Source organism: Manihot esculenta, chromosome 1 (assembly GCF_001659605.2).
Source record: "Manihot esculenta cultivar AM560-2 chromosome 1, M.esculenta_v8, whole genome shotgun sequence".
NCBI lineage: Eukaryota > Viridiplantae > Streptophyta > Magnoliopsida > Malpighiales > Euphorbiaceae > Manihot > Manihot esculenta.
Window position 1 is genome coordinate 26436752 of NC_035161.2, and position 116718 is coordinate 26553469.

The 116718-nt window shown below is 33.2% G+C and overlaps 8 protein-coding genes across 15 annotated transcripts; 6 read left to right on the plus strand and 2 right to left on the minus strand.

Annotated features, from left to right (window-relative positions):
• The first annotated feature begins 17353 nt into the window (after positions 1-17353).
• On the plus strand, positions 17354-21594 carry LOC110617208 (transcription factor MYB28). The gene is made up of 8 exons (XM_021759852.2): positions 17354-17676; positions 17864-17988; positions 18155-18209; positions 18530-18587; positions 18891-18985; positions 19079-19182; positions 19469-19597; positions 20192-21594. The coding sequence occupies exons 2-8, from the start codon at positions 17879-17881 to the stop codon at positions 21429-21431; spliced, it is 1791 nt and encodes a 596-aa protein (XP_021615544.1). The 5' UTR covers positions 17354-17676; positions 17864-17878; the 3' UTR covers positions 21432-21594.
• A 1256-nt stretch (positions 21595-22850) lies between these two features.
• Positions 22851-23843, plus strand: LOC122723890 (uncharacterized protein At4g02000-like). The gene has a single exon (XM_043957822.1). The coding sequence runs from the start codon at positions 22851-22853 to the stop codon at positions 23841-23843; it is 993 nt and encodes a 330-aa protein (XP_043813757.1).
• A 5806-nt stretch (positions 23844-29649) lies between these two features.
• Positions 29650-32908, plus strand: LOC110617783 (bifunctional UDP-glucose 4-epimerase and UDP-xylose 4-epimerase 1). Of its 2 annotated transcripts, none has more exons than XM_021760814.2 (9): positions 29650-30017; positions 30248-30297; positions 30609-30744; positions 31260-31361; positions 31507-31734; positions 31919-32000; positions 32093-32175; positions 32261-32352; positions 32451-32908. In XM_021760814.2, the coding sequence occupies exons 1-9, from the start codon at positions 29829-29831 to the stop codon at positions 32533-32535; spliced, it is 1047 nt and encodes a 348-aa protein (XP_021616506.1). In that variant the 5' UTR covers positions 29650-29828; the 3' UTR covers positions 32536-32908. The 2 variants fall into 2 exon arrangements, with proteins under 2 accessions (XP_021616506.1, XP_021616552.1); XM_021760860.2 differs by having other exon boundaries at positions 29874-30017; positions 30248-30301.
• A 5329-nt stretch (positions 32909-38237) lies between these two features.
• On the plus strand, positions 38238-40763 carry LOC110628020 (heat stress transcription factor B-2b). 2 transcript variants are annotated; one of them, XM_021774469.2, is made up of 3 exons: positions 38238-38513; positions 38814-39191; positions 39325-40763. In XM_021774469.2, exons 2-3 carry the CDS (start codon positions 38928-38930, stop codon positions 40075-40077), a joined length of 1017 nt encoding a protein of 338 aa, XP_021630161.1. In that variant the 5' UTR covers positions 38238-38513; positions 38814-38927; the 3' UTR covers positions 40078-40763. The 2 variants fall into 2 exon arrangements, with proteins under 2 accessions (XP_021630161.1, XP_021630153.1); XM_021774461.2 differs by having other exon boundaries at positions 38864-39191.
• Positions 40764-52924: 12161 nt separating this feature from the next.
• LOC110626578 (BON1-associated protein 2) lies at positions 52925-53813 on the plus strand. The gene has a single exon (XM_021772579.2). The coding sequence runs from the start codon at positions 53082-53084 to the stop codon at positions 53649-53651; it is 570 nt and encodes a 189-aa protein (XP_021628271.1). The 5' UTR covers positions 52925-53081; the 3' UTR covers positions 53652-53813.
• A 1703-nt stretch (positions 53814-55516) lies between these two features.
• On the minus strand, positions 55517-82843 carry LOC110628051 (protein unc-13 homolog). 5 transcript variants are annotated; one of them, XM_043955822.1, is made up of 26 exons: positions 82458-82839; positions 82217-82281; positions 81112-81370; positions 80860-80926; positions 80520-80667; positions 79685-79852; positions 79034-79132; positions 78744-78953; positions 78556-78657; positions 77496-77726; positions 76570-76650; positions 74027-74113; positions 73707-73892; positions 73446-73604; positions 67913-68005; positions 66975-67046; positions 66531-66648; positions 60532-60704; positions 58652-58736; positions 57835-57966; positions 57618-57724; positions 57169-57246; positions 56989-57084; positions 56812-56907; positions 56547-56730; positions 55517-56048 (listed from the first exon to the last, which is right to left on the minus strand). In XM_043955822.1, exons 1-26 carry the CDS (start codon positions 82633-82635, stop codon positions 55879-55881), a joined length of 3444 nt encoding a protein of 1147 aa, XP_043811757.1. In that variant the 5' UTR covers positions 82636-82839; the 3' UTR covers positions 55517-55878. The 5 variants fall into 5 exon arrangements, 4 of the variants coding, with proteins under 4 accessions (XP_043811757.1, XP_021630189.1, XP_021630223.1 ...); XM_021774497.2 differs by having other exon boundaries at positions 76552-76653; XR_006350419.1 differs by lacking the exon at positions 55517-56048 and having other exon boundaries at positions 56684-56730; positions 56989-57080; positions 76552-76653; positions 82458-82842.
• A 10309-nt stretch (positions 82844-93152) lies between these two features.
• On the minus strand, positions 93153-94909 carry LOC110622342 (lignin-forming anionic peroxidase). The gene is made up of 4 exons (XM_021766829.2): positions 94652-94909; positions 94358-94549; positions 93990-94155; positions 93153-93788 (listed from the first exon to the last, which is right to left on the minus strand). Exons 1-4 carry the CDS (start codon positions 94868-94870, stop codon positions 93400-93402), a joined length of 966 nt encoding a protein of 321 aa, XP_021622521.1. The 5' UTR covers positions 94871-94909; the 3' UTR covers positions 93153-93399.
• A 17828-nt stretch (positions 94910-112737) lies between these two features.
• On the plus strand, positions 112738-114406 carry LOC110619220 (60S ribosomal protein L24). Of its 2 annotated transcripts, none has more exons than XM_021762525.2 (5): positions 112738-112879; positions 113494-113569; positions 113663-113764; positions 113852-114000; positions 114123-114406. In XM_021762525.2, the coding sequence occupies exons 1-5, from the start codon at positions 112869-112871 to the stop codon at positions 114277-114279; spliced, it is 495 nt and encodes a 164-aa protein (XP_021618217.1). In that variant the 5' UTR covers positions 112738-112868; the 3' UTR covers positions 114280-114406. The 2 variants fall into 2 exon arrangements, with proteins under 2 accessions (XP_021618217.1, XP_021618210.1); XM_021762518.2 differs by lacking the exon at positions 112738-112879 and adding an exon at positions 112959-113411.
• Positions 114407-116718: the final 2312 nt, after the last annotated feature.

A 116718-nucleotide genomic window follows, 5' to 3' on the forward strand; every position in this document is an offset into this window, starting at 1 on the left:
TGAGAGTAAGCATCTAATTCTCTCCACCAAAGTTGTAATGACCCGGAAATCCGGACCGCTACCGGCGCTAGAATCCAGATCGACATAAGGTCACCGGGACCCGTAGCAAGCCTAACATACATCCTGAATACCTGTCAAATCCCATACATGATCATATATATCCCTAAACATGAGAACTTTTTCTTTTCTTTTTACCAAGCTCAACCTGTGCATGCATAAAAATATAAACATAAACCACACACTGGAGTCTCATCATATGCTCCAATGGGGTACCTCATCAAACATCAAGCTTGGTTGAACATAAACATCCTAAAACATAGATCATGTATACACATGGGATTAATCAAACATACTATTGTAACGACTCGAAAACCGGACCGCTACCGGCGCTAGAATCCAGATCGGCTTAAGGCCGCCGAGACCCGTAGCAAGCCTAACATATAACCTGAGAACCTGTCAAATCCCATACATGATCATACATACTCAAAAATCTGTAAACTTTTTCTTTCCATAAACCAAGCTCAACCTGTATATACTCATAACATAACATAACCCACACATTGGAGCTCTCATCAAATGCTCCAATGGGGTAACCCAACATGCATACATTAAGCTTGGTTGAACATAAACATCATAAAAACATTCTATAGATCATGTATCAAAAGGGATAACCATACACATAGGGTCAAGCACAACCTCTAATCCTCAATATCATTATTACATATCATGACTACATAAGACATTACATTACAATTTCATCATGTCCACAACTTCTAACTATTACATGAAATCAGACTTTACTCCTGCCGACCTCCTGGTCTACCCTGTACCTGCAAACCTGGGCGATAAGGGAAAAGGGGTGAGCTACAAGAGCCCAGTGAGCAGAATAATATAACATTCAATTTATTTATTTTTTTTTGTGCTTTCATGAAATGCAACATATCACAAACAATTCATATCAAGGATGAACTTGTCACCAATAGCCCACTACTGAATCTAATAGTGCCAGGGGCGTAGTGCAGGCCACATCTGGTCTTTCTCTTATACATAATATATCATAACATATCCAATCATGCCGGGGGCGTAGTGCAGGCCACTTCCGGTCTTTCTCTTACATAGTGCCAGGGGCGTAGTGCAGGCCACATCTGGTCTTTCCACATCATATCATAACGTAGTGCGGCTAAAGGATCATTCAACATTCATCCACATCAACAACATATTATGCAATGCAACACATTCGTGAATTCTAATGCAAGCAACCTAGGATATAACATGGCATTTGTAGTGCATGATTCATGTTAAAACTTTCATTTATTTAAACATAAGAGTTTATTCTACTCACCTCAGCTAGCTCTGACAAAGACTGAAATAGCTGACTCACTGCTGGGGTCCTCGGTTCCTCGGGTCCGAACCTACACAGGTGGACTCAAATGAGGGACCAAACATACTAGAACATGAATCTAAAAATACTCCCCAAAAACCCCCTTAAAACACCTCAAAACATCCATGGAAAGCATGCAAAGGAAGGCTGAACAGGGCACTTTCGGCGGCAGGTTCGGCGGCCGAAAGTCCCTCCAGAGCCGAAAGTCAGGCAGGTTCGGCGGCACCTTCGACGGCCGAAACTCCCAGACAGAGACGAAACTCATGCATGTTCGGCGGCACTTTCGGCGGCCGAAACTGCCTCCAGAGACGAAAGTCCTCATTCGGGGGCAGGCTTCGGCAGCTGAAGGCTGCCTCCACAAGCAGGTTCGGCGGCCGAAAGTCCATTCGGCGGCCGAACCTGAGTTTCTCCAAAGTGGCAGAAACTCAACTCCAACATTCACAAATGCCTCCCAAACCTTTCAAACATGCATAAACCTGATCTACAACATGCAAACAAGCTCCTAGGGGCTTCAAACTATCCTAAACCCCAACTACAACACATCACAAGCATCACAGCAACCTACATTGTCCATAAAACACATAAACCTAACAAAAGCTCATCTAACTTACACATACATTTCTACCCCCATGGATCAACTTAAAACTTGTTTAAAACATATAGTGAGCTCAAGATCGGCCCTTACCTCTTGAAGATCGAGAGGAAAACGACCCTAGCTCGGAGATGGGAGGGATTGAGTTTCTTGAACCTCAAAGCTCCAAAACTTGCTTTATACTCGAAAATCTTCAAAACAAGGTGAAAACTTGTGAAAATCGTGAAAGATCTGAAGGAAGAAACTCGAAATCGGTGAGGGATGGCAGAGAGCTCACCTTGGCCGACAATGGGGAGAAAAGCTCGCCCATTTCGGCTAAGGGACCCCTTTATAGGTGGCTGGTCAGGCCACATTCGGGAGCCGAAAGTGCCTCCGCATGCATGCCATGTTCGGCGGCCGAACATAAGGTTCAGCGGCCGAACCTGGACTTCCCTCACCTATGATTTCGGGGGCCTAAGGCACACCCGAAGCGCATGCACGTTCGACGGCCGAACTTGAGGTTCGGCGGCCGAACCTGGGTCTTCCTCCAAGATTATTTTCATTAAAAACTCAATTTCCTTTTTACTTAAAATCATGAAACACATTGAAACATTTTATAAAAACATGGTTTTACCCTTCTAGAGATCTCCGACACCCGAGATCCCACCGGACGGTAGGAATTTCGATATCGGAGTCTAGCCGGGTATTACATTCTCCCTCCCTTAAGAACATTCGTCCCCGAATGTTCCTCAACTAGCACATGTAAAGCATACAACATGTCATACACATAACATACATACAAAGCACATAAAACTTACTTTAGAAAAGATGGGGATATTGCTGGAACATGGACTCTCGTGTCTCCCAGGTACACTCCTCAATATTGTGGTGATTCCAAAGGACTTTCACCATCGGGATTTCCTTGTTCCTTAGCTTTCTGATCAGGGTGTCTAGGATCCGCACCTGCTGCTCAACATAGGTGAGATCCTCTTGGATCTCCACATCAGGCTCACTAAGAATCTTGCCCGGATCTGACACGAACTTTCTCAACATAGAAACATGGAAAACCGGATGGATTCTCTCCATTGAAGCGGGTAAGTCTAACTTGTACGATACATTCCCAATCTTTTGCAAGATTTCAAAGGGTCCGATGTACCGCGGAGCTAGCTTACCTTTCTTCCCAAACCGAATCACCCCTTTCATTGGAGACACCTTGAGCAATACCAAATCCCCCTCCTGAAACTCTACTTGTCTTCTGCGGATATCTGCATAACTCTTCTGTCTGCTTGCAGCAGTCTTGATTCTTTCTCTGATTATGGGTACCACCCTGCTGGTGATTTCTACTAGCTCAGGCCCTGCCAAGGCCTTTTCTCCGACTTCCTCCCAGCAAACAGGTGATCTGCACTTCCTCCCATACAAAGCTTCATATGGAGCCATCCCGATGCTAGCATGATGGCTGTTATTGTAGGCAAACTCCACCAAAGGTAGATGCTACCTCCAAGAACCGCCAAAGTCCAGCACACACATTCTGAGCATATCCTCTATTGTCTGGATGGTCCTTTCTGACTGTCCGTCCGTCTGCGGATGGAAAGCAGTGCTAAAATCCAACCTGTTACCCATGGCATTCTGCGGACTCCACCAAAATCTGGAGGTGAACTGGGGTCCTCTATCGGACACTATTGAAATAGGAACCCCATGCAGCCTGACGATCTCATCAACATACACCTGCACCAACTTGTCCACAGAATAGCCACTCCTGACAGGGATGAAGTGAGCAGATTTGGTGAGTCTGTCCACAATCACCCATATGGAGTCCAATCTGTTGGACGTCGCCGGTAACCCCACTACGAAGTCCATAGCTATATTCTCCCATTTCCACTCTGGCATAGGTAGCGGGTTAAGCATTCCAGCCGGCTTCTGATGTTCCAGCTTCACCCTCTGACACACTTCGCAGGCTGACACAAACTGTGCCACTTCTCTCTTCATAGCTGGCCACCAATAAACCTTCTTCAGATCTTGATACATCTTGGTGGTTCCGGGGTGAACGCTGTATCTTGCATTATGAGCCTCTCTCATAATGTCTCCCTTTAGCCCTATGTCATCTGGTACACACAAACGACTCCCATAGCGGAGGATCCCTTTGTTGTCGAATCTGAACTCACTATCTTTGCCTAACTGAACAGTCCTGGCAATCTTCACTAACTCTGGGTCCTCATGCTGTTTCTGAGCCACCTGCTCCAGAAACACGGGTGCCACTCTCATCTGGGCAACTAAGGCACCTGTACCAGACAACTCCAACTGTAGACCTTCATCAATGAGCTTGTAAAACTCCTTCACCACTGGTCTCCTCTCTGCCGTGATGTGGGATAGACTGCCTAGTGATTTTCGGCTTAGGACGTCTGCCACAACATTCGCCTTACCCGGATGATACTGAATCTTGCAATCATAGTCACTCAGCAGCTCTACCCATCTTCTCTGTCTCAAGTTCAAATCTCTTTGACTCAGGATGTACTGCAGACTTTTATGATCTGTGAAGATCTCACATTTAACACCGTAAAGGTAATGCCTCCACATCTTGAGTGCAAAGATAACTGCTGCCATCTCCAGGTCATATGTGGGATAATTCAGCTCATGCTTCTTCAGCTGTCTAGAAGCATAAGCAATCACCCTTTCATTCTACATTAACACACAACCCAATCCCACTCGGGATGCATCACAGAAAACTATGAAATCCTCATTGCTAGCTGGCAAAGCTAACACTGGTGCCGACGTTAACCTCTTCTTAAGCTCTTCAAAACTCTCTTCGCACTGGTCGGTCCACCCAAACTTCTGATTCTTCCTGGTTAACCTGGTCAGAGGAGCTGCAATTTTCGAGAAGTCCTGAACGAACCTCCTGTAGTAACCTGCCAAACCCAAGAAACTTCTTATCTTTGACATTGAAGTGGGTCTAGGCTAGTTAGCCACAGCTTCTACCTTTTTGGGGTCCACCTCTATTCCATTTTCTGACACAACATGCCCCAAGAAGGAAATGCTCCTCAGCCAGAACTCACACTTGGAGAACTTGGCATACAAGCCATGCTCCCTCAAGGTCTGTAGAACCAACCTCAGATGATGGGCATGCTCCTCTGCATTCCTGGAATACACCAAGATATCATCTATGAAGATAATAACGAAGTGATCTAGGTACTGGCTAAACACTCTGTTCATGAGATCCATGAATGTTGCAGGGGCGTTGGTTAACCCGAACGGCATCACAAGGAATTCAAAATGCCCATATCTGGTCCTGAAAGCCGTCTTTGGCACTTCTTCCTCTCTTATCCTCAGCTGATGGTACCCGGACCTCAGATCTATTTTGGAGAAACAACCCGCTCCTGCTAGCTGGTCGAATAGATCATCGATCCTAGGCAAAGGGTACCTATTCTTGGTAGTGACTTTGTTCAACTGCCTGTAGTCGATACAAAGTCTGAGGGATCCATCCTTCTTTCTCACAAACAAAACTGGAGCACCCCAGGGTGAGGTACTCGGTCGGATGAAGCCCTTGTCTACCAGCTCCTGTAACTGCTCTTTCAACTCTTTCAATTCTGCTGGTGCCATCTTGTAGGGAGGGATAGAGATCGGTCGGGTTCCAGGCATCAGTTCTATCTCGAACTCTATCTCCCTAGCAGGTGGTAAACCTGGCAGCTCGTCTGGAAAGACATCTAAAAACTCTCTGACCACTGGCACTGAGGCGGGCTCTCTAACTTGATTGCTAAGCTCTCTCACATGAGCCAAGTACCCCTGACATCCCCTCCTCAGCAACCTATGAGCCTGAAGAGCTGATATCAGACCTCTAGGTGTACCCCTCCTGTCTCCTCTGAAGACGACCTCTGACCCATCCTGACCTCTGAACCTGACTACCTTGTCCCTGCAGTCCAAGGTAGCACCATGGGTAGATAACCAGTCCATCCCTAGAATGACGTCAAAATCTATCAAATCTAGAACCACCAGGTCGGCGAACAAGCATCTTCCCTCAATAAACACAGGACTACACTGGCAGACTGACTCTGCCACTGATGGATCACACTTGGGTCCACTGACCCAGAGAGGACACTCTAACCCAGAGATCATCAACCCCAACCTCTCAACGGCTCTCGGTGCAATAAAAGAATGAGATGCACCAGGGTCCATCAAGGCATACACATCTGAACAACCGATGACTAAGTTACCTGCCACCACGGTGTTAGATGCATCTGCCTCCTGCTGTGTCATTGTGAAGATCCGTGCTGGAGCTGATGGACCTTCACCTCTGAAACCTGCTGACGAAGAGGCTGCCCCTCTCCGTCTACCTCTGCCACTAGCCTGAGTCGTGGCTGGAGCTGCTGGCTGCGCTACACTACCAGAAGCTGTCTGCTGGGACTGTGCCATCGGGACTGCTCTTCGACATTCTCGAGACATATGCCCCTCCTGACCACATCTGTAACAGGCTGTCGTCCCAAACCGACATACTCCCTTGTGTGGCTTACCACACCTTGCACAAACTGCATTGCACTAGAGCTTGAGCCACCTCCAAATCCCAGACTGGACTTAACCTTGTTCCAGAACTTGTTCTTCTTAGACTTCCTGGGGCCTCTGTCCCACTTTTTACTACCTGAAGCTGCTACACTCATTGAAGAAGAGCCTGGGGTCTTAGAACCAGAAGGTTGTGCCACTGACTGCTTGACTTTCCCCTCGATGATAGCACTAGCCTCCATCCTCCTAGCCATATCCACTATGGCATGGAAGCTCTCCCTATCTGCGGACTGGATCAAGGAGGAATACCTGGAGTGAAGTTTCATGATATACCTCCTTGACTTCTTCTGGTCTGTGTCAAGAGTTTGCCCTGCAAACGGCAACAGCTCCAAGAATTTGTCGGTGTACTCATCTACACTCATTTCCTCTGTCTGCTTTAACTGTTCAAACTCAATCATTTTCAATTCTCTTGAACTGTCAGGAAAAGCCCATCCTGCAAATTCATTTGCAAACTCCTCCCATGATAGGCTGTCCAACCTCGGGCTCACATAGTTCTTAAACCACTCACGAGCCTTTTTGCATTTGAGTGTGAACCCAGCCATCTGAATGGCTCTGCTGTCATCAGCTCCTATCTCATCTGTAATTGTTTTGACTCTCTCAAGGTACACAAACGGGTCATCACCAGTTTCAAACTGGGGAGCACCTAGTTTCATGTAGTCGGTCATCTTGACCTTGCTCCCACCAGATGAGCTAGGCTTAGGTATATGGGTTGCTGGAACTGTGGGTTCTGCTGGTGGTGGAGGAGGTGCAACATTTTCTGAGGTAGGGTTAGCTGGATTTGGATAGTAGGGTGGGGGTGGATACATTGGGTACTGTGGGTATGGTGGGTATGGCATGTGTGTGGGATAAGGAGTAAAGCTAGGGTAATCCGATGTGCCTCCCATCGAATATCCGGGATTTTGTGAGAAGTATGGGTAGTGGGGTGGCTGAATAAATCCCGAGGCCTGGGTGCCTCCTTGGGACTCTCCCATTCCCTCTTCTGACATGCTGACTCCCAGACTGCCATCTCTCCTATGCTCTACATCCATATCATCCCCCATGTCCTCTGACATTCCTCCCTGAACTGTTCCCCTCACTGATCTGCTTCTACCCAGATCCAGAGACCTTCTAGGGTCTCTTACTACTCTTTCTCTGCTAGACCTACTAGACATTTGCCTAGGCAATGCAGGAGGACGGGCGCTCATGCCCTCATCCTCAGGTGGCACTCCAGTCAATCGTGCAGGTCGACGAGTTCCTCTCGTCCTGTTTTTTGAAAAACAGCACAAATCACACAAACATTAGCATCAAATGGTTTATGTGTCAACACATGAACCCGCATCATATGCATCACATAACAATCATAACATTAATGCTCATGCATATTATTATGGCATTTCACATCATTACACAAGACAAGACTCCACATCCTATCCTAGTGGACATGATCTTTCCTATTGTGCTTGACCTTCTATAACTTCTATGAGCCCGACACTCTAGGTCCGACCATATGAACCTAGGGCTCTGATACCACTCTGTAACGACCCGAAAACCAGACTGCTACCGGCGCTAGGATCCAGATCGGCTTAAGGCTGCCGGGACCCGTAGTAAGCCTGACATATAACCTGAGAACCTGTCAAATCCCATACATGATCATACATACTCAAAAACCTGTAAACTTTTTCTTTCCATAAACCAAGCTCAACCTGTATATACTCATAACATAACATAACCCACACACTGGAGCTCTCATCAAATGCTCCAATGGGGTAACCCAACATGCATACATTAAGCTTGGTTGAACATAAACATCATAAAAAAATTCTATAGATCATGTATCAAAAGGGATAACCATACACATAGGGTCAAGCACAACCTCTAATCCTCAATATCATTATTACATATCATGACTACATAAGACATTACATTACAATTTCATCATCTCCACAACTTCTAACTATTACATGAAATCAGACTTTACTCCTGCCGACCTCCTGGTCTACCCTGTACCTGCAAACCTGGGGGATAAGGGGAAAGGGGTGAGCTACAAGAGCCCAGTGAGCAGAATAATATAACATTCAATTTATTTTTTTTTATTTTTTTATTTTTGCGCTTTCATGAAATGCAACATATCACAAACAATTCACATCAAGGATGAACTTGTCACCAATAGCCCACTACTGAATCCAATAGTGTCAGGGGCGTAGTGCAGGCCACATCTGGTCTTTCTCTTATACATAACATATCATAACATATCCAATCATGCCGGAGGTGTAGTGCAGGCCACTTCCGATCTTTCTCTTACATAGTGCCAGGGGCGTAGTGTAGGCCACATCTGGTCTTTCCACATCATATCATAACGTAGTGGGGCTAAATGATCATTCAACATTCATCTACATCAACAACATATTATGCAATGCAACACATTCGTGAATTCTAATGCAAGCAACCTAGGATATAACATGGCATTTGTGGTGCATTATTCATGTTAAAACTTTCATTTATTTAAACATAAGAGTTTATTCTACTCACCTCAGCTAGCTCTGACAAAGACTGAAGCAGCTGACTTACTACTGGGGTCCTCGGTTCCTCGGGTCCGAACCTACACAGGTGGACTCAAATGAGGGACCAAACATACTAGAACATGACTCTAAAAATACTCCCCAAAAACCCCCTTAAAACACCTCAAAACATCCATGGAAAGCATGCAAAGGAAGGCTGAACAGGGCACTTTCGGCGGTAGGTTCGGCGGCCGAAAGTCCCTCTAGAGCCGAAAGTCAGGCAGGTTCGGCGGCACCTTCGGCGGCCGAAACTCCCAGACAGAGACGAAACTCATGCATGTTCGGCGGCACTTTCGGCGGCCGAAACTGCCCTCCAGAGACGAAAGTCCTCATTCGGGGGCAGGCTTCGGCAGCCGAAGGCTGCCTCCACAAACGGGTTCGGCGGCCGAAAGTCCATTCGGCGGCCGAACCTGAGTTTCTCCAAAGTGGCAGAAACTCAACTCCAACATGCACAAACGCCTCCCAAACATTTCAAACATGTATAAACTTGATCTACAACATGCATACAAGCTCCTAGGGGCTTCAAACTATCCTAAACCCCAACTACAACACATCACAAGCATCACAGCAACCTACATTGTCCATAAAACACATAAAACCTAACAAAAGCTCATCTAATTTACACATACATTTCTACCCCCATGGATCAACTTAAAACTTGTTTAAAACATATAGTGAGCTCAAGATCGGCCCTTACCTCTTGAAGATCGAGAGGAAAACTACCCTAGCTCGGAGATGGAGGGATTGAGTTTCTTGAACCTTAAAGCTCCAAAACTTGCTTTATACTCGAAAATCTTCAAAACAAGGTGAAAACTTGTGAAAATCGTGAAAGATCTGAGGGAAGAAACTCGAAATCGGTGAGGGATGGCGGAGAGCTCACCTTGGCTGACAATGGGGAGAAAAGCTTGCCCATTTCGGCTAAGGGACCCCTTTATAGGTGGCTGGCCAGGCCACATTCGGGAGCCGAAAGTGCCTCTGCATGCATGCCATGTTCGGCGGCCGAACATAAGGTTCGGCGGCCGAACCTGGACTTCCCTCACTTATGCTTTCGGGGGCCTAAGGCACACCCGAAGCGCATGCACGGCTGAACCTGGGTCTTCCTCCAAGATTATTTTCATTAAAAACTCAATTTCCTTTTTACTTAAAATCATGAAACACATTAAAACATTTTATAAAAACATGGTTTTACCCTTCTAGAGGTCTCCGACACCCGAGATCCCACCGGACGGTAGGAATTCCGATACCAGAGTCTAGCCGGGTATTACAACTATGGTCAAGCACAATTCTAATCCTCAGTATCAATGTTACATAACATGACTGTTCATAACCTTACATCATTTTACAATTCATCATGTCCACATCTAACTATTACAATTCACATGACTTTACTCTCCTTGAATCCCTGATCTAGCCCGTACCTGCAAACCTGGGGGATATAGGGAAAGGGGTGAGCTACTAGAGCCCAGTGAGCAAAATACTGAAACATTTAAAACATATGCCATCATGTAATGCATCATATCACAGACATTTCACATCAAGGGTAAATCTGTCACCAAATAGTCCCAGCATCATATCCGTGCCAGGCCGTAGAATGGGGTCCTGGTCTTCCTATCATATCATAACATTACTTACCATTGCCCCAGGGCCTCATCTGGGCACCTGGTCTTCGCGTTCCATACCGTGCCAGGCCGTAGAATGGGGTCCTGGTCTTTCATACCGTGCCAGGCCGTAGAATGGGGTCCTGCTCTTTCCTCAGGGACTAATTGGATCATACAGCATTCACCCACATCCACAACAAGGAATGCAGTGCAACATATTCGTGGATTCTAATGCAACAACCTATTATATCACATGGCATTCGTGATGCATGATTCATGCTAAAACTTGCATTAATTTAAAACATAAGGTTTATTCTACTCACCTCAGGCTAACTCTGACAATGAACTGAAGCAGCTGACTCACTGCTGGGGTCCTCGGTTCCTTGGGTCCGAACCTACACAGGTGGACTCAAATAAGGGACCAAACATACTAGAACATGACTCTAAAAATATCCCCCAAAAACCCCCTAAAACACCTCAAAACAATCAAAGAATTCATGCAAAGGAAGGCTGAACATGGCACTTTCGGCGGCACGTTCGGCGGCCGAAGGTTCTCTCCAGAGGCGAAACTCATGCATGTTCGGCGGCACCTTCGGCAGCCGAAAGCTTGCCTCCATAGGCAGGTTCGGCGGCCGAAAGTCCCTTCGGCTGCCGAACCTAAGTTTCTCCCAAAGTGGTAGAAACTCGGCTCTTATGCACATTTGCCTCCCAAAACCTTCAATCATGCATACAACTCAACCAAAACATGCATAAACACATACAAAAGTTCCTAGGGGCTTCAAACTATCCTAAACCCCAACTACAACACATCAAAAGCAACTCAACAACCTACATTATCCATAAACACAACTCAAAACCTAACAAAGCTCAACTGACCTAAGCATGCATTTCTACCCCATGAATCAACTTGAAACTTGTTTAAAACATATAATGAGCTCAAGATCGGCTCTTACCTCTTGAAGATCGAGAGGAAAAACGATCCTAGCTCGGAGATGGGAGAGATCGAGTTCCTTGAACCTCCAAGCTCCAAAACTTGCTATTTACTTAAAAATCTTCAAAACAAAGGTGAAAACTCATAAAAATCATGGAAGATTTGAAGAAAGAACTCAAGATCGGCATGAGGGCGGCGGAGACTCACCTTGGCCGAAAATGGGGAGAAAAAGCTCACCCGTTCGGACATGGGGACCCCTTTATAGGTGGCTGGCCAGGCCACTTTTGGGGGCCTAACGTGCCTCCGCATGCATGCCATGTTCGGCGGCCGAACCTGAACTTCCCTCACTTATGCCTTCGGGGGCCTAAAGCACTCCCAAAGTGCATGCATGTTCGGCGACCGAACCCGAGTTTTCCTCCAATGCTATTTCCATGCAAAAACTCATTTTCTTTCTTGCTTAAAAACATAAAATGCATTAAAACATTTTTATAAAAACATGGTTTTACCCTTCTAGAAGTCTCCGACACCCGAGATTCCACCGGACGGTAGGAATTCTGATACCGGAGTCTAGCCGGGTATTACAAAAGTCCTCTTCATCCTCTCAGCCAAACCATTCAATTGCAACGTCTTTGGAGGTGTTATTTAATGTCGAATGTCATGCTCATTGCAATAAGTATGAAATGATCCAGTATACTCTCCGCCATTGTGTCCAAACACACTTGAGTTTCTTCCTAGTTTGTCTTTCAACTAAGTCATGGAACTGCTTAAAGACATCCAGAATTTGATCCTTTGACTTCAAAGTATATGCCCACGTCTTTCTGGAATGATCAACAATGAAAGTCACAAAGTATTGAGCGCCACTAAGTGACTTGGGAAATGGCTCACACAAATCTAAATGTACCAGATCCAACACGTTCTTCATTCTGGAAGGAGGAAAACTCTTGAAGACGACTATACTCTGCTTTCTTATCAAACAATCACTACACTTCTTCAAATGCATCTCATTCACCTCAGATAGCACATTCTTATTTATTAATTTTGCCATCCTTTTCTCACCAATGTGGCCAAGTCTCTTGTGCCATAGCTCAGCTGCACCTTCTTTCTCCACTGTATTCACAATATCACTAAAGAACTTTTCCTGCATCACATACAACTTTGAGTGCTTCAAGCCTCTGGCCACCACTAGTGAGCCTTTGGTGAGCTTCCATTTGCCATATGAGAATATGTTGCAGAAACCTTCATCATCAAGTCTTCCTATAGAGAGCAAGTTTAGCCGCATATTTGGAATATGTTTGACATCTTTAAAGACTAGTCTCGTCCTATTTCCTGTCATTAAGCAGTTATCTCATTTGTTGACGACTTTGAACATATTGTCATTTTTCATTTTTATAACACCAAAATCTCCTAGTGTGTAAAATGAGAAGAATTCCCTTTGAGAGATTGCATGAATAGTTGCACCGCTGTCAATCACTTAACTAGTTCCATCAATTGCCAAGCTGACCAAATCTTTATAAAAAGCTATATTGAATTCGCCAAGGGCACTTGCATGTTCATCATTACTATTGTCATCTTGTTTCGCTCCTTTGCCTCAACTGTTCTCTTTCTCTTGCTCCTTCTTGAACTTCCGGCAAAACCTTTTGATGTGACCCTTCTTCTTGCAGTGATAGCACTCCACATTGGCATACTTGCTTGACTTCCCTTTGCTCTTGTCTCTAGGCTTTGGACCCCTAGATTGGCTTCTTCCTGTAGATTCTGTAACAAGGACATCTGACTAAGAAGGAGAGGCAAAACTCATTGATCTCCATCGCATCTCTTCATTTAAAATTTCACTCTTTACATAATCTATACTTAATTTACTATTTGGTGTAGAGTTTTTGAGTGAAATCTTTAAAGTCTCCCAAGACTCTGGTAAGGAAGTAAGCAGCATAAGAGTGAACATCTCATTTTCAACTTGCATGCCCATTCTTGGCAACTAATCCATATACCCTTGCATCTCATTTAGGTGATCGGTTACAGAAGTATCTTCCCGATATTTTAGGTATATCAACTTAGTCCAATAAAATAATTTATCATTACCAATTTTTGATATATACTACTCCTCGAGTTTATTCCACAGCGATCGGACATGCATACCACTGCAGACGTGATTGAATACATTATCTTCGACAAATTGTTGGATGAAGTGACACACTTATTTATGCTCAAACTCTCATTTCTCATTTGTTTAGTCCTCCGGTTTCGTTGTGGAAAATACCAACAAATGCATTTTCATTAGAAATAGGAGATCATGCATCTTATTTCTCCATATGTGGTGGTTTGTACCATTTAAGTTGATCATCTTATTTGTTCTTGCCTCCATTTCTACAACATTTCCAATTGGAATCAGGTTCTGATACAACTTGTTGAGAAAACACCGCTTTTAAAATGATAAAAATAAAATACTATAGAAAAAAATAAATGGCACACAATAATTTTAACGTGATTCACCCTTAATTTTGGGTTACGTTCACGGGCAGAATTCTGAATAATTTTTTCACTATAAAAATAGTAGATATAAAGAGAAAAATTAAAAGTGAGATCAACTAAAAAATAATGACATTCAAAGTGTTTTCCAAAAGATCCAAAATATTTTTCCTACTATTTTTGTTACTCTCCAAATAAACTCTCTCTCTCAATATTTTTCTCTCAGAGCTACAAGCTCTCGAATCTCTCAAAAATACTCAAAGAAAAAGACTAGAGATTTGCTCACTTGAGCTTGATGAGCCCATTCCTTTCCTATTTATAGGCAAAATCCTTTCCCTTCACGTTGGTGGCAAATGGGTCACGTTGGTGGCTTTTATTGTGTGGCTGAAATTTTTCTTTTTAATAACTTCATAATCATTATTGTGCACCCTCTATGTTGGAGGAACTCACTTAATATCAATTACACACTTTATTTTTTTTTTAAAAAAAAATCTTATTTGCCCATTATTCATGCCCCTTCATTTGTCACCTCTACCACTACCTTAAATAACCCAGAAAGCCACATTAAGATTGAATATTGCATTAGAAGAGCTCAAAGAGGAAGTTCAAGCGGTGTTCGATGGGAGGTAAAATTTTCTCCAATTAACAAGCTAAAGGGTGAAAAATTATGTAAAATTTAATTATAAAGTGATACAAATAGAATTTAAGAAGATAAAGAAATAGAGAAATGAAGACTAAAAAGAGGAAATTTCTCGCATGAACCTACAATTCATTCATTCAATTGATTACAAGCATAAATTTCCTCATTTGATTACATGCTTATATAGCTACTAGAACCAGTATTCTGCTCTTTCCACAGGTTTTGTAATAACTTATCCTGTTGGCATAACAAATTCTCCATGTAGCTGTTATTCCAAACTTTTTTTTTTTTCTATATGTGAGACAATAAAATTTTCTTTTATTTTATATGTCAAAATTATTTTGTATTAATACTTTCTCCTTGAAAAATTTCTTATTCTTAAGGAGGAGAACTTCATCTTACATTTAATCTTATTCAAATGTACATTCCAATTTTTCCACTTACTAGCTTTAACCCATGCTAAGAATTTTGCTTTTCTATTTTTCCTTAAGGACATTTAAGAGTAGATTATTTCTTTAATAAGGTCGGTATTCTTGCCATCTCCCTCAGGAAAACTCCAAAACACCAATGAAGCTAATTAAGAGATATTGATAAGTTGAAGGCCCATGATCCTCACATTTCTCTTCCTTATTCTTTGAATAAGCACCTGTGGCCACATCGTCAACTTTTTTCGAAATCTCTTGAATATAATTATTCTGAATTTCCTCACAAAATTATTAGTTCCCTAAATTTTCACCATGATTTCCACTACTAACTATAGAAGTAAAATTATGTTCTTTTATTGCACCTTGAATTTGCAATAAATCAAGTTCATTTGATTCATCATTAACAATGGTCAGTAAATCATTTCCTTCAAAATTATTGTTGCATTCTAAAATTGCATTAGTTTTCACTTTCCCTAATTTATTCCTTGAATCCTCATTCATTGAAATTGCCACTGACCCACCAGTCTTTTGCTCGCATTCATAAATCTTATCTTTCTTGTATTCTCCATTCATCATAACTTCATCTACATCATTCATATACACTAAATTCTTATTATTTTTGGAATTTGACAAGGAACCACTAGCCTTTTCTTGAACAAGCTCCACATTTTCACTAAATATGAAATTTTCAACCTTCTTAGTCTCATTTGACTTTGAATCAGCAAGCCCCATTTCCACTATCCCTTTCTTTTGAAAGCAATCAATTGAATTCATTGTCATAATATCACGAAAAGCAGGCTTACAAGGTTCAACAGCTACAAATTGTGATGAGAATCAGATCTAATTGCAGCAGAAATTACATCTACTTCTACAATCTTTAAAGTCCCATCTTCTTTATCTTCTTCATCATCAATAATGGTCACAAATAATGGTGCCTTGTCACAATTGTGGCTTAATGAATAGATTTCTTCACACCATAAACACAAACGTTGCTCTCTTCTTTCGTTTATTTCTAAAAAAGACTTTATGATTGAGAGATGGAATATCCCTAGCAGGGAATTTAGGGTTGGGTTTTATGTACTTAAATTGGCACAAATTTAGGGATGCAATGATAAAAAAATAGTAAAAGTTAAGACAATGGACCAATAAGCTGTTTGGTAACCAGTAAAGTACAGAGAAAGAGAAAAGAAGTATAGAAAAAAAATACAAACATAAAATATAAAAAAAATATAAAAATATAAGAAAAATATAAAAGGGAGAAAGAGATCTAACAGAAGAGAGAAGAAGAAAAATTATAAGAACAGGGAAAGAACCCTAGGTTCAATAAGGAAGAAGAGGAACTAGAAGAAAAATTTTTTTAATCGGCTTGTATACGGGCCTTCTTGTGTTGACACGTTCAAATCCTTGTTTTAGGTCTTATTTCGTAGTCTAGCCTTGGCCCTGTATTCTTTCCCGTTTGGGCTTTTATGCCGTAGAACTTGCAATTTAAAGAAAATTTTTTTTTCTTTTATTACTAAATACTAATATTTTCTACCTGCACTCTACATCATCTTTATTTGTTGTAAAATTTATTTTTTATATTATACATATTAATTTTAACAACTAATAAAATTTAATTGCTTACTTTTTATAATAAAAGCTTTTGATATAATTACCATTATAACTAAAATTTTTAATAAATTTTTAAAATAATTTTAAATATTTATTTTTAATTATAATTATAGAAAAAAAATTAATTTTATATTTAAATTGATGAACATGTTATACTAGATATTATTTATTTATTTATTTTTATATTAATTAAATCCACATAACTATTTTCTAATTATTCACATGCCCTAAAGCATTTAATTTGTTATTATCTTAATTATTAATTTAAAATTTAAAATCTCTAATTTAAAACTATTTAAATTTAAAATTTATTTGAAATAAGGGTTTTAAATTAAGAATTAAAATAATAAAATTTAAATATGTTAAGGTTATGTATTTAACTAGATTATTTATATAAATTTAATTAATATTTAAAAAATGTGTACTCAGTCAAAATAATTTTATAAATTTATTATTATTGCAATAAATTTAAAATTATGATTAAATATAAAATTTTAAATTTTTATATTGAATTAAACAAATTATTTTAATGGTGGGTTACAAATATATATTAAATATTAATAATAAAAAGTTAGAAAATATATTGCAATGGAGTTTTTGTGCAAGGGTCAATAGTCAATTGTTAATAAATAAACTAGAACGCTAAGTCACCAAAGCTCTAAGTGAAGAGTCAATGGCTTCCAGCGTAAGCTGCAGGGCTGGAGATGAAACTTGTAACGTAAGCTACAACCGTTTAAAACGAACAACCAAAGCGGTTACACATACTTTCACTTCTACTCTCTCTCTAAAAAGATCAGTTTCCCGCTAATTTCCGTCTCTTTCTCAACTCTCCGTAGCAAATCCTCGCCAAATTCCCATCAATACTTTCCTCTTCTGAAAAAGATCCGAATTGAATTTCTGTTTGCTTCTTTCTGCTACGACGCCGACGTTCTCTTGGGTCTTTACAGCTTATACAGTTTTCGTTGAAAGAGGTAAGCTTTTTTGTTTGTTTTGCTCCGTTTGATGCTTGTTTGGCATTGAATTTGGTGGCTGATATATAATGATGAGAGAGAAAATGTTGGGGAAGACCCCAGAAAGAGAGGAAGTGTTGATTGTTGTGAATTATACATGAGAAATGAAGGCACCTACGTGGTCATTGCAATTGGGTTTTTGTTTCAGGGGGAGCTGCTGATAATGGTGAAAGTTAAGAAGGAGGAATTGTATGATGTAGATTTTGCAGACCAAATCATAGATGCTCCGCCTTGCTCAGTCTATTATGGCGCTGGTGACGCTGCTTTTCGTAGGTTAGTTTCTTTTCGCAGGCTCATGTTGGTGATTCCTAATGGGAATAATTGGGGCTCTGTTGGGTTGAGTCAAGGGTATCTACATTGTGATTAATAAAAACAATTCAATGCATATAATACTTGTTTTGGTCATTCATTCTGGTTACTCTGGGTAAATTGCTTGTAGGAGGGCAACTGGACCAACTCGACAATCAACTAAAGGACACTGGACAGAAGAAGAGGTTAGTCATCATTGTATAATCCAATTTGGTTCTAAAGACCGTATTCTGCAGTTATCAGTGTAATACAATAACTCGGTTAAAAAACTTGTCACTGATTGCTGAACTTGGAGATGTAAATAAAAATTATGCAAGGGGGAGCTATTTGAAAATCTTATGTGATCGAGTTATGTTATGATATATTTGATTTAGTCACTAGTAGTTCAGAAAGAAATAAACTGCAACAGTAATTGTGTGACAGCATAGTATTTTGTGTATGAGATAGAAGTTTGCCTTTGCGGAGATTTTTTAACTTCTCTAACTTAAAGGATTTTGATGGACAGGATTATATTCTTACAGAATCAGTTAGAAGGTTCCATGGGAAGAAATGGAGAAAAATAGGTGGGTTCTCCTTGACTTCTTACTTTTTAGTTTTATCCTATTAGCATCAATCAATGGCCTTCTGACTTTTACCTCAAGGTGTTATGTTTAACTATTGTTGGTTATTGCCTAACTGGTCCAATGGTTAACATTGAGGGATATATTGTGAATTTTACTGAGTGCAGGACAGCCCATGTGAACAAAATTATTCCTAGTTAATTCTTCTCTAGTTTTTATAATCTTAATAAGTATCCATATATCTAAAGGAATTGTTTAGTATCACATCTGAAGTGCAATATTTGATCAATTATGTATTTTCCTCAGCTGAATGTCTTCCTCAAAGAACAGTTTCTCAGTGCTTTACTCGCTGGAATAGAGTTCTTAATCCTGCAATTGTCAAAGGAACTTGGACAAAAGAGGTACAAATTGTTGCTTTATTTTTTTTTCCTGCAACAGTGTTCTTTTTATCATACAATTAATATATGATCTTTATTTATTGTTTGGACTTTCAGGAGGATGACAGTATCATAAAGTCAGTCAGAAAGCATGGTCCTAGGAAATGGTCTCTTATTGCGAAGTCCTTGCCAGGTCGCTTAGGCAAGCAATGCAGAGAAAGGTAAATAGTTGAAACAGTTAGTTAGCTCATCAAAGCTCTGTTAGGCACTGGTCTGTCTGTCTTTCATCTTTGTTAGGTGGTCTATGTTTATTTCACTTCATTAGATGGTTTCTATTTGATCCAATACACACGTTTGTGATGGAAATATTTAAGGTATTCTAGGGCTTTCTCCTGCGGAATTGAGCTTTTAATTTTAGTAATTCCTTAACAGTCTGTACCATGGGATCTATGTGAATTTGGAAAGATCCCTCAAGTATGTCCATGAACTTAATAATTTGATTTTCAGGTGGTACAACCACTTAGACCCGGCTATAAGGAAATCTTCATGGACAGAAGAAGAGGAGTTGACTCTTACCTACTACCATGGAATATATGGGAACAAGTGGGCAGAGATAGCAAGGTTTCTGCCTGGAAGGTACACATTGTAAATCAATGCTCTCCAGCAATATAACTGCTGATAACATTCATCGTAAACCATCTGTTTGGATACAGTGTTTTTCTGTTTTTCTCGAACTAGGTATAACTTTCAGTTTATTCCAGGTGCTATACTTCATTATTGGAAATTGACTTGAAAATGCCAATGAATATTTTATATTTCAACAGTTCTACTTCATTATTTGGATTTTGACTTGAAAATGCCAATCAATATTTTACATTTCGACAGTTCTACTCTTAATATTTGCAATTTTCCCTAGATGTGTGGTGAATCGTGAATAGAGTTGTTATTATGTTGGACTCTTAACTAGATTATGATCATCAGAATGGTTAAATCTTATTTATTCATGTGTTCAAAGCTCTACATGTGTTTTAGAGGTTATGTCTTTTAGATTATCTTTTTGCTCAATTTCTTAACTGCATTGTAAGTACGACCCCCTGTGAAGATTACCTTGTTGGATTGCATTATGGGAAATAGAATGTATTAATGCTCTTACAAACCCAGAACAACTTCCAATATATTTATGCATTCATCTTTTGGTTTAATATTATTTTATCTTCTGGAAATTAATAGGACTGATAATGCAATAAAAAATCACTGGAATTGCATAGTGAAGAAGAAGTTGGATTCAGATTCCCCTGCTTGCGCAGAGGATCTGCATAAAGTTGCTTCTCTCAATTTCTGCAGTTGTGCAATGAAAACAGAAAGCAAAGAGGTGAAGGAAGAAAGGCAGAATCCTGATGAATTAGTCTCTGTTCATGGAAGGATGGGGTTAAAGTGTAGTGCTGATACAGGTGCTTCAAAGTTGCTTTGTAGACTGGTTAACGGAGAACAAAACCAACTAGAAGCAAAACATGGTGCAACTTTTAAGACTTCAGTTGGGATGGATGAATTGATGAATGGAATACATTTTAGTGATGTGGGTGCTAATGGTTCTGTTGCAATGATTGAATCTGGAAGAAACAATAGCAAACATGATATTTTAAATAGCTCCATGGAACTTCGTTTTGATGTGTCTGCTTCCACTAGACCATGTTGCAGTGCTCTTGATGCTGCTGTTCCCTTTACCCTCAATTCAACCAAATCCCCTAACAGACTTAGAGGTCATGAATTTTGTATTTTGCATTCAGAATTTGGAAACAAAACTGAGAGTTCACTTTCATATACTTCAACTTCTGCAACTGGAGAAGACAAGAGTGTCACTGAAAAGGAAGGTAAATTTCCCAAATTGAATGTGCATATGCAATCAGTAGACAGCAACGAGCAACGTCTGCATCATGAATCAGCCCATCCGAAGGACTTGGTTACTGATTTAGATGGTGCTCAACCTTCCATCATACATCATCATGTCCTGCATGCAAATAGTCCATTTTCTTGTTCTACTCCTAGTAACTGTGCTCGATATGCCTTTGTGAGTGTTAATAGTCCAGAATCTATATTGAGGAATTCAGCTAGGACGTTTAAAAATACTCCTTCTATCATAAGAAAGAGAGCTTACAAGGAGGCTGGTGTTGATAAATCTTCTGATGTTGATAAATCTTCTGATGTTGCAAGTACACCATCATGGAAGATCTCCTGTACAAACTCTACTAGTGAAGATATCAATAATGCAGATATTCCGAATGGGAAGCAAGGTTGTCTTTCTTTCTTCTGTAAGCCTGGTTCTTCTCTTGCTGTCAAATCTCTGAGAAGACAACTGGACTATGCATTTGAGATGGAGAGGGATGCAGCTGCTGCTAAATGTGGCAACCCTTTTCCTGCGACAGCGTCTCCAAATATTGAATTCTTTTCAAATGCAATGGTGATACCTTGAGGCAATCAAAGAAATTAAGTGGTTGAGTGTTAACTTCTTTTCCTGTGTTTCATTGATCAAAAATAGACAAAAGTATGCCTCTATATTTTTGCGTTTTAATTCTTCTGAGCTTGCTAGATTAGACTTTCTCAATGAAATTTTCTGCAGAAATTAGATGTTTTCATGTCTATAATATTTTATACTGTCCTAGTTGGCATGAATAAGGATACCAATAGGCATGGCCAAGCTTCTTTTCCTGTGTCAACAATTCATGAGCCCAAATTGGAGTGAATTGCCTCGGAGGACCAGCCTGGTCCGGATCCCTGTCCCTTCTCTTTGAAAGTGGAACTAAACTAAACCAGAACCAGTGGTCTGGTTGAACATAGCTCATTGCTGTCAGCCCAATTAACTGGTGCCTGATGAATGTGTTCAAACTGTTGATTTTGACAAATTATTGTGCACATAGCTATGGGAAGATTAAGCACAGATCTGATAGCTATACCGTTGGAATCAGTGGGAGATTAAAATAAAAAATAAAAAAAATCGTTTGAAAAGGTTAAAGGTTTGTTGAGATGAATGATAGAGTTAAATAATGAATTATTAATGTGTGGGGACAGTCATGATTCATCAATTAGAATCCAAGAAAGTTGATAATGTTCATTGAAAGCACAAACCAAACAACCAGTAGCCATTGGAGTTGGGCCCTACACGGCTTAATATTTAGGTAGCAATGAGTGACTGCAGAACATGCTTCTCCCATCTCCACTGCCCCACGTAAAAAGGAAACGTTTTTTGGGACTAAATAAGTCATTTGCTGTAATTACATTCAAAATCCTGCTGTGAGTTAATGAGGTGGAATGACCGTTTCGGATACCGTTGTTTGTTCCGTCTAAAATTAGAATTAGTGATGTCTTATCCTCTTGACACCAATTAAACTAATTCCATCCCGCTTCAATTTCTTTCCCATCTACTTTAAAACACTCAACAGATAAACTAATGTAAGAACTGAAAAAATAAATTATTCCTTCTTTAGTACACTAATATCTATTCAAGCCATGGCCAGAGAAAAAAAATAGAAAAATTAAAAGTAAGAATTTACTATTTAATTTTTAATTTTAAATAATACATTAAAATATCTTTAATATTTAAAAATAATTAATAATTAATCATTTCGTTAAATTTAATCATTAAATATTTTACTATTTAATTTTTATAATTTAAAAATTTACTAATTAATAATTCTATATTATTAATTAATTGTTTTATATCGTTAATATTTAAGATAATTTTTTATATTAAAAAATATAAAAAATTACTGTGTGATTTCATAGGATTTTCACTTCAATGATTTGTTATTTTAGCTAACTTTTTAGTCTCTCTGTTTGGGAGTATCGGTCTTACCTCTCTGGTAAGTTTTCTAGGGTTTTTTAAGGCTTCTCTATGGCATCTGAAGATGACATGGTTTATTTGGAGATGGCGGGTCTTTCGGTCGACGGTGATGCGGAGGGTGAAGACGGCTTGGTCTTCGGAATCGACGATGGTGTACTCGACCAGGATGACCTGTCATTGTGTCTAGTGGGGCGGTTCTTAACAAGTCGACCTATCAACTTCAATGCGATGGAGCACACCTTGGCGGCGCTTTGGCAGCCATTTGAGCAAGTCTCTGTCCGTCGGGAGGAGGGTGATCGGTATGTATTTCAATTCTATCATTCAGTCGATGTGCAGAGAGTTCTGGATATGCATCCATGTACGTTCAACAATCATCTCCTGGTTCTTGAGAAGTTGGAAGGTTTCTCCCACTCGTCTGAGGTTCCTCTTACCCATGTCCCCTTCTGGATTCAGGTGCATGGTTTGCCGTCGGGGTTCTTTTCTGAACGTGTAGTGACCCGCATAGGGAATGAATTGGGTTTCTTCATGGAATCTGATCCTTACAACTTCATGGGTCCTCGGAGGGCTTATGTTCGGCTTCGATACAAGCATGACCTTTCAGCTCCCATTCACAAATCCTTGAGAATGCGCAAGAGTGATGGAGCATGGTTCACTGCAACTTTTGCTTATGAGAGGGCACCCAGTTTCTGTTTCATTTGTGGACTGTTTGATCATACAGAGAAATTTTGCAGGGAGCTTCTGAAGTTTGGGAATGCGCCAGTGGTTCGAAAATTTGGGCCGGAATTACGTGCCAATCATCGACGCCCTCAGAGTCTTAGCAGCCGATGGCTTAAGGGAGGAGGAGGGGAGCAAAGCATCCAAGGTCAGTCGAGTTTTAATTCTGGTAATTCCACTGATAGCGGACTGAATCCGCCTCCAAATGCTGGGGTCTATAATGATCATGATATGGAAAGGGGTCAAGAGGATCTTGATGTTGGGGAGGATCAAGCTATGGGTTTGGGAGTTGGTGTAACCATTGTTGATCCTAAACGGCGACGTATATAGGACCCGATCACAAGAAGGTCATTGGGGAAAGGTCCTCTGTGGTACACGGTTCAAGCAGTGCAGGTAGTAATCAGTCAAAAAATGGAGTAGCGGCGGGTCCTGGGGTTCAGGCCCGCCAATCACAATGAGTTGTATTAGTTGGAACTGTCGTGGGCTTGGCAACCCACGAGCAGTTCAGGCCCTGAAAGAGATGATCAGGGTTAAGAGGCCGAACTTTCTTTTCTTGATTGAAACTTTATGTGGTTCTGCTAGGGTGAATGAGATAAAAGGTTTGTTGGGCTTTGATGATTTTTTCAGTGTGGATAGTTTGGGTCATAGCGGAGGGTTGGCTTTATTGTGGAGGTCAGTCTCTTCTATCTCTCTCTTAAGTTCATCGCAACATCATATTGATACAGAAATCTGCATGGATGGTGTTGGTTCTTGGCGCTTGACAGGGTATTATGGTGAAGCTGATCGTGGCTCTCGCCACTTGTCTTGGCAGAGACTGCGTATGCTGGCATCTCATCTTGAAGCGCCCTGGGTGTGTTTGGGTGACTTCAATGATATTCTTTCTCCATCTGAGAAGCGAGGTGGTCGACCCCAACCTCCACGCTTGATCAATGGGTTTCGAAAGGCTCTTTGTGATTCTGGTCTTATGGAATTTCCTATGACAGGATACCCGTTCACGTGGGAGCATAGCAGAAACAGTGGTAGTTGGGTGGAATCTAAGTTGGATCGTGTTCTTACTAATGCTCAATGGCGTGCCAGGTTCTCTAATTCTTCAACTGAAGTGATGGGTTTCTCTACATCTGACCATTTGCCTATCCTGCTTGTAGTTAAATGCTTTGTGGAACAGCGTCATGCTCACCGGTTTCATTTTGAGAATATGTGGCTACGTGAGACCGGTTGCCGGAATCTTATTTTTGATATTTGGCAGTCTTCTTCTAACATGGATGCTGCGGGTAAGCTTGAGGCTTGTCGTTCTGCTCTCAAATCTTGGGGTATAAATCTTCGTCTTAAGCACAAAGTGGAGATGGATGAGTGCCTTGCTATCATGTCCCGTTTACGTGGCTCTCGCCTACAAGAACATATAACTGAGTTTTTACGAGCTAAAGCCCGCTTCTTTCACCTCCTAAATCTCCATGAGATCTTCTGGAAGCAGCGGGCCAAGCAATTTTGGCTTAAGGAGGGTGATGCTAATACTCGTTTTTTCCACCAGTCAGCCAGTGCTCGAAAAAGGAAAAACACGATTGTCAAACTGCTGGATGATTCAAATGTATGGCGGGACAGGAATTCGGGGTTGGAGGGTGTGATGACTGATTACTTTATGACTCTTTTTACTTCCCACAGTTGTAATTCTGAACATGTTTTGCAGTGTGTCCCGACGTTGGTATCACAGGATCATAATGCTTCTCTCTTAGCGCCATACAGTTGTGATGAGGTAAGGTCTGCAGCCTTTTCCATGAAAATTGATAAATCCCCTGGGCTAGATGGTTTCAATCCTGGTTTTTTCTAGCAGTATTGGGATATTATAGGAGATGATGTATCTAGTTTTTGCATTGAGTGTCTACATTCCGGGTCTATTCCTCTAAAGTTGAATGAGACGGCTTTAGTTTTGATTCCAAAGAAGTTTGTGCCTGAGCGAATGAGCGACTTGCGTCCTATAGCCCTCTGCAATGTGGTCTATAAGATCATCACTAAGATGATAGTTAATCGGCTTAAGTCCCTTCTGCCCACCATCATCTCGGAGAGTCAGAGTGCTTTTATTGCTGGTCGAAGTATTCAGGATAATATAATCTTAGCTTTTGAGGCCTTGCATGGTTTTAAAGTGCATCAAAGGAAAAAAGAGTTTTTTGGGGCCCTCAAAATGGATATCAGCAAGGCCTATGATAGACTTGAGTGGGGTTTCATTCGGGATATGCTTCTTCGGTTGGGTTTTGCGCAACAATGGGTTGCTTTGCTGTTCTCTTGTATCTCCACTGTTCGTTATTGGATCCTGCATGATAGCAAGGAGTTAGGCCCTATTGTTCCTACAAGGGGATTGAGGCAAGGAGACCCCTTATCGCCGTACTTGTTTATTCTTTGTGCTGAGGGGCTTTCCCGTCTCCTGCAAAATTGTATAAGCAGTGGAAGCCTTCATGGGTATAGGGTTTCTCGGGGTGGCCCGTAGATTTCTCACCTTTTTTTCGCAGATGATAGCTTGATCTTCTTCCGAGCAAGTGTTCAGGAGGCTTTGGAACTCAAGCGTATCCTTCGCATGTATGAAAATGCATCTGGACAGGTGATAAACCTTCAGAAATCATCTATCTCCTTTAGTAGGTACACTCCTGTGGCTCTTCGGGTCTCTGTATGCTCAGTACTTCAGGTTGAGGAGAAACCAGATTTTAAAAATTATTTAGGACTTCCTTCTCATGTTGGGAATAATAAGAGGGAAGTGTTCAGTTTTGTTAAGGATAGATTGTGGAAAAGGCTGAATTCTTGGATGCATCGGGCACTGTCTCAAACAGGTAAGGAGGTTCTCTTGAAAACAGTCCTCCAAGCTTTGCCAAACTATGTGATGAGCTTATTTTTACTTCCTCGGACTCTTTGTGATGAACTGCAACGCATGATGACTAGATATTGGTGGAGTAAGGGGGCGGATCAAAATCGGGGTATTCATTGGCTGGGTTGGCACAGAATGGCAAAGCACAAATCTGATGGCGGGCTAGGTTTCAAAATTCTTCATAAGTTTAACTTGGCCATGCTTGGGAAGCAGGGCTGGCACATTATCAACAGGCCTCAATCCTTAGTGGCTCGTGTCCTTAAGGCCCGCTATTTTTCGACACAATCTTTCTTTGAAGCTCCTTTGGGAAGTAACCCTAGTTTTTTGTGGCGCAGCATATGGGAAACTCGGGGTCTGATTCGAGCTGGGGCTTACTGGAGGATTGGGAATGGTCAGTCAGTTTCAGTCTGGGGGCAACCCTGGTTGAGAGAGCTGCATGAGTCCCTGGTTTCCACAACCCCTCCTTTGAACTATGCTAGAGTTGTTGTTTCAGATCTCATAATTAACCACAGATGGAACGAGAGTTTAATTGCACAGATGTTCAACGAAAGAGATAGAAGTTGTATTTTGAACATCCCTCTTAGTCTTTCATCGTGTTCTGATACATGGTGCTGGAAATTCGAGTCCAAAGGTCACTATTCGGTTAAGAGTGCATAAAGGTTCCTGGTTGATGGCTTTCAACATAGGGAAGGAAGCGAGATATGGAAAAGGTTCTGGAAAGCTAAAGTTCCCCCAAAAGTGCTCAATTTATGCTGGCGGGCTCTAGTTAATGTTGTCCCTTGCCTCTCGTCACTTCAGTCCAAGAGAGTCCCAGTTGATCCTTCATGCCTGTTGTGTCATGTAGCCCCTGAGAATGTCTTGCATATTTTGATTCAGTGCCCTTTTGCCCGCAGCTGCTGGTTAAGCTCGCCGTTGGGTTGGCCTGCGCCTTCTGCATCTTCTTTAAATGAGTGGTTTTCTTTAGCCTTCTCTTCTGCTTCTGTGGAAAATGCCTCCCTTATGCTAATGATCTTATGGGCTTTGTGGCAAAATAGGAACAATGTTGTATGGAAGGGCCAGGGTCAGACTGCGAGTGGTGTGTTCTTCATGGCTCTGAATTTTTTGCAGCAATTGAAAGCAGCCCGGGTCGTGTCCTCAGTAAGCACCATTGTCGACCCGGCTCGCCCGATCTGGTCTCCTCCGCCGCACGGTTGGATCAAGGCGAACATTGACGCCTCTTTAAGCTTGCAACGAGGTTCAGTAGGTTTCGGTTGTGTAATCCGGAAGGATGATGGGAGTTTTGTGGCTGCTAGAGCAGACTCTTTTTATAGCCAGATGGATGCAAAGTGTGCTGAAGCTATAGCATTCCGGGAAGCATTGAGCTGGATTAAAGAGTGTGGATGGGATCGAGTTCTTTTCGAATTGGATGCTCAGGTACTTGTGATGTCAGTTAATTGTGTTTTGTTAGATGATTTATCGTCTTTTGGCCTTTTGGTTTAAGATTGTAAACTGCTTCTATCTAGTTATGAGTAAGCAAAGTGTGTTTTTGTTCATAGATCTGCGAATGATGTCGCTTATGTTCTAGCAACATCGGCTCATTCTGAGTCAGGTCAAGGAGTTTGGATTGATATCCCTCCTCCTCATATTGTTTCTTTATTCTCTTTGAATTAATGAAGTTTTCTTGTTATTTCAAAAAAAAAAAAATGATTTGTTATTTAAGATATCATGTCATTTTACAAATAATCATAATTTTTATACTTCAAATTAATATAAAATTACAGACTTTAAAATAAATTATATATTTTGAAGTAAAAACCAATAAAATTATAAAATATTTTTTTATATATTTTTTAATATTTAATAGTTAAAATTAATAAATAAATTAATTAATAGAGTTTTTATTAAAAATATTTTTCAAAACTGAATTGATTAATAAGTTTTTAAAAATATTTTTCAAAAACTGAAGTGATTAATAAATTTTTCATACAATAAAAATTAAAGTAACAATTTTATGAATTAAAAATTACATTTATACCGTCATATTGATTTGTTTTATTACAAACACAAAAGTAAATTAGGGAGTATTCTATTCCAGTGACAATTTTTCTCAAAATCTAAATTCATAAATTTTTCTTTTGCAACATTTTAATTAGAGGAAAGAAAATAATAGAACTCATCCATATGATATAAAATTTGATAGTCCCTTAGTTTTAATTATATTAAAATGTCTGTAAAAATATAAAAAAATTTATTAATTAATCTATTCATTTATTTCACTATTAAACAATATTCTCAATAAGAAAAGACTAAATAATATATATTTTTATAAAATTAAAAATAAATTTTTCTAAATTACATAGATTAAATAATAAAATATTTAAAAAGTTAAAATTAACAAAAAAATTAATTAATAAATTTTTTTAAAATTAAAAAATCAGTAAATAAATTCTTTTATATTATAGGGATCAAATAGTAAATTTTTTTATATATATAAATATGTTTTATCTTCTTTCTATATGAAAGAGATTATAATAAAAAAAAAATCAAATAGTAAATTTTCTTTTTTTATATACATATGTTTTATTTTCTTTCTACATCAAAGAGATTATAACAAGAACAAAAATGATAAATTATTCAATACTCACATATTATGTACGTATAATTTTTATAAATTATAATATATTTATTAAATGAAAATAATAATAATAGATGAAGAGAATATGAAGAATGTAAATAAAATTTTTTAATTTTAATATGAAATTATTTGAATAAATTTAAAATTTTAAAAATTTTATTAAAAAGATATAGGTTTGGTATTTTTTAATAGAGATTATAATAAATAAAATTTTAAAAAATTTTATTTAAACACTTTAAAAAGTAACTTTTTAGTTTAAAAAGTTACGTTTACTTTTTTAAAAGCGTTATTAAACGGGACCTAAATCTCATCATGTTACACTAATTTTGCAAAGAAATTCATGATTATTTTGCTTCCTCAAATTACCTTTCTACCCTTTCTAAATCAGGAAAAGTCCTTTTTCTACTTTTATTTACTCTCCTTATCTTTTTTATCCTTTTTTATTTCCTTCTTCCATCAATCCAAACATGGTATAAATTTTCTTTTTCTTTTTCTTTTTCATTTTTTCTTTATTTTAATTTCTCCTCCAGCAGATTTTTACAGACATGGTGCAAATTCCATTAGTAGCCTGTGTATTCCACGCGCCGTATACGCGACTGCAGTAACACTAAAAAGAACAGTAAAAAGCGCGCCAAAAAAACAACCTGTAACCTACTAAAACAAACGAGCAGCTTTCGAAAAATTCTTATCCCAAATCAACAGTCTCCTTGATTTGCTCAAAATATAGATTCTCGCTTTCCTTATATAAACGCCGACCCTTTACTTCTCTTCTATTAATTCTCTCTTCTCTCTCTTCAATCCTTGATTTCCGTTTCTGATCAATTTCTTCTAACATTTGGCTTCGTTAGTAATGGCTGATCAAAAAATTCTTGTGACTGGTGGGGCTGGATTCATTGGCAGCCATACTGTAGTGCAGCTTCTCAAAGAGGGTTTTAGGGTTTCGATCATTGACAATCTTGATAATTCTGTTATTGAGGCTGTTGATAGGGTCAGGGAATTGGTGGGTCCTCAGCTTTCTCAAAAACTAGAATTCAATAAGGTATCTTTTTTCCCCTTCCTTGATTGTTATTTTCTTTTTTGTTTATATGATTTTGAAATCTTGCATTTGTTGGTGTTGTGAAAACGAGCTATTTGGATTCATTAGATTAGTAGTTTGATGCTAAAATTAATGGAGGTTTTCTGTTGTTGGGCTGTGATTTATCAAGATTCAATCATTTATTCTAATTTCCTTTTCCCCCCCTGAGCTTCGTCATTTTGATGTGTTTGCAGGGTGATATTAGGAACAAGGATGATTTGGAGAAGTTGTTTTCTGGGACTAAGTGAGTGAGTTTGAGAAACACTTCGCCTTTATTTATGATTTTTAACTGAAACATGAGGTGCAATTTTTTTTTTTTGTAGAACTTGAATTTGATCTTCCTCATTTATTGAATTGCTTGTCTTATTGTGTCTTGGAGATTGGAAATAGTGAACTCTTACATTAGATTTTCTTAAATATTCATCGGTGTTTGTTTTCTTGAAGTAAACAGATCTTTACTAATGATAAACTACTACCTTTGCATAGAGATCATTTCTTCTTCTTTTTTTTTTTTTTTGTCTTTGAAGCTATTTTTGATGATCAACTATACTTCAGATTTGATGCTGTGATCCATTTTGCTGGGCTAAAGGCAGTTGCGGAGAGTGTTGAATATCCTCGTCGTTATTTTGACAATAATTTGATTGGCACTATCAACCTGTACAAGGTCATGGCAAAATATAACTGTAAGAAGGTAAATCAGTGTTTTTGTTTTTAAATTTTTGAAAAATCTTTCTGATAGTTGACACTAATCCATGACTATTTGTAATCTGTTAATGATGATCAACTTTCACTGTTCATGCATATTATGTGTATATGTTAATTATATATCTAGGTTCTCAACATCAGCAACATAAGGGAACTGTATGATTAGTGGTGTATTACTATTATCTTTACGTGTCTGTATAACAATTGGGCAGATGAAGCAGAGAAGTTTACCTTCTTTAAATAAGCCAATTCTTCCTCTTTTTTACTGTGCAATTCTAGGCTAGGAAAAAGAGTCAAGATTGAGCTTTTTCTTCCCAGGCGGCAAAAGTTACTGAAATAAGGGACATGTCACTTCATATTTTCCCATGACTTTATATTTCTTGAATGTTCAGTCATTAACTGTAATTATGGCTTTTATTTCGTCTTAGCACAGATAACTCTAATGCTTTTTTCGCAATTGTAACGAAGATTTCCTTGAATTTTTTTATGGGCCCAAAATAGATGGTATTCTCATCTTCTGCAACTGTTTATGGGCAACCAGAGAAAATTCCATGTGTTGAAGATTTCGAATTAAAGGCAATGAACCCTTATGGAAGGACTAAGGTATATACTGCATTCTCTTGATAACTGTTTGTTTTTGAAGTTGTTATGAGTTATTGATGAATATTTGAAATTGGATTCACTGTGACCTTGATCTCTAAAGCAATCCAGTTGTCCTTCCAATCACTATTCTTCTACTTTGTTTCAGCTTTTCCTTGAAGCGATTTCTCGAGATATTCAAAAGGCAGAACCAGAATGGAGAATCATTTTACTTAGATACTTCAATCCCGTAGGAGCTCATGAGAGTGGTAAACTTGGTGAAGATCCCAAGGGTATTCCAAACAATCTCATGCCTTACATACAACAAGTTGCTGTTGGAAGATTACCTGAACTCAAAGTATATGGCCATGATTATCCCACGAAGGATGGTAGTGCGGTATGTGTCCCTTAATGAACTTCTTTCTTTCCTCAGAATAATGCTAAGCACTCAGGAATTTTTGCATGAAAGACATTAAGCAAAATCCATCTAACAGTCTATTTTAAGGTAGATTATATTATCTCGCCCTGATCTGGTACTTGTCAAATATTTCTTTAATATCCACATGGTTCTCAATGAATAGATCAGAGACTATATTCATGTTATGGACTTAGCAGATGGCCATATTGCTGCTCTTCGAAAGCTTTTTACAAGAGAGGAAATAGGTGATCAATTTCTATATTATTGATCTAGAACGTTGTACCAGGAAAGTTCTTGGATTATTTGAGATAACTCAAGTTACTTCTCTTGTATTTAGGTTGTGTAGCCTACAACTTGGGTACAGGACGTGGAACATCAGTGCTTGAAATGGTTGCTGCATTTGAAAAAGCTTCTGGCAAGGTGACTGTTTCATCATTTTTCTTTGTTATTCATTCTCAATAAAGGGGATATGGCTTGATATGTGTTAAAAATAAATAAATTTCAGAAAATTCCTATCAAGTTGTGTCCAAGAAGACCTGGAGATGCTACTGCTGTTTATGCTTCCACAGATAAAGCTGCCAAAGAACTCAATTGGAAGTACGTTAAGTTTTTAAGTGTAGCTCATCGTAGCTTCTCTTTATGCATATGAAAAAAGCTTATTAAGCCTTTATTAACTTTTCTGATGGGATTTTCAGGGCTAAATATGGTATTGAGGAGATGTGCAGAGACCAATGGAAATGGGCAAGCAACAACCCATGGGGTTACAAGTCAAAGCCTTGATTTTCATTCTTGCTCTTGCAAACTACACATTATTTTAGACCTCTGATTTCATGAGGGGGGTCATAATAACTGCAGAGAAATGTCAATACATTTTATCACACGACTGGAAAAGCTACTTCCTCTGTATTCTAATACTTTACCATTCCTCACTCTTCTGCAAAATAAAATGTATAAACATCTCTACTTCCTTGTGTCACGGCCTGAACGTGCCAACCCCAAAAACCATTCAAGCAGGCACTTAGCTTTTGGATGATTATTCTTCTGGGGTTTGTTGGATTAGTTTTCATGATCTTCTAAAACGGTGTATGAGGCTGATCTATCTTGATGATATTTTGTCAAATTGCTAAGTGTACAATGAAGCCCCTCTTTTTTATACGTTTAATTTGACGCAAAAGCACTTTTCTGAGAGTAAATAACGGCAAAATATAGGCCAAACGCTCATGCTCAACAGCAATCTCCTACTTTGGCTAGGAATGTCCCATCCACAACAAGGCGACAAAAGCACCACGCACTATACCATACAAAGGAAGTTGAATGCAAGAAACAAAAACTCAAGTAGGGACCTACGATCGACAACCTAGTATTTGAAATTTTACTTTCTGCATCTCTTGCAGCTTTGGTAAGTTTAATTGAATTAACACAATCATCAAAAGTTCACTGTCCATGAACCTTTTAACCTCGTCCTATCCTTTGCAGGTGTATGAGAGATATACCGAGCAGCCCCTAACGAAAGATCGTGTAAATAGGTCCATGTGCCTAAAATATAAGAATCTCAATGTTTAATGCTTGGTTGAGAAGAGATTCACTGGCATAACCACTCAAAATTATAATAAAATCTCCCGATAAATATCTAATAAAATTATCCATCTAATAAAATTTTTTTTTATTAAATCTAATCTACATAATTTTTTTAAAAAAATAAATATGATCTACATAAAATTTAATTAAAATTATCTATTAAAATAATCTCATCAATAAAATTATTTAAATATTAACATGAGATACTAATTATTTTAAATATTTTATTTTATTTTAAATTATTTATATAATATTAAAATTACAATTAAAATTAAAATAATTTTTAAAATTGAAATAATGTCATTCAAATCTTATCTTAAACTCATCAATAAAACTAAAAATTAATACAATCAATAAAATTATAAAAATATTTAAGTAAATTTGGATTTTCTCTTCCCTTCACACATTTATTCAATGTGTGTTGCTCATTTTTATATTTATTAAGATATTTAATTTATTTTTAAATCTTTTCTAAAAACTAGAATGTAACTTTATTTAGAATAAGAAATTAAATAGATAAAAAAGTAATATATATATATATATATATATATATATATATATGTTAAAAAAATTATTATAGTCATATTATATATAATAAATATATAACGATATAATAAATTTTTTTATAGTACAGCTATGTTATTCTTATATTATTTTTTATTAAATTAAAATAAAATGTAATATATTATTATGAAATTTAATATATAATATTGATATATAAAGGTTATAATATTATACTATAAATATATCAATAAAAATTATATTTATAATTTTTTTAATATATAATAAAGCTTATAAAAAATTAAAGAAAGTATAATTTAACTTTAATCTATCAAATATATGTATAATTAGAACTGTATTAAAATTTAATTTCAATTGTAGTTCTTAAAAAAATCAAAGAACTGAAATTTTAATTCTAATTTTTAATTCTTAACAAAAACTGTATCAGATCTGAAATTAAATAATCTATTGCCTACGAGCTTGCATATAGAGACCATTATTACTAATGAAGATCGATATTTAAATCTATTTAAAATATATAAAGACCATTATTACTTGTCAAAAGGTTGGATTAAATTCTCTAAGTATAGAGTATAAATTATATTTATGTGTAAGCATATTTTTGTAGATGAATTTTAAAGGCTCTAGTTTCCATCAAGGGATTAGGCCACATGGAGATCGATAAGCGAACAAAATTTACACCGTAATAATCATCAAAATTATAAAATATTATGATTTGTTCGTCTATCCAGTAGAGACCATGGTTCGTCTATTCATTCATAAGAGACACCATCATTCATATTCATTCACCACATGGCTCATCCGTTGCATGCTACGTGGCTTGTTCGTTTGGCAATGTAGCTCATCCGTTCACCACGTATAGCTGGGTTCTTTAGCTACGTCACCGATCGATTCAATTTAAAAGTTAAATTAAAATTTTAATATTTATAAAAATTAAATTAAATTATTTTTAAATAAAAATTAAATTGAATCAAATTTATTTAATTTAATTCGATTAATTTTAATTTAAATTTTTTTTATTTTTTATTTTTTATATTTTAAAATTTAATTGAAATATTTTAATTTTAATTATAATTTAATCTCTGTATATTATTAAAAATAACATATTATTATTATTAATCAATTTGATATTTTTAAATTTTTTATTAAAATTAACTTAAATTAAAATAATTAAAATTTTTAAAATTAAAAATTAAATCGAATTGAATTAAAATAAATAAAAAATTAAATTAAAATTTCAAAATTATTGAGATGAATCTATTTTTTTAATTTGAATAAACAATTATGACACTCATCCAATCAGAAAAATCTTGGTCAAACATAATTATCTTTTTTAACTCTTTAAAATTTTTAATACTACTTTTAATAAAAAATTTTAATGGGTGGGTAATTGAGAGAAAATTTTAGTGGTTTCAGCTCTTTGAATTCCTAAGGAGAATACCTTTTTGCAGATGATGGCCTCGATTTTATTGAACCACATTTGCGTGTTTGTTATCTTTTCGAAGGTAATGAGAGGGTTTCAATATTGCTCTTTTAATGGAGATTTTTTCTCCAAGAGATATCAGGGTTATTATTAGTATTCCTATTAGTATTACCAATAAGAAATATTTCTTATTGTGGCACTTTGATAAAAGAGGTATGTATATGGTGAAGTCCGCATATTTTGTGTGTATGAACTTGCTAGGAAGATTATCTTTTAATGTGAGGGTGAGTTGTGGACTAGTTTGTAAAATGTTTCGGTCCCTCCAAAAGTGAAAGATTTATGTTGAAAAGTTTGTAAAAATATATTGCCTACAAAGGATAATTTAAGGTAAAGGAGCGTGGATGTGGAGGTTAGATGTACTTGGTGTCATGAAGATGAAAGTGTCAATCATATTTTGTTGTATTGTCCTGTGTCCAAGGAAGTTTAGAGGTTAGGGAATGAGAGATTTGCAGTCTAATAATAATTTTTTTAATTTTTTACTGTAGATTTTGAAGTTCTAAAACAAGATTCAAAAAACTTTTGTAATGGTCTGTGCATAGAGATTATGGTCAGCAAGTAACTCATTATTATAGAATCAGGTGCAAAGCAGCTCACCTTGTGGAAGACATCATACATTATATATTGGATTGGGAAGCTGTTCAACATACTGGTACTTTGCATGGAAATACCACTACTACTTTACATCAGGGCAGGAATTTGTTTTATTCCTCTAATCCTACTCGTAATCCTGAAACCATTCCTCTCCAAATTCGTACATCATCTTCAAATTTGGACAATTTCAGTTAATTTTGTCAAGTTGATGGAGTTTTGTTTCAAACTCAAGATTTTATTGGCTACGATTTTGTTGTGAAAAACTCTGAGAGTATATTTTAACGTGGTGTTTTTGGTTTATCGGAAGGTATTGATATGCCAGTTATTGTTGAAGTTTTAATCTTCCGTCACTATTTATTCTTTGCGACGGAATTTTTACCTTTTAATGGCTACATTTTTATGCACTGTTTGCAAATGGTTCAAACTATTCAGTCTCCACATTTAGATATATCTGAACTTAGTTTGATTTTGAATGATTGTAAATTTTTGTTAAATTTTAGAACTGATATTTCTGTCAGATGAATTTATCATTATACCACTCTAACTGCTCATATTTTGATTAGAGAATCTATTAAGTATAATTGTCTCTCTGTTTATGATGATATTCCTTTTTATTTGATGGAATTTTATTAATATAATTAATAATTTTATTTTAAAAAATAATAATAATAAATAAAATCTCTCCTAAATATGAATTAAACAGCTTAAAAAAAGAAAGTATTTAGGATATCTTTATTTTCAATTAATTTCACACATTATTGTTTCTAGTAAATTTTTATAGTTTATTTAAATATGGAAGATATTACTAAGTCAATCCAATTAATGTTTCTCCTTTATCTTTGCAAATTTTTATCCACAGAAAAATTTATAAACGATGTTAGATTGTTTAATATTGAGTTAAGAAAAGTACTGTAAATTGCGAATTAAAGATTTCGTGTTAAATTAGGGCATGAAAAATATCTATCAAAAGATAAATGAATGAATATATGACAATTTGAGATTACAAAAAATTTTTTATTTTGGTCTACTTCATAAATTGTTAGGTGTTGCGTTTATTCATGCTGTATAATTTTGAATAATCGTATTAATTTCCATATTAGTTACCACGATTCATTTTAACTGTAGCTATGCAAGACTTCAAATTTTAATTTTTTAAGTAGGAAAAAATTGAATATAAATTTATTTTTAGTTTTTAAAATTTTTAATAAAAGATTAAAATATTAATTTTTGTTTGTTTAATTATAAAAATATAATGAGTTTATTTTAATAACTTTAATTAAATTAATTTTTTTTACTATAACTGTATCAAATTTAAATTTTTAAAATGTACATTTTAGTCTTTTAAATATAAATAATGTGTCCGACTGTTAATTGTTTAGTAAATTTGGATAAATAGGAGGGAAGTTATGCACTTATTCCTTTTGGATAAATTAAGGAATATGTGATTTGATTTTATTAGAATAAATAATGTTTTTTTGGATAAGTAATATGTTGTCATGAAGCATTGATAATGTTTTTTAATAATAAATTCATAGTAATATTTGAATTTAAAATCTCTAAATTCTATAAATGATTTTAATATTAATGATATGTTTAAAATTATTATAACAATCATTTCAAATCGGTAGGAATAATAACACAGCTGATTTCATAATTATTTTATTTTAAATAAAAAAATTAGTAAAAAAATTAATTAAATTAAAATTTTTTTCACCAAACAGGAAGCAAGCGAAATAGGTGTTGCAGAATCCATTTTTCCAATAGCAGCTTCCTTACAAATAGACATGTTCTCTTCCATACATGTAATTTGACAATACGAAGGGATAATCTAGGAGATCTTTCACGGCAGCATTGTCCTTAAAGGATATTTTGGATATATTTTTATTACAATCTTATGACATAATCTAAAATATTATTTTTATTAGAAAAACAATGAAGTTTTTTTTTTTTTTTTACAAAATGGGTTACGTGATATTAAATATAATTAGAATTTACTTAACAATATATTTCTTTGAAAAATACACTTTTTTTTTAACAATATTAGTAAAAGTAGTGTGGAGGAAAATATATTTTTTTCAAACGTATCAACAAGGAATTTAAAATTTTGTATTTATATTAATATTAAAACAAATTTTTAATAATAATTTTAAATAAATTTTCTTTTAAAAATAGTTTTCTTAATTCAAACTCTTTTTAGTGCATTCCTCACTTTTCTCGATGTGTGTGGGTCCTATCAATTTGCCCTTTTCTAATTTTGTTTTTTTTTTTAAAAAAAAAACTCTTTTTATTTCCGTTTTCTTCTCGAACTCTCGATTTCTCTTTCCCTCGCCTTATCATCTACTCCAACCAGAACCTTCTAGAAACAACAAAACCTAACTCTCTATCTTTCTCTCTTTTCTCCTGTGAATTGCGAGATCAACGTGCTGGCTTCCTCTGTGTACGGTGTTGGCCCTTGGCCCGGCGGCGTGTGGTATCTAGGGCTTAACAGTCCAGTAATACACGTAGTTCTATCTGTTTGTTTGTTTGCTGAGAAAATCTCACCATTTCTTTTCAGCAGAAAGGAACCGTGGTTGTTTTCTTTCAGGTATATAATTACTTTCTTCGTTGAAGAGTTCCTATTATTTCCAACTTATTCTGTATATTGTTTCTGAGAAACTTGGAAAAAACAGGAGGAAAAATTTTAAGTGCGATATTTTGGAAGTTATTGTTTTAGGTTGTTCAGGTTATGTTTAACGAGTAACTCAACTGCGAATTAAGTTTAGCTGTTAAATTTGGTTCTCTTTTTTCTCGGTTCCTTTTAAATGATCTTTTCTTAGATTTTCTTGGAACGCAAATGGGTACTTATTGTTTTTCCATTTTTATATATATATTTTTTCATTTTCAGCTGTTTTTGTTGAATCTGATATATGAGTATGATAAATTAATTCCACCCAGGACGCCAAAGAATCTGTCACAATAGCTGCCTATTCTTTATGTTTTGGATCTGAGACCGAACCGCATGATGCCATCGCCGGTAGAACAAACCGGCGAATCAGTCTCAACTGGAGGAGGGGTAGGAGACTCTCAGAGATCTCTCCCAACTCCGTTTCTCACAAAAACTTATCAGCTTGTTGATGATCCTTCCGTCGATGACCTGATTTCCTGGAACGAGGACGGATCGACCTTCATCGTCTGGCGGCCCGCTGAATTCGCCAGAGACTTGCTCCCGAAGTACTTCAAGCACAACAATTTCTCTAGCTTCGTTCGCCAGCTCAACACCTACGTGAGTCTCTCTTTCTAAATAGGATTTCTCTCTCATTTGATTTTAAAAAGAACTGGTATTTGGATTTCATTGATGTGCTTGCTGTTCAAGTATTTCCATCTGTTTATCTATTTTGATTCAATCTGTATCGTAGGGATTTAGAAAGGTAGTGCCGGATAGATGGGAATTTGCGAACGATTGCTTTAAGAGAGGAGAAAAAGGTTTACTTCGTGATATTCAACGCCGGAAAATCTCTCCGATGGGAGTCACGACAGCAGCTGCAGCTACGGTGACCGTTGCCGCAATTCCTCCGGTAGCGCGTGCGGTTTCCCCTGCAAATTCGGGCGAGCAGCAAGTTATCTCATCGAATTCGTCGCCGGCTACGACACAGGTTGCTACTCCGATCCTCCAAATAACAAGCTGTACTACGACACCGGAGCTTCTAGAAGAGAACGAGAGGCTGAGGAAAGAGAATGCGCATTTGAGCGAGGAGTTAACTCGGTTGAAGGGCTTGTGTAATAATATATTTTCATTGATGTCGAATTACGCTTCTGGTCAATTGGAAGGTCATTGCAATTTGCCGGAGGGGAAGCCTTTAGATTTGATGCCTTCGACGAAGATGGTGATGCGGGCTGACGAAGTGGCTGTTAGCGGTGGCACGAAGGCCGTAGTGGCGACGGTGGCGGCAGAAGACGATGTGAGCCCAAAGCTGTTTGGAGTTTCCATTGGGGTTAAGCGCGTGAGAAGGGATGAGGAGGAGGAAGAAGGGAACGAAGGGAATAAGCATCAAGAACAATCGCAGGACAATGAGACTGGGTCCGACGTAAAATCAGAGCCGTTGGATGGTAAGACTGGGCAAAGTGAGCATCACGACCCTTCGTGGCTAGAGCTGGGAAATGATGGTTAATTTTTGTGATTGGATTTTGATTATTTGATGGGAGTTTGGAGATGAACAGTGGCTCGTGACGTAATATGTGGCCACCACAGAAAAGGATGGCGATAAGAGTGAGAAGAGCTGGGTGATAAAGGACACGTGTCGTTTGAAAAACAATTCATTCTGGTTCCTTCTGGAAGTGGGTTTTACCTTCTGCGGAAAGTGAATGGTCGCCGTCTGTCCTTTGTGGAGACTGAAAAGTCACATTCCACCTGTCGAGGGTGGAACTGTAATATAAACCCGAGAATGTGCGAGGAGCTTCGAAATTTCAAACGGCGTCGTGTTGGGAAAAGGAGCAAGTCTAGATTTTCTAATGCAGAGAAAACGACCAGTAAAATTTGAGGAAATAGCATTGTCAATCTTCAATGGCTACCTTGTTGAGAAAAATCATAGAAGCTAGTAGTAGTTTTAACACAAAATTGGGTAAATCCGATGTTGCGCATAACGTGCGCATATGCACATGCGGTGGTTCAGGTTAACCAGAAGGTAGATAGGTAGAAAATATCTTGTAGACGATGAAGATATTTATGTGGAATCGGATGGGGAACATTCTTATGCAGTTTATAGCATCTTGTGGTTTGTGACTGGTAGTATTCGATGCTTAATGTAGACTTTTTCAAAGTAACTTTTCCTTTGAGTCGATTTGCATTTAAGACAAACACCTTCCGCGTCTCCCCCCTTTATTTTATTTAATTATTTAGTGGGCATAGGCCTAACAGGCAACCTACAGAAGCTTAGGTCCACTTGTAAAGGCATTGGTTTCCAGTTTGGGCTTTGAGAGGATACGTCTTCTTGGATGATCACGCAGCCTAGAATTTGTGTTATCGATTTGGGCTTCTATTTGATTGTACAGTTGCCTCATGGTTATGGGAATGCGAGAAAGGTCAACTGATTAAAATTTGGCGTCCAAGGAATTGTTTTGTGAATCACGATTTGGAATTGTATTTGCTGCACGCCAGCAATTAATGAACCTATCGAAATCCCAGCTCGTTCAAAATATACTTTAGGTGAGTTTCATAAAATTTAATAATTATTAAATTAATTAATTATATCGTGATTTATAAAAATTAAATTAAAAAATATATATAAATATAAATATTTAATTTAATAATTATTTTTATTAATTATATGAATTAAATTCTGAATGAAATATTTTTTTATGAGTTGAATTGTGATTTATTCAAATTGACAGAAAAAATAGAAATTAATGCAGAATTCAAATGATATAATTAATGTTGAGAGGAGAAAATAAAATGATTTTACACTAATGACAAGTATATCTGAATAAATTTCAAAGATTTTAAATTTTACTCTTTATTTTTATTTAAAAAAAGTTGAACTCTTATGATTTGGAAGTTTATAAATAAGATTCGTTTTTTTTCTTTTTTAATTTTTATAATTTTTTATTGTTTTAAAATTCTTATTATTTTTTTAAAATTATAATAATATAAAAATTAACTATTATAATTTTATTTTATTTTATTTTTTAAACTTTTTTAAAATATATTTTATATTTAATAAAATTTAATATATTTAAAAGGATATAATTAAAAAGTAAATAAAAAAATATTTTTTAATATATAAAAAAGTTAAAGTGAATAAAAATTAGAAAAATAAAAAAATATTATTTTTTATCGTGTATGTGAGATTGGATATAAGTTTTGATAGTTCTAATTAATTATATTCTACTGTTTCTCATTATAATGAAAATCTCTATTTTATATGTGAATGTAAGATAAAATCATTTTGAATTTATGTATTCATATTATGATTGACGATGCCTGTGTGTTCCTAATATTATACGAAAGTCTAATGGTTTTCAAGCTTATTTTATGAGCTTGTGCTTTTCATATAGCCTTGTTCAATATTTTGAGGAACACGTGCCTACCTTCCAGACTTTTCCCAACTGATTTTCATCGTATGCTCTTTTAACTTTCCATGAAATTCAGTTTGCTCCTCCAATCCTTTTCTTCTGTCACACTTTTCTATTTTGCACTTGGAAATTTTCTTTTTAGAGTAATTTCCTGAAATCTTCCTTGAAATTTGTTTCGATCTAAAGTATTCCTTTCCCTTTGATTAATGCAAAAGGAGAGTTACTAAGAATTTGTAGCTTTCTTTCTATACCATTGCCTGTTTGTCACTTGATTTACCTTACATATCATCGTTTAACACTCATGGGTTCATTAGGCCTTAATCCAAATAAATGACAAAGATTCTAATTGATCCTATTTCAAATGATTTGAGATAAATACGAGGGGGGTAATTGCTTATTTCTTATTCAATTTTATTAAGAGGTAGCTTTGTTTTCGTTGGTTTTGTCAGAGTCATGTTCTCCGTGTAGCTTGAAGCAGTTTGAGTCGACAAGTGTTTTTTTCTTTTATTGTCATTTATATCTTGCCATCTCATTTAGAGAGAGCAGACTGTTTATTTCGGCAGTTGGAAGGCAATTAATGCTGGAGCTGTAATAGGGACCCCAGTATTTGAACTTCTTTTGTAATCAGTATCAATGTAGGAACTCGTTTAAAATTTATATATTTAAACTAATAAAATTAAGTAATAATTTTAGTTTTTTTTTAAAAATTTGTCTAATATATCTTTTACAGTTATATTTATTTCACATATTAATATTAAATAACTTAAAAACTAGTAAAAATATATATGAAAAATAAAAATTAATATTATTTTAAAATTTTCAAAATAATAAATAATTTAAGATAAAAGATTACACCTATGGGAGAGATATACTAATAATTTACACTCTCTCCCTTTCTTCTTTCTTTTTCAAAAAAAACTCCAAGATCGAACCTATTAGGTTTTATAGAGTCGAGAAACCGGACTGGCAATTAACAAAGGAGATCCTCTTTGGGATTTGAAGGTGAAATTTAAATTTATTAAATCAAGTTAATCTATATCTATTATCTATTGTGAATAAAAAGATTCAACCAATATAAACTTTTATTTTTATTTTTAATAATTTTTAGAAGCAGAATACTGCACTCTCTTTCCTCCTTTAACTACATATTTTCTTTTTCACAATCAACAATAAATTATATTTTCTATACCTCATAATTTTATATAATTTTTTTAATTATCTCAAAATTATTATCATTTTTTTAAATTATAATAATATATAAATATATAAATTAACCATTATAACGATATTTAATTTTATTTTATTTTTAAGAAATTTTTTAAAAATATTTTTAATATTTAATAAAATTTAATTTATTTAAAATAGATATAATTGAAAAATTAATTAAAAAATTATATTTTTTAATATGTATGAAAAAGCAAAATGAATAAAAGTTATGGGATGAAAATATTATTTTTAATAATTAAGAAATATTTATTTTTATGTATAATGTAAAAAATAATTATATATAATATAATATAAATAAAATTATATATTTATTATAATATAGCATAATATATGATTTTTTTCCTATAAAATAAAATAATTAAATTAAATTAAAATTAAAATTAAAATTAAAATTAAAATTATTTTATACCACGTAAATCAATTAAATTAATATCAATTTATATTATTTTCATTACAAGTGAATTAATTTAAATTAAAATTAATTTATATTATGTCAATTTTAAAATGAATCGATTGAATTAAAATGAAATAACTTTATTTCATTCAAATCGATTCAATTCAATTAAAATTAAAATCATTTGGTGTTAGGTAAATTTAATTAAAATTAAATAATTTTATAAACAACAATATCAATAATATGAATTAATATCAATTTATACCGTGTAAATCATAAAATGAGTTCATTGATAATAATAGTTCACTTTTTATAGTTATAGGGAGTCAATTAAATTAAAATCAATTTATTTTATATATATTATCTGATTAAATTAAATTAAAATAAAAGTTTTATATTTACTACGCATGATTAAAATTAATTAAATTTAGAATAATTTTACATTGGGTATGTGCGAGTATCATAAATTAAAATTAATTTATACCATATTAACTATAAAATGAATCAATGAAATGAAAATCAATTTATTTTATATAAATCATAAAGGGAGTCGATTAAATTAAGTTGGATTCATTTTACGTAAACTAAATTGAATTAAAATCAATATCATCTTATGCATATCATATATATTTCAATTGAATTAAAATTAAAATTATTTTATATCCTAATTAATTTAATTAAGACTGAAATAAACTTGTATCAAAAATATTATTTTTCTATTATCAATATAATTGTCTTAAAAATTTGAGGAGGATGCTTTAAACAATTCAAAATTGCATTTCTAACTTCAAATACTGTTGTAAATAAATATTAAAATAAATGGTATTATATAAAAAAAATCTAAAACTTTTAACTATTTGCAATTTAATCTAAAACTTTAAGAATTGTTATAATTCAACTCAAAATCCCTAATTTTATTTCTTTCACTTCTAAATCTCTAGAATCCTATTACTGTATTTCATTTTTATCTCTTTGGCGTAAGAAACTATAATAGGACTTCTTTTTATTTTTTTTAGCTCTTATTCTCTTAATTTTTTTTAGATTTTAATCATATCTACTCTTAATACAATATCTTGCTTGTATCTCTAAGTGATGGCTTATAATATTAACGGCATAACGGTATACAGTAAGACTATAATTTCTATTTTTTATTATATTGACATAATTTTTTATAATAAATATATTAAAATTTATTATGACGGACACCTAACAATGTATTTAGAAAATAAGAAACTAATAAATATAAGACATGTTATAATTTTTATTAGAACTAGTGGTAAATTATAAGAATTAGTGGTAATAGAAAATAGTTAAAGTTATGATTTTTTACATCAAGTCAAACAGAGATAAAAATAAATAAATTTAGAGATATTGAGTAGAATTACATTAATTTTTAAAATTTTAAATTTTTTTATCGATAATATTTATTTACGTCACATATAAATATAATAAAATAATTCATATAATCTTAATACGTTAACAAGATACACTCCATCCGATTCAAGTTTTTAACTTGAACATAATTACAATAAAATTAACAATTTTGAATAATTTTATTAATTTTTAAAGGTTATTAGTGTATACAATTTTTAGGCTGTATGTTTTTTTTTTTGCTAAAGTTAAGAGAGTAAGAAAAATAAAAATATTGAACTCAAGAATATTTTTAGTCTAATTTTTATTAATTAATACGGCATAAATAAGTGATTATCTATAATATATAAAAGTGGGAAGAGGGGAATATTGAGATTTTTTATAATATTCTTAGCTTTTTTTTTATATTTATTTACAATAGTCTTTAATGATTTTGTAATTGATAATGAATAATAATTTTATTATTTAAATTAATTTATAATTAGTTATGAAAATTTAAAGAATATATATAAAAATATAGTGATATTAAATCTTTTAAATACAGATATAATTTAAATGTTAATTTTATTATTTAAATTAATTTTGACTATTTTATAATTTAGATGATATTAAATGTTTTTATTATAGTGATATTAAACTAATGATTTAGATACTGATGCTAAAATAGCATGAAAAAGAAAATTATCTTGGCAAAATCAAAGAAAATGAGCAGGATTAGGAGAGGTGGTTTCTCCAATTGTGAAGGTAGACGGCAGAAAATCAATTAAAAAAGCATAGAATTAACCACGCCATGAGGGATAATTAATGGTAGTTAATTTCAGAGGGAGTTAGGTTGCAGCATTAATGGTAATCGGAGTATTTTGTAAGTCAATTGGAATGGTTGTGACTGAGGTTGACATCATAAGAATTGAAAACTAGTTAGAGTATTCAAGGCTCTGATACTATAAAATGGTTTGTTGCCGTAGAATAATTGTTAGCTCTATTTTTCAAATGAATAAATTATATATTTATAATATTACAAAAATCAAATATTAACAGATATAAAAAATCAACAAAATCAGATTCTAAATAATATTAAAACTAATGAAAATTAAAAATCGATTCGGTTCGATTTTTATAAACACTAAAATTTCAGTTTTCAATTTATTTAGTTCGATTCAGTTTTGAACCGAACCGATCGAATGGTCACTCCTATTTTAAATGCACAATATATATATATAGTGAATTAATAAAAAAATAAAAAGAAAAGGAAAAACTTTTTTTTTTCCCATCCCAGAGCCAACTTTATATATATATATATATATATATATATATATATATATATATATATATATATAGAGAGAGAGAGAGAGAGAGAGAGAGAGAGAGATTTGTTAGAGGAAAACAAAATATGTGGACCCTTGAAAAAGTGAAAAATAAGCAAAATCATATGTGATTTGTCTTTTTGTATTGTGTTTTCCTGTGTTACAGCTTTAGCTAAATATATGATGCCAGCTAAGCATGCAATCTATAATGCTGGGACTTTTGGAAACTTATTCTGGAAATTGCTGGATTCAATATGTTATTTTAATTTATATCCACCTGTAAACATTTTATTTTCTTCCTTTATTCTTTAATGCGTTTAATATGGGTTGAAAAAAAGTAGGCCGCAATAACAATAATAATAGAGAAAATTATTATTGAAGATTAATTTTAAAATATAAAAATTACTTTGGTATAGTATTGAGATTAAAAAATAACTAATTTAAAAATATTAGTTAATATAATTAAAATAATAAATTATATTTACTCATTTTTTATATATTTCTCCACTCATACTATTCTATTAAAAATTGAATAACTTAGTATTTAATTATTTTAAAATTAATGAATGTTATTTTCTTGACACATATCAGTAAGAGGCATAATAATAATCTACTAACTAAACTAAAATATAAAGAAAAGTCATTATTTTTTTGTCGGGATGAAAATTTAGCCTATAAAAGAAATAAAAATTTGAAAAAGGTTCGAGACTTATAAGAAATTAAAGATTTAAGATCTAAATTTCTAGGGTCCAAAAAACAAACAATAATAAATGAAACCGAAAACCTGAAATAAAAACTCTAAATTGACCAGAATGTCACTACAGCTAATAAGAGTTACAAGCAATTTTACACTTTACCGAGCGTTTAGTTTTACTTTCCTATCTTATTTCAAATTTTTTTTTATTTTAAATTTATTATCTTCGTTCGTATTTGATAATTTAAATAATAATTAAATTTATAAATATTTTAATATTTAATTTTCAATTTTTATAAATAGATACTTTAGGCTTTCTTTATTATTTAAGATGATTATACATATTTATAGATATCGTCAGCCTGTCAAGTTTTTAGTGTGGTTGCCGGAGACTAATAATATTAAAATTAAAATAATAAATTTATTATTAATTTAGACATTTTATTTTTTTCATTCTTTAATTATATATGTGCTGTTTATTTTATTATTTTAATTATTTTTATATTAAATTTTCTTATTCTGTTGTGAAATATTTATATCCCATCAATATGTTTATACAAATTTTATTCAACGGCACTTGGTAACTATATGTTATTTTGGGATAGATTTAATTAATTGATTGCACAATTTTCCAATAATGATATTTCAAATAAGTCTCTTACTTCTTACTTTTACACAGAATTGGATGTTGAAATAAAAAATTTAGTTGATAATGGAATTTCGTCGGCTGGTAGATACCTAAGAAGCCATGAGCATGCAATTAACATGACGAATTTTGACTACCAGTGACTGCATGATTGGAGTCGTAAATATCTATCTCACATCCAATAGAAGCAAACCAATTATTTGACTATTAAGAAAGAGAAGGAATTAAGGCTAGAATAATTAGTTGTATAAATCTCTACTATCACTACAGAATTCATAGGAGAAATAAAAAAACTTTATGGAAGAAACTAAATTTAATCTCCAAAATCAATAAGATGTTATAAAGAATTTAAAAGTACAATTTGAGCGCTAATGCAGTGATGAATATGGAGATAGAGTATTTTCCTAAAGATGAGTTAACAACGATAATAATTGGATAGGTGAAGAAATATGTGCAATGAATAATATAGAGAAAGAGTGTTTAACTAAAGAGGATGTAACAATAGAAGTAGATGAATAATTAGAAGAATATTTTGACAACTCCCTAATGTAGTGATCAATACAAAGAAAGAGTGCTTATTGGAGGATGATGTGACAATACCAATTATGGATAAAGAAACATATGAGACCATCAATTTGAGCTCATGAACGTACTATATATACCAAAGGAAGATCCTTATTTCCCAATAATATCATCATCATCTTATAATATTCTCCAAGAGCTGAAACAAAAGTTGAAATTCTTTTCTCAAGTTGATTGTTCAAAACCAATTGTTATTTGTGTTATATGCAGAATTATTGCAAATTTTATCAATTTTTAGGACATTATAAATCAAAATCCATGTGTAGTATCATTTGACACTTTCTATGGACAAAAACTGCTCTTTGACAAGCACTTACATATGAAGTCTAACTAAAAACTATAAATTAAGCGTTTTTTGAGAGGCAACCCAAGTTTTAATTTAATGCCAATTATTATTATTATTATTATTATTTTTTAAGATTCAAGATCAATGAAGATGAATAAAGAGTAAAACATAATTTAAAGGGAGTATCCCTCTTTCTTTTACTTTACCTCCATTACTTATATGTTTATTTATTTAGCTATGTATCCATAAATAAACTATACATATTTCATGAATTAAAAATAATCTGTGCTCACACTAAGGAAAAATAATATATGTATTCTTTGTTTTAATCATTACATCTTAGCCATCCAATTAGTGTTATTCTTTGTTCACCATTTTAAAATTTTATTATTTAGCCAACCTGATTTTTCTTTCACTTTAGGACCTACTAAATTTTAAAATATATATATATATATATAAAATTTAAATTCTAAAAAAACAAGAGAGATAAAAGTAACTTACTATTCTAATGTAAAAAGATAAATATCATATCAGTCAAGGAAGATATTACAAAATAAATAAAAAATGTCTTTCTTATATACTTTAGTTTTACCATATATTTATCTTTATCCCATGTGAAAGCCCTCTTATCTCTTTATTTGTAAGTATTAACTGAAAAAGGAAAAAAAAAAAACTTGAGTTACAAAAATTGATTTGAGGTGATTAAGATGTTGGTAAATACATTTCTATACTTTGGTTGTATGATGCATATTATATGATTTATTCATGGATATTTATTTGGAAGTTGGAATTGGAATTTCGTTAAATATTAATGCATGAATGGGTTCTAACTAGTTATTATTTAAAATTTTATTTTTTGATAAGTTTGACACAATTATTAAGATAAATTGTACTCTGTTTATCACGGCGCTGAGAAATTAATACTTATATTTATTCTTTTTTATTTTTTTTGCTTGAGAATAAGCAAGAATTTAGGTTTGAGGGTATCTTGATATGATAAAATTTTATATAATTATTCATCCTTTTAATTTAATTGTTTTTTCTTATTCTTGCTAGATTTTTTATGTTTAATTATAAGATTTTTAGTTTTAGCCTATTATTGATGTTTTCACTTAATTTGTTGTGTTATTATAGATCAAAACAAGTTAAAAATAAAGGAGAAACTTTGGAGAGTAATTCAGAGAACTTTAGATAGATTTTTAAGAAATAGACAAAAATATAGAGCAGTTCCATATTTTTGTCTATGCTCCGTGTTTTGACCTCCTTCTCCATGTTTCTCTTTGGATAAAAATTTAGAGCCGAAAAATATAATATACAATACGGGGTAGACTTTATTTTCATGGTCTACCCTGTGTTGTTTGGCTCCCTCTCTCACGCGTAATACCCCATATTTTTACTAAAAGTTCTACTTCTCTAGGTTTTTTACTAGGCCATAAATTAGGAGTTTTTGCCCACTTTTAAATATATATACACGGTAAAAATCACGAAAAACTCAAAAAAGATTATTTGAAAGATCTAGAAGAAAAAATGCCTACATTTAAAATTTTTCTTTCTTCTCTTATTCTTTTGATTTATTGATCATGATTATTTTAAAATAATTTTAGAAAAGTTCTCAATAGAGTTTATTGTTGAATTATTGAATATGACCAACTAAATTCTTTTGTTAGGAGACTTCATATAGTTTGTATTATTGATTCTTTTTAACTTATTTGAGTTGGATTTTCTTTACTAATCTATTATTTAATTTTTGAGATTAATGTTTTTAAATACCTATGAGATGCTTGAATGAATATTTGACTTGTGAAACCTTACATAAAATAATCATATTTTTTGTGAAATTAATTAAAAAATTATGATATTATTGGAATTATTTATTCTAGATTTGATAATTAAAATGGAATGGTTAACCAGATGAATCAATTAGATTAGGTCAAAGTGAAATCAAAATATCACAGCACAGGGCATAAGGGGCATGATGACTTGATGTCATCCTCTCCTTCTTCCGGCTTATCATCAGTAATCTGCTCGCGGTTCCAAATTCAACAGTGGCAACTAAATACGAGGGTTGTACTCATTGCAGACATAACTCAATACCTTATGATACATATTTAATATTAATTATTTCATGAATTTTGCCAAATTGAGTGTTTAGTTTTATTTTTTTAATTTTATTTTAAATTTATAATCGTTCTTATGATACATATTTAATATTAATTATTTCATGAATTTTGCCAAATTGAGTGTTTAGTTTTATTTTTTTAATTTTATTTCAAATTTACAATCGTTCTTCATAATTAGTAATCTAAATAATAATTAAATGTATAAATATTTTAATACTTAATTTTTAGTTTCTATGAATATTATACTCTACTTTCTCTTTATGACAATTTTATCCAGTTTGTCAATCATCATTAAGCCATGAATTATTCTAAATTTGGATGCTCTGACCATTCCTTAGATAAGTCTTGGGACTGCAATAAACTTTTTTATACAGAATTTAGTTATTATCCTCCACTACATTTAGGAATGAAAATATTTAATTTTGAAAATCTTACATAAAAAAGTGTTTGAATTCAGAGAATTCTCCAAGTTTGTCGTCGAAATATAGCTTTAAAGGTGATGAAGACTACGAAATCCATTACAACATATTTTTCCCCTAAGCATATTTTATCTCAGGATAACCAGTGAGTACATCTATGACTATTATGAGAACCCTATCATAAGGAATTTATCATGCTGTGAAGTTCCTCACACAAAGAAACTGCTAAAGAAAAGACTATATTATTGCTAATATATAATAATTATTTCAGTTAATATATTTAATTAAAAAATTAATAAAAATTAAAAAAAATTTACTATTAGTCCTTATACTATTCAAAAATCGATCACTAATTGATCATTTAATTGTTAAAAATATATTAAAATATCTCTAAAATTTTAAAAATTTTGCTAATTAATCATTCTATTTAATTGATAAATAAAATCTCACGACAGTTTAATTATTTTTCTACTGACAGGCTGTATGATTCAATAATAAATCGTAATTTATTATTTAAAAGTTAAACCTTTTTACAATGGAATCTAACAAATACTCCGCCCATAAAGATAAATTTGTTTTTTCTTATTATTATTATTATTATTGTTAAGATGATTATTTATTTATAAATTTCATAATAAATCTCTATTTAACCTGTATTAAAAAGGTTCATTATTTTCAATAATAATTTATTAATGAAATAAAATTAATGAATAATATATTAGAAACAACCGTATAAAATTTATTATTTTAAATATATTAATTATATATTTCAAGTCACGTGAAAAAATGGGAATCAAAAGGGAGAGAGATGAATAGTTATTTAATGCTTTACAGAAGGAAAGAAAAAAAACGGAACTTTTTTTTTTTGAAAAAGAAAGAGTAAAGGGATGTTTTTACGGAAAGTAAGGAGTACAGACAAGAGTGCTCAATAGGGAAAAGTAAAAAAAAAAGAAGAATATTGTGATTTTATTGATTTTACAATTGGATTGTAATTTAATTTATAGTAAAGTAGTATCTCTATTATAATATTGTTAATAAATGATTGTAATTTTTAAATATAGTAAAAAATATTAATATAAAAATTATATTATGAGATATTAATTTAATATAAATTAAAATTAAAATTAAAATTAAAATAAATAAAAATATATTATATATTTTTTAAACAATAATTATATTTTATTTATTATGTCGACCTATTTTGATGGTGTTAAAAAATTATAACTATTTACTTATTGTATGATAAGTAATAATTTACTACAAATTGAATTAATTATAATAATAAAGTGAATCTATTTCAAAAAAAAATAATAAAGTGAAAATAGTAAAAATATAAATATTTGTTTGTATCTTTTTAAAAAATTATTGAATGTTTTATTGGAAAATAAAATGTTTCATAAATTTTTTTAAATGATTAATTTAAAAAAATAAATGAAATTTTTATAATTAAGAAAATAAATTCTTTTATTTTAAATTAAAAAAATATTAATATAAAATTACTGCTTTTCATCTCGTAATAATTATTATTTAAAGAGAACTTTTTTATTCCATATTATTGTCATTTTGAAAGTTTAAAGTTAACATTAATTTTTTTTTATATATATACACTTTAGTAAGTCATTTAATAGTATGACCATCTAAAATTAGATAAATTATTATAAATTTTTCTAAAATTAAAAATATTAATTATTTTTTATTAATTTAGATGAATAAATTTGAAAGGATAATATTGTATGTTTGGTAGTCATTGAATTAATTTCTTTTTTTAGGGAAAAAAAAAAAAAAAGAGTAAAGAGACTTGTTGACATTAGTGGGCACTCAGTTGACTTGATAATAGGCGCGAAAATTCCGTTGTATCAGTTACACAGAAGCATCCCTCCTTTTAAATTTCCTTCACCATTTCCACTCAGGAAATTGCACTGTCAGCAACACAAGAACCTCCCTAGAACTCTCTTTTTCTTTACTCTCTTCCCCAAATATTTCCTCTATATATATTCATCTACACAAACAATTTGCCTATCTGATTTCTCTTTATCTCCGCTCTGATCACAGCCATAGTGGATGGAGATCACAATCATATCCGCTCAAGGCCTCAAGACCAATTCTTCAAGCCCTTTCTCTCACCGGCTCCGGCCGTTCATCACTATCACCGCTTACCCTTTGGCGGCCTCATCATGCAGCGATGATAACAAGCGCCGAATTTACAGTACAAGGATTGATGATCAAGGAGGAGTGAATCCCACCTGGGGTGACAAGTTTTATATCCCAATAGACACAGCCTTCTTGACTAACAGATATTCTTGCATTTATCTTGAACTCTACACCAAAAGGCTCATTATGGGAAGAGTATTATTGGGTTGGTGCCAGATTCCGGTTACCGATATTGGGTTTCCGCCGGAGGGTTCAGTTAGACACTTGAGCTACCGATTACTGGCTAGAGATGGTACAAAAGGACATGGGATTGTAAATCTTACTGTAAAGTTAACTGATTTTTCATCGGTAGGGAGTCAAAGATTTTCCGATCTAAATAGTAAGAAAATTTCACAGAGTGGTTCGACAGTGATTGGCATCCCGGAAATGGTTTTTTCACATTTGAACACTTGTCAGCGGTTAAATTTCAAGGTAGATTAATGCTAATATGTGTGCAGCCGCATCAACTCCCTAAAGAGGGATTGGATTCTATTTTGTTTTTTTGAATCAAAAGGAAATATTTAAAATTTACTAATGAGTGTTTTGGTGCCTACGGTTTGAATGTTAGAATCAGAGTATAATATGAGGTATTTTTTTTCTCTATGATTATGAATCTTCTATTTCATTTAGAGAAGGCTAATTCATGATCCTTTTGTTTACTATCGATAACTTCACAATAATTTCGTTGGTTTAATTATTTAAAATTTGAAACATTTTAATTTTAAAAATAATTCTAATATTAATAAATTAAAATTTACTGATAATAAATTTATAAAAATTGTTAATTAATTTATTTTTTATTATTTGTTAATTCGTACCAATAAAATATAATTTCTTAATTTATAAAATTTTATTTTCTAAAAAATAAAATGATTATGTCTATGAATCAATCATCTTGGACGCATGAGATTTAAAATGAGAGCCAGCGACTAGAGGCGGTGTTTCCCGGAACATGACCAGCTGATGACTTGCCTTATTCGGCGTGATTTGTTTTATCCGTTTTTCTTTCCTTTCAACAACTGCAGCACTTGGTCAAAAAATAAAATAAAATAAAATTGCAGCACCGAAAAACACTGATAATGCGGCGCCGCAATCTCGCCAATGAAATCCACGGGAAATGCCAGGCAGTAAATAAATATGAAAAATATGAAACCTCACCATTATTTCTAGAATGATAAAAGCCTCAATTTCATTAAATAAAAAATATATATATAAAAACCTCTAATTCGCCATTCATGTTGGCAAATTTTGTAAAAAGAGTTTATTCTTATTATTGAAGGCAAATCAAATAAGCATGTGGAAACGATAAATCGGTGCCCTAACCAATAATTTAATAAATCACATCAGTTTATTAATAATTTAATACAAAAAAAACCTCTGATTCCCTTTGTCGTATTTATTAAGTACGTCTTTTTTTTTTATTAGTAATGTATCAACTCATCCATCTTGCCCCTGAACGTCAATGGAAATTTTTTTTTTATATATAGATTTAAGAACGTACAAATTGACTTAAACACTCGATTAAATAAAAAATTAAAATATTACATTTATAAATAATTTAATTTTAAATAATATATAAATTTTAAATAGAATAAATTATATAAAACCTACACGTACATAAAAATTTTCCAATGAAACGGCCAGGGGACAACTTCAGACGTGAAAATGAATGATTTCTACAACATCCTCTTACGCACGACACGGCAGCCAAAAAGTCACAACATTATTTCAACTGCACGAATCATCAGACTCCCAAAGCAATAATGCTTCTCTATTCATTCTCAGTCATGATCCACTACCAAATAGATAATAATAATTAAGTGCTCATACAATGGCCCCATGCTTATTTCCAATTTAAACGTCTGCTTCCTCCTCTCTCTCTCTTGTGTAAAACTGGCTTTCATTCACACTTCCTAAATTCTGATGGAACCTCGTGTCCTTGTCGAGTGTCTTGGAAAAAATACGCCAACCGGCAGTCCTACGTCAGAAAGGTTGGCGCCGATGGTGATGGCTAACAAAGATGATCATAAAAATTCAAGAAATGATTTACAGGCATCCAACTTCAATATTTGGGTCCACCCTTGTGAACTGATTTCTTCAAATCCACGTAACTTGTTGAGGAACCAGGAGAAACGCTGTGACCTTGTGATTGGTTAAGCATGACGGCAGATCTAAATCCATCATCCACTAATCAACTTCAAGGGATAAATAAAATGGTTCCACTTTCTCTGAATAATAACTGGCGCATTAACATCTACGACATCTACTGTTGCTGCTGTGTAATCACATGCCAACAGAAGGAAAAATAAAAAAGGAAACCAATTCATTCCATCCATTCTCATGTGCACATATTTTTGAAGATTTTGTGCACACATAATCCAACAGCTTAAAATTCTGTACACATTTTGTATAAAGAATGCGAGGGAGTCGCTGCAAAAACTAATTCTCGTTGCTAGAACTGCCGGCTAGCCTTCTCACTAATTTTGTCTATCTCGTCTATAAATACATGAAGACATACCAAGGGACTGGCTGAATCATGAATTTGCATTTACAGGAGGAAAATTGGCTTACGGAGAATGCTTTTTGATCGCTGTTTCTGCTGCAAGGACAAATTCCAACATGTTCTTTATATAAGAATTCAAGATGCATTGCCCATGTTGCAAGATTATTACCGAGCTACATTCCTGATCTCAGATGTTGCTCCTTGAAGTTTTTTCTTTATTGATTTGAAACTGCTGTGACCCTTTTTGGTCCAATTAGTTGAATAACTTCGCTTAAGGAGATCTGATATAAGAGGTGATCTCGTAGTTGAATCCCGAGCTGGAGTGTCATCGTACTCTGCGAAAAAATGGAGACCAGAATCTAAAGACCTTTCACATGACTAGATATATCATATTATGCTGCTTATGAATTGACAAGCTTAAAAACTATGACACAATACAATAAATTATTAAATTCACAACATAATAACAAAAAAGCCAGAGTTTTAACAACCAAAACAGAGATTTTGTATCAACCGGAATGATGAATAGCAGCTCCTGTCCTTTCCAGTAAGTAAGCTGCCTTCATCTTGCCAGCCCATCATGAGAGAATTATATCCCCACATGCACATCCACGAGGAAGCCACCAGGTGTAATAAAGAAGTATTAAAAGTGGAATAAGTTAATAGTCAACTAACAGAGAAAGACATGACATCACTGCACTAGACCACACAATGAATGTTATCACAACCAGCTAACCACAATGAAACTGAATTATCAAATATCATAGTGCACTGATTGACAGCAACCAATCTGCTGAGGAGTTTATTCTATAACATTGTAATGGAAATATCACCTGAAGACATGGGAAGCTGATACTGCAGTTTTAGGAACTTGGAAGCCTCCCTGTCTTTCTTGTGGCACAAGACTCGTATTAAAGTGTGGGCATCTTCCAAATGCATATGAGGACGCTTATTAAAATCCAATCCCACTGAGATATGCTCACTTGCATTCATCAACAATTTAATAACTGTTTCAGTCTGCCAAAATAGCAAATGTCAAACTGCCAGTTCCAACTAATCAGTTGTGAGAGATAATGCTTCAAACATAAGCTGCCAAACCTGCAGGGAAAATAAACCAAGTATCTGTTGACTGAATTTTGCTTCTTGCTCAACTAATGAACGAGGAAGGCCTTCTCCACCAGCTATAAAGAAATCCTGGTGGGAAAAACAGATTGCACAGGATGTTTCAGAAAGTCAATTTTCCATGTCATATTAAAGTCAGAGAGAGAGATATACCTTCAACATATTGAAGTCATCTTCTATAGCAGAAACATCTGAATCAGAAAAGGCACGAGAAGGACCTCCATCCAACAATACCCAAACATAGCCTTCCTAAACATTGAAGTAACAAGATTCAAACTACTAAGAAAGTTATCTTAATTGACTAGACATTACACAACGAATTTGAGGGTGTACCAACAATGCTCGAAAGATGCTTAACACCAGAAGGTCTCTGAGACTATCATCAATTAATCCACAAATGAGATCAAGGACCTGCATTCATGCTTCTTAGGTTGAGAAACGAAATAAAGAAGATTACCAACTTTGCTACAAGCATGCCACATGCATTTCATTTGGCACAAGCATGTAGAAATAAACCTGTGATTTCATTTAATATCTTAAACTATCAACATGAGAAGTTTTCTCTGGAAGGGAATAGTTTAATGGCCTTCAATTAAAAGATTTCAGCGAAAAGAAGACTTCCCTTGTGCAGAAACACACAAACATGTCACAATAATCTCATGAGTCAATGGACACAAGTGCATGCACATACAAGGCAGGTGTACTTAATATCTCCCAGTACCAACTTGAGAAAGAAACCTTTGAGGAAAAAGCGAAGTGTGCTTGTTACTTCAATAACTTACAGTATCAACATGAGGAAGAAAGCTTTCCAAACGAGAACTTGCAACATCTCCACGATATAAATGAAACAGGAATGTGTTTCTCAGGTCCCAGAATACAACTCTTGCTCCTGAAAGTTACATTTTTCAGAAAGAAACTAAGGTATGAAATGCCAAATATAAGGAGCAAATGCTCTGATTCAGAAATAGTTGTTGCAAATTCATATTTTGCAAAGCTTACCAGTGAAGGCACAAATTTTGTTGATAGCATCTCCTGCAGTATCCTTGATGATGCTAAATGTGGTTGCAAATAGTGCGTCAATAGCTTCGCTGCAAGTTAGCAAACTAGACTCCTCTAGGGGCTCATCTCTTGCTGGATTAAATAGAGTTATACATAAGACAAGTATACACATAAATGTTGAATCGCAGAAAGCCGTTAACAACTAGACTTCTACCTTTAATTTCTCTAGGGATAAAGTTTGTCTAATTTGAAAAGGAGGTTTGAGGTCCACCAATATACTAAATGAAATTTAGAGAGGATAATTTATCTTTAGCATCATTACCAACAGACAGAAAAGAGAGAAGAATAATATAGTACAACAGGTGAATAGCCAGATGGGATTCTGTTAAAGAAGATTTAGTGCTTTAGAGAAAAAGGCAAATATATATATATTATATATATCTGAGATCTTTGAGATTTTCATTTAGGTACCCAAAGCAGATAAGAGATAAGTTGCCATCAACAACTGTCTCCGTCGTATATAATTTCATTACTGCACTTTCTAGGGAGAAAAATATTATTGGTAAATATTAAACCTTGGATCTACCAACCACAACACCAAAGTATGCCCCCATCAACTAAGCCAAGCTTAGAATTGTGCATTTCTATATTAGAGAAACACTTCTTCCTCCAATTAAACAAGGGATAATATAGTTTGTACTTTGTATCATCTCTCTCTTTTAAGTGCAAATTTAACAAACTGAATAAGACAAAATCTATATTTGTAAAATAGAGGAGCTCATTCGATTGAAATCATAAGTTCAGAAGCAGAACTTACTCCATCTTGGGTTATGAGATGGCCTGACCAGGGCCCAAGATTTTCTAATCCCATCTTCCAAAATGCCAATCTGTTTCTGAATATACTGCACAATGAAAGATGATAATAAGTAGGGGTATTCAATGGTCGGTTTGGATCAAATTTAGATCCAAACCATCTTAATCTATCATATAACTTGTTATTTGAATTTGCAACCATAATCCAATCCATTCCAAACTTTCTTATTCATTGATTAACCATTCAAACCATTTAATGGCCTCGTACTCATCAACTATCAAGATAAATTTTACATAATCGATATCATACTAATTATGAAATACAATAAAAAGTTATTTATTCAGGTTTCATCAGCAAATTTGCTAAAATAATAAAAACACAACTGAAAAAAATAAATTAGAAAGTATCATAAAAATTAAATAAAATAATTAAAATACAACAAAATAATTAAATTTAAATATTACATTTCAAATAATAAAGAAACAAAAAATATCTAATTCATTTTATAAATTATACACTTCTAAATCTTTCAAACTCAAAAAAAAAAGTTAACTTCAAAATAAAATTATAACTTTAATTTTAATTTTTCAGAAATTAAAAAAATTAAATAAAAAATTAAAAATAATTTCTATATATTATTTTAACTTTTTCAGAAATGTGATTAATTTTAATTTTGCATAAACTAAAAAATAAAATAATTTTTGCACATTATATTAACTCTTCTTTTCCATAAATGTCGCTAATTTTAATTTTGCACGAATTAAAAAATTAAAATTTCTGCATATTATTTTAATTTTTTTAGAAGTGTGACTAAATTTAATTTTGCAGAAATTAAAAAAAAAATTTATGCATATTATTTTAATCTTTTTTAAAAATGTGGCTAATTTTAATTTTGTAGAAATTAAAAAAAAAACTGCACCTAAAATAATTGCAGGAAGAGAAAATATCATGTTTGCAAAATATATTGCAGGTGCAAAAAAATGGCTAATTTTAATTTTTCAAAAATTAAAAAGTAAAAAAAAAAAAAAATTGAATTGAGATGCTACATTCCTAATAATAATAGAATACAAAAAATTCTAATTAATATTATTTTCAAACCAACACAAAAAACTGAGAAAGAGAATATAAAATTAGAATTAGAAAGTATAATTGAATATTAAATGGGTATCAATTGGTTAAGCAACAGAAGGCCATATAAATTGGATAAAATATCCAAATCAATCCAACATAACTATTTAACCAAATTTATTGATTTGGATCAGGTTGGATTAGTTGTATAACCTACCAATACATAATCTATAACAATTAATATAATATAATATCTATATATAATATAATATATAAAAAAAAATACAAAGAAATGAGGGGAGAACTTCTAAGCGAACAAAAATATCCTACATTATTACTATTATTTAAATATTACATCATAAATTTAGTGAACTTAATTTTTTATAGTCCCTATTTAATTCAACTTCCACATTCATATTCATGTGCAGATTTGAGTTTTGCTCACAATTATAAAATTATAACCTTAATTCTAAAAAATCTATAACAAATAATGTAGTTTGAAGCTATATTAGAATGAAACTACAGTAAGGTTACCATTTCTACTTCATTATATTTCTTGTATTAAAGATGAGGTGGTTTCTTTTTGTAATTAATAATTATAAATTAATTAATTAGCATCAATATACTATTATTCTCATTAGAACAATAATACCAAGGTCCTCATGTAAAAAGTTTGCAACAAGGAGATAATATCCTCAATTCTATTTCCCCTTCCATTTTCACAAAATAGCATAGATTGGCACTTCAAATCAAATTGGAAAACCAAACATGGTATTTATATGTTTAACTAACATTGTTAAGCAAAAGACACTTACTTGAAGAGTATTCAACCTAATGCAGAGTTTTGGTATTGTCAGCTCATTCAACTTGCAGATCACATCGTCATCCATTGGTGCACACTCGAGCAGCCTTTTCTTAATTACTGAAATAACAGTCTCCGTGTAACGAGTTAAAGGAGGAGCAGATGGATAGAGATGATTCTTGTCAACTGCAACATTACAAATATTAAAACAAACATCTTGCTGTAACCTAAACTCGCAATATCTGAAAGATTTGCCTCTTAAATTCTTCATTAATTAACAAGATAAAAAGCTAGATATATTAAACAAGAAATGGTTTGGAATAAGAAAAATTTATAGACTTTCTAGATCAAAGAATGTCATGTTCTCTCTTGCCTCCCGCAGCACCCCACAATATAAATAAATAAATAAATAAGCCAACTCAGCATAAACTCAATGAACAACTTCTGCATCCTCGAATTTATTTCTAGTTGCATGGGAAAATTCCTAAAGAAATGGATATATTATCGCACTGTAAATTGTCAGATGTCATTCTACAACAGGAACAGCCCTCCAACCACTCAACCCAACTGCAACCAGAAAAATCTAATGTTCTGGATGTGCAGGTCTCACCAAACCAGAATAATATAACTGAAACTCTTGATACATCCATCAATACAAGTATTTATAAATTTTAAAATTCTTATAACCAGTTAGTCAGTTACTAGCACCATATCCAGCATTTAAACAAACTAATCTTGATCTACATCTAGTCCAACAAATTGCTGGCCTTGTCCAGTCTTGTGATCTATCAACTCTAAAACAATACATCAAAGTTATGACCAAAGTGGTAATCATCTCAAATCAACCAAGTGGTCCCAGCCTATGGAAGGAATGATGAATCCTCATATTGGCCATGCCAATAGTTTATCACCTCAAATATAAAGCAAAAGGCATTGCAAGTTGTTGACTTATTTGCTAATCCTAACTGATTCTAGGGATATGATTTGATTTGATTAGGATCCTTAATTATCTCTATAATTATTATTTGATTATTTGCTTCCTGTTTAGATATAATTCTTTGTGTATAAATAGTTATATAAACCAATTGTAAAGATTAAGAGTGAAATACAAGAATTCTCTAAATTTTCCCAAAATTCTTCATGGTATCAGAGCCTCCCCATCCGATGTTGGGCCTCCCATGAATATGTCACGCACTGGTAAAATTCTGGGCATGAGGGAGTGTGTTGAATCCCACATCGGTTGTGGAAAGGGTAATGTGCCCCTTATATGAGCCATGGGCAATCCTCCTCCTTGAGCTAGCTTTTGGAGTGAGTTAGGCCTGGCCCGAATTTAACATGGTATCAGAGTTTTTTCTAGATTTTAGGGTTCAAATTTAATTTTTTCCTCTTTAGGGTTTCAAAACCCTAGATCTACCTTTTTTGGTACTAACCCATCTAGGAGTCTTTTCTCCTCTCACCGTCGGCACCAGGACTGTCGCCGGCCGATCGCCCAGCTCCAACGCCGAAAAAGCCCGCACGTGAGGCTCACGCGCCTCCCTTTCCCGGCGCGTGACCAATCGTCTGACGATGCTTCGCGGCTCTGATCACTTCGGCAACGATTCCGACCATCTTTCCGGCCTTCCCGTGTCGCTACCCGATCTTTTGGTGAATCGATTGGGCTCTCTTGTGTGTACAACCTTGGGTACCTCCTATTCTTTCACAAATCTTTACCACGACAGAAGGTAAAAGAGTCTCGATTCCTAACTCTGATTCCTCGTCCTCCGGTGCCACATCTAACTTTGTAAAGCCAGGTAATGCTTCCTCTCTTAATAATGCTCCATGGATTATCGATTCTGGACCGAATAGACATATGACAAACTCTTCTAAAGGCTTTCTCAATTATTTTCCTTCTCTAACCAAAGATAGTGCCAGAATTGCTGATGGCTCTTTTACTCCCATATCCAGAATAGGTTCTGTTATTTGCACATCCAACATTAAATTATCATCTGTCCTTCATGTTCCCCACTTTCCTGTCAACCTTTTATCTGTCAGTGCTATTACCAATGCCCTTAATTGTAAAATTGAATTTTTTCTTGATCATTGTGTTATTCAGGATCTTCACACAGGAAAGAGGATTGGCAATGGTAGGCTGCATGATGGCTTATATATGTTGGAGGGTGATCCAGGTTCTTCGATATCTCAAGCCTGTTTTGGAGAAAATAAGGATGTCAATCAGGAAATAATAAAGTGGCACAGACGGTTAGGGCATCCATCATTTTTTGCCTTAGAAAAACTTTATCCTAATTTGTTTGCTAGAACTCAGTTTGATTCTCTATTTTGTGATGCTTGTGAGTATGCTAAACACACTAGAACATCTTATCCTTTGAGTCATAACAAAAGTCAAATTTTTTTTGCGACTATTCATTCTGATGTTTGGGGGCCTACTCAAACTGTCTCCTTGTCTGGTAATCGATGGTTTGTCACCTTTATTGATTGTTGCACTCGAATGACTTGGGTTTATTTGATTAAAGCTAAAAGTGATGTCTTTTCTTGTTTTCAATTCTTTCATAAGATGATTTGTACTCAATTTGATACTAAGGTGAAAATTTTGAGAACTAACAATGGAAGAGAATACATGGATAGTAACTTTTCTGCTTATTTGGAGAGTAATGGAATAGTACACCAGACTAGTTGTCCTTATATTAGTGCTCAAAATGGCGTTGCTGAGAGGAAAAATAGGCATCTATTGGAGGTAGCTCGATCTCTTATGTTCACCATGAATTTACCCAAAGCATATTGGGGAGATGCAATTCTTGCATCTGCTTATCTTATCAATAGAATGTCTCTCAAGACCCTTGACTTTATGAGTCCTTTGGCGGTTCTACAAGGGAAGAATTCATACGTTGTTCCACCAAAAGTATTTGGGTGTGTTTGCTTTGTCCATACTAGGACGGCAGGAAAATTGGATCCCAAGGCCCTTAAATGTGTGTTTGTTGGGTATTCTCCAACACAGAAAGGATACAAGTGTTATCATCCTCCCTCTAGAAAATACTTAGTTAGTATGGATGTTACCTTTCGAAAAACTGAACCCTACTTCAGTACCACCTACTCACCTCTTCAGGGGGAGAATAATGAGCAAGAAGAGGTGATCCCGAATTCTGTGATTCTGAATGATATGGTTCAACTAGAAAGTTTGAGTTCTAGTAGACAGGGGGAGATGTCCAATCAGGGAGAGAGAACTGGTCGTTTGGACAAGTCAGATTTGAGAAGGTATTCGAGGAGAGACAAGGCAGAAGAAGCCATTATGTAGTCTACTCAGAGTCAAGAATCTTCTCCTGGTGAGTTACCCAGTCATGAATCTTCTTCTGATGAGTTACCCACGACTCTTTCTTCTAGTGAGTTACCCACAACTCTTGAATGTTTCAATGACTTAGATAAACCTATTGCACAAAGAAAAGGGGTCAGATCTTGTACTAAACACCCTATTTCTAACTTTGTTTCTTACGAATCTTTATCTCCTTCCTATAGAGCCTTTGCCTTGTCTATTTCCTTTGTGTCTATTCCACAGGATTGGAAGAAAACTCTTGCAGATCCTAAATGGAAGAAAGCAATGATTGAAGAGATGAAAGCATTGGCTAAAAATGAGACTTGGGAGCTTGTCACTCTCCCACCTGGGAAGAAACTCGTTGGCTGTAAATGGGTATTCACAGTGAAACACAAAGCTGATGGCACAATTGAACGGTTTAAGGCCAGATTGGTTGCTAAAGGATTCACCCAAACCTATAGAGTGGATTACCAAGAGACATTTGCCCTAGTTGCAAAAATGAACTCAATCAGAATTTTGTTATCCTGCGCAGCCAACTTGGACTGGGACTTGCAACAGTTTGATGTAAAGAATGCTTTCCTCCATGGAGATTTAGAGGAAGAAGTGTTCATGGAAATTCCTCCTGGATTCGCTAATGAGAAGACACAAGGAAATGTGTGCAGGTTAAAAAAGGCTTTGTATGGGCTAAAACAATCTCCTAGAGCTTGGTTTGACAGGTTTAGCAGAGCCACGATGTCCTTTGGTTACCAACAAAACAATGCTGATCACACTCTGTTTATCAAACATCACAAGGGTAAGATCACCCTTCTTATTGTTTATGTTGATGATATAGTGGTGACAGACAATGACAAAGAGGAAATGACTCAACTAAAGAGGTTGTTAGCTCAGGAATTTGAAGTCAAAGATCTAGGAAAACTGCAGTATTTCCTAGGTATCGAGGTGGCTAGATCAGAAAAAGGAATTTTCATCTCCCAAAAAAAGTACATTCTGGATCTGTTGGAAGAAACTGATATGATGGAGTGTAAACCAACAGAATCTCCCATTGAAAGTAATCACAAGCTGGAAGCAGAAACTAGTGAGTCCGTGGATATTGAAAGATACCAAAGATTGGTAGGAAGGTTGATTTATCTCTCACACACTCAACCGGATATAGCCTATGTTGTTAGCTTAGTCAGCCAATTCATGCATGACCCTCGCGAGACTCATATGCAAGCTGTACTTCGCATCTTAAGATACCTAAAGTCTGCACCAGGGAAAGGGCTTCTTTACTCCAAACATGGTCACCTCCGCGTTGAAGCTTTTACAGATGCAGATTGGGCAGGATCTCTCGATGACAGGAGATCCACCTCTGGCTACTGCACAGTTGTGGGAGGGAATCTTGTCACCTGGAGGAGCAAAAAACAAAGTGTTGTTGCTCGATCAAGTGCTGAAGCAGAATACAGAGCAATAGCTCAAGATGTGTGTGAACTCTTATGGTTACAAAAGTTATTGGAGGAGTTGAGATTGCTCGAGAGAGACAAGATAACTTTATATTGTGACAATAAAGCTGCTATAAGTATAGCACAAAATCCAGTCCAACATGACCGGACGAAGAACATTGAAATTGATCGGCACTTCATTAAAGAAAAATTAACAGACGGTGTCTTGAGCCAAGTTCATGTGACTTCTACTGGACAACTTGCGGATGTGTTTACTAAAGGGCTCAACAACAAGATCTACCATAATCTGATTTACAAGTTGGGCATCTGTGACATCTTTGCACCAACTTGAGGGGGAGTGTTGACTTATTTGTTAATCCTAACTGATTCTAGGGTTATGATTTGATTTGATTAGGATCCTTAATTATCTCTGTAATTATTATTTGATTATTTGCTTCCTGTTTAGATATAATTCTTTGTGTATAAATAGTTATATAAACCTATTGTAAAGATTAAGAGTGAAATACAAGAATTCTCTAAATTTTTCCAAAATTCTTCACAAGTTAATAATTTACCTATCCACTCGACAAAAGAATCATCTCCAAGTAGTTTCAGCTGCATGAACCATGAGACTTAATCATGGCGATGCAACTTGATGATGCATGGTAAAGATCTTGCTAAGGATATATCTGCACTCAGTAGGAGTGTTCTGTTTCGGTTCCAATTCCCGTACGGTTCTAAGAACCAGAACTGGAATCAAATCTTTAATATTTTTATTTTTAGGAACTAGAATCGAAACCAAACTTGGGTTTTAAACAATTTCAACACTATTCCAGTTTGACTCCAGTTCTATTTTAGCTTCAATTTCAATTCAAATATTGATTTTTTACATCTAAAAATTACAACCTTCTTGAATTCATTTTAAAATTGTTGAGTTTCTAACATCAAGCCTACAATAGAAGTTATAACACTAACATTAAAATTAAAATGTCAATTATTAATATAAAAATATATCACACACTTCTTAGTAAGAATATTATATTAACTTCTATATACTCTTAATTATAGACTTTTGAATTAAAAGATACATATATAATTAATAACTACGGGGTATATATATGACTAATAGGAGATTTAATCATATAATTGAGGGTTATATGTTAATTTAATTCAATAATGAAAAGCTTTTCAAAAAGAGAAGTAGATAAATAAAAGATCAAAGCCATAAAAGTGTAAAGATATAAGCAACATATGCAACACTGAATTTGCAAATAAACAAAGTCATAATACCTAACCGGTTGAGCATTTTCAACAAATATGTGTCCAGACTATGAAAAATTACAGATAATAGAGCTTGTAGATGGGTAATATCCATCGGGAGATTGAAGCCAAAGAATTGATCCACAGTCTGCAAGGTAACTTGAATACGTGAGCAAAAATAATTGAAAACAAGAATTCAAACAACAAAAATAAACATGTAGATACACAAAATGAAAACTTATCACAAAAGAATTTACACAGAAACTAGCAAGTGATAATATTGAGAGTTATGCAACAAGCACTATCAATTTATTTCCATTCTTCCTTTTTAGTCCGTTTATGACTTGAATAAATTACAAAGCAACTTTTAGACCATGGAAATATAACTTCTTAGTGCAAGTGGAGCCATCCCAACAAAAAAGGCCTTAGTTATTAGCATGCAACAAAAACATCAGTGGATAGAATTTTGTTTACCTCTTCTACAATTCTAAAAACTTCAACTATAGATGCTGCCTGTCGTTGATGAAATGATAAAGGCTCCCAATCCTGCACATACCCATAACAAGGGTTTATTAAATTGCTCTTCCTATCTATTTAAATTGAGGTCCATTCATGATATCTCTGAAAATGTTGCTGATAGGCACAGATAACAAATGAGAGAGAAAGAGAGAGGAGAGGGAGATGAAGAGGGAGAGTAGATCAATTTCTCCTTCCTTCCAGCACCATGAATCAATATTTGATAGTATGCCATAATCAAAGCTTTAGTTCAATAACACTGTCTTAGACACATGCAACCTCAAGCATAAAGATTGGGATTATGTATTGCTGCCTCCAACAATTGTGGTTGTCCTGATTCACTGGATAACATGCAGCGGTTGAAATCATAGGTGGAATTCAAAACACCATTACCATGAGTAATTTCCCCCTTCTCATTCTCATTTCCCCATGACTTTAAATTAATGTACTTTGACAATCGACCTAGATAATGCTCCACCATTAGCTAAAAGAGAGATTTACCATTAGGTCCCTAGGTCTTTATGAAATTCATTAATTCATCCTTATAATTCTTATACCCAATTAAGAAGTCCCTTTTTATTTTTAAACATAATTAAATAATCCATTTGTTAGTATATCACATATTCCATTAGACATCAAATAAACGCCATAAATGCTTTTCAAATTTAATCTCTGACATTTTAAACAAACTACTATAAGATTCTTCACCATTATCATAGATCATTTAGTCCTTTGACAAATAGAAATATTAATAGGACTATCGAATTGCATTTTAAGATGATAATGGACCTTTCGATTGAATTTAATAATCATAGGATGAACTAATGAATTTTCCAAAAACTCATGGACCTTATTGTAATTCTCCCCAGATAAAATCACACGTCGTTTGGACTAACCTCAATATCAAAAGCGCGCCCAGTCCATTCCAAAATATGAGTGTGCTGAGATATTACCCAATCAAGAATGAGAGGTGTGGAAACTTCTCCAATCTGAACATAAGCATAACCAACAAGTAAAAAAATGGAAATTGTGAAATGATATCTTAAAAGCACTGAACTGCGAACTGAAAAGAAGCAGCTCTTATAATGGGTAAAACAAACAAAAGCAATCAACTATTGAAGATTTTTGGAAGAATATTGAGTATTCTTGTATTTCACTCTTGATTTGTACAATATGTCTACATGGCTATTTATACACAAAGAATCATATCTAAACAGGAAGCAAATAATCAAATAATAATTACAGAGATAATTAAGGATCCTAATCAAATCAAATCAAATCCCTAGAATCAATTAGGATTAGCAAATAAGTCAACACTCCCCCTCAAGTTGGTGCAAAGATGTCACACATGCCCAACTTGCAAATCAGATTATGATAGATCTTGTTGTTAAGCCCTTTAGTAAACACATCCGCAAGTTGCTCAGTAGAAGTCACATGAACTAGGCTCAAGACACCGTCTGTTAATTTTTCTTTAATGAAGTGCCGATCAATTTCAATGTGCTTCGTTCGGTCATGTTGGACTGGGTTTTGTGCTATACTTATAGCAGCTTTATTGTCACAATACAAGATTATCTTGTCTCTCTCGGACAATCTCAACTCTTCCAATAACTTCTGCAACCATAAGAGTTCACACACTCCTTGGGCCATTGCTCTGTATTCTGCTTCCGCACTTGACCGAGCAACAACACTTTGTTTTTTGCTCCTCCAAGTGACAAGGTTTCCCCCCACAACTGTGCAGTAGCCAGATGTGGATCTCCTGTCATCGAGAGATCCTGCCCAATCTGCATCTGTAAAACTTTCAATTCGGAGATGACCATGTTTGGAATAAAGAAGCCCTTTCCCTGGCGCAGACTTTAGGTATCTCAAGATGCGAAGTACAGCTTGCATATGAGTCTCGCGAGGGTCATGCATGAATTGGCTGACTAAGCTAACAGCATAGGCTATATCCGGTCGAGTGTGTGAGAGATAAATCAACCTTCCTACCAATCTCTGATATCTTCCAATATCTACGGACTCACCAGTTCCTGCTTTCAGCTTGTGGTTACTTTCAATGGGAGATTCTGCTGGCTTACACCCCATCATACCAGTTTCTTTCAAAAGATCCAGAATGTACTTTCTTTGAGAGATGAAAATTCCTTTTTCTGATCTGGCCACCTCGATACCTAGAAAATATTGCAGTTTTCCCAGATCTTTGATTTCAAATTCCTGAGCTAACAACCTCTTTAGTTGAGCCATTTCCTCTTTGTCATCACCTGTCACCACTATATCATCAACATACACAATAAGAAGGGTGATCTTACCCTTATGATGTTTGATAAACAGAGTGTGATCAGCATTGCTTTGTTGGTAACCAAAGGACATCATGGCTCTGCTAAACCTGTCAAACCAAGCTCTGGGAGATTGTTTTAGCCCATACAAAGCCTTTTTTAACTTGCACACCTTTCCTTGTGTCTTCTCATCAGCGAACCCAGGAGGAATTTTCATGAATACTTCTTCCTCTAAATCTCCATGGAGGAAAGCATTCTTCACATCAAACTGTTGCAAGTCCCAGTCCAAGTTGGCCGCGCAAGATAACAGAACTCTGATTGAATTCATTTTTGCAACTGGGGCAAATGTCTCTTGATAATCCACTCCATAGGTTTGGGTGAAACCTTTAGCAACCAATCTGGCCTTAAATCGTTCAATTGTGCCATCAGCTTTATGTTTCACTGTGAATACCCATTTACAGCCAATGAGTTTCTTCTCAGGTGGAAGAGTGACAAGCTCCCAAGTTTCATTTTTAGCCAATGCTTTCATCTCTTCAATCATTGCTTTCTTCCATTTAGGATCTGCAAGAGCTTTCTTCCAATCCTGTGGAATAGACACAGAGGAAATAGACAAGGCAAAGGCTCTATAGGAAGGTGATAAAGATTCATAAGAAACAAAGTTAGAAATAGGGTGTTTAGTGCAAGATCTGACCCCTTTTCTTTGTGCAATAGGTTTATCTAAGTCATTGAAACATTCAAGAGTTGTGGGTAACTCACCAGAAGAAAGAGTTGTGGGTAACTCACCAGAAGAAAGAGTTGTGGGTAACTCACCAGAAGAAGATTCATGACTAGGTAACTCACCAGGAGAAGATTCTTGACTCTGAGTAGACTGCATAATGGCTTCTTCTGCCTTGTCTCTCCTTGAATACCTTCTCAAATCTGGCTTGTCCAAACGACCAGTTCTCTCTCCCTGATTGGACATCTCCCCCTGTCTACTAGAACTCAAACTTTCTGGTTGAACCATATCACTCAAAATCACGGAATTCGGGATCACCTCTTCTTGCTCATTATTCTCCCCCTGAAGAGGTGAGGGGTTGGTACTGAAGTAGGGTTCAGTTTCTCGGAAGGTAACATCCATACTAACGAAGTATTTCCTAGAGGGAGGATGATAACACTTGTATCCTTTCTGTGTTGGAGAATATCCAACAAACACACATTTAAGGGCCTTGGGATCCAGTTTTCCTGCCGTCCTAGTATGGACAAAGCAAACACACCCAAATACTTTTGGTGGAACAACGTATGAATTCTTCCCTTGTAAAACCGCCAAAGGACTCATAAAGTCAAGGTTCTTGAGAGGCATTCTATTGATAAGATAAGCAGATGCAAGAATTGCATCTCCCCAATATGCTTTGGGTAGATTCATGGTGAACATAAGAGATCGAGCTACCTCCAATAGATGCCTATTTTTCCTCTCAGCAACGCCATTTTGAGCACTAGTATAAGGACAACTAGTCTGGTGTATTATCCCATTATTCTCCAAATAAGCAGAAAAGCTACTATCCATGTATTCTCTTCCATTGTCAGTTCTCAAAATTTTCACCTTAGTATTAAATTGAGTACAAACCATCTTATGAAAGGATTGAAAACAAGAAAAGACATCACTTTTAGCTTTAATCAAATAGACCCAAGTCATTCGAGTACAACAATCAATAAAGGTGACAAACCATCGATTACCAGACAATGAGACAGTTTGAGTAGGCCCCCAAACATCAGAATGAATAGTCGCAAAAGGAATTTGACTTTTATTATGACTCAAAGGATAAGATGTTCTAGTGTGTTTAGCATACTCACAAGCATCACAAAATAGAGAATCAAACTGAGTTCTAGCAAACAAATTAGGATAAAGTTTTTCTAAGGCAAAGAATGATGGATGTCCTAATCGTCTGTGCCACTGTATTATTTCCTGATTGACATCTTTATTTTCTCCAAAACAGGCTTGAGATATCGAAGAATCTGGATCACCCTCCAACATATATAAGCCATCATGCAGTCTACCATTGCCAATCCTCTTTCCTGTGTGAAGATCCTGAATAACACAATGATCAGGAAAGAATTCAATTTTACAATTAAGGGCATTGGTGATAGCACTAACAGATAAAAGGTTGACAGGAAAGTGGGGAACATGGAGGACAGATGATAATTTAATATTCGATGTGCAAATAACAGAACCTGTTCCGGATATGGGAGTAAAAGAGCCATCAGCAATTTTGACACTATCTTTGGTTAGGGAAGGAAAATAATTGAGAAGGCCTTTAGACGAACCTGTCATGTGTCTATTCGCACCAGAATCGATAATCCATGGAATATTATGGAGAGATGAAGTATTACCTGACTTTACAACGTCAGATGTGGCACTAAAGAATGAGGAATCAGAGTTAGGAATCGAGATTCTTGTACCTTCTGCTATCGACACCCTTTTACCTTCTGCCATTGACACCCTTTTACCTTCTGTCATGGTAAAGGTTTATAAACGGTGACAGAATAGGAGGTATTCAAGGGTGTACACACAAGAGAGCTCAATCGATTCACCAAAAGGACCGGGTAGCAGCACGGGAAGGCCGGAAAGATGATCGGAATCGTCGCCGGAGTGATCGGAGCAGCAAAGCAGTGGCAGATGATGGGTCACGCGCCGGGAAGCGCCGGGTCACGCGCCGGGAAGAGGTGGCGCGTGAGCCTCACGCGCAAGCTTTTCCGGCGTCGGGGCTGGTCGATCGGCCGGCGGCAGTCCGGCGGTTCTTCTGGTGCCGGCGGTGAGAGAGTGAAGGGCTCCTAAATGGGTTAGTACCAAAAAAGTAAATTTAGGGTTTTGAAACCCTGAAGAGGAAAAATTGAATTTGACCCCAAAAAATCAGGAAAAAGGCTCTGATACCATGAAGATTTTTGGAAGAATATTGAGTATTCTTGTATTTCACTCTTGATTTGTACAATATGTCTACATGGCTATTTATACACAAAGAATCATATCTAAACAGGAAGCAAATAATCAAATAATAATTACAGAGATAATTAAGGATCCTAATCAAATCAAATCAAATCCCTAGAATCAATTAGGATTAGCAAATAAGTCAACAACTATAAATATAGCTTAGAACATGGGAAAACTGACAGCCAAGAGATAAGAGAAATGTCTTTATCATCTCGTTAAAAAAATTGCAAGTAATCACAAACCAACAGACGCATCTGGAACAGAATCAATTACACTTGAAGTTTAGCACATGAAATCCAGTCTGGGGAAAAGATTATAAACTAATCATGAAAATGCAGAGTTTTCTTAGAAAATATGGGTTTACTGTTATTCAGGAATTTTATTATTAGCAAGTGTAATTGTTTTGCTCATTCTATATTAGAATTTCCCTGTATAGGGATTACTACTACTAATCAATAATTCCAGACAGTACAAAGAATAGCCGGTAGGTCTCTAAAAATATCAATGTAATCTAGTCATGTTCTTAAGTTTCGCATGATGGAATTATAACTAGTTTGATTTTTAAGTGTCAAGAAAACAGACCTCACTCAACTCCAAAAGCTAAATCAAAGGAGAAGGATTACCCAAAGTCTTTATCAGGGCAATATTGTCACACGACTAATATGGGATACTTAACATACCCCTCACACCTGGAGCATGAATGCTTATGAGCGGAATCAGTATTGGTTAGTGAGGCTCTAATACCACGTGAAAAAAATGCCCGTAGACCTAACTCAATTCAAACCTAGCTCAAGGGGGAAGAATTGCCAAGTCTTTATAAAGAACACTTTACAATGTAACCAATGTATGACATTTGACATAAAGCTCATGTGCCCAGTGTGATTTTTGTTTTCTTTTTTTTCTCTCACCATTTTTCTGCCTTTCCTCTTATTTCTTTCTTCAGAAATTGTTGTCTGCAACCATTCAAAGCATCCAAGCAGCTAACAATTTCTCTCCTTTTCTTACTCTAATCAACACGATCAAACGCTTAACCCTAATCTCTAATTTTCTACAGATCTGAACATAGAACTCTTTCATCACTTCAAATTTGCCCATTATAAAAGCATCAGTAGGAAAATGCATAGATCTCTACACTTGTCCTACATCAGTATGATTAACTACCAACAAGACATCAAAGAAATGGAATCTTGAACTGACCTGATAATGATCTAAAACTTGACAGGAAGAAAGAAGCAACCTATTTGCTTCCAGAGCAGTACCATGTAGCTCAGTCAAATAATGATCCAACATTTCAGCAGAAGGAAGAACTGACCTAACATCTTCAGAAAGAGATGACAATTGCTTAAGGAAAGGTCTCTGCATTTCAACAACAAATGACAAATGAAGTAGAATCGAGTAAACTTGCACCAACTTCAACTAGAACAAGATAATTTTAATAAAATAAACAGACAAACAAACCAGTCTTTCCCCATAAGATTGGTGCAAAATGACAACTGACATCATCAAGGACTCAGGACACCATTGATGTAACACTGGCCAAAAGACATTGAACTCTCTTTCAGCAATCAACTTTACTTCCTCAGCGAGCATAGCCAATGGATGCATCCTTTGTACTTTAGATTCAAGATCAACTTTATTTGCAACCTAACATCACAATCACACATATATCAAGTTATCAACTTCAAATAAGAGAATAAAAAGGATACATTGCAACAACCAACCTATGAATTGGGCATAAGGAAATATAATATTATTTTGGAATCATACATGTGACTCACCCGCCCATATGCAGCATTAGTAGACCTCGTGACATAATATTTAAGCTTGCTAGAAACATTATCATTTGAAGCACTGAATTTTGTTAACTGTATACACAAGATGAATTGAGGTTAGCACCAATTCTCATCCCTAAATTACCAAGGTCAACAATCACTTCTTTTCTACACAGAGAACATGCATATTTCTATTGCACACATAAGGAAGATGATGATATCATGAGTTCAACAATATATTAGCTCAGCAGTATAAATAAAATTTACTGCTTCCTCTACCTATTCCAGAGAATCCATTTCCGTATGTTACAACTTACAAGAATGAGGAGTACCCTTTGGGCCCACAATACACCAACCAGCAACACCACCACAATCATTTTATACAGCTTAGAGTTCCCCAAAACAAAGCATTGGAACAGGTAAGGGGGTTAACTAAAAATTGGTGCTAAGTGAAATGCTGGGATCTACACCAGCTGAGTGATAAATCTTCACCTAATACTGTAACTAATAGAAATTGTAGCAAATAATGCCCAATTTTACCATCATTTCACCAACTTGGAAACACTTTACTCTGCCTCTTCCATGGAGTAAAAATTCACGGCAATGAATCAGGATCAGCAGTTTGCTTCTTGTTGGAATTAATGACATTTTATACTCCAACTTAAGAGGAAGTGTTATTGAATGTCAATATTTATATTTCATATACTCCTATTTAGTTGTGAAGCATTATTTTAGGGATTTGCTGCAGTGATTTTAGGAAAGTTTGCATATAAATTTGTAACCTTCTATTCTAAAGATGTGTGGAGAAATAAAGATGTAATCTACATGCTCTTTCTCTTCCTCCCTTTCCTTTCTTTTTCTTCTACTTATTCTTAAATCTTAACATGGTAGCAAAGCCCCAAATTCTGGCTTCTTTTTGTTTACTTCTTCCTTTGTTTCTACCTTGGTGGATCTTTGTTTGTGGTGCTTTTCCTCCTTGATTTACTACAAGGTTTTCATTAGCTTTCTGCCCCATTTTGAAGCTTTCCTGTTAAGAAACTACAGCAATCTTAGGTCATCACTCAATGGTGACTACTATGTCTCACTGCCCCGTCCAAGAGAAAGCACAGCTGCCGGCAAGCCTTCCCCCAAAATCCAACCACTAGAGGACTAATGTGTAAGTCCCAAGCACCGGATCAATGTTGCAACCCATTTGGTTCCTTTTAAAGGATGTTCTTCTTTGGGGCCTTGTGACCCTGTTTTGAGACCCACTATGATTGTTAAGGACTGTGGATTGTTTTATGAGCATTTTAGGTGACTCAAAGCAGACTCTTGTAGCCTCCTATTTGCGCAACCAGGTAAGCGGTTGTTGGTTTGCCTTAGTGAAGGTGTTTTGAGAGTGAGGTATTATGAACGACCTCACATTTGTGCAACCAAGTGAGTTGCTTTGTATTTTGGTACCCTCCTGAAGGTGTTTCTGAATTTGGAGAATAGTTGCACCCTTAAAATATTGAATGCTTGTGTTTTCTGCCAATCCTGTAAACTATTGTTTGATGTTTGGGCTACTGCAACTGTTCTAAGGTGGTTTTACATTTGTCTGTCTTGTGTAATCAATTTCTTGTTTAGTGTTTTTGCAATCACAGTAGATGTTGGCTGTAATAAGAATTCAAGGGTGAGTGCTGGAATTGATTGAGATTCCATGCTCTAACTTAAGAAAGAGTGTTATGGAATGTCTATATTTCAAATATTCCTATTTAGTTGTGAAGCATAATTTTGGGGATTTGCTACAGTGATTTTAGGGATGTTTGCATATAAATATGTAATCTTATATTCTAAAGATGTGTGGAGATATAAAGATGTAACCTATGTGTTCTTTCCCATCTCTTCCTCTCTTTCCTTCCTTTCTTTTTCTTCTTATTCTTAAATCTTAACACTTCTTTAAAAGAACACAAACTGAAACAATAACAAGAGGTCATGGGCATCAGGAACTGAAATGCATCTTGAAGGAATTATTTGAATATGAAAAGAAAATATCAAGTCTCTCAAGATTATGTGATAGACATGTCCCACTGGAGAAGAGCAAAATTTCCAGGAAACAAAGGAGGTTAAATCATTAGTAATTGGTGTGGTTAGTAAAGAGGCAATAATGGTGCTCATGCAGATGAATGGCCAAATAAATATCCTATATAAATGAATCAAACCTATAAAATACATACAAGATATGAATAACACATTGAATTGATATGCAACTAACTCAATAAGTAGACCATACTCTTTGCTCTTAACAACGATTGCAGATCAGTAACAAAAACCTTGCTGATTGATAGAAATGATAAGTTAACCTAGAAGAGGCTTAGACAGGATCACAGGACATCCATCATTTTGCTAAGACAGAATTTGGCATATACGATGTATAGAAATAGAAGTACAAGGAATTTTAAAAAGCAAGATTAAATTTTACCGTCCAATTCAAGATAAACTTCATGTTCTTAACGCATTAGGAGAAAGTAGAATAAATTATTCAACCACCACATATGCACAAGTTCACTCACACTGCAGCTAGATCTAACCTTAACTTCACCACAATCATCAGAAGTAAGTATTCCAACTGCCGTCACCAGGGCCATCATTGTTCTGAAGCAAGAAGGTTTCTGCTGAAGGGGGGGAAGAAGGGGAAAAAAAAATAAAAGGAGTCTCACAATTAGGAAGAGAACCCCTAAAAATATGAGCACAATTACAAGTTAAACATGAAATTCCAAGGGTACAACAAATGTAAGAAATTAATAATCATGAACAAATCTCTGTGCCTCTGTGTGTGAGTGCGCAGAAACTGAAGCACATTTAATACAGATTCTAGAAGGAAGTTCCAAGTACTAGAGGAAAGTAGAAGAGGTCTCCCTCTCTCCTTCTCTGTCATTTGCTCATTCCTCTTTCACTCTCTCCCTCTCTCACATTTGCTCTCAACCCTGTTGCCTATCACTCTGGGGGGTGTGTGGATCACAAGTGAGAAAGAAAATGAAGCTCTTAGAAGTCAGAAAGAAAATGCATCAGTCCTTTAATAATAACATATCTCATGTAGGAATCTCATTTGTAAGGGTAAAAACAAGGAACCAATATTATTTGCATATAGAATATTTCTATGGTGAAATCAAATTGAAAAGATTAAGTAACAAATATGGAAGATGAACCATTTTTGAAAATCAATTAACGGTTAGGGACTTTGGCAGCAAATATATGGAAAATCATACTAGCTTCACTGTTGCAAATAAAATCTGATATGAAATATTAAGACTATTTACAACTGTGTTAACATGCATTTAGGCCAAAATAAAAATATATCAAGGGGCTCTTCCATAATGACCAAGGTGGTGCAAAAATAACACCTATACGGCAGGAAATATGGTATAAAAAGCTAGAGATATCTAAACATTCAGCTATCAATCATATCAGAAGAAATTGAATACGGTACAATGAAACCAGGAGATCATCAAAATACCTGACTGAAATGCAGATGATAATCTAGCAGTGTACTGTCACACCAAATGCTTATTGAGACACAAATAGCCTGCACCAAATTTAACTTTAGTTCATGCCCATCATATTGCCTTGAACATATTACACAGTTCATATACTGCTCCTCCTTCCCATCAGCTTCTTCAGCAGTTAGAACTTTCTGCAACTCAGTAACTGCATTTTCTAAAAGCATACCCTCATTTGTCTCCACAAACTTCAAAAAAAGGAATTTCATTAGAACAAATGCTACAAGATCATCACCAGGCACAAAAATGTGTGTCTGAACTGTGAAAGCATATTTCCACAATCACAGGCTATACAGGTAATAAGGTAACTAGCATCAAGAAGACAGAATGAAGACAGTGTCATACATAGCATTAGAAAAAGCAAAAATCAGAAGAAACCTTGAAATTCAATAATGGCTATGAGGAATATAAGACTATAAGGTAATTACAAACATCAGTGAAATGGCGCTGAGCTATAGTGTTTTGGGGTGCTTTTTTAGACTCTATGTTTTCTAGCCTTTATTTATAACCCAAGAGTTGTTTTATATTTACACTTTAATTTTTTATATGGTGTCTGGTTCCTTGTGGGATGAGAAGTACTAAAATCTTCTGCACGTTTCCATAAAACATGTTCCATTTTCCAGTTTACTAGAAACCATTTTCAAAGATTTCTAGTAATCATGCTTGCCTCGTGACTGTTTGAAGCAATCGTATTTAATGCCAAATGTGATGCCCTAAAAAACATATAGAAACACAAGAACCAAAAGATGGAAAAGTACTGTTAAACATTCATCATTCAAATAGTCCAAAAACATATATTTTATACCTTATTTTGATCTCTAATTGCAACTTTTGCAAGCTGTAACTACACTCATAATTCCCAACTCTATCAAGCTCTCAGATAAATGTAACATAACACCTAAACAGTAAACTCTAATTTTCTTCTAGCTGCCTAAATCATACAATCATGAAGTTCGTGACATGAAACATAAAGGTATGCAATCTCTAGTGTTAAGTATTATGAGCTATAAAATATACCTGTCGAAAAAGGACCCATGCATATAATGCATTATGCATTTTCTGGGTGATGCCTAAAGTAGACCAGGTTAATTTTATAAGTGATAAGACTTCATCGGCTTCCTGGCAAATTTTTAGAGGCAAAACTGAGCATCATTCACATAACACAACATTGAAATAAACTGACTACAATTAAGACATGAATCTACCTCTATAAATTGGCCTTCATCAAGAACATCAAAGACAGCAAAAAGTAGTTTTTGATAAAGTCTTATATTCAAGTGATAGCCGGCAGTCCAATAAAAGGTTTCACCTTGAATGCCAAATCGCCCAGGCAGAGATGACAAATTTACAGCAACTTGTCTAATAGATGCTAGAACTGCAACACGCTCAGAAGGCGACATTACAGTGTCCCATTCCTATCACGTCCAGGAAAGCATGCACATTAAACATTGGGAAAAATTCACCCACTTTAATTTAAAGCCAGGAACTGCAATACCTTCTCATGTCTGATCTTTGCAGCATGGCTTCTAATAGTTAGATGTTCAGTTTTCTTGACATTAGCAGGAAAACAAATAAATTCTTCTAATATATTGGCCTGAAATAATAAATGCAAAAAAAAAAAAAACACACATTTAAAGCTTAGAAAACCTTAAAATATTCCTTTTTTGTCAAATTAAACGAACCACCCATAATCTGTTGAGAACCATACAAACCTCATAAATAGCACTAACACACTGTTATAATTTCACAATTCTGTGCAATTGCACCTAATTAAATAGCTGGGCAGATTTTGACACAACATCAGACAGAATGCGTTTCAGGACACTGGAATTAACTGTAGTCTAAGGCCAAGCTTGGACCAGTAGGCCCAATACAAGATTGAAATGGGCAGGCCCGCATGTTTATATTTGGTCAGTCACATTATAGAGACAAGTAGCATAATATGCATTCTCATATGTTTCTGTACACTACAACTGTTGTCTTTTTGTGTGTACTATAACTGTTGTCTTTACCATATTCATATGGAGTAGCAAATTGATTCATCAATTAGAGAGAAACCAATCTCCCTGCCACCATATTCTAATGCTTATGCCTGCACTTTTACATGAAAAGGAAAAGAAAATCAATAAATAAAGTTAATTAATACCTGCCTGTTCTTCCATTGGATATAAGACTTTTCACTACGAAAATCAGACTTGAAAATACCATTCAAAAGGACCAGTGAGATGTGGGGAAGGTCAATTTGTCCATAAATTCTCCTTGCTGCCACCTGCATCAAATTTCGCCTAATGCAAGCATCCATGGCTTCTGAAATCTAATAAAGAAACCCTATTTACTTTGAAGATTAAAGCAACAATTGATCAATTAGAGAAATCACAATGTGGAAGCAGTGGAGCTCCTGTACACTGAGTATTAACTCCAGCACCAGACCAGGACACAAAACTGTTTACGAAATCATTAATTAAAGCATAAAAATAACTATACACTGCGGATTTAGCGCCCCCCCCCCCCCCCCCCCTTTTCTGGTATGGATTGGAGGTGTGGTTAGATTTTATATATTAACTTCTAACTTTTAAGGGGAATATTAAAGAGAAGATAAAAGAAAGTATTCTCCATTAAAACCAAAAAACTCCAATAGAGAACTCCAGACAGAATGTTCTAAAAATGAAGTTAGTACCAGGCTACTAGTATCTTGGAGTCACAGGTGAACCGTGCAAGCCATTGGAGTCACAGAATGTTCTAAAAATGAAGTTAGTACCAGACTACTAGGTGAATTGATTATATAATTATATTATAACTTGTGGCAGTTAGAACTTCCAATTAACATTTTGATGTTGCACATTTAAAAGTTCATGGAGATTGCACAGGCACATTGACTTGGAACTGTTTATTTCTGCCATTATATATCATCACAATATTTCACATTGCACTTAAAAAAGAAAGGGAGGGGGAGAACTGGTGAAAGAGATCTTATAGCTCACCTGCATCTGAACACGGACAGTGTCCATGAGCTCTGAGTGTCTTCCTAAAGACTGTGATTGTGAAAGCTTGTCCCTTTTACTTTTCAAGCTAGATAAAAATTTGGAACTCTTTTCTTTCTTTCTATCGTCAACTGAATTACCTTGAACCCTATCAAGAAAATAATAGAATAAGGGATGAAATGAGTAAGTAAGCAAAAGAAGTAAGGGAGAACTATAGCATGCCATATAGATGTGCACACCCACCCATAAGAAGATCCTTCACATTATACACATGCATGGACATGCATAATTTTATGTGGGCATGCATGTACACTCACACAAAGAGAAAGGAAGAGTATACCCAGACAAAAATATAGAAGCAAGCAGTAACTCATAGGCTGATTCCCGCAAGTCATCCTCAGACAATCCTTCAGAATTCCTGAAGTTATGTATCAGTTACTAAAAAAAAAGACCAAAAATGCTCTGTTTAAAGTAAAAATATAATTTCACATAGAAGGACGACAAGAAAAAATCTGCACAACCACTTTTTCCAACAAAAATTTGTGAATTTCTAGTGCATCACATTTTTACAAATGTAATTACCAGCCAATACCTGTGCTCAGACTAGGTAAACCAAGTGCAGGAATTTCTGGATTTTGTGAAGGCCTAATAGGTGCATTTTTATATCTAGGACTATGATCATCCCCAAATGCTGCGGCATTCTCAACATCTGAACTTTCCATTTGACTAGATGATTGGGCAGCATTAGTGGTTTGGCGAACAGAAATTGGAGGAGGCACACGCCTAGGAGGAGATCCAGAAAAATCTGGATCAGAAACAAGAAAATAGGAGTTCCTTGTATGTGAATGACTCTGCAACCACAATTAAAGAACTAAATTAAAGTTTCTAAAATTTAATTGGAATAAATAATGAATAAAGATATGCTCACTGCTCAAAACCACAGGCATACATATTTCCAGCAAAAGTTAGTGCATGCTACTACTAGTATTACTTCTTCTATCTTTAATCCAAAGTTAATAAATATCTTGAAGTCTCGCATTTTACACTCATTAGCAGTTCTTTCACCACCATTTTCACAATATTCTTAAACCTTCAACCACAGCTTTTTCAGAGCTATAAAATTTCACATTTAACCATTGCCAACCAAATTTTTCGTGCCCTTCACAATAATGTTCCTTTCCATTCTGATGATTAAAAGAGAACAACTAAACACTGCTTCTGAAGCGCAATTCAAGTTCCATAATCTTCAAAAACAAATCACATGTACATAAGCAGCATTATGTACACATTGCTGAGGTCAACAATAGATAAAACCAGTGACCTAAGAGACAGGCAGGACCGTCGCCCTCTTTAAATTTTAATTGAAAGTAGATTGAATATAAAATTATTTTAATATAATACTACATTTAACCCTCATTCTTTAGATGGGAGCAGGCAGGTGCAGTCGTCCCCTGAAATTTCAATTTATCTAATTTAATGAGTTCAAATTTATAAATTTTTACTAAATCTAATTTTAGTTAAATTGTAATTAGCTTAGTATAATTGTACTAAATTTAAACTTATTAAATATATATCTTGCTCATGTATAAATGCTGTGTTAGTAAATATTTTTGGCCCCTAAATATAAATGTTGCTTTGGCCCCTGATTGTAAATGCTTTGTCCGTCATGGATAAAACAATAAAGCTCTTTTACTTACCGTGACAGGATATGCAGATTCGTCTGAGTACTTCTTAGTCGCTTCAGTAACATCGATAACTCCACCTAAAAACAGAAACAACAAAAATTAAAGAAGTTGCCAGACCAGAATCAATTGCCAACCAAACATAGCAGTGACTAGTTCTTAGGTTTGCAGCTGCACTCCTTTTACCTTCCTTTCCTCGATTTTCCGGCAATCAAAAGGAGGTAGAAACGGAAATGTAAAGGAAGTATCTACTAACCTGATTTCAGGCAGAGGAGGATATAATCGGCGCTGAGAGTATCGAAATCAATATTAGAGAGAGAATTGGTGGGACCGGATGGAGTTCGGAGCTCCTTGATCAAACCAGAAGATAAAAGAAACTCCAAGAGTTTCCGGCGATCACGACGGTAACGGTGCAAAAGAGCTGTGTGCTCCATCTATACTTGAAATTAAGCTGCAGCTTGGGAGAGAGATGCTTTCTTTCTTAGAGGGCTTTGGAGTGGGAATGCTTTAGTGATTAAAGAAAAGGAAAAGTGCATCTCGGGGCGCGCGAAAAGCCGACGGTAAAGACGACATGTTTTTTCAGAGAGTAGAAGATTCCTTCATGTGGAGTATTTTAAACTCTGAGTAGGGATTAACATCGTAAATGGCTTTTCTCGGTGATGTACAATTTAGTTTGGGTAAATTACACAATTATAATAAATAAATAAAAACAAAAACAAGCAAACAAAACATTGCTAAAATTAAATTTGTAGAAAGTTAAATTTTATATTTTAATTCAAATTTATTTTTAAATTATTATTAAAAATTTTAAATAATTTAAATAAATAGAAGATAATATAACGCATACTCTGAAATAATTCAAATAAAGCTAATTCTGATTTAATAATAGTATATATAAATTTAAATAAAAAAATAAAATTTAATATTTGTTTATCTCGCTACATAATTTAAGATAAATTTAATATTTTTTTCCCAAAAAAAGCATGGTATTAAGCTTTCATTTGGAACTCAAATGGTACATACTTTATGAATGTTCAATATATATTTTCCCTTTTCAACCGCCGGTCAGGCGGTCACCGTTTAAGAATTTTCTCTGGTTTTATAAGTAATTTATATGTCGACGTGGATTTTATCAAATTAAAAAATATATATAATTTTTTAATAATTTGGCATTTCTATGGAAACTTTTAATTAATTAAAATTATATTTTATAATTTATTTTTCCCTCATGTTTCCCGCTCTATTCACAGACCCAATCAAGTTCGTCTTTATCTAGTAATTCATCGTCATTTTCCTTTTATCTCTCTGGTGTCTCCTCTTTTCCTGCATTTTTTAAGTTTTATTTAGTTTAAATTTATTTAAAAAATACTTTTAATTTCTTAAAAAATCAAAAAAATATCAATAGATACAATTTTAATATTCTTTTAAAATTTAAAAATTCTTAATTAAATTAACTCCAACTAAATAAATTTTTAATTTTTCTTTTGCGCCACCTCTCATTTATTGAAACTGAAAAATTGAACAGATTTAATTATATTTTTCAGTGTATATTCAATTCGCTTTTTCAATTTAGCATTTTAATATCCAAGAATGTTGGCATGTTGCTTTGTGTAATAAATTGTGTGCTTGTTACTGTGTAAAGTGTCCTCAGCATATAATCACAATTGTTAAAGACAAAATTAACTTTACAACCTTCTGCATATCTACCTTTCATATGATCTCATCCCATTTTTTAATAATAGTGTATGATAGAAACTTTAACAATATTCGTATTAAAATTAAAAAAAAATTATAATACAAATTGAAGTTGATGAATTTTATTAATATAATTACATAAATTGAGAGATAATAGTAAAATTAATCCTTTCTAAGTTCAAGTTGTAGTTTTTTTTTTTTCAAAGTTAAAGAAAATTCTATCATTAAAAAATTCAATAAAATTCAATATTAACAACAACCCCATTATCATTGAAATTTATGGCTCTTGAAAAAGAATACGGAAAGATGTATTTTCAAAAATTTTATCACTTTAATTTTATATTACTGGTTGGAGACTTATTTCCGATCCATATGCTTTTGTTAGTAAAATTTTCAAAACTAAATATTTTTTAAGGGAAATTTTCTGCAAGCAAAAGAAATGACTAATCTTAGTTTTGTTTAAAAAAACTTATTGCAGGATTTGCTGAGTAAAGGGTTAAGATAAAGAGTAGGGAACGGTTAAGTTATACAAGTTTGGAAAGACCCATAGTTGATTGACAATCAGCATTTTTATTTAGAAACTCCATGTATTGAAGACATAGAGGATCTCACGGTATCTAGTTTGATTATGGAGGATGGGAGGAAATGGAATTTTGACCTTATAAAATAACTTTTCATCCCTAGTGATATTGACCAAATAAGTAAGATTCAGTTAAGTGTCTTTACTCATCGTGATAGATTAATTTGGTACTTTACAAGTTTTGGGAAGTATAGTGTTAAGTCTGATTATCATGTTGTTGTACATTTTGATAACTTGATTGCTTGTCATGGCATACCTAGGGATTGGAGTAAGTTCTGAAAGTTACACGTACTTCTAAAATTTAAAAATTTCATGTAGAGACTCCTTAGAGATATCCTACCCACAAATCTCAAATTGCAACAGAAATTTGTCAATATCTCTGCCTCTTACCTTTACTGTTTAGAAAATGAGAGTTCAGCACATATTTTCCTTCATTGCCCTCATGCACATAAAGGTTGGGATATTTTGGAGTTATTGGTTAGTCTAATTAGGTATGATAATGCGACCACGATTGAATTTTAAACCCTCAACTCTTTACTTTTATCAATTTCTTAACCGAACCGGGTTTAGTAACCTTGATCATCACATACATGGTACCTTGATTGAGAGTAGCATATCTCTCCATTTATTTGATAAAGTTGTGGCCCGTTACTTTTCTCAAATCTCTGGACAAGTTCATCCCAAAAATCTTTCACATCAGCCATATATAGAAATGCTTCTACTATTTCTTTAGGGATTGAGTTAGGGATCCAAGAAATCACCATGCTATCTATGCTATCTACTTTAAACTATTTTTCCAGATTTGGACCACTTTCAGTTGGCATTTTGCAATTGTCATTAATGAAGCCAAGTTTGTCTTTGGCTTATAAAGCAATAAGTATGGATCTACTCCAAGTTAAGTAATTTTCTCAAGTAAGTTGAAGCTTACTAGTCACCTACCTAGATGATTCAAGTTTTGAAGCAACAATTGATCTCGATCCTTTTCATTTCTGGAAGGTTTATCCATCTTTTACAGCAGTTGTGCTTGTGTGAATCTTTGATTAGATGGATGAGAATAAAATTTTATGGAAGCGATCATTAGGCTCTAATACTATGAACAAAAGTAATTTTAGAAAAAACTACCATTTTGAAGAGAGAGAACATGTGTAATACCCGGCTAAATTCCTGCGTCGAAATTCCAATCTTCCGACGGAATCCCCATTGAAATTCGGAATCTCAAAGCTAGAATATCTTAGAATGGTAAAAATTAAGGTTTTCATAAAATGAATTTGAATTCTGAATTTTAATATTGAGAAAAGAAAAAGGAATATTTTTCGAGCAAACCCCATGTTCGGCCGCCAAACCTTCAAGTTCGGCCTCCGAAGGTGGTTCCTCCATGCCGCCGCTAGACCTTCTTGTTCGGCTGCCAAAAGTGGTTTATCCAGCCATCTATAAGAGGACTTCAGCCCAAAAATGAGAGAGCTTTCTCTCCATTTTCGGGCAGAGGTAGGTCCATGCCCTCCCTTTGATGCTCTTATTGAATTTTCTTCAAATTTTTCAGAAAATTCATGAGTTTTCTTTTGATTTTGAAGATTTGAGTTTGAATCTAAGTTTTAAACCTTGGAGACCTCCGGAGATTGATTTTCTCTCATCTCCAAGTTTGGGTTGCTGCTTCCTTTAGATCTATAAGATGTAAGTTTAGATCTTTGCTTTTCCCATGTTTTAAATAAGTTTTAAGAAGGGGTTAAGGGTTGTTAATGCATGAAATGGTTAAATCTAAAATTTTAGGGTTTGAGTTAGGTTGATAATGAATGTTTTCTCTTGTGTTGTTTTTGTTGTTGCTTGATGGAAATTAAGCTAGTTTTTATGTCCCTTATGCATGTTGAGTGAGTATGAATATTTATGAATAGTTGAGTGTGAGGATCGGAGTGTTTGGTGGCTTTGTGCATACAGCAAAATCGGGTTTTGCCTTGCTGGAGAACCCCGGTTCGACCGCCGAACCTGCTTGTGGAGGCAGCCTTTTGGCCGCCTAACCCGCCTCTGAAGGTTTCAACCTTCGGATCTGTGTGGGGTTTAGACCGTCGAACCTGCCTCTGAAAGTCCCTGACTTTCAAATTTGTGTGGAGTTTAGGCCGTCGAACCTGCTCCCGAAAGTCCCTGACTTTCGGATCTGTGAGGGACCTTCGGCCGCTGAACCAGCCGCCGAAAGTCCCCTGCCCAGCCTTCTTCTGCTTGTTTTGTATGTATGCTTTGGTATGTTTTAGGGGATTTTCGAGGAGTTGTTTAGAGTCTTGTAATAGTTATGTTTGGTCCCTCATTTGAATCCATCTATGTAGGATCGGACCTGGGAGACCGTAGAGGCCTGCAGTGAGATAATTGTGTCAGTTTTAGGCGAGCGTCAGCCAAAGGTGAGTAGAACTAAACTGAATCACTATTTCAAGAAATTAAACCTTTTTAAGCATGCTCATGCATCACGAATGTCATGTATAGTATTAGGTTGTTTTGGATTAGAATTCACGAATATGATGCAATGCATAATTTACTATTGATGTGGATGAATATTGAATGATCCACTAGCCCTCGAGTATGATATGTTATGATGTATATGAAAGTCCAGGTTGAGACCCATTTTATGCCCCTGGCATTATGGATATATTATGTTATATTTAAGAGGAAGTCCTGAGGAGCTCCCGTTGTGGGCTGGGCATTATTGGAATATGTAGAGGGTTACTGGTGACAAGTCCATCTTGATGTGTATTGTTTGTGTTGTGACGCATTTCATTCGATCATATGTTTATTAAACTGTTTTCATGCTCTGCTCACTAGGCTCTTGTAACTTATCCCTTTCCCCTAACCCCAGGTTTGCATGATCAAAGTTAGCTCGGGGAAGTCGGCTGAGTTGCTGGTATAGCTTCTTGTAATAGTATAGATGTGGACATGTATTATTTTATGGTTTTAGAAGTATACTTTGCCTTAGTTTTGTCTTTGTAATTCCAGTTTATATGATTCTTATGTAAAAGTTTTAATTATGAGTTATATTTGAACTAAGTTTGAGGCATGTGTGTTTACCATACTTTTAATACCCGGCTAGATTCCGGTATCGAAATTCCTACCGTCGGGTGGAATCTCGATTGTCAGAAACCTCTAGAAGGGTAAAATCATGTTTTCATAAAATGTTTTAATGTATTTTATAGTTTTAAGTAAGAAAGAAATTGAGTTTTAAATGAAAAAGACCATGGAGGCATTTTCAGGTTCGGCCGCCGAACTTGAAGTTCGGCCGCCGAACATGAAGTTCGGCCGCCGAACATGAATGCGTTTTGGAGTCGCCTTCGGCTTCCGAAGGTGGCCTGGCTAGCCACCTATAAAAGGACCCATGGCCCAAAATGGGCGAGCTTTCTCCCCTATTTTCAGCCAACGGTGAGTCCATGCCCTCCCATGGTTAGTTTTGATGTTCTTCCTCAAATCTTTCGAGTTTTAACAAGTTTTAACTTGGTTTTGAAGATTTTTGAAGCTTAGAGCAAGTTTTGGAGCTTGGAGGTCCAAAGAGCTAGATTTCTCCCATCTCCAAGTTAGGATCATCTTTCCTCTCGATCTTCAAGAGGTAAGCCTAGATCCTACCTTTCTGATATGTTTTAAACAAGTTTTATGAAGTTTATGGGGTAAAAATGCATGTGTAAGTTAGTTGATTGCATGTTAGGGTTAATGTTGAGTTTATGAGTAATGTATGTTGTTTGAGTTGCCTTTTCTGTTTGTGTTGGGGTTTAGGATAGTTTGAGACCCCTAAATGCTTATTTGCTTGTGTATGCTTGTTGTAGAATAGGTAAATGCATGTTTGAATGGTTTGGGAGGCAAATGTGCATTGTGGAGGCTGAGTTCTACCCTTTAGAAGAACTCAGGTTCGGCAGCCGAAGGGACTTTCGGCTGCCGAACCTGCCTGTGGAGGCAAGCCTTTGGCTGCCGAACCCTACCCCCGAAAGTGGACTTTCGGCTCTGGAAGGGAGTTTAGGCCGCCGAAGGTGCCGCCGAACATGCATGAGTTTCGTCTTTGGAAGGGACTTTCGGCCACCGAAGGTGCCGCCGAAAGTGACTGAGTTTCAGCTCTAGAGGGACTTTCGGCCGCAGAACCTGCCGCCGAAAGTGCCCTGTTCAGCCTTCCTTTGCATGTTTTCTATGGTTGTTTTAAGGTGTTTTAGGAGATTTTTGGAGAGTAGTTTAGAGTCATGTTCATGTATGTTGGTCCCTCACTTGAGTCCACCTGTGTAGGTTCGGACCCGAGGAACCAAGGACCCCAGCAGTGAGATAGATGCTCCAGTGTCTTGTCAGAGCTAGCCTGAGGTGAGTAGAATGGACTTTTATTTTCAAAGCAAATAAATAAATTTGAGCATGTTCATGCATCACGAATGCCATGTGATATATTAGGTTGTTTGCATTAGAATTCACGAATATGTTGTATTACATAATATGATGATGATGTGGATGAATGTTGAGTGATCCTTTAGCCCTCCCTATGATATGATATGATATGGTGATGATACAGTATGAAAAGACTAGTGAGGCCCATTCTACGCCCCTGGCACTATGTAAGAGAAAGACCAGTGAGGCCCATTCTATGCCCCTGGCATTTAGGAATGTTATGTATGTTAATGTAAGAGAAAGACCAGTGAGGCCCATTCTACGCCCCTGGCACATTGGAATGCTATGTAGAGGGCTATTGGTGACAAGTTCATCCTTGAATGTGATTTGTTTGTGATGTGATGCATTCCATGAGATCATATGTTTTAAATATAATGTTTTACCATTCTGTTCATTGGGCTCTAGTAGCTCACCCCATTCCCTTAATCCCCCAGGTTTGCAGGTACGGGCTAGATCAGAATGTCAGCAAGAGTAAAGTCAAGTTTTATGTAATAGCTAGATGTGGACATGAAAATGATGTAATGTGATGTATAGTTCAGTAATGTAATGTAATGATGTATATTGAGGTTTAGAGTTGTACTTGACCCTAATATGTAAAGTTAATCCCTTTTTCACATGATCTTTTTAATGAAAAGTTTTAATGATGTTTATATAAACCAAGCTTAATGAATGAGATGTTGCCCTATTGGAGCATTTGATGAGGGCTCCAATGTGGGGTTTTATGTTTATGAGTTGTGCATGCACAGATTGAGCTTGGTAAATGAAAGATTAAGTTTAAGGTTTTATGTTTATGTTTGATCATGTATGGGATTTAACAGGTATACATGATGTATGTTAGGCTTGCTACGGGTCTCAGCGGCCTTATGTCCATCTGGATCCTAGCGCCGGTAGCGGTCTGGTTTCCGGGTCGTTACAATATTGGAGCATTTGATGAGAGTTCTAGTATGGATTTATATTTTCAGTTTTGATACATGCACAAGTCGAGTCTTAGTTCATGGGATGTTTATGTTTTTGTTATATCTTGTGGTCATGTATGGGATTTTATCAGGTGTAACAAGATGTACAATAGACTTGCTATGGGTTCCGGCGATTTTAAGTCGATCTGAACCCTAACGCCGATAGTGGTCCGGTTTCCGGATCGTTACAACATGAATGAATGAATGAATGAATGTTGGTTATGTTATTTCTATATGATTTTACATCAAGAGTGTACAAATATGCATACACATAAGAAAGAATTCTCGAATCTTCCATTGTCGGCTCAATCACATGCAATTTACATTTCTGGTATTTTTCACTCAAAATAACAGCCTAATTACCCTTCTAAAAATACGTCTTTGACTCTTCAAAGCTTCTTCAACTTTTCTTGTTAATTAAATGCGCCGTTTTATTAATTCACTCTATACCGTTTCGTTTAATCTTTTTCTTTCTTTGAGTTGATTCATAACTCAGAGCACTCTTGTTCTTTCATGAAGTTCAACTAATACGAGATGTCACAAGGATTTACTATGACACATAAAAAGAAGAATGAATTGTCTATATTTGCCGTGATGGCAATAAACAGTGTATAAGGGAAGAATGGTTTATAATATTTTATAATACAAACCATTTTGTTATTTGAGAATCTTTTTGTAATTTAAATGAGATCTGAATCCGTTTCGATGAAATTAAAATTGAGACTTAAAACAATGAATTCAATCCATTTGTGTTCAATTTTGTAAACTTAATTATAAATAAATTTTTATTTTTTACAAATAGAAATTAATTTCTATTTGTAAATTCTACTATGAATCAAATGTAGATAAGAATAACTCATTTTTATGGTTATTTTAAATTTTTCTTTGAAACAATAAGGAAGTTGACCAAATCTGATTTGAGCTTAAAGGAGGTGTCATTTTGGACAAAACGGTAGAATTGTCAAAGCGGCATTGACATGCTTATGCTTGCTATTAATTGGGAAGCAGAAAATTCAAGTTGGATCAATAATACTTAATTACTAAGAAAAATTGCTGGACAAGCTAAGCTAATCCTGCTTTAACCTATTTTGACTTTTCTCCATCCTAAGTAGAAGAAATCTTGGAAGATTCTTATTATACAATAGTTATAATTATGAATACATTAAAGACTCTGTATATAAAATCACAAAAGCTCAAATGGGATCACCAGAGTTTTTTATTTTTAATTTTTAGTTTTGAGCTTAAATTTTAAATATAAAATATATTTATAACTTAAAAAAAATACTTTATTTTTTTTAATGGACTTACCTAATGTGAATCCAGATTATCTGAATTTCAAATATAAAATGATTTATAATAAAAAAATTATTTTATAATAATAATTATAAATATTTTATAAAAAATATATTTAATTTAAAATTACAGCATGTATAAAATAATTAAAAATAATATATTTATTATAAAATTTTTATAATTATTAATACAAAATAAAATCATTGAAATTGTGAGTATATATTTAACCGTTAAATTAATATATCATTTAATTTAATTTGATTTTATCTTAATTTTTATAGTTTAACTTTTAAAAATAGATTAAAATTATACCTAATATAAACGTTGAGCTAATTAAATTAAAATTTAAATATTTATTAAACTTTTTTCAATCCTATGGTCATTAGTTATATATATATATAAAACCAATTAAACTAAAATTAAAAATTTTGAATTTAAATATAAATACGCAAGTCTTTAGACTTTTTTAAATTAATTGATCTAAAAGAGAAGTGTATTTTCGTTCTTACTCTATTTTAAAAAGGTATATAATTTAGTTTAATCCAATAACTTAGTATACTTAAGTTGAATTCTATGATTTCAATTGAGAGTAATATTCGATCAATTCAATTTAAAATTAAATTAAATTTTAAGATTAAACTCAAACTAAATCAAATTAAGAGAGAAATTAAACTGAATAAAATTATCATGATTTAATTTAGTTGAGTTGAGTTTTTAATATACTTTTTTATTAATTTTTTATTTTAAATTTTATTTTTAATATTTTAAAATTTAATTTAAATATTCTAATCTTGGTTTTTATTTAATAATAAAAAATAACAAACATTGAATATTGAAAACTACAAAAAATTTCATAGTTCATATTCTTTCATCCAAACACTTTAAAACATATATCATCATAATAAAAAAACTTAATTATATACCACTATTCATCGATCCATCCTTATAATACAAAATATATACAGTGGGATTCATTATTCGAGATTTTATTAATTTTTTAAAACTAAATTAAAATTTTTAAAAATCAAAACTAAATCAAGTTAAATTTTCGAATTAAATAAATTTAATCAATTATTTTAATTTACATCGAATGGTTTTCACCCTAATTTTAATAAAAAAAATAAAAATCCTAAATATGATCCTTAGACGTCCAATATAATTAATACAATATAAGGGAAAATTTGGACTTTGTATGTTTAAATTTCCTAATAGATTGAGATGGCTATTAATGGTGGCTTGTTAGGCAAGGTCAGGCTCTACAAAAGTCTAAAATTGTGGCTTTCTCCGATATTTATAGATTTGTGGATTGTTGATATCTCAATTATCCTTCTTAAAACTAATATATCTAAAGCTCTTTTTTTCATACACTGTTTTACTAATATATATAATACCATTTTTTTATTAATTTTTGTTTTTTCAGGGAATTAAGAGAGTGGGACTCCAACAACTGAAATGTTTACTAATATATATAATATCATTTCTAAATTATGTAATTGAAATATTTAATTTTATCATATTTAAATAAAAATTTTAATAGAAAATTTTAAGTAATTAAGAATTTAACTAAAATTTAATTTAAATTAATCAAGTTATTTATATAACAAAAATAACGACACATGAGCTAGTTTAATTATGATCAAAATTAATTGAAAAAATTATTATAATTATAATAAATTTAAAAATTGAAATTTTTTTATTCATAATTAAAAGTTTAGAATATAAATGTGAAAATTCGTAAAGTTTGAATTTTTTAGGTGAATAGATCTTTACTTAAATATAAGATTTTAGGGCAATATTATTTTGTATTTGCGTCTACATATATAATTTTGAACGTTTCATATTTTTTTGCATCAACTTATAAACCAATTGATAAATTTCTAATAATACTAATTTACTTGCGAAAATATTAAAATCAGCGATAAAAATTTTTATTATTAAAAATATAAAATATTCTGCTAAAATTTAATGCCAGCAATTATGTTTATAGATGTTTTGCAATATTTGCCGCTGAAAAATAGTTATTGTCGTTGCTGTAAGTTTTTTTTCTCTTAATTTATGAATTGCTCGAGCAATAACAGGGAAAAATACATTACATTTCTATCTCAGGACAAGTAGAGATCAATTACACTTACAACTTCGAGGAATTAAACACACTTCAGTTGAAAATAAATAAACGACAAAATGCCTCAAATGGAACATATCTATATATTGATTTTGATACAATTTATTTCGATCGGGACATACTTATAAATATCTAGACGCTTGAAAGATCCGTTGAGAAATTAGTTGACAGCAGTGCAAATCCTGCGAATCTCTCCTTGAGAACCAGTGAGTGGGTCTATGTTACCCATCTTAACCATGGCAGACGCAAAATCAGAACTGAAAGCTGAAGAGTCTGAGCTGTACTCATTAACAATGCTGTCTGTAGATCCGCCACTGAAAAGCACCTGGTCTGATTCAAGAAGTCCTCTTCTTGCAATAAGATTCGAGTAGTAGTTGTTGTCGAATGTATTAGGTGTCACCAGATCAAGAGGTGCAAGATTTCCATCCCCACCAGTATTTGGACATTGGCTTCTTCTTGTGTTGGCAAAATCAGGATCAATATCACTTGCGTTGTTGTAAATCCTTCCACGGAAGGTCAGGCATCTAGCTTGTCCAATTGTATGTGATCCTGTAAGAATTCCAATGTTTTAGCCTTCTCAGTCTACTCTAATTGCATGCATGTACGTAGAATATAATTGTAAATTCTTGACCAATCAACCTAAAACAACCCGATGTGGACGTAGGTTTCATGTGATTTTTCATAAAATAATACATATTTATGTGTTTTGAATACCAGGTCTAAGCTAGTCTTTCATTCTTGTGCACAAACCTGAAAGAGCAACCATATCTCTTGCATTTAAATTCTTGTTTCCGAACAAAGAAATGAGCCTGTCTAGGCTGTCTGTAAAGGCAGGAAGGTCGCTGTCAGCTAGACTTCGGCTAGCACTGGTGGAGTCTCTTCTTCCAAGATTCACTGTCCAAGATGGTCCACCAACCTGTGTTTAAAATTACGCAGAACTCATTACGCAAATAACCTAATTACAAAGTTCAAGCTGTGGGGAAATTATTCAACACAGAGATATTAAAATGAGTTTTATCGTTCTTTTTTTATGAAGTAATCCATTTATTTGTGGCGTGGAGGTGTTTTGGCCGATTGTGGACCGGGTTCGGTTAAAAAGGTTGGAGGAAGAAGCTTACAGCGACGGATGAATCGCGAGCTGCAACTGCAAGAATATCTGCACAAGATACAATTCCAGGACAAATGCTCTCAACTTGAGCCTTAGCATCATCTATGACTCCGAATCCTCTGACGGAACCAGCATTGTTGCGAGCAGTTCTTTCTCCAGTAAACGACGCTGTATCTTCCAGCAAAATTGACCCATCACAACCCTGCAATTAGAAACAAAGTTTCAATAATCTCTACATACATAATATGCCAAAAAAAGACTCAATAAACGTGTATATATATGAAACTGTGAAGTAGCTAGCTACCTGAACAAAGCAATCATGGAAGTGAAGGCGAATGAGTGAAGCAGCCATTCTCTGCTCATTCGAGACAGCAGCATCAATAACTGACCTTATAGTACTGAGTGCATTAGGACATGTACTGTCATAGAAGTTGGAAGAAAGTTGAGCTTTACATGGAAAGCTTGAGAAAATCAATAAGACTGTTGTCAAAACCATGCAAGAAAAAGATGAACGAGAGTCCATCGTAATATATTTTTTTTCCTTATTAGACAAATAGAGAGAGAATTGAGTTTTGGGTGAAGAAGAAGAGCAAGGATTAGAGCTATTTATAGTGGGCTGTCTAAGAATTTAGTGACCAATTCAGAAAGGAACCGCCTGAAAAGTCTTAGCATTTAATATAATAGAGTGTAATTACTAAGTCAGATAAAATGAAATTTGAAGGGTCTTACTTTCTAGGCATTGTGCTTTTGAGGAATAACTCGAAGATTTGAAAACATTTAATTAAGAACTACTCACTTGCTTGGATTCTTTCAGCAGCCGACCGAGAACGTTCACCCAACTAAACTTACAACTTATCAAATAACTGGAGGGTAGAATTCAAAATGTTTTCTTATTCAGACAATAATTAAAATTTTTAATTTTTCTTGGTGCCGAGTATTATCTGCATGGCTCGACCTCGACCACGACAATAATTTTGTGTGAACGATAATCACGGGACATGACAAAAAATTTCATCATTATAAAATTCTATTTAAACTTGAATCAATCTTCGAGGTTCCTCATTCTTAAAATACATTTAAAATTATCTTATATTTTATTTCTTTTTTTTTAAATTAAGTGTCAATCCAACAATTTATATGAATTATCATAGAAGTATTCATTTAAATTAGTCAGAATATTGATTTAAAGGTTAATCTCATATTCAAATAAATCAATCTACTCTTAAAAAAATATTTTAATTTAAATTTAATCTGTTTTCCAGTATAATCAATCTTTTTTTAAAAAAAATTCTATGATTTCACGTTTTTTTTTTCTTTTCTTTTTCTTTTTCCTTTCTCAACCAGTTATTCCACCATTTAACATAAAATTAGGAGTCAATACTTAATTTGCAAGTAAAATCATTTAAATTATTTTTTAAAAAATATCAATTTATTATTTTGAAATTTTAATGAAATACATTAATTGATTGGACTATTCGACGTAAATTGCCCAACATCTATATATATATATATATTTCTGCCTTTATATAATAAATAAAAAGAAAAAAAATATTATGATCATTGTTCCACGCCATAGACCGACGTTTGAGAGATTTTTTAGACAAGTTTGAGAAATCTTAACATACAACCCATTTATGTAAGATAATAATATTTTGGGAGATTTATTTAGTTTCTGAGTATCATTATTATTAACAAGGCAGTCTCTACATTTTCAGAAACCTATTAAAACGTTCTTATATTTTCTTTTTATCAATAAAATAGTTATTCTGTCTATTTCTATCGTTAAAAAATAATAAAAAACCAAATTACCTCTATTCTTTTTCGATTTTAATTCTTCTTCTTCTTATATACGTCTCCTTATCATCATTATCTTCTTCTTCTTCATCTTCATCTACATCTTCTTCTTTTTCTTTTTTTTTCTTCATCTACATCTTCTTCTTCTCCTTTGAAGAGAGAAAGAGAGAAGGAGATGACTATTTCGTTGATGAAGAGAAAAAATAAAAATATTTTAATAGATTTGAAAAAATATAAGAAAATTTTAATAAATTTTTTAAAATATAGAGACTGACTTATTAATAATGGTAATACCTAAAAATTAAATAAAATATTTTATTTTAGGGTAAAATTATTGGATTTTAAAAATTTTCTCTCATTTTTCATTTATTTTTAAAGAAAAAATGATGTAAGGACTATTTTGTTGATGAAAAAAAAATATAGGGACTGACTTGTTAATAATGACAATATTTAGATACTAAATAATAAATTTCCCTAATATTTTTTATAATATATGTATAAATTTTATTGTAATAATTAATTATTATAAATTCATGTAATTTCTATTATAATTAAATATTAACGTTTAGATTCCGTTTGAAATAAATTATATTTAAAATATTTTTTGAAAACAATATTTTCCATTGGGAATATTTAAAAAAATAACTAATTTTCATAATTTTTAATTTTAATTACAAAAATAAAAATATTAAGAAATTTTATACAATATTGTAAATAAAATCGTTTAAGTCTAGAATATAATTTTTTCTTTTAAAAAAATAAAATATTTTTTTAAAATGAGTTAATTTTTTTATCAGAAAATTTTTTTATTGATTAATTTTATTGTATGTCTAAAGATTAAAAAATATAAAAAATAAAAAATATTTTCAAATACTTAACCTTTAAATGTATAATATTATTGTATTTGGTAAATACTGCTAAGAAAAAATATTTTAGTTAAATTTAAAAAAAATATTCGAGAGAAAGGCAACTTGCGTTCTCCAGTCAGATATGTGTTTAATAAAATATCGACTAATGATTAAAGCGCGTTCCAAGAACTTGTAAAATTCAAAGTGGAATTTTTTCTTTTTTTTTCATAAATTTATTTATATTTAATTTAATTGCTTTATTACAATTCTGATTCCATTCATATATAAATGTCAAAACCATCTCATGCATCAATTTGATTCATTGACTTATCCAGAATCTCCCTTTAATTATTTGGAGTATAGTTTATTTTTTCCTTAATCTATATAAGATTTTTAATTTAATCTTAAATATATATATAGTATGGCGGTCAATTTAATTAGATTATATAAATTAAATAAATTTATAATTTAATCCATACTTTTAATAGAAAATAATTTAATGCATGAAATTATTAACAAAATCATAATTATGTTTTAATTAATCACTATTAAAATAGCTACTGCTAAAAGAATTGAGATAGCGGAGCAGGGAAGTCGGCCTAGAGGCGGATTACTACTGATATTGTCAAATAAATCTCCTGTGTGTCTGCGATAATTTGTCCAGAGGAGGAAAATAGTACTCATTGCATAGGAATAATGAGGATTGGATTTGTAATTACTTGCAACTTGCTAGTGGATCCTGTGATCCGGTGACTATTTTCTCCATTGATGAAGGGGGATTGATTCCCCACCTAATCCTAAAATTTGAATAAAAATAAAAATCAAACCTCTATTTTGTACATTTGCCCACTATTTGAAATTTAGAAATTTAGTGTAAATTTATTTGCTGAAAAATATTTTTTTATATTTTTTAATATTTAAAATACTAAAAAAATAATTAATCAGAAATATTTTATGAATCAAAGAGAATTTTAAGTAAAAATACTTCATATTTAAAAAAATTATTTTCCAAATTTTAAGTATTTTATTTATACTATTTTATATAAATTAATTAATTATACGACTTATTCTTGAATTACAATTAAAAATTAAAAAAATTATTATTTAATTCTTATAATATAAAAAAACTTTAATTTTTTAGTTTTAAAATATATGTTTTAACTGTTAAATATTGTAAAAAAATTTAAAATATTCCTAATATGAAAAAAATAATTAGCAAACTTTTTAAAATTCGAAGGACTAATTAATAAATTTTTTAAAATAATAGATACTAAATAGTAAAATGCTTAACTAATTAATAGAGTGACTTACTAATAGATTTTTTAAAATGTTATGGATATTTTAATATATTTTTTTAAAATTAAAAGACTAAATAATTAATTATTCTATATTATAGAGATTAACTAATAATTTTTAAAAAAAATATTTTTTTTAAATATTTTTCATCAAAAATATTTTATATAAAAAATATTTTTTAAATAGAATTCATTACCAAAGAAATCATTTTTATAATTTTACTGTATATTTTTAAAATAGTCAATTTAAATTTATATTTTTAACTTTTCAAAATTTATATTTAACCTTTAAAATTTCCTTAATCTACTAATACTTTACCATTCTTTACAATCTTGCTTTATATTTTAAAAATAATCAATTTAATTCTATATTTTTAAAATTTTCAGCCATTACATCCAACTGTTAAAAAACAAGACTGATTTTCTATTATGTCATTAATAAAAAATCATATAATTCTGTGAGATTTTATAAAATTGACTAAAAAATTTTATTAATTATAATAATTATTTTATAAACGTAAATATTTTAAATTGTATTATCATTAATGATACGACGATAATATAATAATATGATAATGATATAATATTTTTATTTTTAAAAAAAGCCATGATATTTTTAATATATTAATGGTTATTTTAATAATTGAGTGAAATTATGGAAATTTTAAAATTATAGAATTAAATTTACCATTTTTAAAATATAAAATAAAATTATAAACAAAATTATAAAATATAAAAAATTTTTATAATTATTTTATTTTATATGATGATGATGGGTGACGATGAATTTCTATTAGTGGAGATGTAATTTTTTTAAAAAATTAAAAGAATAATTTAAATTTATTATTTTTAAAGTATATAGTTGAATCAGAAAAAATGATAAAGTATAAAATTTTTTTATAATGAATCTTTTAAATATAAGTTATATTTTATAAACAAACGAAACGTTAATAAAATCCATATTCATTTTATGTTTCGTTATCAATTTACACATTTGAAAATATGATAAATAAAATAATTCAATTATCTTAAATTTAAAAATAATTATTTTAAAAAATAGAATTATAAAAATTATAAAAAAAAAACTAAATAATTACTTTTTTAAGTGAAAACCAAAACTGCCAATGCATTTGGGGGAAAAAAGTGCAACGTAGATTCTTTTTTGGGCGGAAGTGAGTATCTAATCTTATCGGATATGGCAAGAATTTTCCACCACTTAATGATTGCTAAGTACGTGGTTAGAACCTGGATCACACATACACAGAATATCATCAATAATTTATGAATAAATAAAAAAAATTATATAATAATTAATTATTTATTAGACATGTTCCAGTTATGTGATATTTTTTCGTTAGCTCCGTTTTTACAAATTTCCCTTATTTTCTTCTTTTTATCTTTTATTTCATTTTTCATTCTCTTTTTGTTGCATTTCATTTCTTTCATTTCTCTAATTTTATATTTTATTTCAATTTCTTTCTCATTTTTTTGTCTTTCATCTTTTAATTCTATTTAGATTAGAGTGTTTCGATCCATATTTTAATATTATTAAATAATTAATGTGTAAGTAAATTTTAAAAATATATAGATAATGCGTTATTTGATGTGGTTCTAAATTCCGCATCGGTATATTACTATTAAATAATTTATATTAATTATTTTAAATCTAGTGAAAAATAAATTTAAACATTATTTAAATTAGTTGAATTGAATTGTTTCGATTGGTATCAAAATTATTATGAATTAAAAAATTTAATTATGAGTATATCCTTAATAAATAATTTAAGTTAATTATTTTAAAGCGACGGATTTTTTGAGATAAACTTATTAGTGTCTATTTCAATTAAATGGAACTATTTCAAATCAATAGTTGAAAATTCAAGAATTGGAAGTAAAATTTATTCCTTATAAATTTAAATTACTAATTATATTGACTCAGGTGTAGGATTGTGCATTATTAAATTTGTAAAATGAAATTTTTTAATTAAAAAATTTTATGAGGACTAAAATAAAATTTTGCATGAGTAGCATTTTTTTTTGTGTAAATTGTAAGATTTCAAATATAGTTTGTAACTGTTGAAATGGATCAAAAATCATCTTTTTGTAGTTTAATATTCTATTTATTTCATAAAAAAATATTTTTCATAATTTTTAATATTTAACAAAAGAAAAATTAAGTTATTTTAAGAAAAATAATTTTTCTCGTTTAAAAATAAAATTATTTTTTATATTTTAAATATCTTGTTAATGTTTTTTTAAAAATAAATTATTTTTTTAAACAAAGGAAGACTAAATTATGAATTATTAAGTTTTTCAAATACCTAATTTGTGTCCTGAAGCGACCTTTGAAGATTTGAACTGATTCGAAAGTGCCTTTTGTTTTGTTTGCATCCTTTATTTTTCTTGCTTCGTGAAGTAGACATAGTTGTATAAATTGGCAACTTCTTTGTCTATTTTTTTTTTTAATTATTTCAAAATTATTATTTATTTTTATTTTTTACACTATAAAATATAAGTTAGTTATTATAATTTTATTTTATTTTTAAAAAATTTTTCAAAACAACTCTTAATATTTAATAAAATTTAATATTTTTAATATGAATATAATTAAAAAAAATAAAAAAAATATTTTTTAATATTATAAAAAAACAAAATGTATAAAAATTATGGAAATATGTGAGTAATTTTTTTCAGTTAGACATAGATTTTAAATTCCTGCTTCAATTGTTTATTTGTATTATATTTGTCTGATATATAATAGCATGATAACTATTATAATATTCTTTGTGTATTTGAGTATGTTAACATTCAAGTTTGCCAATTGTTGTGGAAGTTAAAGAATTGCCTCTCTTTGTAACTCTTCTATCTTTTTGTGTTTGTGATGGATGGAATGAAAATTAATAAATTTGAATCGAATCAATTTGATTTACGTTAATCCATTTAATGTGTAACTTCGATTCTATTTAGATTTTATTTGTTTATAATAAAATATTTTTTATTTTTTTAATGTTTGAAACACTAAAAATATTAATTGATAAATTTTTTTAATTAAAAAAATTATATTATTTTAAATGATTGTTTAACATTGAGATCTTATTAGCATGTTTATATATATATATTTAAATATATTTTTATTTTTTATATTAAAATTAAATAATAAAAAATTATTTTATGTGAAAATATTTTTTAAATATAAATTATTTTTTATAAATAAATGAAAGTTTTAATTTTTTTAAATTTTTTAATTCGATTCAAATCGAAGCAGAAATAACTAATTGCGCCTTTCTAATCTTTAAGAAAGAATATGGGCTTGACATTACAAGAAATTCACAATTTACCAACTGAAAAATCTATTAATAAAGAATATAATTTCGTTATTGATTCGAATCACTAACAGATTACTAACGTATTTTATCCGTTATAAAAAACTTTGCTGGTAATTCTATTTTTAATGACATTTTAAAATCTGTTAGTACTTGAAATGGACCAAAAATTTCCGTTAGTAATTAAAGTGGATGACTAGTTTGTTGTTGAAATCAAATGATCTTTACCATTGATTTTATAACATTTCTAATTAGTCACTATTCCATTACAGATACTAACACATTTTCGTCACTATTCCATCACAAATACTAACGAAAATTTCATCACTATTCCATTACAGATACTAACGGAACTTCTATCACCAATCCGTTACTATAGATTACAACAACTAACTGAATCACTAACAGATTTTTTCTATTATTGATACCAACGGATAGTCTATTAGTAATCCGTTAGTGATTATGAAATTTCAACCATAGTATCATTTATTTTTTTATTATATTCATAATTTTCATAATGCTATGTACCTGTACATTAATAATTTTTATGATCTCAACATAAATATAATCAATTATATTATATAAAAGCAAGTATCGACTTAAACACTAAGGTTAAAATTTAAATTAAAAAATTTTAAAATGTCAAACATTGCATAAGTAATATCTAATTTAAGTATAATATATACTAAACTCTACAAGTTAAACTAATAGTGACATCATTATCTATAAAACATATCAAACTACACTCGCCAGCTCATCAACTCTATCTTCATTATTGTCTATATGCTAGTCAGGATCAAACAGAGCATCATTATAGTGTTGTTGTGGAGCAGGGGGTAGGAGCGAATGTCTGAGAGGGTCTCGGTACCCTGCTATGCTATCATCCTATGAAAAAACTTATATAGTTGCTTCACAATCAAGTTTAGTCTATCATTTTTTGTCTCGAATCGATCAATTTTATTTTTCATCAAGTTCATTTCCTCACTCACAGCAACATCCACATGGGTGCCAAGGAGAATGAGGCAGAATAATGTGAAGAAATACAAAAATATGCAGAAGCATGGGACTCTAGTCCATAAACCTGACTCTTCTTCTGACCGCCAACTGTCTCGTAATACCAGTTGGACCTTATCTATATTTGGCGGTTCACTCATTTCCTATTGTTGCTGCGTCGCAGACTCCTTCAACTTTATGTAGTGTTCTTGTAATATAAAAATAGATTAACATACTATTTATTTGATAATATAATAAAAAAAATGTGATTATAAATTTAATATCTTACAAACTTACATAAATAGACTGCGACATTGCATCAACAAACTCATCCGTCAATTTTCTCTTATGTGTGCGTTCAAAAAGCTCATGAGAATGAGGATTTCTTCTCAAACTTTCTTTCTATTGATAATTATATCGATGATAAAATTATCAATATAATAGGTCCCAGTCAAAGCTTTAAAAGAAAAGACAAGGAAATATTGAGAAACAATGAGTTGTATAACTTTTTGATTGATATCCTCCGTAGCAGTACAGCAAGCTTCTTATAAAATAAAACTTAACAGCTAGTCCTATTTCAACGCTACTAACAACCCATATTCCCAAATATTAGCAAAGAATATTTTAGCCAGATAATGTAGCTGACTTATTCTAAGCACAAAAAGAATAATTCAATAATTAATAAATAATTAGCAGCACCAGCAATCAGTTCAATGAAGTCAACTCCGATATTTTCTATTTGGCACAGGCAACCTCTTGGACCTTCTGGGCTTATCAATACTACCCCCATTAGCTTGAACCTTGTCCTCAAGGTTTATAGAAGAGAAACGCTCAAACAGAGCAGCAGTATTCTCCCAAGTAGCGTCCTCTACTGGCAAATCTTTCCACTGAACAAGGCTTTCTTCCACAAAACGGGAACCTTGTTTAATCCACCTGGTGTCAAGAATCCCATATGGTTCCAAAAGAACATCACCATCATCATTGAATGTAGGCAAATTTGTTGAAATGGGAACTTCCCCCTGCTTGCCAATATATTTTTTAAGTAACGAAATGTGAAAGACTGGATGAATTCTGGAACTCGCAGGAAGTTGTAAGCGATAAGCGACTTTGCCAAGTTTAGCCAATATCAAATAAGGCCCATAGTAGCGACTGGCCAGCTTTTGAAATGCCCTTCGAGCAACAGAATGTTGTCGGTATGGCTGTAATTTCAAGTAAACCCAGTCGCCCACTTGAAATTCAACTTCTTTCCGGTGTTTATCAGCCCGTTGTTTCATCTGGTTGACTGATCGGGACAAGTTAAGCTTGAGCTGTTCAAGGATTTCATCTCTTGTGGTTAACATGTTATCTGCTTCCTGGATAGCAGTTGTGCCTGCTTCATACCGTGGAATGGTGGGTGGAGCCCTGCCATATAAAGCAACAAATGGGGACATTCCAATAGAACTATGGTAAGAAGTATTATACCAGAATTCTGCCCATGGAAGAAAAAAGCTCCATCGTCGTGGTTGCTGGGAGGAAAAACAGCGTAGATACTGTTCAAGGCACCTGTTAACAACTTCGGATTGGCCGTCTGTTTCAGGATGGTAGGAGGAACTCATGTGAAGCTTGGTTCCAGAAAGTTTGAAAAATTCACGCCAAAAATGGCTAATGAAAACAGGATCCCGATCACTAATAATTGTCTTTGGCATGCCATGGAGTTTAACAACTCCATCAACAAACTTCTTAGCCACAGTTTTAGCAGTAAATGGGTGAGTTAAACTGAGAAAATGAGCGTATTTGCTCAAACGGTCTACCACCACCAGAACCGCATTTTTACCATAGGAAGAGGGAAGCCCTTCGACGAAATCCATTGTTATATCATCCCAAACTTGATGAGGAATCGACAATGGCTGTAGCAGTCCAGCTGGAAAAGCGGTAGCAGTTTTATTGGCTTGGCAAACTGAGCAGGATGCTACATAATCACGAACAGATTTTGGCAAGGAAGGCCAATAAAATTGTGCAGCGATCCTTTTGTATGTCCGCAAAACACCAGAATGACCACCACTGGGGGAATCATGAAATTCCTGTAAGAGCTGAACAATTAAATCTGAGTCAGGAGGAATTACAACACGATTCTTATAAAGAATCAAACCCGCTCGCCAGAGATAAGGTTTGCCTGGGTCATCCGTAGCCAATTTCCCAATCCGAATCAGGTAGGGATGAGTGGTTGCTGCAAGCCGCAGTGAGTCCCACAGGGAAGTGTCCGAGCTAAAAAGTGCATCAAGGCTAGGACTGCCTGCGATTCTGGATAAAGCATCAGCGGCATTATTTTCCCGCCCTGGTTTGTACCGGATTTCATAGTCATATCCCAACAATTTTGAAACCCACTTCTGCTGCTCAGGGGTAACAATTTGTTGATCCAACAAGTACTTAAGGCTCCGCTGATCTGTCTGAATAATAAAGCGACGGCCCAACAAGTACGGTCTCCATGTGCGGATTGCATGAACAATTGCGAACATCTCCTTAGCATAGGTGGACCAGGACCGCTTAGTAACTCCCAAAGTCTTGCTCATAAAGGCTATTGGCCGGCCTTGTTGAGATAGAACTGCCCCAATGCCTTTGTCTGAAGCATCTGTGGAGATAATAAACTCATCATTGAAATTTGGCATAGCAAGAGTCGGGGTAGAGGACATGGCTTTCTTCAAATTTGAAAAAGCTTGTTCAGCATCATTAGACCAGGCAAATCTTCCTTTCTTAAGTAAATCTGTCAAAGGCCGAGCAATCAAGCCGTAGTTTTGGACAAATTTCCTGTAATAGCCAGTAAGTCCTAAAAAACCACGTAAATCAGAAATATTAGTAGGTGTAGGCCAATCAAGCATGGCTTTTATTTTCCCTTGATCCACCAATACCCCTTCAGAAGAAACAATATGCCCCAAATACTCAATTTGTTGCTGCCCAAATGCACATTTACTGATTTTGATGAAAAATTTATGTTGCCGCAATATTTCAAAAGCTAATTTAACATGTTCAAGATGCATGGTCCAATTGGGGCTATAAATTAAGATGTCATCAAAAAATACTAGCACAAATTTACGTAAATAGGGTCGAAAAACAGAATTCATTAAAGCTTGAAAAGTGGATGGAGCATTACACAGTCCAAAGGGCATAACCAGGTATTCATAGTGGCCGTTATGGGTACGAAATGCTGTTTTATATATGTCATCAGGATGGATCCGTACCTGATGGAACCTTGCCCGAAGGTCTATTTTGGTAAAGTAGACAGCCCCATGAAGTTCATCTATCATATCATCAACTGTGGGTATGGGAAATCTATCTTTTATAGTTACAGTGTTTAGGGCTCTATAATCTGTACAGAATCGACAAGACCCGTCTTTTTTCTTTACTAGTAACACAGGAGAAGAAAAAGGACTTGTGCTAGTCTGAATTAGCCCCAATTTAAGCATGTCATGAACTTGTTTCTCAATTTCAGCTTTTTGAAAATGTGCGTACCTGTATGGCCGGACATTAACAGGGTCTGTTCCCTCCTTCAAAATAATGCGATGGTTGATATCTCTTTCAGGTGGAAGTTCAGTAGGGTGCTGATAGATATCTGCATATTGATTGAGCAACTGAAGCATATCCGGGTGAACCCCCGTTGGTGGATGTTCTTGCTGTAACTGAAAACAAACTGCAAATATGGAGTATCCCTGTCTTAATTCCTTCGCCATTTTTTTTTAGGAATACTGTTGTATAAGTGGACTGTTGATTCCCTTGAGACATTGATACCTTCCACCCCAATTGAATTTCATAGTAAGGTTTTTCCAGTTGCAGTTCACATCTCCAAGTCGTTCGAGCCATTGGATGCCTAACACCATATCCAATCCCATTAGAGGTAAAGAATACAAAGTAACATCAAAGGAAATACGTTGAACATCAATAGCTGTTTGTTCAAATTTCGCCGTGCACGGAAGGTGACCTCCATTGGCGACTTTCACTCTACTGCATTTAATTTGAGTTGCTGGTAATTTAAGGGATTCTGCCAGTTTCTCATTGATGAAATTATGGGTAGAGCCACTGTCAATGAGAGCAATCATCACCGTTGATCCCATGGTTATCCGTACTCGCATAGTTTGAGCAGTCGACCAACCATTGAGAGCATGAAAGGAAATTTCCAGTTCATCCTCACCTTCGTCATCGTCGTCCTCTGTACCACCATCTAATAGAAGTAGCTGAGGTTTTGCACACCTGTGCCCTGTCACAGTTAAAGCAGAGTCCAGCAGATCGTCGCTTTTGCATCTCTTCCCATGAGAGACGCTTGACTGGTGGCGTAGCCTTATCTTTGGTCGGGGAAAGAGGATTCGACGAACTAAATGTTCGAAAAGGTTTTTTCTGCCGCTGTAATTGTTCATCACGCATCCGGGCATAATTAATTGCGTCTTTAAGCGACTTGGGCTTAAACATCCGAATCCCGTCCGAAATCTCTGTTTTGAGTCCGCCCATGAATGTTCCCACAAGGGCTTTCTGTGTCCACCCCTTCACTTTGTTACCCAACCGTTCAAATTCGCGTTGGTAGTCTCTCAGTGAACCGACCTGTCGAATCTTAGATAAGGATTCGTCAAAATCGTCACAGTCAGTAGGTCCAAAACGGGACCATAGTTCTTCAACAAAAACCTCCCAGGTGACCTCTTTATCTTCCTCTCGATACGTTCATTGCAGCCACCTCCACCACTGATTAGCTTCCCCCTGGAGATGGTAAGAAGCTAAATATACCTTTTCTGAAGGATCAGTTTTCTGGTAGTCGAAGAAATGATCGACTTTGGTCATCCATTCTGTCGAGTCATCGCCAGAAAATTTGGGAAACTCGATTTTTGCGAGTTTGGAAGCAAAAATCGGCTTACCTCCTTCCCGTGACTCCTCCTTGTTAGATCGAGTTTGGCTATGATCACCCACACTGCTAACTCCCTCTTTATTAGAGACTGCTATATCAGAAAATCTTGTAATAGCCGCTTCAATCTGCTGTAACTTCGAGGAAAGCCCCTTGTCTAAATTGCTAACAGTAGTTTGGAGCTTACCCATGGTGTCATTAAGTGTTTCCACAGTAGCCTCCAGATTTTCAATTCGTTCCTTGTTTGATGCCATGAGGCAAAGAAAGGGGAAAGAGGAAAAAAAAAAATAAATAATTTAGGAAGGGAAAAGGAAGCTCTGATACCAATAGATAGGTCCCAGTCAAAGCTTTAAAAGAAAAGACAAGGAAATATTGAGAAACAATGAGTTGTATAACTTTTTGATTGATATCCTCCGTAGCAGTACAGCAAGCTTCTTATAAAATAAAACTTAACAGCTAGTCCTATTTCAATGCTACTAACAACCCATATTCCCAAATATTAGCAAAGAATATTTTAGCCAGATAATGTAGCTGACTTATTCTAAGCACAAAAAGAATAATTCAATAATTAATAAATAATTAGCAGCACCAGCAATCAGTTCAATGAAGTCAACTCCGATATTTTCTATTTGGCACAGGCAACCTCTTGGACCTTCTGGGCTTATCATATAATAAAATAAATAAATAAATAAAATTTTAATTATAAATATCATCATTTGTTGGTGGGTATAGTGTGAAGCAGATTACCTCCAACCTCACTGCATCTGTTTGCAGAAAATTTTTCACACTTCTCTTTGTATTTAGAAGTTTTTCAAGTTTCTTGCCACTTTCTCAAAAAACAAAATCTGGAGTAATTAGATTCCTTATCTTTTCTTTTTTAATTTTACATATAAGCCATCCATATTTCTCAACTGCCTTCCTTTGCCAGGCAATGTACCTATCAATTGCTTCATTGCAAATAAAGTATTTAGGTAAAAATATTGAAATATAATCATTAGTTATTTGATAATAAAAATCCTAGAATATATATATATATATGTTATTATTATTTTCCTAAATTCTTCCTAATAAAAATTCTTAATGTCATTTAGTATAGTCTTACAACAGTGACCTTCAGCTACCAATTGCTCTTTTATTATAAAAGTGATTCGACGACTACACAGCTCCGATGAATACAATCTATATTAATAAAAAATTAGTTTACTAACTATACTAATATATGATTACTTGAAAATTAAAAATTCATCATACTAACATATTATTATTAAGAGTAATAATCTGTCGAAATAACTATGTAGTAGTGGAACCCGCAAATTCTCTAATAGTCGGATGGCCTAGGGAAGGCAACGGATCGGGTATTTTCGGGTACCTGATCCGACCGAACCCTAATAGAACGGATTTGGGTAGTTATAATCGGATTTGGGATGGGTTCGGGTTTTAAAAATAATACCCGTTGCGGGTTCAGATCGGATTCGGGTTTTATGTACAGGGTATCCACTATCCGAACCCGTTTATATAAATAATTAATTTAATATAAAAAATATATTTTACAATAATATTTATAAATTTTTTTTATATATTTATATTTAAAAATTTAAATTTAAATTTAAATATTCTTTAAAAATATTAAATTTTTTTAAATGAAAATTAGTAATGAAAAATATATTTTATATAAATTATTAATTAAAATATATAAGATTAAACGGGTTCGGGTTTTATTCGGATAATAATAATCGGATTTGGAACGGATTCGGATAGTTTAAATTAATTTTTAATCGGATTCGGAACGGATTCGGATATTACTAATATAAATCGGATTCGGGTTCGGGTAGTTTAATTTTCGCGGGTACCCTACCCGTTTACATCCCTAAGATGGCCTACTGATGCAAAAGTGGGGCAGAAGTTCGTGTAGAAGCAGGTGCAGATGATGAGAGCTAATGTGGAATCTAATGTAATAGCAGAAGAGGTGCCCATATTTGATAGATGCTGGAACAGCATGAGTCATTTGTACCATATTTGTAACTGAGTATGGCCAATAACAACCAAAAATCTATTAGTGATAGTAATGGAGGAAATGTCTTACTACCTTTTGAAAATAAGAACACGACAATAACAAAATTTATAACGACCACAAATCTGTTAGTGAATCTATAATTGATACTAACATCGGTTAGTAATTTGTATATTCATTAACAGTTTTTCTAACGGAAACTCAGTCTGTTAATATATAGAACAAAATTCTGATTACGTTAATATTGCGGTTATTGTCACTAACAAAATACTTTTCGTTAGTGATTTACGTGAGTGATTTTGCTCTTTCTTGTAGTGTGAGATAAACAAATCTCTATAAACTTCTTATGTACATCGACGATCAAATGGTGTGAACGAGGTACATTATATTTTAGACTGTTAAAAGAGTCGACCAAATAATACAAGAAACAAAAATAAACCCCGTAAGGAATTCATTCCTAGTGAACATGGGTATAAGAGATAAACCGAGGTCTGATATAAATGGATAGGTTTTAGGATTATTAAAATAATAATAATAATTTAAAAAAAATTAAAAGTTGGTTGCAGCCACGAATGAATTCACGGTGCAAGAAGAATATTTAAAGGAGAAAACTAGCAAAATAATTAAAATAAAATAAAATAAAATTTTTTTTAGAAAATAATAATTTCATTCATGCAGCTTAATACCATCCCGATTTTTTTTCTTTGCCAAAAAGATAAAACATATTACATTCATTATAAAAGCTTGATACAAAGTACATGGCTCGGTCCAATACAAGTTCAAGAGCCTTCAAGTTTAGAAAAAACAACAGTAACATAGACCCATCCGAGGAAATTATAGAGATCCGAACCAACATGCAAATCCAAAAAAGAATTAGGTGGAGAAGCTCCGAAAGCGCCGCTCTTCCCTTGGGTTGCATTGATTGTCTTGAAACAAAAGACCTTGAAAGTCAATGGATCTCCTTCAATAATTGCCATTATTGGCATACATAGTACATAAAAGTCCCTAAGAGAAAAAACAAAGAAGATTCAGGATAAAACCACAACAAGATAGAGGCCTTTTGCTTGAACATAGAGCCCATGTACAGAGCAACATCGCAAAAAAAGAGATGAACCAATGCAGCCAAAAGAAACTGCGGTAGTCACCAATAATCAGGTTGAAGGCCATTCATCAAATCGATCGATGCCAAATGAGGTGGAGGCCATTTATTCTTCGGCGATCCATTCACACCTTTCTACCTGCAACAAACTCATTAAGCAAAGCCAAAAAAAAAAAACACAAAGAAAAACATAAACAAGGCATATGAAAAAGAAATCATCTCTCTTAGCTTTAAATCTATCAAAACACACATAAAAAGGAAAATAAAAATAAATTTAAAAACCACCGTCTAGTGATGGAGAGGAAAACCCCCTCTTAAAGTATGAAGACAGGATACAAGGAGAAGGAAACCAACTTCTACAAAAAGAAAAGATGCAAAAAAAAAACTCTCTGGATAATTAAAGAGAGATCCAAAGATTAATACTATTCGATTTAATAAAGAAATATTGAAATTTTTAATCCTATATTCACTTTGAACATTTAATCTAATTAATAAAATAAAATAATTAGCAATAAAATTTAATATAATTCGTAATTGTAACTATAAAATTTCACACCCCAAAATTAGAAATTGAAATTATTGTATAATTAGATTTTTATGTTACTATTTTCATTAATTACTTTTTGATTAAATATGACTATTATTATCACATGTTACTACTTTATCCTTTGATAAATGTTTTATTTATGTTTTCCTTGAGGAAATTGTTTATTTATGTTTTTATATAAATTTATTGAAAAAAAAAATCAATCCAGTCACCGCTTTTCACATTTATATTTTTAATCTTAAAATCTCAAATAAATAAGTTAATCATTTAACATCTGCTACACTTTTATTCATTTATCTTCATCAATTTTAATAAAAAAATTTATAATTCAATTATTAAAATTTATAATTCACGTAAAATTATTTTTTAAAACTTCTATCGAATAAAAAAATTCTAACCATTTAGATTAATTCATATTTTTATCCAAAATTTTAAATTTTAAATAATAAAATTAATTTTTTTTAATTTGTCACAAATTATAATCCACAGTATTAAATTGAATAAGAAAAAAAATTAATGACAAATTATAATATAGTCTTTAAAGTTTTATATTAATAAATATATAGTCCTTTAATTTAAATTTTATATTGAAAGTATATTTATTTTATATTTATCATATGTAATATTAAATAAATATTTATTATAAATAAAATTTTCACTACATAAAATATTATGTATAAATATTGTATATTAAAATATTTCATTAAAAGTTTATATTCATCGTTATTATATACATTTTTCTAATATATGAAAAATTATAATTTATATTAATAATATTAAATAAAATAAAATAAAATATTATACATTTTAGTATGTAAAACTATTTTTTATACTTTTTATAAAATTTAGATATGTTAATCACATCTATTATAAATTATTTAAAATATTTAATATTTTATAAAAATTTAAATATGTTAACTACACTTCCTATAAGCTATTTATACTATTCAATATTTTTATTTTGCTTATTTATATAAAAAGTAACTTATAATATATATTAATTTATTTGCTTATCTATTAAAAAATTATATTTCATATCAATAATATTAAATAAAATAAAATATTATATATTTTATACTATAATTTTTTTATATTTTAAATTTTTATTAAACTAATAATGTGATTAATAAAAAAATATTGTTGAAATAAAAATATGTATTTTAAAAGCTATTTTATTAGTGAAATAAAATTTTAAGAATTATATTGTAATTTTTTTTATAACTTTTCAAATTCAATTTAGTATTATTGATTATAATTGTGATAAATTAAAAAATTTTGGATATAAATATGAATTAAAGTAAATATTTAGATTTTTTTATCTAATAAATATTTTAAAAAATAATTCTATGTGGCACTACCATTTTTTTGTCAAAATTAATCAAGATAAATAACTAAAATTAAATTAAATATAAAATAATTGATTTTATTGTGATATAAATATGAAAAATGGTGAATTGTTTGGATTTTTTTTTATTTAATAGACCTTTTATATATTAATTTATTTGATGAATCATATGAACAGAGATATATTATATGCAGTAGAAGTTGGGTTTATTATTTGTGGAGGCTTGGACTCTGGGCTTATTTTTAATATAAACGGGCAAGGGCCCATACATCAAAACGACACCATTTAGGACGCTATTTCAGCTGCCGGTAGGTTTTCTTCTCTTGCTTTAAATCGAAGGATAGGTGATTTAGGGTTTGTGAAACTCAAGAATAGCGGAGCGGATACAATCATCCAAGTTTTGCCATGGTTCTCAAGTAAGCTTATCTCTCACTCTGAATGGAACGGTTAATCTTTCTATTAAGCTCAACATCAACTATATAGATCTGAGATTGCTTCCTGAATCTTTGGTTTTCATTTCTCCAATTAATTTAGAATGTTGAACGTCTTTGATCTCTAATCTTTATCTTTTATTGAGCTTCTAGCCTTTTTTTTTTTTCAGTAATCATTCTGTTTTTTTTTGTTTGAGCTTCCTACACTGCCTGGATTCATACAGCCCCAAAATCATGTATTCCGCAAACACATCAAAAGAAATTATCGTTTTCAGAGATAAACTTTTCTGTCAATTGAAGTAGTGTAGCATTCATGTGAATGAAAGTTTTTGGGTCTCTGTTAGTGACTCAATCCGAAGCTTTGTGCAAATTTTATTATTTATTTTTTATTTTATGTTGCAATATTAGTTTGTTGCTAAAGAATGCTGGCTTACCCGTTGGCACACTTCCATTTGTGCTCTGTGGTCCTGTACCTATCGACTGTTGCACCTTGGTTTTGGTTTCATTCCATTCTGTGGTAGGCATTGTTAGGCCTTGTTTTATACTGCTGCTATCAAGTTGTTTGGTTTGTAATTTTGTCCTTGGTTTTGGGATATTAGGACTGAGCTCTGCCGCTTCAGTGGTGCCAAGATTTACCCTGGGAAGGGTATCAGATATGTTCGATCTGATTCTCAGGTGATTTCCCCCCGTTTAATGTTGTCCGCCAGTAGAAACCTGAGAATGTGAAATTTACCTAAAATGGGTTTTTTTTTTTTTTTTGTGATAAAGGTTTTCCTCTTTGCCAATTCAAAATGTAAGAGGTACTTCCACAACCGTCTAAAGCCTTCCAAGCTTACCTGGACTGCCATGTATAGGAAACAACACAAGAAGGTATTTTTATTTTTAATGTGCACTCTCTCTCGCCAACTCTTCCTTATGCTGTCATGATACTAAATTGTTATTATTTTGCTTTAATAGGATATTGCTGCCGAGGCTGTTAAGAAGAAGCGCAGGACCACCAAGAAGCCATACTCAAGGTCCATAGTTGGTGCCACCTTGGAGGTTATACAGAAGAGGAGGACTGAGAAACCAGAGGTCCGAGATGCTGCTCGTGAAGCTGCTTTGCGGTATGCTAACTCCCCGTAATTTATGATGAGTGAAGCTTGACAAGCCATACTTGCTCTTAGTTTGATATAGGGTCGTATGTTAAGTTCCTTGTGCTTTACATTTTAGTTTTCTTTATTTTCAGTGAAATCAAGGAGAGGATCAAGAAAACAAAGGATGAGAAAAAGGCAAAGAAAGCTGAGTTGATGGCCAAAACACAGAAAACACAGGCTAAGGGCAATGCACCCAAGGGTGCTGCACCAAAGGGCCCCAAGCTTGGTGGTGGCGGTGGAAAACGATGATTTTCTTAAATCTGTTCATTTCACATATTAAGTAGTGTAAACAGTTGAAATTTTTGTTTCCCTAATTTCATGTGTGGATTACTTTATTGGTTTTGTTGAATCATTACTTGAAAGCTTTTCTGAGGCATAATCTGTTACACTAATATCTTAGTCATTTGTTCTGCTTCGATAATTAGTTTTCACCTTCGGTCCATGGTGAGTTGGACGTCTTCAATGACAGTAGATGCACGAGGATCGGCGGCGCATTTGATTCTAACATTGGAGAAAAATGGATAGGTAGATATTTTGCTTCATTTTTACCTTCTTTTGGTTTGCTCAACTGATCAAAACATTTAATTTGGTTTTATAATATCATATATAGGGCTTTTTTGCTAATTGGGGGTCGGGTGAAAAAAATTTCGCAATTTGAGATTGAGAAAAAGTATTTGCATATTTAGGATTTGAGTGGCCATTGGATTTTACTCTTGGCTTTTTTTAATTTTTAATATATTTATATTATATTAATTTAATAATATTATTTATGTTTTTTTATGATAATAAATATTTTTTTATAATTTTAATATATCAATGTTTAATATATTTTATTATTAATATTTAAATAACAAATTATTGATGTTATATAATTGTAGTATAAAAAAAGGGAAAATTACTTTTTAGTCCCTGAGATTTAACGTAATTAACACTTATGTCTCTCTATTTTGGCGATCCAACACTTAAGTCCCTCACTTTTTTTTTCTGTCCAAATTCGTAGTCCTTCTGTCCAAAATAGCCGTTTGGGACACGTGACTCTTCTTCTTCTTCTTGGAATTTCACATTGAAAGAATGGTATAATCTCACCTTTGACTCTTTGACCAAACGGTTTAAATGGACGGAAGGACTATGAATTTGGACGGAAGAGAAAGTGAGGGACTTAAGTGTTGGATCGCCAAAATAGAGGGACAGAAGTGTTAATTATGTTAAATCTCAGGGACTAAATGGTATAATCTCACTTTTGACTCTTTGACCAAACGGTTTAAATGAACGGAAGTACTACGAATTTGGATAGAAGAGAAAGTGAGGGATTTAAGTGTTGGATTGTCAAAATAGAGGGACAAGTGTTAATTATGTTAAATTTCAGGGATTAAAAAGTAATTTTTTTTAAAAAAAATAATATTATGTTGCGATTAAATATATATTTAATGATAAAAATTATTAATTATTTTTTATAATATATTTTATTATTTTTAATATGTTAATATAATAAATACTTAAATTAAATAGTACTACTAATTTGATTTGTTTTTTTTGAAAGCATATATATATATGTTTAATTGCATAATAATATTATTTTATAATTTTAAAAGTAATTAATTTAATTAGTATTATTTTTAATATATTATTTTATTATAATATTATTATAATAATAAATAATATATTATTGTAATAATATTATAATTAAATAATATCAACTATAAATTTATTGATATGCAGTTATTATATTTTATATATTTTTTATTTTTAATATATGAGTATTGTAAAAAGTTGATAGCAAAACAACCGTACAAAAATATTTAAAATTATAATATTATTTTACTATTAAATATATAAAAGAATATTTGATTGTTTATAATTTATATGAGAAATAAATTAATTTAATTATAAAATAAATTAATTACTTAATTTATTTATTTTTTAATTAATTATAAATAATCTAGTAATTTCATATAAATCACAATATAATTTTATTTTATAATTTTAAATATTAATATATTTTATATATTAATATTTAAATTAAAAATATTACTGATAGTATATAATTTTAATACTATAAAATTAATATTATTTTATCATTATATATAACTGTACAAAAATAATCCAATAAAATATAAATTTAATTTTTTTTAATTTTAAACATTCATATATATTAATTAATTAATTAATTTATCTATTTCCATTTGATGAATTATAAATAATTTAATAATTTCGTACAAATCTCAGTATAATGTCATTTTATAATTTTAAATATTAATATATTTAATTTATTTATGATATTTAAAATTAAAAATATTAGTCATATTATATTATTTTGAACATCTATATTAATTAATTAATTTATTTATCTATTTTTCTTTAATTAATTATTTAATTCTGATTTTGTATATTGAAATAATATTATAATTCTAAATAATTTTATATGTATTTTTTTATCAATTTTTATAGTATTGTTATATATTAAAAATAATAATAATATATATTAAAAATAATAAAATATAATAATAATGTATTAATAAATTTATACCGGTAAATAAATTTATAATTGATATTATTTAATTATAATATCATTACAATATAAAAAATTTATTATTATAAAAAAATATAATATAAATAATATTATTAGATTAATGTAATATAAATATATTATTATAATATATTAATAATTAAAAAAAAATAATAGCCAGG

Coding starts and splice junctions, on each gene's coding strand:
- LOC110617208 (XM_021759852.2), top strand. CDS start 17,879: ATGGTGAAAGTTAAGAAGGAGGAATTGTATGATGTAGATTTTGCAGAC. Junction 18,210..18,529: donor GACACTGGACAGAAGAAGAG/GTTAGTCATCAT, acceptor TTTGATGGACAG/GATTATATTCTTACAGAATC. Junction 18,986..19,078: donor AAGGAACTTGGACAAAAGAG/GTACAAATTGTT, acceptor TTGGACTTTCAG/GAGGATGACAGTATCATAAA.
- LOC122723890 (XM_043957822.1), top strand. CDS start 22,851: ATGGCATCTGAAGATGACATGGTTTATTTGGAGATGGCGGGTCTTTCG.
- LOC110617783 (XM_021760814.2), top strand. CDS start 29,829: ATGGCTGATCAAAAAATTCTTGTGACTGGTGGGGCTGGATTCATTGGC. Junction 30,745..31,259: donor CAAAATATAACTGTAAGAAG/GTAAATCAGTGT, acceptor GGCCCAAAATAG/ATGGTATTCTCATCTTCTGC. Junction 32,176..32,260: donor TTGAAAAAGCTTCTGGCAAG/GTGACTGTTTCA, acceptor AATAAATTTCAG/AAAATTCCTATCAAGTTGTG.
- LOC110628020 (XM_021774469.2), top strand. CDS start 38,928: ATGATGCCATCGCCGGTAGAACAAACCGGCGAATCAGTCTCAACTGGA. Junction 39,192..39,324: donor TTCGCCAGCTCAACACCTAC/GTGAGTCTCTCT, acceptor TCTGTATCGTAG/GGATTTAGAAAGGTAGTGCC.
- LOC110626578 (XM_021772579.2), top strand. CDS start 53,082: ATGGAGATCACAATCATATCCGCTCAAGGCCTCAAGACCAATTCTTCA.
- LOC110628051 (XM_021774497.2), bottom strand. CDS start 82,635: ATGGAGCACACAGCTCTTTTGCACCGTTACCGTCGTGATCGCCGGAAA. Junction 73,893..74,026: donor CTAATGCTGCATATGGGCGG/GTGAGTCACATG, acceptor TTGTGATGTTAG/GTTGCAAATAAAGTTGATCT. Junction 67,047..67,912: donor GGCGCGCTTTTGATATTGAG/GTTAGTCCAAAC, acceptor GGGTATGTGCAG/GATTGGGAGCCTTTATCATT.
- LOC110622342 (XM_021766829.2), bottom strand. CDS start 94,870: ATGGACTCTCGTTCATCTTTTTCTTGCATGGTTTTGACAACAGTCTTA. Junction 94,156..94,357: donor CTCGCGATTCATCCGTCGCT/GTAAGCTTCTTC, acceptor TTTTAAACACAG/GTTGGTGGACCATCTTGGAC. Junction 93,789..93,989: donor AGATATGGTTGCTCTTTCAG/GTTTGTGCACAA, acceptor GAATTCTTACAG/GATCACATACAATTGGACAA.
- LOC110619220 (XM_021762518.2), top strand. CDS start 113,317: ATGCTGGCTTACCCGTTGGCACACTTCCATTTGTGCTCTGTGGTCCTG. Junction 113,570..113,662: donor ATGTTCGATCTGATTCTCAG/GTGATTTCCCCC, acceptor TTTGTGATAAAG/GTTTTCCTCTTTGCCAATTC. Junction 113,765..113,851: donor ATAGGAAACAACACAAGAAG/GTATTTTTATTT, acceptor TTGCTTTAATAG/GATATTGCTGCCGAGGCTGT.